This window comes from Felis catus, chromosome B4, assembly GCF_018350175.1.
Source record: "Felis catus isolate Fca126 chromosome B4, F.catus_Fca126_mat1.0, whole genome shotgun sequence".
Classification (NCBI taxonomy): Eukaryota; Metazoa; Chordata; class Mammalia; order Carnivora; family Felidae; genus Felis; species Felis catus.
Window position 1 is genome coordinate 68,058,076 of NC_058374.1, and position 121,896 is coordinate 68,179,971.

The window sequence follows — 121,896 nt, forward strand, 5'->3', positions numbered from 1 at the left end:
ATTTATGTTTTTTTCTTAAATCGAACAAAAGGATTTTGGCTAATGTCAATATAGATTGAATTTGATTCTGGTCTAACATATATACCAATCAAAATAGCCCAAGATTACTTTTATATGTTTTTATTATGTGATATTTTAGATCTCTGTGTCTTTCTACAACCTAAATACAATAAAATGCAATTGGAAAATGTGTTCTTTGAGATAAAGGCAAACTGAGAATAAGTAGCAGGTCAGTTGTCTCAAAGACCTCAAAATCACCTCATCGTAACTATGGACAGGTTCATTAGGTTTCACTATAATGATAGAACAAGAGTTTATCTACTTCCAAGTGTACAAAATCTGAATGTTAATTAGAATAGTCTTGAGCATTCTTCTGAAAGTCCTTATTCAAGAAGTTTGAATGAAGAGAGGGAGAACTTGGAATTCTATACTTCTCTGAGAATCTTCTGAAATTATTAGCAATTGAGTTTTTTCCTGTGTCTTTCAGGGAACATTGCAAGTCTGGGTATTATTTGGGAGGGACTTGAGGATCTTTGAGGTTAGAGCTGCATTGGATGAATAAAAATGCCAAGCAAAGATGCTTCAACCAGCCACTCTACCAGCCGACATAAAACTGGTCAAACTCCAGAGCAATGTTATCCCCCACAATCTTTATTCCTTAATGAGACAAAGATTCACATATTTGAGAAAAGTATCCATAAGGCAGTATAGGACTTTGTTTTTTGATATTTTTCAATTCTACTGGTTTCAGACAATGTAACTTGTTTGTTGCCATTCCTTTTAAAAATCTCCCCTTCTTGGGGGTCCTGGGTGGCTTGGTCGGTTAAGCGTCCGACTTCGGCTCAGGTCATGATCTCGCGGTCCGTGAGTTCGAGCCCCGCGTTGGGCTCTGTGCTGACACCTCAGAGCCTGGAGCCTGTTTCAGATTCTGTGTCTCCCTCTCTCTCCGCCCCTTCCCTGTTCATGCTCTGTCTCTCTCTGTCTCAAAAATAAACGTTAAAAAAAATTAAAAAAAAAAATCGCCCCTTCTCTGTAGTTCATCCATATTCACCTCTGTCATCCAGCAGTTTTTCTCCATAGAATGAAGGTAGAGGAACAGAATTATATCTATTTCTTTTTTCTATTTCATGTTGTGGTCTGAAGTGTAAGTTAACTCTTCCAAAAATTTGTGCAAAATGTATGCAATATAAATGAATAAATTGTAGCTATCTTTGAGCTATGAGATAAACATTTTATTTATCTTTAAGCATTGTATAAGCAATCTATCTTTAAACGGGGTGATGGCATTATACAGTTTGCATAAGAAAAAAGGATTTCTTGGCAGATTTTACCTTGTGATCTTAGACAAGTCATGAAACCTCTTAAGTATCAGTTTTCTCATCTACAAGTGAGGAAATGATAATAGTATCACCATTATAGGAGGCTGTGAGGATTAAAGAGATAAGATATGGAAGGTACTGTTACATGTCTAAGATGTGGTACATACAAAACACACACTAACCGTTACTGCTAGTCACCCCGATGACAATGTATTTCTGAGTAAGTTTTGTATATAAAAAAAGGGACAAATAAGTTAGTAGAAACAAACATGGCCCACTGGCTAAGATACCAAGCCATTCATTTCAACAATAGAATGAATAAGTTCAGTGGAAACATTGGTTTAATAAAATGAAAGATCTAATATACCTATGGGGTTGAACTCAGGAGAGGTATTAGTGAATATTTATCATGATTTAATAAATTAAATAAAAATTCTACATGAGTTTGATGTGATGTTTGTTGAGCAGAATAAAATACATTAAAAGATATGGTCTCTCTCTATCGAGTAGTTATTTTTTTTTTTTACAAGTTTATCTATTTTTGAGAGAGAGAGAGACAGAGCCTGAGTGGGAGAGGCCAGAGAGAGAGAGGAAGACACAGAATCTGAAGAAGGTTCCAAGCTCTGAGCTGTCAGCAGACAGCCCCACGTGGGGCTCGAACCCACAAACCGTGAGATCATGACCAGAGCCAACTGAACCAAAGTTGGGTGCTTAACTGACCCAGGCACCCTAGCTCCATATTGAGTACTTATTATCATTTATTATGTAGTCTCCATTTAACAGACAAAGAAACTTTCTTTCATAAGTATTAAATGTATCCAGGGGCATAGCTAGGAGCAAGAATAGCACATGCATAAATAAAGGAACAAAATTTAAAATAAAATGTTTTTTTTTCTTCCAACTTGACAAAAATCTATTTGTCACCACTTAGAAGGCCTGATTATAATTGCAGAGTTTTCAGATCACTGGATTCCATGCAGGAGCCAAGTGGGTAGTGGCCTTGCCAATGTGTCCATCTCCCTGCTCTTTCCATTTCTGGCTTTGTCCTACACAGAGAGATACCCTTGCCTGCATGTCTCAGCACAATCTATTTCTTCTGCAAACAGGCACTCCCTGATCATTCCCCCCAGGCCTAGAGGTTCTTGTCACTGCAGTGTGGTCTCACCTTAGGGGAATGGTCTTGGGAAGGATGCTTATGAAGATCCTGAGAACAGGCTTGGGACTATAGGGCTCTGGGGACTTAGTAGGGTCTACAGTGAGGGATGGAGGAGGGCACAGGCTCTGGGTTGGTGTATCTTGACCCCTCTGCCCTTTTGTCCCCCTTTTGTTTTTTTAAATTTATTTTTGAGAGAGAAAGCATGAGCTGGGGAAAGGCAGGGAGAGAGGGAGTCAGGAACTGAAGCGGGCTCTGCACTGACACCAGAGAGCCCAATGCGGGGTTTGAACTCATGAGGCATGAGATCATGACCTGAGCCAGAGTTGGTCGCTTAGCTGACTAAGCCACCAGGTGTCCCTGACCCCTCTGCCTTTATTCTTTGCCCTCCAAGGAGAACCACGGCATGAAGAAGGTCAGAGTGAGACTTGAGTGGTTCCAAGTAGGAACCCCTCTTGCTTGAGTCTAAGAGAGACATTGTCAAAGGCCATTCTGATGGCAGGTCTGGGAGTCCAGATGGGTTTGATTCAAAAGCCTATAGGTTTCCCACGACTGAATGCTGCCTTATTTCTCTCTGCTTTGGCATCAAACTAAGATATTTAGATATTAAGATTCAGAATCTAGACACCTGGGATACCTTAGTGACGAAAACAGGCAAAAAACCTTGAGTTCATAGAGCTTAAAATCTAGATGAAGGAGACAGTCAATAAACAATAAACATAAGTAGTAAACACCGTATATTACAAGGTGATAAAATCTCTGGAATAAATTAAAGTAATACAATGATAATTGGGAGCGTTAGAATGGGGGTGGCAACTTTAAATTGTCAGAGTATACCTCATTGAGATGGCATTTAAGCTGATACCTGAAGGAAGTGAATGCTATAATTTATAAATAAAAACTTTCACCTTTTTTTCTTTGCAGAAAAACAGAAAAGAGAATTAGGTATGTTATCTTAACTTTACCAGCTCTTACTAAGCCAAGGACAGCATGGTTTCAACACAACAGACAATTTTGATGGGGGAAGGTGGGACACTGGAACTCGGGGCCTAGCAATGGTGAGGAAAACAGCTGGAGAGGTGTCTGCCCTGTCTGTGAGAAGAATGTCTAGCACACAACAGTGAAATCTTCACAGCTCTATTTGTCTCTCTTTGTTGAAGTCTTAGAACCATGGCAAAAAGATATGGTTATGGCAATGAAGTCAATAAGCAGTGTATGTAACTCCAAGGACTGCCAGAAAAATGAGGAAAAAAACATACGGCTTTCAAAGCGTCACAATCAAATCACCTTCTTGTGCTAGCAATACAGCTTTCAAACATGATCTTCTGTTATTCACATTAGGTGGCTTTTTGTTCAGTAATTTGAACTTTGCTGACCCAAACAGAAGAAAGAAATCTCTTGTTGGTTCACTCCTTGACCTTGGATTTAATGCTCGCGAAAGGGCTGAAGATCGGTGGAGAAAACATCGAGATACTGATAGTTTAGTGTTAAAAGACACTCCAGCAGGTACTGTTAGAGAAAAATGCTTACCTAGGAAACAAGTGCTTTTTTTCATTTAGGACAACCTGATACTTTTTGTATTATTTGCAGCACATGGCCTTAATATTAATAGTGGAGAATGTAAAAAAAATAATTTCAGGGCCAATGAGACTGATGAATTCTGTCTTTAGAGAATTTTGGCCAAGATGTTTATATTAAGTTACATTTTTTTCCTGATAGGTTTAATTTTCTTATGCTACTTTTCTACTTGGTGCTATTATTATAATTATAAATCATTTTTATATTGTTTAAATTAATTAAGATACTTCTGGGACCCAAATTTAGTGTAAGGTTTCTCTACACATGTTTTGGTCTCCAACCACAGTTTATTTTCAATACCATGATTCTCTCTTTAAATTACGTACTCAGTTGTCTGAGTAATACTATAAAACAGAGTTTCTAAACATTTTATAGACTGCAATTTTGTTTTGTTTGAGAAAAAATTAACTTTCTATAGATGAGACATGTTCTCTCTGCTTCTACATACTTCTCCCAATTGGCCAACTTTTACTTTACTTTCCTAGCCCCTGAAATCTCTATAGTTCATACCTGTAAACAAGCAAACAAACAACCAACCAGAAAACAAAGAGATCCAATGAGGAAAATAACTTCAATATTTATATTGAAATTTGAGTCTGAGTGATGATAACTGAAAAGGGAGAAACAGCTTTGGGTGCAAGGGTGCAGTTGAAATATTTCAGGAAGGGTAGAAGTTTCCTGTCTGTCCAGTCACCTGTCTTGGGACTGACAAATTCAGGATGACCTATAAGTTAATGCAGATATATTTGCTCTTGTTTACAATACCGAGGTGTTAATTGTTTGCTCATGTTCTACAGAACACAGTGAGATTTTCTTAAATGGCCTCAATGCTTCAGTTTTCTTATGGAATTCTCAAACCTCGTGGTAAATTGGTTGTCACGCATACCCCTGATTACACTTTGTGGAATTATATATGGAAAGTTGTATAGAGGGGAGGGATATTTTTGAACCTATAATGAAGGCCTAGTTCAAGTAATGTATATAGATTAATTTGTTGTACATTATGAATGAATGCAACTTTTCTCTGATAATGATTGTATTTTTGTGTGGTAGAGAAAACCCGTTCAGCAAGTGGTTTTGCCAATGGTATCTCTGGTGGTATTGAATTTGGTGGCACTGCTTCAAATCAAAATGACATTGGTAGGGGTCCATCTGGCCAAAGTGGATTTGATGTGAATGCAGTAAGTGGATTAGCTGACTCTAATTCTGCTCCCAGTGAAACAGGTATTCTAAGTTGTTTCTTAGTTTCTGCTTTTGACAGAAAAAGTCAATCAGTTAGCAAAGCAGGGTGTTTCTTTTGACCAATACAGATTTTAATATTAGAGGAACTCATGGAAATGATTTTTAAATTCTGTTTGATTCTTAAAGGATCTGTATTATCTTTAACAGAAATCAGCAACTTAAACATTTTAATGAGGAGACAATTAGATTTAATGCTTTTATGAAGGAGCTTGGATCTGGTAGGGAGAGATCCAGTTTCTATCCCCAATCTTTCCTGCTAACCTTCTGTGGACTTTGGGAAAGCCACTTAAGCTCTCTTGTTCCCAAGTTTTGTCATAAGGAACAGAAGAATTTTGGTCACATGTTTCCGTACTTTTGTGATGCTAACTTCTGAAGTTTCAGCACTCCTATTTTAACTAGTTTCTTGAAAAAGAATGCCAGGAAAAAAAAAATTTACAAAAGTGTGAATAAATAGCATTTTATATTTTGGAGATTACAGTTGGTGGAAGAAGTTAGGGCCAATAAAGTACATTAAATCTAGCTATTTTTGTGTCAGAGAAATTTATCTTAAAAGATGTGGTAATTGGTGGAAAACGGAAGAATAGAAAGGAGTTTGTTGGTAAATCCATGGGTTTTGGCTCTTATATCAGTGCTCAGGAATTCTGATCCAGACCTTTAAGAAAAAAATACAAATAATCTACATCCTTTGGTTTTGCTCTTGACAACTGTTGAGTTTTACACTTGCCTTTTGATTTTGGTCTTGGTGGTGGAAAGAAGGGCGAATTTGTATGTGGTCTTGGTAATTCTGGCTCATGTGGAGTGGGTGTCAGTGGTTTTGAACAAAAAGACTTTGCTAAAAAATGAAATAGAGAACATTCATAAAAATGAATAGGGAACTGGAAAATCAAGTTCCAGTGATCTAAGTATTACTATTTAGGTTTTGTGCATAAAAAGTAGAGTCATAAGTTGTATTTAATTATTACCTGGTAACAATCTTTTTTTTTTTTTTTTTTTTTTTTCATTTCAGCAGATAACACCAACACAAGACATAGGGATGGATTTAGTAGCAGTGTCTCTGGGAATTTGGGATTTGGTTTGGGGACATCTGATCAAAAGGGATTGGACATTGGTAGAGCTGACTGGAGTGAAATGAGCAACAGACGATCTGCTGGGGGTGAATCAATAGGTTTTGGATTTGATGCCCGTAGCCCAGGTATTCCAACTAAGACTCATTCCAGAAAATTTAAAATTAATTAACTACTTGTTTAAAAACACACTTTTTAAATATTTAACAATCAACTAATTATGTAAAATTAATTTTTAATAACATTTTAATTTTTCTGTCAGTTGGAACCGGGTCTTTTGGTTGGGAACTTGGAAAAAGGAAGGGCGATAATGCATTTGGTTTTGGAGCTTCTGGTTCGAGTTCATTTGGTGGCAGTGGCATTAACAGCAAAATAAAAATTGAAGGAAATCAAGTGGGTAGTTCTGGAGGACCCATTTCCAATGATCTAGGTATTGATATCTCATTTTTATGCATAAAAATTTCTGAATCATGAAATGTTTTCAATGTACTCTGTGACGTCATTTTATATTCTGGAGGTGATACTGGTTTAAGAAATGCTGATAGCTCAAGTATTCCACTCAGTCTCTGTTCCTGAGAAATCCAATTGGATTTCAGACAGTCATTCTTTTATTTTGATACTATTTTGAATTTTCTATTAGTGGGAAGGCCTGGGTGTTTTGATTTTGGACTTGAGGGAAAGATATTTGGAACTGATTTTGGTTTTGGAGATTCTGATTCAAATTGCTATGGTGACATTGGCCTTAGTGAAAATGGGGTAAAATATAATGATGAATATAGTTCCATGTTTTAGGTGTTGATGTTTAATTTCTGTGCATAAACAATATTTGAATCATAAAATTTATTGGAAAATGTTCTGACAACAATCATTTTACATTCTCCAGGTGGCATCAGTGCAAGAATTAGAGATAGTCTTTTTGATGGCATATCAGAAAATTTGAGATATGGTTTTGAGAAGTTTGGTCAAAAGGGATTTGGAAGCAGAGGATCTGACTGGAGTAAGAGCAGCAGGGAATCTGATGTCAGTGGCTCAGGTAGTCGAATCATGGACTCTGCTCAGGTGAAATCTAAATTGATTTCAGCCTTTCATCTATTATTTTATAACATTTTTATTTCTCTGTTAGTGGAAAAGTCCTCATCCTCTGATTTGAAACATGGAGAAAGGAAACGTGAAGCTAAATTTGATTTTGGAGATTCTGGTTCAAATCGATTTGATGACATTGGCCTTAGTGAAAATGTAATAAAAGGTACTAGAGAATCTAATTTTAGTGGTATGAATGTTGACAGTTAATTTTTTGCTTAAAAACTTCTCAATTATAAAATTTATAATTAATGAATTTAATAATTTATAATTATTAAATATCACCTGTTGACAAACTTTTAATATTCTGGTAGAAGTACCAGTGCAAGAAGTGGTGGTGAGCATGCTGATTAAAAGTTTGAATATTCAGGATTTGGTATGTGGGTATTTGGTAAAAAGGAATTTGGAGGCAGGGGATTGACAGAATGAGCAGCACCATGTGTGTTTTGTCTGGATCCTTGAATCTCAGGTCCAATGCCCACAACTGGGGCATTCTCCTAACCTGGACTCTTGGGGAAACTGAAATGGGTTTCAATTTTTTGATCATTTTTAATTTTTTTTAATGTTTATTTATTTTTGAGACAGACAGAGACAGAGCATGAACGGGGGAGGGTCAGAGAGAGAGGGAGACACAGAATCTGAAACAGGCTCCAGACTCTGAGCTGTCAGCACAGAGCCCAACGTGGGGCTTGAACTCACGGACCGTGAGATCATGACCTGAGCCGAAGTCGGACGCTTAACCGACTGAGCCACCCAGGCGCTAAATAACACCAAAAATTTTCCAATAGAGGGAAGGACTTGGTTGTCTAATTTTGAAAATGGAGAAAGGAAAGGTGAAACTCAATTTCGTTTTGGAGATTCTGGTTCAAATCCAATGGCCATGGTGGTACAGACTTGGATGGAAATAGATTAGGAGGTACTGGAGGCTATAGTTCCAGGGCGGGCTCTAGGTATTTATGGTTAATTTCTGTGCAGAGAAAAATTCTGAATCATGGTATGCATAAAAAATAATTCTCATGACCATCATTTTGTATTCAGCAGGTGACTCAAATGCAAGAAATGGGGATGAATATTCTAGTGGTATCTCTGAAGACTCAGGATTCAATTTGGGGTCATCTGATCAGCAGGGATTTGGAATCAGTGGAATTGGTAGGAATGGAGAGAGTGGCAGTGGAATCGTGGGGGCTGGATACTTGAGTCCTGGATCTGATGTCAGTGGCACAGGTATCTTCACCTGGACTCTGTTCCCAAGAAATACAAATTAGTTTCTTCCTTCTTCATTTCTTTTAATCACACTTTTAATCAATTAATTGATTTTCCATTAGGAGAAAATACTTGGTCTTCTGGTTCTGGAAGTGGTGGAGGAAGGAAGGGTGCAGCTGGACTTGGTGTTGGTACTTCTGGACCAAATGAATTTGGTGAAACTGGCGTTAGTGGCACAGGTACCTGTGATACTGGAATGGATGTTATTGGGTCTGGTTCCCATGGACGAGAATTGGGATTTATGTCTGGCGTTTAGAGAGTCAGGATTCTAACATATGTTATAAAATAACAATGAAAATCATAAACATCAATAATGATATAAAAAGCAAGACAAAATCCTGAAATGATAAACTGTATTTAGACGTGATCAGGAAAAAAAATCATTTAATATTTTTTGTAGAATGTGGAATGAATTTTGTGGCTGTGATTAGATTTATGTGGAGTTGTTTTTGTTGCCTTCATGCAAAAATGATTTGGAGTCGCATATGTGAAGAGGTGATTTGTTGGGTTTGATCTTTATGCTCTGGATCTGGACTTTAAATTATTTTGCAAGTTTATTTCTGATAAGAGTAAACAAATTCCATCCTTTTTGAACATCTCAAAATTTAATATTTCTTAATGGAAGCATTAGAATGAACAGTCTAAGAATTTGTGGTAATATTTATTGTGATATGGGGACTATTTTGATTCTTCTATTGGAAGGTCTTGGGTGCCTTTAGAGTAAGTGATCTCAGAACTGTGGGCAGTAGATTCACTTCTAATGACTTAAGTGATCTGAAAGATATTCAGGATTCATACTTAGAAATCAACTTTGGGATTGATATGTTTTTAAAAGGTAAAGTCTAGTTAGCAAGAGATATACTTAGTGTAGTAATGGCTGACCTCAGTCAGGATTGACTATCAATGAATCTGTTCAGAAAAGGCTTGGTAATAAAGAAATAATAATTCACTTTTGGATTGTTCTTAATCTTTGGACATCAGTTTTGAGGTCAACACTTCAGTGGAACTGAGAAATTTGAGATCACTGATTATTTATTGCCATTGACCTTGTTTAAAACCAGTTAGTAAAATGGTTTAAGAGACACTGAATTTTTAACCCCTAGATCTGCTGCCATTAGCTCAGGTATTCCAGTTTAGGATGTGTTCCTGAAAAATGTATTAAGAAGTAGTTGTCTCTCCTCTTTCTATTGTGGAGTGGTTACCAATCTGAGACTTCTCTGCTATTTGGATACCAACTTTTGACTGCTTTCATGTTTTTCAAATGAGACAGACTTGTTTTAATTAGTGTTCTTTCCGGTAGTGTATCTAATAGCAATAAATCTAGTGGCTTTGAAGTGGCAAGTTCTGGATCTGTTGGCATTATTGTCTTAACATTAGACATGTTGAGATGAACTCTCAGTTCAACTAGATCAGTTGTTTTCAGACTTCCAGTTTCTGTGAATGCAGAATCCTTTATTCAGTTGACATCTTAAAATGGTAGCTAGATTTTCCAAATGGAGTGTGACTGAAACTGGGATAGGAGACCCTGGACCCTGTTTATGCAAACCTTTCTCTTTTCCTAAACACATTTTAAGGCAATTGATCTGGAGTAAGTTAATTTGATCATTTCATTTGGTGGCAAGACATTTAATTTTGTTACTCCCACAGGTTGTTAAGTTGATTTTATATATATATATATATATATATATATATATATATATATATAACTATATATATATGTGTGTGTATATATATATGTGTGTGTGTATATATATATATACACACGTGTGTGTGTGTATATATATATATATATATATATATACAGCTTCACATTGTTCTAAATCTGCTAGCATTAGTATTGCTGAACTTAGATCCATGGTTTATCCATCAGATTTTAAAAACATTTTTTTTTCATATTTTACCAAGTAGTATGTATATACAGACTAACTATTTCGTATTAAAATAGGTGTCACAAGCCCAGCCGACCACAGTACCTCTGCACCACTCACTACACCAGGTAGTTTGACTTGTGACTTCCAGTGCTTAACAATGCATATATATGATGTATGTGTATGTATCTGTGTGTTTATACATATATACATAATTCTGAAATTTAAGTGTTCTGTGGATTATTGATTTACTAGGACATGATATTATTATGTGTTTTCCATGTTGAAGTGAGCTTCTAAATGCTTCTCTTTGAGTACTAAAGTTTAGATCACCAACTGCATATTTTAAATAATTTCATTAATAAGATAGATTATACTTTAAGGGAACCTAAATAAAGCATAATACAACTTCTCCTTTGTCATTTTAGATACACTATTTTTAAATGGCTTTAAAAATAATTTATAAAGATATTATGTTATATTATATTACCTAAGAAAAGACAACTGTAGTAAAGGCAAGTGGCCTCAAGATACACAATAAATAACACGTGAAAAATATTTTATAGTTCTATCAAAATATTCACTTGTGTTGTTGTTGCTTTTCTGTTCTGCTTGCTTAACTGCTCTAAGATTTCATATAAATTTACTTGGTTACATACAAGGGTCAATGCATTAAAAATAATCAGGGGAAGGTTTCAAGGTATATGAATTTCCCCTTTGATCAGTAGAATGAAGTTCTCTTCATATATAGATAATTGAATTATTAGTATTACACAGTAGACTGATTTAGTAAAATCTACCTTGGGCATGTTTAGCTAGTGACTCCCAATGAAAGTATGCTAGCAATGTTCTGTTTATGAAGTTGAAAATATAGTTCTGTAAGGGATACAGCATATGTTAGTAATTGTACATGACTCAAAATGAATAAGCTCATAATGATTTCTGAAAATACTATGGCTAATTGTACCAAAAATATGGTACAATTCAGAGATCATCATGTACATGACGGTGGCAAATCACAGATCTCACAAAATCAAATTATATGATCAGGATAAAGAAACCCACTGATGGCCTTCAATATCATCTTCTAAATTCCTACGTAGAAACCCAAATATTCTGTATATTTAGAATCAATGTATGTTTTTAAGTTTAAATAATCTATGCATTATGTTAAATAGAAAAAGGATCCCATATTCCAGAAGCAACTCCGAAATACTCAGAAACAAATACAATTATTGGTAAGTAAAAAGGACTTTGATTTCTACCCATATTTTTATGTCCAAGCCAGCCAGTACCTAACCAATATTTTGAAACTAGTTGTAAACATTTGCCCGTCACCTATCCATTTTATCATTTTATGTTTGAATGACATCACATTCATACTATTTTCCTCAAAGATACATATACACACATATATACATAACACATATACATGAACGTATATAACATACATACGTATGTACATATACATGTACATAGAGAAACAATATTCTTTATACTTAATTGATATATGGTAACCAACTCGTATAACATTAGAAAGACTATTTCTACAAAAAGCAAAATAAACAGGCAAACAGACCACAACTCCGATCATATATACCTCCCCACAGTAGAGACAATTTCCCTTTCCCATAGGAAACAAGATGTTTTTATTCATGTTTTGTTTGAGACAGAACAGCAACCTTTGTGTATTCCCAAGGATTCAGGCACTACTTTTAGTGTGTTTTTGCTCTGTGTGAGAAAGAAAAGTTCTTATTTAAGGTGGTGGCTGGGGAGAGCAGAAACTTTCAGTAATGTTTTATCTTGGTACACAAACACTTAAAAAAAACAAAGAACTATGAATATTCTACTCTAAATATTTTGTAGGTGAAGCTTCTACTTGGGGCAAAGGAGCATATAAAGCTTTCAATGGCCGCATCTTTTCCTTTGACTCGTCATGCGCATACACCTTCTGCCGTCATTGCGTGGAATCCGGAGAAGATTTCAATATTGAGATCAAAAGAAACAATAATAGTGATATTGAAAAAATAATAGTTAAAATCGACACTAATGACGTCTCTATTTTTGGTGATATCATCCTAGTTAATGAAGAAAGGTAAATGCCACAGTGTTATGGAAAAATACTATAGAATGACTTAAACTATCCTGAGCAAAAAGAGGGGTGCCTGGGTGGCTCAGGTGGCTAGGCATCCAACTTCAGCTCAGGTCATGATCTCCTGGTTCCTGGGTCCAAGCCCTGCATCAGGCTCTGTGCTGACAGCTCAGAGCCTGGAGCCTGCTTCCGATTCTATGTCTCACTCTCTCTCTGCACTACCCCTGCTCATGCTCGGTCTATCTCTCTCAAAAGTAAATGAACATTAAAAAGATTTACAGTAACCTGAGCAAAAAAGAGAAAAGGTTGACTAGGAAAAGATGATACTCTTTTCCTATTTTGGTGCTCATATTCGTTACATTAAATTTTTGGACAGGAGTCTATATTTATTCCTATAACAATTTATTTATTCCTATATTTATTCCTATAACAATTTATTCCTATAACTATATTTATTCCTATAACATGGTGGGGACAAACAACTAGTTTTGTTGTTTGACTATTTTGAGTATTTGGGACAACATGCATATTCAACACATCTGTTAATAGAGTATTTCAATTTTCATTTGTATGTTTGTTGTTTAAAATATGAGATTTTTCAATAGATTAAATTTAGGTCATTGTTTTTAGAAGTAGCAATTCATATTTGGAAGGGTGTAATATTTGAATAGTTTTCAGGATAAGAAGTTGAGACATGATATTCTACTTGTGAACATTTCAAATTATTTGATCATTTATTCCTTACACTGCACCAGTTTCTTCTTTTTAATTTCTCCAAAGCCCCAAAGATTTATTCATTGTTCTTTAAAAGTCTTTCAAAAATTGGAAAAACAAAGCCATTGTGTCTCTTCTGAAATGGTAGGAAAAACAAAGCTGCAATATTTACTAGCCAGTATTATATTTGTGATACTAAATATAGAACATGAATTATTAGAAAACATATACTATTCTTACCCTTATGTGTACTTGTGCTTTAAACTTTTCAGTGTACAGATACCATATAACAATAAATTGATACACATTAAAAAATATGGAGAACATAATGTCCTGAATAGCCGCAGAGGAATCATGTCTTTAATGTGGGACAAAAATAACAAACTCTCAGTAAGTCTGTCTCTGATTTTCTTACATTCTTGGGCCTTTTGTTCTTTGCTTTCAGTTATGAAAAGAATACATTATAAGGAAAATAAGAGCTAGCGTTTACTGAGAAATCTCTATATATTATTCACATGCTAAGCATTATCTTATTTAATATTTAAAATACATTGAAGTACATACTGTTATTAATCTTATTTTATAGGTGATAGAACTCAGGAAATTCAGGCTAATAAAAGTTAAATTATCTACCCAAAGACACATAGTTAGTAAGAGATGGACTCAGGAAATTTCCAACTTCTAGATCCTGGTCATTTAAAAAATGTCCTATAGTACTTCCTAAGTAACCAGCTTAGATAGAATTGAAAATGAATGGACACTGTCCTTTGGTTTGGGTAAATTACATTTTGAGGTATTTTCAATATTTTATAAACATGTACATGTAATTTTTTTTAAAAGCTTACTCTTCACAAGAAATATCCAACTTGTGGTCTCTGTGGTAACTTCAACAGCACTCCAGGTAAGATTTCAATGCATTAGGTCTAAGAAAATTGCTTCCTGAAAGAAAATTAGAAAATAATTACTCACATTTGGATAAATCCAACAGAAATTTGCATTTGTCTAAAGAATAAGAAATCATTAAAATAAAACAAAATTTGTGTTGTCAACTTAGCTATATTTAGCTTGAAAATAATGTATATGTACATAATGAATCTCTTGAACTAAGCATTGTTTTCATTTTCAGGAGATGATATCAATGAACACATTGCCAATAGTAAAATTCCTGGTGATTGTCCCAAAGCTGTTAGTAAAAGCTATGATGTTTGTGAAGATGGCGTGCAGGTAAGAGATTTATATTTCACCTAGCAGCAAATTTCAGCACTATTTCCCTTTGTTTCAATTTAGATACCCAACATCCTCTTCTAAGCATTCATGCCTTATTCTTGGAATTGTGCAACTACTTTTTCTCTAATGTCCTTATCGTCTATTTCTCAGCTTTAGTTTAGCTGTAGATGCTAAAATAAGTTTTTTCCTAAAACATTATGATATTTACTATATATTAGTGTAACAATTCTGATTTTCTTTGCACAGAGTTTTAGTTTGTCTGTAAACTGACATGCTTCACCTCTCCATTAAGTCTGCTGATGGATATTGATGGGCTCTTATGCTGTGGAAATCCATGTCTTGTGTCCCTAAGAACTACTTTCTGTTCTCCCTTACTTTTGCCCCAGATAGCCAATCTGAATTGTCATACTTTCTATACTTTGCTTTCTTTTTGAAAGAGTAATATGTAATTATTTTGACTACAATACTTGAAAATAGCCCTCTCTGAATTTTCTGCACTTTTGTAGTTCTGTCACATTGAATTTGATAGGTTGCATCCGTCTGTCTATTTATCTATCTATCTATCTATCTATCTATAATCTATTTATTGAGAGAGCACATGTGCACACATGTGTGCACGTATGTGAGGGGGCGGGCAAAAGGAGAGGGAGAGAGAATCTTAAGCAGGCTCCACACCCAGTGTGAAGCTAGAGGACATAGCACTCCATCTCACAAATGCGAGATCATGACCTGAACTGAAATCAAGAGTCAGACATTTAAATGGCAGAGCAACCCGGGTGCCCCCTGTTGTTGTTGTGTTATTGTTGTTTAGGACAGGTTGCATTTTTTAAAATATTTTCTTCTTTGTAGTATTCATTTATTACCTTTAATTTATTTTTTTAAATTTTTTAATGTTTATTTATTTTTTGTTTATTTTTTGTTTTTTTTTCAATATATGAAGTTTATTGTCAAATTGGTTTCCATACAACACCCAGTGCTCATCCCAAAAGATGCCCTCCTCAATACTCATCACCCACCCTCCCCTCCCTCCCACCCCCCATCAACCATCAGTTTGTTCTCAGTTTTTAAGGGTCTCTTATGCTTTGGCTCTCTCCCACTCTAACCTCTTTTTTTTTTTCCTTCTCCTCCCCCATGGGTTTCTGTTAAGTTTCTCAGGATCCATATAAGAGTGAAACCATATGGTATCTGTCTTTCTCTGTATGGCTTATTTCACTTAGCATCACACTCTCCAGTTCCATCCATGTTGCTACAAAGGGCCATATTTCATTCTTTCTCATTGCCACGTAGTACTCCATTGTGTATATAAACCATAATTTCTTTATCCATTCATCAGTTGATGGACATTTAGTCTCTTTCCATAATTTGGCTATTGATTGTTGAGAGTGCTGCTATAAACATTGGGGTACAAGTGCCCCTATGCATCAGTACTCCTGTATCCCTTGGGTAAATTCCTAGCAGTGCTATTGCTGGGTCATACGGTAGGTCTATTTTTAATTTTTTGAGGAACCTCCACACTGCTTTCCAGAGTGGCTGCACCAATTTGCATCCCCACCAACAGTGCAAGAGGGTTCCCGTTTCTCCACATCCTCTCCAGCATCTAAAGTCTCCTGATTTGTTCATTTTGGCCACTCTGACTGGCGTGGGGTGATATCTGAGTGTGGTTTTGATTTGTATTTCCCTGATGAGGAGCGACATTGAGCATCTTTTCATGTGCCTGTTGGCCATCCGGATGTCTTCTTTAGAGAAGTGTCTATTCATGTTTTCTGCCCATTTCTTCACTGGGTTATTTGTTTTTGGGGTGTGGAGTTTGGTGAGCTCTTTATAGATTTTGGATACTAGCCCTTTGTCCAATATGTCATTTGCAAATATCTTTTCCTATTCTGTTGGTTGCCTTTTAGTTTTGTTGGTTGTTTCCTTTGCTGTGCAGAAGCTTTTTATCTTCATAAGGTCCCAGTAGTTCATTTTTGCTTTTAATTCCTTTGCCTTTGGGGATGTGTCAAGTAAGAAATTGCTACGGCTGAGGTCAGAGAGGTCTTTTCCTGCTTTCTCCTCTAGGGTTTTGATGGTTTCCTGTCTCACATTCAGGTCCTTTAGGATAGGTTGCATTTATTTTATGACTGAATAAATGTTCACATATTCCTGTTTCAATCTAGAACAAAATTTTCCAGATCAAGATGTATGGATAGAATGGATAGAAGAGACTTTTTGTTTTCTCCACAATGGATGTTGCATTTCTAACCATCTTGTTACCTTCTAGCAAAGCAAATTAAGCCATGACTTTCTGTATCATCTTCTGTCTTTCTTGTGAAACCCTCTTTGGTTTTCAGTTAGAATTGCCTTCTCTTTTTCCTCTGTTACCCTATGCCACTCCTTACTACTTATGATAAGATACCATCCACAAAAATTTCCCATGTTTTTATGTTCCCTGTAAGATTATGCATTCGATGATGACAAGACTTATGTTTTATCTGTTGTGGTAGTTGCAAAATGTATGAGAACTTACTCCTGGTTGCTCAAAAATGTCAGTTCAGTGATTATATAAATTTATATTAAAGCTAATGCAGGGGCTCCTGGGTGACTCATTCGGTTAAGCCTCTAATGCTTGGTTTTAGCTCAGGTCATGATCTCATGGTTCATGAGATTGAGCCTTGCATTGGGCCCTGTGCTGACAGTGCAGTGCCTGCTTGGGATTCTCACTTTCCTTTTCTCTGCCCCTTCCCCACTCATGCTGTCTCTATGTCTCTCAAAATAAATACACATTACGAAGCTAATGCATATTTACTAAAGACCTGCTACATGCAAGATATTGTGGTAAGTTAAGAGGATACAAAGTTCGATTTTTTACTCTAAAGGAACCTGTAATTTAGTGATAAAACTATACAAAAATAATGATAATCAATCCGTGAAGATTTTATTTCACTTAATCTTATACCTAACCTGGAGAATGTTATCAGTTGTCTTAGGCTTAATTGGTACAAATTATACATTTGCTTAACAGTGGTTTTTATATTTCTCTGTTACAAACATGTTAAGAAAGAAAACAGCTACGTGGTAGTTAAAAAATGTAGACATTTAAATATTTTTGGGTTCAGTAATATATGTGTTTACTTTCTCAACCAACATGAGAACAAATATGTTGTCTCTGGAGCCAACTCACATGGCCCCCACTAAGAAAGCACACATTCGCTCTATTTTACTGCCATGGTTGCTCATCAACTATAAGAATATTAATAGATAAAGGGCCAATGTCCCTTCTGTCTATTGTGGTATCAGTCATTTACCATCCCACTCTCTGGCATCAACAATCTTTATTTTTTCTCACCCTTCCATTTTCTCAAGTTGTAAACTTCATGTCACCTTTAGAGAAATTTTGGTTGAGTGTAGGTACAACAATTTTTGAAGCTGTTGTACAACAATCCAAAACGCCATAAGTGAAGTGTTCTTTTAGGAGTCACTGTACCGAGTATAATACTTTAAAACTCTCCGTTTCAACCAGAAGTCAACAACTCTTCCTGCCAAAGCTACAGGTTATAGTGCAGAATCAAACATGTCTGAATTTATCTTTTCCTAAAGGTTTATTTGATTGTCCATTTTTTTATGTTTCAATAAAACTTCATGCTTTATTTTGTAGCACTGTGAAAAAATTATTGGAACTTACTTTGAGAAATGTAGAAAGGTCACCACTTTATCCAATGACTACAGAATGATCTGCATTGATGAGTACTGCCAAAATAGAGACAAAAATTCTACGTGTGACACTTACACAGAATTGTCCCGCCTCTGTGCCTCAGATGGTCCCGGTCCCTACGTATCCTGGCGAGATGATTCTGATGTGGTTTGTGGTAGGTTTTAAATTGTATTGCAGATTCCAAGACAGAAAGTGTCTATAGCACTTTAAAATTGAGCTATATTTCAAAGTAATCTTTTCAAATGACTGTAAGCCCTGAAAGGGATCTTAGAGATGTTAGAGTCCTATCTCTCACAGATACTTGTGAGGAAACTGAGACCTGTATTGGCGAAGTGACTTGCCGTAAGTTGCACCGCTTTGTGTTAAGATCTCAGTTAGGAAATTTATAGGCTTTACAATTAGTAAAAGTTACTGGGAAAAATGAGAAATTCTGTAAAAATTGAAAATAGTGGAAAAGTTATCAAAAGTATATTGATTAGTACTATGATTTCCTTTCAAAAAAGTAAAACATAGAGATGAGTTTCACACAAATATAAATATACTTTCAACCTATGTTTAGCTAAATCCTTAGAAGTTAAAATATGAGTAGAATATCAATTCCAAAGTAAGATGCAATGATATATATAAGTACATTTCCTCCTAATTTTTGTCTTTGTTTTTTTATTTTTTCTCCAGCTTAAATATTGTATCATAAAATAATGCATGAAAAATTGGCACAATTTAGTTGTGCTGAATATTTTTAAAGACTGACTCATATCTTGAACATTAGACTCAAAGAAGCTCATTTGAAAAGATCCCCATTAAAGTATTATCTATTTATCACATTCATTTCCTCTAATTTCCATGTATACCTATATCTATATTTCTCTAGAAAAACCTAGATGCCCAGAAAAACATATCTACAAAGAATGTGGTCCCTCAAACCCTGCAACTTGTTCTAATGTGGCTCCTTTTCAAGACAGTGAATGTGTGAGTGGCTGCACCTGCCCGGAAGGTAATACACCCTATGAGAGTATTTACACTGAAACAACTGAAAACAGTGCTTCTAGTATGGTGGGTCTTATTTCTAACTAGATATTTAATGAAATCAACTATTCATAATCCATCCTTCTAGCAAACTGCAGAAGAGGGCAAGAGAGAGACTTACAAAGTTAATGTGTATGTCTATGTCTATGGTACCTGAGGGCCATAGTGCTCCACAGATCATCCTCTAGTCTTATATTGCGCTCAGTAGAAATACTCTATGGCTCAGAAAATTATACTCTTGTCAGTTCTCAAACTGGAGTAATTGCTTAAATGGAACTTACCATTTCAAGTGCATGTTTACACTTGAAGGAACTAATTCAGGAGCACCTGGGTGGCTCAGTCAGTTAAGCGTCAGATTTAGGTTCAGGTCATAATCCCACAGTTGTGGGTTTGAGCCCTGAGTCTTGCACTGAGCTCTGTGCTGACAGCTCAGAGCCCGGAGCCTGCCTCAGATTCTGTGTTTCCCTCTCTCCGCCCCTCCTCCACTCATGCTCTGTCTCTACTTGTCTTAAAAACAAATATACACTTAAAAAATTTATTAAAAAAAAGAACTAGCTCAAGAGTGATTTCACAATTCACTGCCTGAGAATTTACTGATGTTTATATAATTCTGAGATTAATATAATATATTTATTCCAGGTTACCTATTGGACGATATTGAAGAAAAAGGGAGATGCGTATTAAAGGCTAAATGTCCCTGTGAATCAAATGGAAAGATCTATCAGTCAGGAGAAGTCCGAGATGGTCCTTGTGGTTCTCAGTGGTAGGTGCATGCTTTTTGCCCACATTTTATTAATAGCAAAATAATACTAATAGTTTAATCAATTTTAAATAATTCCTAAGTACTTAAAATAAACTTTCCAGAAATAAAATGCAACCTCACTGTATTTTCTGTGTTCATATTTGCCTTTTATCTTTTAAGGAAAGTTTAGTGTGTTTTTAAAATAAAATGTATACGCTTTCTATGTATCTTTAAAAGGTAATGCTTTTCACTAACTGAAGTAGTGTTTCAAATAGTAAGCCAATTAGTGGTTGCAAATATAGAGCAAAGAATAATATAAGAGTATGGTTACAACAAGGAAACAATAATTGTGCAAAATGCCAAGAATATTTAATAAAATGTATAATCAGAAACAATCTAATACTTTTCAAATAATTTTTATGAGGCTACATTGGTGAAGGCATATTTAATCTTTTTATATATTTTTATTTATGTATTATATATATTTATAATATTTATGGATATATTTAATGAGTGAATTTTAATGTGCCAAAAATTAGTGTGGACTATTTGAGTTCAGCAGCAATATGTTGATCAGAGAGAGTTCCCCATTCCTCATTACAACTTTTCTCTGAAACTCCAAATTTGTGCAGAAGTCCAGAGGACTTTTCTAGAAATGTATTATGCCCTTGTAGGGAAATAATCTGACTCAATGAAAACTAATCTATTATTGATATTATAATATGTTCTTTATAAATGAGAAATGTTCTTGTTAGTGTGGTCATAATGCATTAGTAATAATTGTATATAACAATAGCTATGATTTACTGAATATCTATGACAGTGCTATCCAGGAGAAATATCACGTGAGTCACAAATATGACCCACATATATAATTTAACACTTTTTAGTTGATACATTTTTAAAAAGCAAAAAGAAAGACGTAGAATGAATTTTAATTCTGTATTTTATATACCCAAAATATAGTATTATCATTTAAAAATGAAATTAGTATGCAAAGTTAATGAGAGATTTTATGATCTGTTTTTCAGATTAAGTCTTAGAAGTCTGTGTGTATTTTACATTTACAGCAGATCTCAGTCTGGATGAGTCACTTTCAAGTAATCAATAGCTATATGTCTCTATGCTATATTGAACACTGCAGGTCTACAGTGTGGCATTTAGCAGGTGTCTTAGTACTAATAGTGAAGTGGGTTCCATTTAAACAAACCTGAAATCCAGTTTAAAAGTTTTTATATGTTTAATTCAGGCCGAAGCTATTATTTTAGTCCATGGCATTCAAGTCTTTTAAAAAAACAGGATGCCACCATCAATGAGACGTTTGATCAGAGTTGAGATGTTGAGTGGGAAACAAAGGTGGTCTAATAGGGGCTCCTGGCTGGCTCTGTTTGAAGACATGTGACTCTTGATCTTGGGGTCATGAGTTCGAACCCCATGTTGGGTTGTAGAGATTACTTAAAAACTTAAAACAAAAAAGATGGTCTAATAAAACTTAAGTAAATGTCTTAGTTTAAATTTTGATTTTTAATGTTGGGATATTTATTTTGGCCATAGAGAAAACACAGCTGATGACCTTTAATGTAACCATTGCATTTTACCAGCACATGCCAAGAAGCAAAGTGGTCTTGCACTGAAGCATTATGTCCTGGAAGATGTAAGGTGGAAGGAAGTTCAATCACCACCTTTGATGGTGTTAAATATAACCATCCTGGAAACTGTCATTTCTTGGCCATCCACGTATGTAATAGCCTGGAACAGTTGAGAAAACTGATGCACGTGCCAAGCTGTTTTTCATCCAATTTAAAACACAATCTTCACTTCAAATTACTATTTAAAAAATAAATAACAAGCGGCCCTTCAATTATTTGTTACATATTTTGGTATCTGTTTTCTGTCACATGTTGACATTGACCATAAGTATTACATGCACTTCTTAGAAATTCCTTGCTAAACAAACCAACAAACCCCCAAATTCCCTTCATCACTAATAATTTTCTAAGTACACTGGAAAAATATTTTCTTCTACTTTTCTTTGCATGTTTTCACTAGTGCCTCAATTGAAACTATCTTTTATGTTCCATGAAACATCTTCCTTTTTCATAGTTACCCCTTTACATTTATTTTTAGTTTTTATAATATAATATCACTAGTATGATAGAAGCTATCCTGACTTTTAAATTCTGTTCAGTACTAAAATTTTAAGTAATCTGGATTTCAGTAAAAGGGGAATTCCATCTTGTATCTTGTGCCTATAGCCAGCCTGAAAATGTAATTTTGTTTAATCTTTTGGTAAGGAACCAAGATGAGCAGAATTTGTTACTCCTAAAGTGAGAGGGATGGCTCAAGTCCAGTAGTCTGAAAAATTCTGTCCTGGCTACTAAAAGACCATTTTCCAAATCTTTCTTCCTTTTATGCTCCTCACATAATCTGCGAGGGTGGGGGATGGGCAAACTGAAAGGGAAATAACACCAAACTATGTGGAATATTTGCTTCTCCTATATTAGATTCCTAGATCGTGCAGACAGAACTGGAAGTCAATGTTTGACATGACTTATATTTTGGTTTTACAAATTAAATACCTTTCACATTGGGTTTAAACAGACATTGTGGATTATCCAGAGAATAAACAAGCTATGTCATCTCTAATTCCTATTCGTCTCTGCAATGCAGCACATTCCCTTGGAGGAGATGACAAAAAGTAAAGATAAAAGAAAAAAATGAGGACTATGAAAACCCACCAATCAGACTATACTAACCCACCAATCAGATATAGTTTATGGAAGATACTTGGACCTTCTGTAAAGTGGCCATTTCTACACTTACCATGGACTGAACGAGGTTTTACTTTCAGAGCAGACAGATTATATGCAGGAATTGTACATGTTTTAAATGCAAACATGCATTGTGAATGAATCATGCAGTAATAGCATATAATCAATGACATTTAATAAATATATCAATGAAATGCGTTTTTTAACAGGATAAAGATTGGTCTGTTAGCGTTGAACTTCGTCCCTGTCCAAATGGTCAGTCAGGAACGTGCTTAAATAGTGTTACACTCCTCTTGAATTCGGTGAGTAGTCCACTCCCTAAAGTTTATCCAGAGCAAAATAAAATCAATTACTTCACAAATTCAGAATTTTTGTGGTAGAAGAGAGGCTTTACTCTGTAAATTGAAATAACAAGTGATATTGTACAGAAAATTGATAATGTCCCTGGAAGAGGTAGATACTTCTAAGGATCCTTAAGTACATAAAAGTTATCATATGTATACAACTAATGCACTAATTACAGATCAACTTATGTGCTTATTAAATTATTAAACTCTGTGGGCCATTTAAAAGGCAATTATATTTGGCATATATTTAAAAGGCAATTAATACATGAATAGAATTTCATGTATTTGGAAGTGACATTGTAAAAGGAAATAGACCTAAGTGGTGAGGGAGGACATTGAGACTTGCCTTTGGTACTTAGAAGGCTTCTGACATTTAGAAATGTAAGTTATCTTCTTGAGTTTCAGTTTCCTCATCTACAAATTAGGGATGGAAATTCCTTTACAATACTTCTCAAAGAATTGGTATAGGAAGCAATGAAAAAACATATGAGGAGTGCTTAAAAAATGTTCTATATTTTAGATATTAAAAATTAATTTAAGGAGTGCCTGGGTGGCTCAGTCGGCTCAGCATCCAACTTCGGCTCAGGTCATGATCTCCCCGTTCATGGGTTCAAGACCTGCGTCAGGCTCTGTGCTAACAGCTCAGAGCCTGGAGCCTTCTTCAGATTCTGTGTCTCCCTATCTCTCTGTCCCTCCCCCGTTAGCACTCTGTATCTGTTTTTATTATTAGTAAATGATAATTATTATTTATTTATCATCACCATAGTAATTATATATAATAAAAATATATTATTTTATTTGTATTTTATTTAACATTAAAATAATAATAAGATAAAATTAATCTAGTAAAATTAAACACTTTATGGCATAAAAATGAAGGTGCATATATTGCATTAAGATGAATTAGTATTACAAATTAACATGAACTAACAATTGTTTTAAATATCAGTCTGTTTCAGTTGACAAATATATATTCAATAGAGACGGAACAGTCACAAATGATAAGATTAGAAATCAAGGTTATTATTATTCAGGTAAGTTTAATAAATCCACTTAAATGTAAGATGCATTCACTTATTCAATTTTTAAGGATATCAAATGTGTGTTTTTTAACACATGAAAATATAAAACCATTTTAATGAATTAAAAATTGTTCACTATTTAAATTATTACTCTTAATGTTAATAATTATTTTAACAGACCAAATGCAGATCTTCAAAGCATCTTCCTCATACCTTCAAGTAGAAACAAACTTTCATGTAAAGATGCAGATACAGATTGTTCCTGTGATGCAATTATATGTTTCCATGCCACCCAACCAATTCACAGACACTGTAGGTAAGTCCCCTGGATATGTTTTTATTTCCAAGGTTCTAATGTTACTATCACTTATTTTAATTTTCAATTGTTTCTCAATTAATGACATTATGCATAAAGCATTTTTACTTAATCTTCCTTTCAATATTGCAGTAAAACAGTTTCAACTTACAGTAAAGATGGTTTTATTTATTACAAAATCTATTCCTAAATGGTTTTCCACAAATTTAAGGTTTTTAAATTAAGGCGTTTTAAAGTCAGGTTTGATAATATAGGATATATATCACTTTGCTAATGTAGATTACCAGAGCTTTTGCCTGTAGAAGATGAAAATATTATACTTAGACATCTTTTGAATATCAAGTTTCAAACACAAACTACATTACAATTTGTCTTCCTGCTGATAGATCACATGTTCTTATCTTTCACTGCTGTTTTCTGTCATAGAAATCAGCTCCCACATAGTGTCATGGATGTCAGATAAAACAAAACAGTGGCAAATCCCACAGCTACTAATTTCAAAAGTCTAAGCTTTTGCACCATGTCTTTACTTGAAAAGGTGACTTATTTATACATAGGGAAAAAAATGTAATCCCTGGATCCAGATCAAATGCATATGGCCCTTAACATGATTCAACTCTCCACACTACAACTGAAAATGTGCAGTCCCAAACATCCTATTTGTAAGCATGTTTCCCCCCACCTTGTCAGAGGAGGTTAAATAAGCTATAGTGACAAACAGGAAGCACACAATATTTATGGAAAATAGTGTCTCAGTGCTCCTGGTATTTGAATGAAATGGGATATTAATCTGAAGTGTCATGAATTTGCTTGTATGTGTAAAGACTAACCAAGACATACACGCTCAGGTAGCTTCTATGTGTTTTGATTTGAGTGAAGAACTGAATATGAGGTGAGACTATGAATCCAAAAAGGCGAGTAGGTGAGGAAATGTTAAAATTTGTTTTGTGCTCTATACAGGACTCTGTGGTTCCTACAACAACAGAGCAGAGGATGATTTTATGTCAAGTCAGAATATATTGGAGAAAACATCTCAGGCATTTGCTGATTCTTGGGAAATGATGCCCTGTCCTAAAGGAAACCCCACTTCGTGCATCAGTATAGAAAAAGGTATTGGTAATTGAACATTAAACTCTGTGATTAAATATTTGGTACTAGGAATTGTATACTTATTCTGTTAATGATATGAGACTCTCAGATAATCCTGCTTTTAGCTAGTGCTTGTTTTACTGTACCTGTTTTACAGGGAACAGTGGAGAAACAGTCTGGCTGGCTGAGAGCGCAACTAGAAAACACATCTTTCGTTGGGGAGGGGGATCAACATATTTGTCTTTTTCTATACCCATTCTTTTCCTTCTTTGACAGTTTTCTTCATAGCTATAGAATAGTAGGGTTAGAGGAAATTTTACAGATCATTTCATTTATTATTCTTACCCTTTATTTTAGGCATGGAAATGATCATTGGTTGAAATAATGAGACTCCCCCAAATTGCTCAGCTACTTAACAATAGAGCTGTAGCTAGATTCACATCTCCTAACTAATGCTATCATGTCTGTTAATTATACCAACCCCCAAATACAGATCTTACGAGGAAAACTTTACACTTGTAGGATTCAGCTCATGTTTTAGCTTACCGAAGATTTCCATAAATATTGGTTCCATTTATTCCCACAAACACTCATGAAGAGCACGGACGTAGTTATTATCTCCATTAAGGTTGATGTTGATAATGGACTCCAGATAGAGTGTACTTAATAAGGGTTAAAGATGAATCTGTCACCCAAGTATTTTATTTTTATTTATTTAATTAAGATATTTTTATTGAAGTACAGGTGACACCCAATGTTACATTGATTTCAGGTGCACAGCATTGTGATTCTACGAGTCTATACAATATGTCATGCTTACCAGAAGTGTAGCTACTGTCTGTTACCATACCATGTCATTACAACACAACAGATTACATCCCCTATACTGTACCTTTTATCCCTGGGACTTATGCATTCCATAACTACAAGTCTGTATCTCCCATTCCCCTTCACCCATTTTGCCCATCCCCGAATCTCCTTCCCCTCTGGCAAACATCAGTTTGTCCTCTGTATTTATTGGTCTGTTTCTGATAATCCAAGTATTTTGAATCAAAGACTTGCTCTGATTGTTCCCATACTTAGTGTTGTTGATTTTAACAAATACTTTATGTTACTTCTTTCGTAAATAATGGAATTCAATGGAAAGTAAGTTAAAATATATTGTTTATATGTTAATCAGTTGTCTCTAAATTAATCTCCATATTTGAAGCAAATGTCTGATCAGCTTTTGACAATATTTAAAAATTACAAAGCAATTTCTTTTGAAAGTTTCATCTATTTGTTTTGACTAATGAAAGGGGTTGATAGAAGCATTAACATCCACATGGTAATATGCATTTGAAGGTTCAATTTTCATGTTATTTTGTTTTGCAGGTGTTGCAATGAAAATAATTAAAATGAGAATAAATGAAAACAAATGTATATCTCATAAGAACCCAAGTCAATTTTTGTTAAGGAGACTATATTAACACTTTTGAGAGCTATATAAATTAACTATTTCTATTTTCAATCTTTTATATTTAACTTAAAATAAAATACAGAAAATGAAACTATGCTGTAATAAGCTGTTAGTAATATTAACATAAAAAATGGTAATACCTGGTTACAAGTTTGTCAAATTTTAGGAATAATTGGCCTCAATGTCCTTTTATTTTTATTTATTTTTTAAATGTTTATTTATTTATTTATGAGAGAGAGCGAGAACACAAGCAGGGGAGGAGCAGAGAGAGACAGAGGGACACAGAATCCAAAGCAGGCTCCAGACTCAAACTCACAAATCATGAGATCAAAGTCAGATGCTTAACTGACTGAGCCACCCAGGCACACCTAGAAACAATTGGCCTCAATGTCCTCTTAATAGATTTAGTCAGCTTCTTTATTGCATCCTGGTGACAGTAACTTTTAAAAGCCAATTGAAAGATGGTTAAAAAAATTAGCAATCCTTCTTCTAGTCACTGACATCATCTTTAAGTATTTGCAAATCATTGAGCAAAGCATTTGTTACTCAGATGTTATTTTTGTGAACTTCATTTTCTGTTAATTTAATACAAGAAGTGATTTACGAAGCAACCAAATATCAATTCAGCCCGTAAAAAATAAAATGTGTGTTTGAATTGTTGATACTGCTTGTCCTAAAACTGACATGATTATTGTGGCAATGGGGCGAGGTGGTGCTGGTGTTGTGATGATTTCATTTACCCACTTGCTATGTACCTGAATAAATAATCTGGTTCCCTTAGTCCCATTTTTTTTTTGGTAGAAATTGCATTTTGCAAACAGGTTAACTGATTTAGTACAAATATATGAAGCTAATAAAGATTTTTCCACTTATTCCAGTTATGGAATAAGTAAGTCATTGGGTTGAAAGGAACAGCATAGGGAATATAGTCAGTGGTATTGGTATTGGAATAGCATCGTATGGTGACAGATGGTAACCACACTTGTGAACGCAGCATAATGTATAGAGTTGTCTAATCCCTATGTTGTACACCTAAAACTAGTGTAATATTGTAATCTTTAAAAAAAGAAAGATTTTGCCTCTTAGTTTAAGGTGTTTCTGGTTATATCATGCTATTTTTGTATATATTGATAATAAGTTAGATATGTTCTAGCAAAAACATTTTACTGTTTAACTTTTTAAAGTTTATTTATTTTGTGGTGGCTGGGGGTTGGGGGTGCAGCGAGGGGCAGAGAGCAAGGGAGAAAGAGAATGCCAAGCAGGCTCCATGCTCTGCTCAGAGCCTGATATGGGGCTTTATCTCATGATCCTGAGATCATGACCTGAAGCAGAATCAAGAGTTAAGCCCTTAACCAACTGAGCCACCCAGGTGCCCCACAAAAACACTTTAAAAACACAATCACACATTTTCAATTAAAAATTATGACATTACTGATACTAATTTTGAGTGCATTAAATTTCTTCCAGAAAGATATGCTGAAAAGCACTGTGGAATTCTTCTTGATTCAAGTGGGCCTTTTGCTTCCTGCCATCCAATTGTGAATCCTAAACTATATCATGAGGTATGTGAGGGTCTAAGATTAACAGCTCTTTTTGCAAACTATTCTGATAATATCAATAGAAGCCTGTAGACATTAAAATTTTTCAAATAACAGGCACTGTCAGTACATTAAGACATAGCTTTAAACTTAACATTATTCAGTTGTTAGATATACTAATTTAAAAAAACAGTACTGGCAAATAAGTTGGAATGAGAAAAATCTTTTTTTTAATGTTTATTTATTTTTTTGAGACAGAGACAGAGCGTGAGCTGGGGAATGCAGAGAGATAGGGAAACAGGCCCTGAGTTGTCAGCACAGAGAACGACGTGGGGCTCGAACCCACGAACAATGAGCTCATGAACTGAGCTGAAGTTGGACACTTAACCTACTGAGCCACCCAGGCACCCCTGGAATGAGAAAAATCTTGAATAAGTTCCTCTTTCTGAGTTTTCTAAGTTTGTGGAAAACTTAGTTAATAGTTGATTTACTACTTTGCATATTTCTAAAGGAAGTATTTCCCAAAGTTCAAGACAGATTATTTTCAAGGAAGAGGAGTGGTTATAAACTGAATTAAGATACCCAGTTTACCTGTTCTTGTGAACATTTTCATAAAGTAATATGCATTTATTTCTTACCTTAAAGGAATGCAAAAAATACACTTGCACTTGTGACAACAGTGAAGATTGTTTGTGCACGATTTTAGGCAACTATGTAAAAGCGTGTGCTGAGAAAGAAACATACATAGTGGAATGGAGAACTGGACTATGTGGTAAGCAGGACAGGGGCTTTAGATGACTCCCTTCTCACTTTTACTATAGTGTGTGTGTGTGTGTGTGTGTGTGTGCGTCTGTGTGTGTGTGTGTGTAGTTTAGAAACATGTATTTACAAACTTGTACTTGGTTCTTTCAAAGATGATTTCCTGTTTTTTTTTAAATATGTTTGAGTTATCCATGCAGTTTTACTTCTTGAGTCTTTGATCTTGATTTAAATAAGAACAGAATATATACATATTTATATATTAACATGGGTTTCTGTTCAGTTATTATATGCTGAAATTTAATATTCCTACTCCTACTACATTTTGAAGTGTTAAATATTAGTGACGTTTTTAAGAAAATAAAAATAACTAAATTAGGAGTTCAACTATCATATTTATTGAATTTTGCATTTTTTTAACATATTCATTGTAGTATTTGAATATGACTTCAGAAAAATACATGGCTTACCCAAAAAAAGAAAACTTTATAGAAATACATGTCTTGTAGATCACAATACCTCATAGCTCATTTCCCATCAAAGGTCTGTCAAGTTCACCTCCAAAATTTCTCTCAAATACATTCACATCTCTCCATCTCTATGGCCACCAACCTACTTCAAAAAAAAAAAAACCTCTTTTTTTTTTTCTCCTGGGTTATTTCAATTGCTTCCTTTAATATCCACTTTTTCTACAAAGAAGTCAGGATAATCTTTAAAGTAAAACCAACTAAAACTAACCTGATCGGAGCGCTTGGGTGGCTCAGTCGGTTAAGCGACCAACTTCGGCTCAAGTCATGATCTCACGGTTCATGAGTTTGAGCCCGCGTTGGGCTGTGTGCTGACAGCTCAGAGCCGGGAGCCTGCTTCAGATTCTGTGTCTCCCTCTCTCTCCACCTCCCCTGCTCATGCTCTGTCTCTCTCTGTCTCTTAAAAAATAAATAAATGTTTGGGGCGCCTGGGTGGCGCAGTCGGTTAAGCGTCCGACTTCAGCCAGGTCACGATCTCGCGGTCCGTGAGTTCGAGCCCCGCGTCAGGCTCTGGGCTGATGGCTCGGAGCCTGGAGCCTGTTTCTGATTCTGTGTCTCCCTCTCTCTCTCTGCCCCTCCCCCATTCATGCTCTGTCTCTCTCTGTCCCAAAAATAAAATAAACGTTGAAAAATAAATAAATAAATAAATAAATAAATGTTAAAAAAAAAAAACTAACCTGATCATTTGATATATTTCAGTCTAAAATGAGTCAATGGCTTCTCATTGCTCTCAGGCTAAAGAGCAAACTAAGAGGGCCCTGCAAGTTCTAATCACTGATTTTGTGTCTGGGCTTATACCTTCTATTCTTCTTGCTCTTTGAAAGAATTTCCCTGTCTTCTGACGTAGGCTGTTCTCCAGGCATAGAATTACCTTTCTCTAGGAAGCTTTCATGCTCTACATGGACTGCAAGTTCCCAGTTGTACATACTTAGAGCTTCCCATCTTGCTTCTTTATAGCACGTGCCACAATTGTCCTTTCCCCAGAAATATAAGTCACATGATAGCAGTGTATTTCCTATCTTGTTTATGGGCTTTATCCCCAGCAGAATATATAAACATATAGTAGGGACTCAATATTGACTGCAAATAAAAAAAGAATGAAAAATACCAGTGAACAGCAAGTAACTTTTTCTTGACTATTCATAACCTCAATTGTGAATAATTCACTATAATATCTATAAACATCAAGATGAAATAGAATTGCTACTTTTCCTGGATGCATACATATTTACTATTTTTTATTCCTATACCAACAGATCACTCTTGCCCAAGTGGCCTGGTTTTCAAGTACAATGTAAAAGCCTGCAATAGTTCTTGTCGATCATTGTCAGAGAGAGATAGGAGCTGTGATGTAGAAGATGTTCCAGTTGATGGATGCACTTGCCCTGATGGAATGTACCATAATAATGAAGAGAATTGTGTTCCAAAATCTCAGTGTGACTGCTACCTAAATGACGAGGTCATACAACCAGGCAAACTCATCCATATTGATGACAATAAATGGTATGGAAATTGCATATATACTTGTTATGACTTTGAAATCAGGGGACTGTCCTTTCCAGAGAAATAGACGTCTCCTAAAGTCTTCTCTAGACCTACCACATTTTAAATTTGTATTTATTAAAGTTTGTTATTGCTCCCTTTAACCTGATGTGCTCATGGCATCATAATGGCTCTAACTGATTTATTCTACTTTTGTTTGATTTCAAATACCAATATAAAAACATTCTAGCATGCCCTACATACAGAGGATGCAAAAATGATTTTATATTCAAACGATGCTTTCTAGTTGTCTCTCAGCATTCACCATTCAACAAACACTTATTAAATAGATATTTGCCATGTTCCAGGCCTTGTGCTGAGGGCTAGAATTACAAAGATGAAGGAACATTGCCTTTGTCTCACAGAATGAGCAGAGTGCTCACTTTTGCAAGGTTTGTATACGTTAATATGGTAGTAGAAAGAGCCAGTTAGTGCCTGAGCAGATAAGAAGAACTTTTCAGAGGAGACTAGAACTTGAATTTTACTAGGATTTGAAACTTTCTCCAGACAAAATTGGGGTAGGAAGAGAGATTTCCAATAGCGTAAACAGAACACACTAACATAGGAAATGCTTGAAAAGTATTGTGCATGTAGGTTCTCGTTGGGCTGGAAAGGATTGGGCTGGAAAAGTAGACAGTGGCCAGGCTGTACTCAAGAATTTGAACTAAGTTCCTGGGCAGTCGGAGAAGTTGAAGAATTGTGACTTTTTGTAATGGCTAAGGAGATTGTGATTCTGCAGTTTTGGGCGAAGTAATTTATCTGTATCTTTAATTCCATGGGCAGAGGTAGCAATTCTTAACAATGTAACTGTAAAAATGAAGTAGCCATTCCAAGAAATTTTGGATACACCTTCTCTCTTTTCTTTGGTTCCATGAAACTATCATTTAGAAATGGATGATTTTTTCTTGGCCATTTAAGAGGAAAGCATATGTAAAAACCTCTTTCTATTACAGCACACAAGACATTTGGTTGGGGTTTGATCATGATACTTTCTCTGTAGATGTTGAGGAATCAGTAGGTACATTACCTTTTTAGTGAAACCTGGGCTACCGCCTCCAAATTATGGTTCCCTTTTTCATTACCCTATTTCAGATCCCCATCACTACCATGATGGTTAAGTTGGCTGCTCTTTGCCCTGTCTCTGTGTCTCATATTTCTTGCACTATCTCTATAATGACTAACGTGAAGCGTTATTCTGATTGTGCCACTTACCTGCTCAGGAGCTTTAATGGTGACAGTTGCCTGAAGAATAGATGTAAGCTTGCACGTCATTTAAGACCATCCAAAATCTGGCCCTGCCTTGCTTTTACCACTTCTCCCTATCCTACTTACTGCTTTCTATCCAAACAAGTCATTGGAACATACCTTGTTGTTTCCTGCATCACAGCTTTGTATCTTATGAGCAGTTATCTGTTGAATCTAATTCATCCATCAAGATACAGCCATCATTTTCATGTGTTCTCTGATATCCATAGAACCTTGCTTGTATATTCCTATAATATGCACAAGGCTGCATGTTATAACTGTGTGCGTGTTATTTCTGGGCAGTGTGTCTCATCCATCTACTTGGATAAAACTTGTGAATAAGGGGTAAAAGTTTCTCTAACAGTGTATTAAGAAGTTGTCATTGAAGTTTGATGTTTAAATGTATAATTTTCTTCTATTTTCAGTGTCTGTCGGGATGGAATTCTTCTTTGCCAGACTCCCATTGATTTAACCCTACGTGAGTGTTGAAATCATAATTTAAACTTAAAATATCTGCTTGGGTTAAACCAAACACATCAAGAGGCCCTTGATTAACAACTTCCTTTATCCTGCAGAGAATTGTTCCGGAGGGACTGAATTTGTTGACTGCAGGGACCCGAAGGCACAGAGAAGAGTTGACAGTACCTGTAGCACTCGGAACATACCTAGTTTTGATGTAAGGAACATGGCTTTGCAGTTAAACTTTTTGAAACGTTTCATTGTGTCCGGATAGAAGCCAAGCAAAACATCAGTGAAAAAGAATTCGAAGGTCATATTTACTGTGTGTTATTTTGACTTGTCAAATGTTGGCTCTAAATGGATATTTGGTATATATTTATGCATGGTAAATGGATGCTGATAATGTGACATGTTAGAGCAGCACCTGATGATGTATATTTTATATTTGTTCCTATAGGAGAACTTGCCTTGCAAACGTGGGTGCTATTGTCCAATTGGCATGGTTCGAAATTCTAAAGGAAACTGTGTCTTTCCTGAAGACTGCCCATGTTCTTTTGGTGGACAGGAGTATGACCAGGGAAGTGTTACCTCAGTTGGCTGCAACAAATGGTGCATAATAAAGAATTACTATAGGGGTACCTGGGTGGCTCAGTTGGTTAAGCGACAACTCTTGGTTTTGGCTCAGGTCATGATCTTGCATTTTGTGGGTTCAAGTTCTGCTTGGGTTCTGTGCTGACAGTGTAGACTCTGCTTCGAATTCTCTCTTTGTCCTTCTCTCTATGCCTCTTTCTCTGTCTCTCTTGAAATAAATCAACTTTAAATTAAAACCTTAAAAAATAAAAGACTATTTCATATGTTTTGGGTATTAGAAAGTATAGTCTGCTCTTATTTTATAGGAAAGAAGTCATACTTTGAGATATTTGAAGAATAATGGTCAAATATAGTTAAAATGCTATTTTTTAAATAGAAACTATAATTTTATTTTTTATTGAAGTATTGTTGACATACAATATTTTATTAGTTTTAGGTGTACAGCCTTGTGATTCAACAATTGTATACATTATGCAGCGCTCACCACAATAAGTGTTGTTACCATCTGTTGCCATACAAAGTTATTACATTATTATTGACTGTATTCTCTAGGCTATATTTTATGAAATAGAATCTTTATTTGGCATTTTCTATGGTTAACATGATATAATGAAGACAACTGCCAAATTTAAGTCAATATAAAAACAAGGTTTTGTGCTTCTTTACAAAAACAGTGTGAGAATGTGAATCTTGGCATAATATAATTACCTCACTCTATCATATTTTTTTCTTTTAGTACTTGCATAAAAGGGTCTTGGAGCTGTACACACAATGAATGTCAAACCACCTGCCATATCTATGGGGAAGGTCATGTTAGAACTTTTGATGGAAAAAGTTACAGCTTTGATGGTCTCTGCCAGTATTCATTTCTTGAGGTAATTACTAGTGTGTTTTATCACAATTCTTCTATACTTAATAATTATTATTTATCTGCAGATGCTCTCTGGAGAATTTTATTCTCAAAATGTGAAATTTAAACAAATGGTCCCTTAAGTCTTTCTCAAAGACAGTACAATATAACAGTATCATGCTGACTTGGGAGGCGGTAGGTCTAGATTTCAACCTTGGCTCTACCCTTTCTCTGATGTGTGACTTTGGGCACATTCCTTAATCCCTCTGTGTCTCCGTTGCCTTATCTATAAAATGGGGATGGAAACAGCTCCCTTGAAACCAAATTTGGGCAAATATTGGAGCACATACTAAGTGCTCAATGAATGCTAGATATTTAACAACAGTGCTATCAGCAACGACAGTTACCACTTTATGAGTGCTTCTTTGCCAAAGCAAATTGATTACATTTAATCACTGCAATACTCAAAGGCTGATATTATTATTCCTATGATGCAGATGAAGAAATTGAGGCTTAGCGAGGTTAAGCAACATGAACTAAGTAGAAAATGTCGTATTCAAAACCAGATCTGTGTGATTCCAGAGTTCACGCTTGTTACATGCTGCTAAGCTGCTTCCTAAGTAATATCTAATTTCCTGAAATTTGGATTGTTTTATGCTTTAAATTTATATTGTTTTATATTTATGCAAATTTCATAAAAATCAGTGAGGGGAAATAAACAACTTTATCTAGTTATGTACAGAGCCTAGAAATAAATCAATGATTATAAGCCATGTTATATAATTCAAATACTTATGTAATGTGTTATAATTCTAAACTTTTATAAAATATTACAAAAGGACCGAGTGAAAGCAAATTAACTAGGTTGGATTCAGCCAGGGAGGGCTACCTCTCCATATATGCAGTTAAATTATTGTCTTCTAGACATTCCATAACACAGCGTATGGTAATTTATTGAGTTTAAGGTATCACTGTCTAAGAATTCTTTGTCTGATGCAAATATTGTAATTGAGTTCCACGTCCCTGATATTTATAAAGTATTATGATAATTTACCTTTAAAGGATTATTGTGGTCGTGAAAATGGCACATTCCGTCTCTTAACTGAAAGCGTCCCATGCTGTGAAAATGGGCTTACATGCTCAAGAAAAATCATAGTTGCTTTTCAGGTATGGTACTGTTTCTCTTTATATATTCTTTCTCTCAGATTATGAGTGGACAGATAAAACTGATGTTATCATAAGTCTGTTTTTTAATTTATAGGATCAGAATGTTGTTCTGCATGATGGGAAAGTAACAGCAGCCAAAACTACAGAAAGTAAGGAATGTGAAATCAATGGAAATACATATTCTGTACATACTGTTGGCCTGTACTTGATTCTGAAATTTTTAAATGGAATAACCATAATTTGGGACAAGAATACAAGAGTTTCTGTTATACTGGATCCACACTGGAATGTATGTATATCACTAATAAGTGATTAACGGGGAAACAAAATAATTTCTGTTTCTGAGAAGTAGAGACAATTCATCAGTGGAAAGTGAGAGAGTGGTAGTTTCTTTCATAGAATAAGCCTTCCACAACTGTTCAACCTTATGATGAAATAAGAAATGTAATCAAAGATGATAGGACCTGGTGAAAACTAAATGCAATAAACCTGAAGCATTCTAGTTTAACCATATTTGGTTACTTGAGATTATTGCATAATACAATTTTAAGGTAGCTGGTGAATATATAGAATTAAATATATTTCTTAGAACAAAAATTCTAAGAGGCTGAGTCCACTCACGTATGATTTGAAGCTAGTGAATATAATTATTTTTTAATAATCCTTAATGCATTTATCTTATTTGATACTAGATCATTTTGTGATATAGGATATCGGGTTAAACAGAACCAGAATCTTATCCACAGATTTTAATTTCCTTCTAAAATTTGGAATTTAAAATGGATTTATGGTGGGGGCACCTGGCTGACTCGGTCAGCAGAGCATGTCAACTCTTGATTTCAGGGTTGTGAGTTTAAAAAACATGTTGGGTATGGAGCCTACTTAAAAAAAAAGGGGGGGCACCTGGGCGAATCAGTGGCTTGAGTGTCTGACTCTTGATTTTGGCTCAGGTCATGATCTCATGGTCATGAGATCGAGCCCCGCATGGACTCTATGCTGAGTTGGAGCCTGCTTAAGAGTGTCTCTCCCTCTCCCTGTGCCCCTCCCCCTGTCACATGCTCTCTCTTCAAAAATAAAATAAAATACAAAATAAGAATAAAATAAAATAAATAAAGTAGATCTATGATACTATAAATGATCATAACATCTTTACGTATCTGTCTCTGTATACCACTATAGTGCAACTCACTTGTTAATTTTCCCTTCTGATCTCATCTCTTCATATATCTATATCCCTACTACAACCTACTTGTTAACTTCCCTTTCGGATCTCTACAGGGCAAAGTATGTGGTCTTTGTGGAAATAACAATGGTGATCTCAAGGATGATTTCACAACACGATATTCATCAGTAGCTGCTGGGGCACTGGAATTTGGAAATAGCTGGAAAACCAGTCAAGAATGTTCAGACACAGTAGCTCAAGCTTTCCCGTGTGACTCAAACCCGTACTGTAAGGCCTGGGCTGTGCGGAAATGTGAGATCATCCGGGACAGCACCTTCAGAGACTGCCACAGCAAGGTAGTGTGGCTCTGAGAGCAGGGACCTGCACAGGCTTTGCTCCCAGAGACTCATGGGCCGTGTTCTCTAGGTGGACCCCAATGCCTACTATGATGCATGCATTGAAGAAGCCTGTGCATGTGACATGGAGGGGAAGTACCTGGGATTCTGCACAGCTGTGGCTATGTACGCAGAGGCGTGCAGTGCGGTTGGAGTCTGTGTCAGGTGGAGAAAACCAGAGCTCTGCCGTAAGTGAGGTCCATGTGTTGTTCTTATAAAAGGTAATTAGATAGCATTGTTTTGTTAGGTGATCAATCTTCTTTCCATATTTTCTATAAAATACATACTCTTGTGCCTAGAAAGTTTTCAAAACATGTTAATATGTTTATGATGGGAAAAATCCCTATTTTTAAAAGTATAGCACCTGGCACAGTACATCAAATTCAGTTGGAGTTTCTGAAGTTCTTATAACAGGGGAGAAATTAAATACTGATGGAAAGTATCTCTTATTCATACTTAGATGAACAATGAATTGTTTACCTAACTTGGTGTAGCCATATATCCTTGAACATTTACCTCATCTACTTTGGGTTCAAGTCCTTACACATTATCTTAAAAACGTTTATAGAGCCCTAGTCTTGATACATATATTGATATATATGGAATGTGATAATTTTAGTAGAAATCAGCTCTTTCCCTTCTAATGGAAAGTATTATGAGAGAAAATATGACAGATGAGAAATACTGACATTGAATTCACATTTTATTCTTTATTATGCAAAGTGTTACATTGAAATCTTTAGTTACCTCATTCAGGAACTCTTATCTACATATTAAAGGAGCCTCCTTTTCCCAGAGATTTATTTTTGCAATTTAGTCTTGAACAGTAAAACTATGAATCTAGACTATGAGCTAAAATACCTTAAAATGGGAAAATCAGTGTTTACTTTTCTACCCCAAACCAACTTTGTGAGGTGTCAAAGGAAAGTGCTGTTTTGATCCTATATGCTCCCCCTCCGTTTTTTGTGAGCTATTTTGGCTTATCGGGCAATTTGGATAAAGCCAAAGGAACCTGATAAGATAGAATGATATACGCTAGGTCTGTTTATTTGTTAATATCATTCAAAAATGCTTTGGAAAGGGAAAGGTGAAAATTATTACATAATAGATGGAAGTAATTTGATACAATTAAATTACAGCTGTCTACTGTGATTATTACAATGCCCCTGGGGAATGCAGTTGGCACTATGAACCTTGTGGTACAGTGACTGCAAAAACTTGCAAAGATCAAGTTATTGGCCAGAAATTTTCTGCACTTTTAGAAGGTAAGGTAAATTTTAGTAATATCCATGAAGTAGTGCAAATTATATTGATATTTGAATACTGAAAATGTTATTTCTGCCAATTCAGAATCTTACGTTTTACTGTTTATTTATATATTCATTCATTCATTTACTTGATGTTTATTTATTTATTTTTGATGGTGAGGGGAGAGAGAGGGAGACAAAGAATCCCAGCCTGGCATGGTACTGTTCCTGTAGAGCCTTACACAGGGCTCCATCTCGCAAACCACGAAATCATGACCAGAGCTGAAATCAAGAGTCAGATGCTTAACCGACTGAGCCACCCTGGTCCTCACATTCTGTACTTTAACGAATAGGTATTTATACTTGTTATGACATTAATATTTCTACATAAGAAACATTTTCTCTAGGGGCCCTTGGGTGGCTCAGTCGGTTGAGTGGCCAACTTGGCTCAGGTCATGATCTCACGGTTTGTGGGTTGGAGCCCTGCATTGGGCTCTCAGGTGACAGCTCAGAGCCCGGAGCCTGCTTCAGATAATGAGTCTCTCTCTCTCTCTCTCTCTCTCTCTCTCTCTCTCTCTCTCTCTCTGTCCCTCCCTCACTCATGCTCTCTCTCTGTCTCTCTATCCTCAAAAATAAATAAACATAAAAAATGAAACATTTCCTCTAGACATATATTATCTGTTTAATAAGACAGACAAGCAGTGGGGAGAATGCAGTGCTTCGGTCCCATTGTCAATTTTTATACCTTTCATTAGACAATATAGTTTGTTGAGAACGTAGTTTCAGAATGCAATGTATTATATAGTCCAATTAACTATATCCCACACGTCATCAGCACTTTCTTCTTAGCGTTTCATATCTTGGAAAGGAAGAAGTGGCAAGAAAATAAGAAGATGCAGTAACTTCCCAGAGTCACCTCTGTGTTAGATCCCAGTCTCTGGGATCTTTTCAGCTCATTTTATTATGACACCTGGATCTTCATCTATCCTTACAAAAAATAGATACTTAGAATTGGCATTCACTTTTCTTTTTTCTTTTTTTTTTAATTTTTTTTTCAACGTTTATTTATTTTTGGGACAGAGAGAGACAGAGCATGAACGGGGGAGGGGCAGAGAGAGAGAGGGAGACACAGAATTGGAAACAGGCTCCAGGCTCCGAGCCATCAGCCCAGAGCCTGATGCGGGGCTCGAACTCACGGACTGCGAGATCGTGACCTGGCTGAAGTCGGGCGCTTAACCGACTGCGCCACCCAGGCGCCCCGGCATTCACTTTTCAAGATATGTATTTATCAAAGTGTTGTATTACATTCAACATCATACCATCATTAAAGTTGCAAATTATTTTAAAATACTTCAGGAAACATTTTAGAAAAATAAATCAGTGAAAATGTATAAGTTCTCAGTTCTTAGGTTGATATTCCATTGCAAGAAGATCTGAATCCTGTACAACTTATATGTTTTTATTAAGAGTATGATGTCATTTTGCTGTTATCTACTTCAGTTCATGTAGGCATTTAAGTAACTTTACAAATATATAATGCAATGTGACAAGTTTCTGTAAACAGAAATGAACCATGGGTCATCTTTCATACAGGATGTTATGCTAAGTGCCCAGACAGCGCTCCTTATCTGGATGAGAACACCATGAAATGCGTCAGTTTATCTGAGTGCAGCTGCTTCTATAATGATATCATACCAGCAGGTGGAGTGATTCAGGATAACTGTGGAAGAACATGGTACATTCTCTGTTAACTTTCTAAGAAGCAATTCTGTTCCTTGCATTTTCATTTATAAAAAAAATTAAGTATACATGTATAATTTTTAGCTTTCCTATTTCTAAATGATAAGGCTAGCATTAGGTTCAATTTTTTGTCAGTAATGCTAGTTATTTCATATTTTCAGTAAATCCATATGTCAACAAATGGCTTGTTAAATCTTATAATGAGGAAAACAGGAACAGAAAATGTCACTGGTAATTTTAGGTAAAAAGAAAGTTTTAATTCTATAAATGCAAGATCATGTTTACAGGCTTCAGACAGTGACATGGAAGCAAACAGGAGAAGTCTCTACAAGAGCAGCATGGCCAAGATGTCAGGTTTAAAGCTGAAAATGTAAGAACTAACTGTACAGCTTGACTGCAAAGCATTTTTTTAGGTGTCAAGAACACTGCAGTGAAATGATTAGGAATAATGGTACAGTACACCAAAAAATAAATGTCCTTTGGGGAAATTATTATTTATTGTTCCCTTATTTGGTATTGTTTCGATTCTCATGGTTAGACTATTTTTTGTTTCAAATTTGGGAGGTGTATGCCAGTAGGAGTCAAAATTTCAACCTCATTTTTTTTTTTTAATTTAACTTTCAGCTATTGCATCGCAGGAGAGTTGGAGTGCAGTGGTGAGTCTTTGCATTTTATTCTAATTGAATTAGGGAAGACAAGGTACGGGGTTTGGGATCCTTTCAGATCATCAACAGAAAAAGGGGTAGGTACTTAAGGCTTAAACTGCTCCTCCCTCAGTGGTTTGGACAATTCCATTGCTGTGTATTTGTTCATGTTGTGTCATTTCAAAACCAATGCTGCCAAGGCATTTCCAACAACTAGCAAGTAGGTAGTCCTCCTGCTGCATGGAAGCCCCTGCCTATCTGTAGGCTCTGGGAATTAAGGCAGTAAGACATCACTCAAAACAGATTCATGAAGGGATGGAGCTGAAAGGTCAGGATTAGATAAGGTAGAATTAAATAATTGAGGGATCACTCATGAGCAACAAATCTTAAAGATGAATCTCAATAAGCTTTAAAAAAAATATATGAGCTACTCCCTGGTTTGTATTAGAAATTGCAGGGAGTAAAATAAACAAGATACAAATAATTCATTGGCAATTTGAGATTTTAGACTTTTTCACCCTTTTTCATTCTTCTCAATAATAGTAACTTATATTTATTTCAGAAACTGCTCCTACAAATTCAACATTCACAGGTAAAATCATCATGGTTTTCTTTTTTTAAAAAGTTTTAAAATGTTTATTATTTTTGAGAGAGCGAGAGCGAGAGAGGGAGACACGTAATGCTAAGCAGGCTCCAGGCTCTGAGCTGTCAGCACAGAGCCCGACACAGGGCTCGGACTCGTGAACCATGAATCGTGACCTGAGCTGAAATCTGACGCTTAACCACCTGAGCCACCCAGGTGCCCCAAATCATCATGGTTTTCAATGTGTAGCTCTGATTTCTTTTTGTGGATAATCCTTTACAGTTTCACATCAGTCTATGCCAGTGAAAAATATGGTGGTAAATCTGATACAAAAATTTCAAATTAGAATGAACAGTTACTAGAAAATCTGTCAAAATGTTATTTCATTTTACTCTAGTGTATTCAGCTAGGAATATGATTAGAACATATATTAGGTAATGTATGCTTATTAGTTAAATATCATCATCCAAAGCTTGACATTTTTAGATAGTAATTGGAACACGTGGAATGAAAATGAGTTAAATGTGGTCTCCCATGGAGTAAAATTTTAAAATCATGATTACACCGGGAGGTAATTTAAAAATATAGAAATAAAAAGTTACTTTCTTTTCCTTAACTCTTATATCGGCTGGAAGCTCCAAGGACGTTTCAGTCACGTCCACTCAGGAAGAGTGCTGACAGAATGCAGTCTAATTTTAGCTTTGGGACTTGCAACTTACTGGCAATATAAGCATAGTTAGAGTTGCTGCAGTGCACTTAACTGTATTCCTGTTCTGTGTGATGCAGGGGGAATTTTATTTCCTGTAGACCGATATTCAGAGATATCAGTGAAGAGATCGTGGAGTAAATTGGAAGCCTTATATTTTGATACTATATTTAAAGTTGTGTTATTGTCTGTAAAATGTTATTTAAATTTTTAGTTATTATTGATCACTTACTTACACCTAAGGTATCCCACGTCAGGGTTCTGAACTTTATTTCTTGGTCCTTAAATAGGCCTTATAAAATTCCTGTGAGATTTTGGTTAAATGATAAAAACAGAAAAAATTATTTTCGGGGGGGGCATACAATAAATATATAGAATTATTTGTGTTGATTTATTTTTTTTATTTTTTTTTATTTAAATGAGAGATTATTTTGTCACTTAACCTCTGAACACAGGTTTAGAAATTTTCACTTAGTTTATGGTAAGTGATTTTTTAAACTAAATTTCCTGGTAAAATTATCCAAGTAATTTACTTTTCTTCAATAATTTCTTCCCTACACAGTTTCAGCTACAACAGCTACCTCCATATTAAGCACCGAAGCAGGTAAAAAAAAAAAAAAAAAAAAAAAAAAAAAGTTTGCCTTTTAGCTTCTAAATCAGCAGCAAAGTGAATTTGCAATGCGGCAATTTGGCCCTTTTTTCAAATTTGTCATTCTCTATTTATTTCCTAAATGCCAGATAGCAGGGTCTACATCCAGTCATAATATTAGTGAAGAGCATCTTCCCTATTCAGAGGTTATGTATCCTAAAAAGAACATTCTCCGTACTAGTTTGGAGAAAGTGAAGAAAATTCTACTACTGAAGAGCATTCTATGTTAAAGTCTTTAAAAATGATTTACAACTTATCCTTTACTAATATCAAAGAATCTCAATGTTAATTGAATGATTTGTAGTAAAGCAATAGCCTTAAGACTACAAAAAGTGTTTTGAAATGTGTGGACATCTGATTAATACATTTAACTGTTACATTTAATCATTTATTTGCATTAGACATATATGTAAACACATCTCTAAATAAGTACTTTTAATTTTGTCTTTTAACAGAATTTTAACATACATTTCCAAATATTTGCCTCCTTCTTTGTATAGCAATAACATTGGTGACCAGGAGCTCAGGTGCAGGTAAGCCATAATCTTTACCCACAACTTAATCAAGAGGGCATTTACAAAAAAACAAAACAAAACAAAACAAAAAACCCAAAAAAACAAAACTTCTTTTTGCACTATTATATCTTTCTAATGACATTTTATGGGGACTTTTGTTTTGTTTGTTTTTAAGAATGCTTTAGAGGAAGACCTTGGAAAAAATGTTATGCAAATGATGTTTTCTTGACCTTTTACTTGTGGTCTATGGATTTGAAAGCTTTAATTTTATACTTTAACATCTATCCACCTATATGATTAAATTTCTTTGAAACATTAATTTCAAGTTGACCCATTTTATACATGACCATAGATGTTCTCAGAAGCATAATGTTCCCTCTGTGCAAAACTAATTATTTTCCATTGTTTTCTCTAATTCAGCAGCTTCCATTCCAGTGATTACAACATCAAGCAGCGAAACAATAGGTGGGTGAATCAGAAAACTTGTAAAATGACAATGCAGGGTTTTTTTTTACATATATTAAACATTTTTTTTTAACTTAAAGCCTATTTTAATCAATATACCCACTTGTTTATATTTAGGACTTTTTCTTCCCCACCTGAATACTTTCACTTTCTCCTATTATTTATTACTTTCTCTATTAAAAAAATGGATATATATTTACATGCACGATATGTTTTGAGGTAAAATTGACACATACCATTATATTAGTTGCCGGTGTACCTCATAGCAACTTGGTATTTATATATATTGCAAAATGATCACCATGATAAGTCTAGTTTACATCCTTAAAGTCTCAGACCATGTTTTGCCCTACCTGTATTCCCAAATGCACCTAGTCCCAAGCTGTGTAATAGTTATCATTCATTAAATATTTGTAGAATAAATGAATGACTCTTCTTTTTCCCCATCCCAAATTTATAATTCAGGTATTTTTTTAGGGTGGGGGGGCAATAGAATTTCTGGTGAAGGTTAGACTATTGGTTAGCTATTATTGTATTGAAACTCTTACAGTTTATACATTCATTCATTGCAGCTAATCTTCTTTCTATAAAATGCAAATGTACACTGCAAAATCAAGACTACTTTTGGATTATAATTTTATATCATCATATAGAATTACAACTATAATTTTGGGTATTTTGTAATTATCAGCAGTGTCTGATTTATTTGGTAATTAATATATTTCTTATATATTCAAAGGGCAAATATACTTCTTAAGTATCAGCCCATCACAGTATGGAATATCATTACAAATGCCTAAACTAACATGTTTAATTTTTGTCAAACTCTCTCTCATGTTGCATGTTATTAGCAACATTAAGCACTACTGACTTGCTCAGTGTAAATCTTGGAAAGACTGACAGGTTTTAGAACTATTCTACAAGTGTAAGTGTATTTCCCAAGACATAGTAAAAATTTCATCCCCAAAGTCCTTCTATGTTGTTTCTTATACTGCAGAAAATTTTTCTGGCCATGTATTATTTCAGTCACTAGCAATGACTAAACTTCTAATTCTCATCCCACTTCTGTTTCCATGAAGATTAATTTCATTTTATATAGCTCTCTTTTAGTTAAAATCATTTGTTCAGCTATTAAAACTTTTGAATACTGTGACCATTTAAAGAAATAGAACTACTCTTGACTATGGATTTGATGCATTGTACAGTTGTGCATGAGTCATAAGCAATTTTGATAACTATTTCAATGTAAAGATGTTATCTGCATCCTATATCACAGTAGGTACTCAGAAATATGAAAACTGGCTTGATTTTTGTTTAATTTATACATGTATTTCCTTTCATTGTTTTTATATCCCCAAGAATTCAGTTTTGAACATAATATTATGGAAATTTCATTTTGTTGACACTTTGTATTATAGCAAGCAAATTTTTATATAAAACAGCAGGTCATGAATAGATTACTGAAGTAGTTTTTGTGAGCAACGGATGAAATTGTAGATGTAAAATGTTTAATTAATCTTAAAACACTACAAAAATTTCATTAATTATGTTCACCATAGTATTTAAAAAATCATAAATCTAATGTATAGTTGAATTATAGGAGAGATTACCTGGCTGATTTTTCCCTCCAGAATTCATGAGGTATTAATTATAATTTATGCTTAGCCTTCCCAAATCCTAGTGTTTTATTTCATTTCATTGAATTTCTAGCAGGTATTTCATGTTCCAGAAGTATAATATTAATAATTTACTAAAATGCCACTTTAGTACTATTTTGTAAGATATAGCTAATAACAACTTTTTAAAAACAATTTATTTATTTTTAAATTTACATCCATGTTAGTTAGCATATAGTGCAGCAATGATTTCAGGAGTAGATTCCTTAGTGCCCCTTATTCATTTAGCCCATCCCCCCTCCCACAACCCCTCTAGCAACCCTCTGTTTGTTCTCCATATTTAAGAGTCTCTTATGTTTTGTCCCCCTCTCTGTTTTTATATCATTTTTGCTTCCCTTCCCTTATGTTCATATGTTTTGTATCTTATAGTCCTCATATGAGTGAAGTCATATGATATTTGTCTTTCTTTGACTGACTAATTTTGCTTAGCAAAATACCCTCTAGTTCCATCCATGTAGCTGCAAATGGCAAGATTTCATTATTTTTGATTGCTGAGTAATACTCCATTGTATTTATATACCACATCTTCTTTATTCATTCATCCATCGATGGATATTTGGGCTCTTTCCATACTTTGGCTATTGATAGTGCTGCTATAAACGTTGGGGTGCATGTGCCCATTCGAAAGAGCACACCTGTATTCCTTGGGTAAATACCTAGGAGTGCAATTGCTGGGTCATAGAGTAGATCTATTTTTAATATTTGAGGAACCTGAATACTGTTTTCCAGAGTGGCTGCACCAGTTTGCATTCCCACCAGCAGTGCAAAAGAGATCCTCTTTCTCCAATATCTTTTGCCAATATCTGTTGTTGCTTAGCCATTCTGACAGGTGTGAGGTGATATCTCCTTGTGGTTTTGATTTGTATTTCCCTGATGATGAGTGATGTTGAGCATTTTTTCATGTGTCGGTTGGCCATCTGGATGTCTTCTTTGGAGAAGTGTCTATTCATGTGTTTTGTCCATTTCTTCACTGGATTATTTGTTTTTTGGGTGTTGAGTTGGATAAGTTCTTTATAGATTTTGGATACTAACCCTTTATCTGATATGTCATTTTCAAATATCTTCTCCCACTCTATTGGTTGCCTTTTAGTTTTGATGATTATTTCCTTTGGTAATAACAACTTTAAAGGAGGGTTTACTGTATTCTAGTGATTAGATACACTTTTTCATTCATTATCTCATTAAATCTCAACAATTGCCTGATTAAGTAATATTCTGTGGACCCCTCTGTCTTCATCATTTTTCAGGGAATGAGATACAAAGAGCTTAAATAATTTTTCCAGAGTTATAAAAATCAGAAGAAAAGGAATTTTCTGGTGTGATACAGAGAGAAACTAGCATTGTTTTTCTTTTCCTTATTATCCATGAAATACAGAAATTATTATCAGAAATTATCATTTCAAAGACTTAAATCATTAAGGTTGCCCCAACATTATTCTAAAATCAGGAGACAAAAACAATTTTTTATGTTAAAATTGTCCAATTGTGCCACAAATTGTATGTGTTTTAAATAAATTTAGTCAAATAATCCCAATACACAGAAAACATTGCTTATCAAGTTATCAAATTATTGAGACATTTTCAGCATTCGTTAATAATGTATGTATAGCTTATCTTGTTGCTGGAATAAATCTGCAAATGCTTTTTTCCCAGATTAACTGAGGCAGACAAAATTTTGATTATTAATTAAATCTCAGTTTTAAATCAATGGTAGTGGTAAAACTTGATTTAAATTTTAGCTTCTCATTCACTGTCCCATATCTTTTCTGAGACTATGCCTATATCATTTATATCAAGAGGAATTTAGAAGTTACTCAAGTAATAACTTAATTAGTTTCCCCAAAAAAAGCTGTGACTGGTAGGCTTGGCTCATACCTCTCATTCATCTTGGTGGATTCGATTAACTGGACAATCATAAATTGTCTACCTCAGCATGTGCTATAGACTCCTGGACTGGGTACAAAATATTCAGAATAAAATGGAAGTTTCTGAATTTTAACAACCATAAGAGACAACATGTCCATTTACTCCCAACTCAGGAATCATAACAATCTATATGAAGTGAGGGATGTCAATCAGAACAATCTTAGAAAACACCAATCATATGTTTACTGGGAATTTTATTTTGAAGTTCTAAAAGGAAAACAAAAAAAAGCCAAGCCTGGTGATGTTGTTTTTCATTTTCCATGTAAGAATAAGACATTTCATTTTAAGACATACCAACATATGTTTCCTTTTTAAACTTGTTTTTTCTAAATTCATCCAATAAGCATCATAATATAGTAAAAATAAAACCGCTTATAGTGTTTGCCTTTGAAATACATTCTTTTTGTGGAGTAGTTGCCTTACAAATTGTAGACTTGAAAGCTACATTCCACTTCTTTTACTGAGGTCCATGGTTTAAAAGTTGAACAGCATTTGACAAACTGGGATGAATCCATAGCTACATAATGATTTTTTGTTTTTCAGCTTTCTAGGGGTGAACTGCTTGATCAGTGATGAGAAAATGGGTGCTGAAATAAGGGTTTCGTCCTCATCACTGGCAAAGTTTCTTGTTACCTCCTAAGTATAGTATACATCAACTAAAATATTTAAATGGCTACTTAAAAGTAAAAGTTTAACATTTTCCAGATATTATAGCTAGGAAGACACATCATTTTGAATATGTACTGTCTCTTCATGAACCCTCGGAAGTAGGTAGAGGGATTTCATTCTTAGATATGGGAACCCATTTCACCCAGAATTTTGGTTTATAGTCTCAGTGTTCTAAGTGTAGTTTCATTTTGGATAATATGTTAGTATGTTTGAATTGAACCAATGTGATTCATGGGTTGATTTAATTTAGTCAAAGCTTTTCTACTTTTATTTTCTACTTTGTCTTAAGATTTCAATTTACAGTTATAAAATTTATAGGTATAAAAACCTATATTTCTTGAACACATAGGTAAGGCTTATTTTTATCTTTTTTAATGTTTATTTATTTTTGAGAGAGAGCGTGTGTGCTTGCACACAAGTGGAGGAGGGGCAGAGAGAGAGGGAAATAGAGGTTCCAAAGCAGGTGCCACACTGACAGCTGAGAGTCCAATGTGGGTCTCGAACTCATGACCTGAGATCATGACCTGAGCCAAAGTCGGATGCTTAACCAACTGAGCCACCCAGGTGCCCCACGATTGATTGATTGATTGATTTTTTACATGTTCATTTATTTTTGAGAGAGGGAGACAGAGGATCTGAAGCAGGCTCCTCACTGACAGCAGAGAACCCGATGCAGGGCTCGAGCTCACAAACTGCAAGATCGTGACCTGAGTGAGCCAAAGTCAGACACTTAACTGACTGAGCCACCCAGGCGCCCCAAGATTTATTTTATTTTTTGAATATAATTTATTGTCAAATTGGCTTACATACAACACCCAGTGCTCATCCCAACAAGTGCCCTCCTAAATGTCCATCACCCATTTTCCCTCTCCCCACCCCCCCATCCACCCTCAATTTGTTCTCTGTAATTAAGAGTCTCTTGTGGTTTGCCTCCCTCCCTCTCTGTAACTTTTTTTTCCCCCTCCCCTTCCCCCATGGCCTTCTGTTAAGTTTCTCAAGATCCACATATGAGCAAAAACATATGATATCTGTCCCAAGATTTATTTTTTAAAAGAGACTGGGCAGAAGGGCAGCTGTTGGCCATTGTCTTGTTCAGTGGGTGAAGTAATTTTGATCAGGTACTAGATGAAATACTTCCCTGAATCAAGTACTTTTTACTGATCATTATTATTTTTTAATCTATAATTTGAAAAGATTAAACAAATTATTTTCAAGTTTCTTTCCATAAATTTAAATGACATTTCTCAAGTGGATGGAAGGCCAGATAAGAGAAGTGACTAGGTCCTCAGGAGAGGGATTGATGATTTATTTGATTTTATATTCAAGCATCTTGTATAGAAGTTATGGTATGATTATACTGTTGCACATTTCTTTGAGTTAAATAGCATAGGAGTGAAGTGTACTTTTAATTAATTTAGAAAAACATTGAAGAAAACTTTAAAATCACAAGGGAAGCAATTTGCAAAGCTTAAGCTTTTCTCCATGCATTATATATCTATTTTTTTTCTATACAGTAAATGCTTTCAAAGGGTTAAAATATCCTGAGAGATGCCTAGCCAACCATTCCAATAAGAATGTTAGTTTTAGAAGAAATATTATGCAATTATGGTTTTTTTTCCTGTTGAAATTGACAGATCTTGACACAGAGCTAACATTTACTGAGCAGTTTCCTAAGTATTTGACACATATTATCTCATTTGATACAGAAAACTCTGTGAAGTAGGTGCCATTATTTTCCCCAATTTACAAATGAGGAAATGGAAGCACAAGAAGTTTAAGTTATGTGTCCAAGGTTGTCTGCTAATAAGAAGCACAGAGAGGATTAAAATTCAGGACATCTTTTTCTAGATTCCAGTCCTAATGCTGCTGTGTATTTAAGAAAGAGAATAAAATTGAATTTAATATAAATTAGTTATTGAAATAGTTGCATATAATTTCAGATTCCAATTTCAATTTGGTAGTTGTGTTAAAATTTATGATTTATGTAGTAATTTTCTATTAAACTATAAAAAAGCTCATTGACCATATGGGATATTGGTTCATATAATTAAAAAGTGGGTTTTGTGACATAATGATTTGATATCTTAAAATGCATTTTTTTTTACTTTCTCAAAAAGTTAAAATCTTAGAGTGTTACAAATAATTTGCATAAGGAGCTTATTCTAAAATAGTATCCATCATAGAAAGAAAATAATTACATTGGGATATTATAGAGAGTCACCTCAGTGTAGTGGGAAGTAGAAGCAGAAAAATAAGAATTTGAATCTCTTCTGTTCTACTTACTAGCTGTATGACCCTAGTTTAAATCTTCAAACACTCTGAACATTAGTTTTCTCATTTATTGAGTGGGAAGGATATAATATCTTTATTATAGGACTTGAGTAAAGAGTAAATGTAATGGTGCAGCTTAGAATAATACACAGTAAGACTCAGTAAAATCAACTCTATTATTACTAAGTTTTTTTTTAAGTTTATTTATTTTGAGAGAGAAACAGAGAAAGCAAGTAGGGGATAGGCAAAGAGAGGGAGAGAGAGAATTCCAAGCAGGCTCTGCACTGTTAGCGCAGAGCTTGATGTGGGGCTCTCACTCACAAACCGTAAGCTCCTGACCTGAGCCAAAACCAAGAGTCAGACACTTAACTGACTGAGCCACCAGGTGACCAGTTACTATTAACATTTTTATAAAGAATAATTTATTGTGTAAATGAACTTAGATTTTAGCAAAGGAGTTAAGTATCTTTTATAATCAGAAACCCAACTAATTTCTGGATCAAAACCTGGGTTATTTTTTTCAGAAATACCATATTTTAGAAAAACTGCAAGCTTTGAAGTACCAAAATTGTTGTTTATTAGGGAAATATTATGGATACTCCCTAAGCTTATCTTTCAGAAGTTAATATTAAGCAAAATGGAATCCACTCAGGGAAAATGGCAAAATAATACTTTTATAAAAATTAAAATGATTCTTTAATCAGAAAATCTTAGTAGTAGCTGGAAAATTAATTGCAAGATTTTATTTTAATTATTCAGTCTATTATGTGGTGGAAAATAAACAAGGTAAATTAAATTATTTTTTAATTAAGCTTATGAGGTAAAAATAAATCAACACAATCACTTTGAAAATTTTTGGAGTGGATTATTAGTTCATAATGCACAGAGCTATCAGTATTTTGGCAGCTCTTATTATGAGCAGTTACCTCTTGGCAACAAAGCAGCTGATATATAGTAATTCACAATATCAAGTCCTTTAAGCATATGTGTTCATTTGTAAGTGAAGGAAAATATTAACTGTAATTGCAGCGGTTATGGATGCCAAAATTAATGAGAACAGTAATGCTTTATCAGTTTTGGTCATTAACCCATGAAGAAAAGTGGATTCTTCTCTATTCATATTAGTAAAAACTTATCCATATTTTTATCACTATATCAACAATTTTAGACATATCTTCCGAAGTTTATTTGTGGGGGGAAATAACTGCTATATTATATATAGTAGCCCAACTGGCATGTACTCCAATCTGTGACTAGTTTAGATAAATCTTCTGGCCCTGATTTAAGATGGGTCCTGGAGATCCACCTCGGAGCCTGTTGCCATGTTAGCCATACCAATCGCAAGGAAAGGCCTATAAATGTGTTTTCTCCTTCGTATGCTAAAAATATTTGCAGTCTGTGCTCTACCATCTATGGTGAGCCACTGTGTTCCCCTTGACTCCATTTGATCAGAGAATATTCAAATGTGGAAACCGTGGAGAAGATTTTGATTCTGTTCCATGTGATAATGCTGCTTTTAATTAAATGTTATTGTGCTCAATTTGAAAGAGCTCAAACTGGAATCACTGCAGTTCCCTAAAGGTTATATCTATACTGGGAAATGAAATCTGCAACATATTCTTTTGAAGTATCACGATGTATCCTGCTGCATCATTATAATCTTGATAGTCTCTGTGGGCCATGGAACAATAGTCTTTCTATGTGATCCTTGCATCCAGATCAGCAAGGCATTTTAATTCAATGTCCAATTAATGTGTTCATCCATGAGAAAAGATAAGATCTGAATTGGTCTGTTGGTGGTCTTCTTGACACTGATTTAAAAATTCTTCTCAACTAAAGCTTGACACTAACTTTGAGAATTCTCACATAAACCTTCTTTCAAACTACTTAACATATTTATAATATCCATTTTTGAAGTAATCAAGAAAGGATATTTTATTATTTATTTGATGTGATATTATATATTTCTAGTCTAACTTATAACATTTCCATTGATATAATGAATGGATAATTAAAAAAACTACAAGTGGTAGTTCATAATACATAGATATTTTATACGTAATATTTTTATATTATATAAAAAGCCACTTGGGTTATAGTCCTAGGTACTGGATGACTTGGATTTAGTCCCAGCGTTGTCACTGACTAGCATCTATCTTGTACAAATCACATAGCTTTTCTGAGCCCAATTCTTTATATGCAGAATAAGCATAATATTTTTCCTTCTTTCCTTCTATTATCAAATACTTATCAATCACCTATTAGGTGCTAGGCACTCTGCTATCATTAGAGATATAAAGATGAGTTAAAATAGATACAATCCCTGTGTTCATAAAACCTATAGTCTAGTGAGAAAGATGGATATCAATCAAGCAATTACAAATACAAATGGAAATTTCCGTCAATGACAAGAGCTATGAAGTGCTTAAAATGGGGGTGAGTTAGGTGGAGAAGAGACTTGAACAAGTCAAGATGGTCAGGAAAGGCTGAGGAAAAGATGAGTTGAGAACTGACCAATGAAGGTTTAACTCGGAGAAGAATAAGGAACTGTGTTCCAAGGCCAGGGAATTGCAAATAGCAGGTATGAGACGCTGAAAAGCAGCCATGGTGGCTGAACAAAGAATGAGGATCAAACAGAGAGGGTGTGTGAGACGCTTTTTCTTCTTCTTTTGTAAGTTGCAAAATACTATAATATTGTAAAGTGTGAATTTCCATATAAATAATAGATTTGCAGGGCTTTTCAATAGAGACTAAGATGAAAATACAGAAAATAGCTGATTTTGCTATTTATGAAAACCAGAAATTAACAAAGGCTTAATTTTGAGTACACCTCACCCCTGTCAATAAACAGTTAATAAACTGTTAATGTATTCCTGGCAGGAATGGTTGGAGGGTCAGGCACTGGGAAGGCAAAGTAAAAATATGGCCTCTTCCTTCAGGAGTTTACTGGTAACTACAAATTTATCTCCATAAACCTACTATATAAAATTATAAAAACAAATCCTAAAAAATATTCCTTCTTCCCACTACTACAAATATAGACTAAATGCCACTCGGTAGACAACTATGGAAGGCACTGACCACCAGAAATAGAGTAAAAGAAGTCATTAACTTCAACATTAGCTTCTGCTAACACAGAATTAACTTTGTCATTATTGATATACATTTATTGCATTTACCTTGCATTTGGAATTCAGCATATGTGTGTATAGTATACACATGCATATCCATGCCCCTCTACACATACACATATGCATTGTAAAGTACATTATGATATCATTATTTAATTTTGACGTTTTTTTATTTTTGAGACAGAGAGAGACAGAGCATGAACAGGGGAGGGTCAGAGAGAGGGAGACACAGAATCTGAAGCAGGCTCCAGCCTCTGAACTATCAGCACAGAGCCTGATACAGGGTTCGAACTCACAGACCGTGAGATCATGACCTGAGCCGAAGTCGGACGCTTAACCAACTGAGCCACCCAGGCGCCCCATGATATCATTATTTTAAAACTGAAATCAAATTTTATTATTAACTCTCAGTGCTAAATATATTACAAACTACTACATATTGAAAACTAACAATCCAGCAATCTTTCCAGTATTTTCCCTTGAGGTCAGACAAATTTACATCATTTCTCTTTTTCTTATCAGGGACAACTCTAACTCTTCTGGGTGAACCTTTTACTACAGGTTAGTATATTAATTCCCGGTTTTATATGTGATAAAAAAATCTAACAGGGAAAATTATTAGTAACTTTGGGTTTTTAAGAAAGAATTTATATGAGAGTTTTGCTTTTGACAAAACGTTGCGAACAAGTAATTTATTAAGCTTTTCCCACTGATTTAAAATTCTTTAAAAAGCCTGAATTTATCTTGTTTTTGACCAGTTTATATTGGCTGGCTATAATATGGTTTCTAGTTTTATTTTTTTCCTTATCAGTAACTATTATTACAGTATAACAGAAATAAATAACATCAAGCTCAAAATTTAAAAATGTAATATATAGGATAAGAGAAAACATGTGTATATCTAATGATGTATTTTGCTCTTTTAGGCGTTCTAAGTGTAAAAGTAGCAATTAGCTCTTTCATGATGTTTCATCATTGTTATTATCCCTGAGTGACAGTGTGATTAGAGCTTAAGATTCCATTTATTTGAAAGCAACCTCATTGAGACAAATATATGAAGACTTAGCATGACCCAATTTAAGATGCTTAGAACATAACTGTAAAAAAAAAAGCAATAACAACAACAAAATAGTAAAAACTAAACCAAAATCTTTGAGGAAATTATAGTAGAACAAAATCTTAGGGAACTCTGGACAAAAAGTCACTGGATTCACACTTTCATTTTCTGGAGTGGGAACTAACTGAATAGTTAAATCACCCACCCATTGGAAACAAAATCCAAGTATACTTGACATGAGAAGCTCATTTCATGTTTTTCGCAGGTGTTATTGGAACTCCCGTTCCCTTGACCGTCAGTGCTGGCACTGCAGGCACGAGTGTAGTGTACCCCGCCCCCACCAGTCCTGGGCACATGGCAGGTAAACTGAATTCAGAACAAGGTATACCATCCACAACTAAGCAACTGGTTTCAGGCAATGCTTCTCAGGACAATATTGTATAAAATAAAGATATCTGAGTTAGGTATAATATCAGCCTTAGGTATTTTTTATACATAATTAAAATGTAGAACTTTAGGGGGTGCCTGGGTGGCTCAGTCAGTTAAGCATCCAACTCTTGATTTTTGCCTCAGGTCCTAATCTCACCGTTTATACCATGGAGCCCCACACTGGGCTCTGTGCTGACAGGGCAGATCCTATTTGTGATTCTGTCTGTCTGTCTGTCTGTCTGTCTCTCTCTCTTTGCCTATCCCCCACTTGCACTTTATGTTGCATTTATATATTCAATAATATTTATATGGCACACTAAAACTTCTGAGTTATTCTCAAATGGAAAATATGTAATTTAATTCACATTAACACCATTAGGTATTTTTATGCCCAGAAAGAAGAAAATAATAAAAGGTCTCAAAACTGGCAGAGGCAGGATTAGAACCCAGAACTCTTATCCTCCTCTGTAATGGCCCCATAGTTTTGTGATCTGTGCATAAGAGCATGCATCCAAGAAAAGCCAGTGAGAATATGCTTATCATTGTGCATCATTGACTAAATTTTAACTATTGTTGGTTTCAAGAATAAAATATTATTGACATTTTTTTAAGCATAGATGATTTTAATTAAAAACAAACAAGCCTGCCCCTTAATCAGTCAGTAATTTCAAACACCTCTTAAAATTCCTCTGAGTCACATTTGCCTCTGCCTCTTGCTCAGGTGTTAAACAGTTTCCATTTAATACCTGCAGTTGTCCACATGGCTCATCTTCCTCCAACACAGGTGTTCAAAGTGTGGTTCCAAGACCAATAGCCTCAGTGTCTCCTGGGAATTTTTTAGAAATGCAGATTTTCAGGCCCATCTGCTTTGATTCAGAGGCTTTTGAAGTGAAGCCCAGCAAACCATATTAACAAGCCCTTTAAGCAACTGATGCATATCAAAGTTGAGAACATTTCCACTCTTTCCCCACTTCTGTCCCAATTTACTCTGTAGTCAATACCACGCCAGAATGAACTTCCAAAAATTCAACTGTCTTCAGGTCATTCGACAAGTGTTCTGATTGCTTTTAGGATAAATCAAAACTCCTTTACATACAATTAAAAATCATTTCTTTACTATATGCAATGGGACTTCGCTTTACATATTTATTAATGAATCCATGGCCTGGTTTTATTTTCCTACATTTGTTTTCCTCTAGCAGATTTCTTGATTTAAAATTTTTGTTTTAAATACTATAATAAATTACAGTTTACACAAAAATAACATATTAAAAGATATAATGTACAGTAGCACAAGAAACTGGTCGATTCCAGTTAGATCAGTGAATTTACTGAACTCTTAGGGTAACGACCATCTAGTTTATATTTCCAAAAATTTGAATCAGAGTTACTGGGTCATGATGATGAGTCAATCAGCTATCTCTTTTGGGGATCAGACAATCTGTACAATGGTTTTGAGCAGGGCTGCTCCAAGTTTGGTCCACAAAGGTATGCCATCCAGAACTGTTTGTTTTACTGGTCCATGATGTGGTAAGAATTGAGCAGCAGTTTGACACAGTGATTTCGTATCTGTTGAATAAAATTTTATGTTTTCTTTGGTTTCACTTTTTAAATTTTCATTTCTTCACTTTTATGGCATTCTTCCCCTTCCTCCTCCCAAAATAAGGCAGATTGGAAATTTTACAAAATCGCTCTCTTACCACAGTTGATTTGAGAAGTACATTTGGAGTATCAACTCCAGGGTGAGGCTGCCTGGGTTTGGCTCCTGGATCTGTTGCCAAATAACTGGGTGGCCCGGAGCACTTCACTTCACCACGTCATCAGTGGGAAAGATAATACTGCCAGCTCTGGCGGATTTCTATAAGATTAAATGAGTTGATTTAGGTCTAGTGTATTTCTGAAACTGCTGTATTTTATCAGGAGGAACAACAGGCAGCCCTACTGCACCAGCAAGAGGAGGTGAAGACAGCACACCCAGGGAACCAAGCACAGGGGCGACAAGCCCAGGGAAACCAGGCAAGTCAGATACACATTTTAGCGCCTATTAAATACACTGAATATACCACAGGTTGAACTAAAGATTAAGCTCTATGTGGGGCACCTGGGTGGCTCAGTCGGTTAAGCATCTAACTTCAGATCAGATCACAGTCTCACAGTTTTTGAGTTCAAGACTCGCATTGGGCTCCAAGATGCCCTCGCGGAGCCTGCTTGGGATTCTCTCTCTCTTCCTCTCTCTCTGCTCCTCCCGCACTCTCTCTTTCTCTCAAAATAAATAACCTTAAAAAAAGATTAAGCTCTATATGATATTAGGCTGATATTAGATATCTAGCTGCAGAAATCCTAGGAGTCCTTTAAGATTCTTTTGTCTTGGAAACCTCAATACTGTCCTATCAGAAAAGAGTGATATATAGAATCCTGCAACTCGAGAAGTAAACCCCTTTCCCCACTGTTGTGTCAGGGACCCCAGAGGTTTCAGAGGGCTTCGCAACAGCACCTGGGCATGAGAACACAAATGGAGACACAACTGCCCCAGGCTCAACCGTGAGAGGCAGACCAGGTATGGAAGTGCAAGGTCTAAAGCATCTTCTTACTGACCTTAGGGAAGCTGCCAGTGGCTTCTGAGTGATTAGTTTTAATTATTACTGCACATATTCAGTATCCCTGTTTTTATGAGCTTAATGACAGTGTTTCTCCAACATCAGCTCAGATGTGATATAGAGCAAAACATGGTATATTTTAAACTGCTAGATTCCTGCTTGAGGACTTCTGAAACTGTGAGTCTGGAGTGGGATTAGGGTCATGGTTTCCAATCTTGGCTACAAATTAGAACTGAGTAGAGAAATGAACAAATATATGAAACAATATGTAAACAAATATATGAAAAGTACTTTGAAAGCAGAGAACAGCACAATCTGTTCTGCTTCACCAAAGATCATGATTCATATTTAGTTTTTATTTTGAAAGGGACTACCGGATCATCAGCTAGTGATACAACTAGACCCCCAAGTAGTGAAGTGACACAATCTGAAGGCAAGTTTGGTGAGTAGAGAATGTCATTCAGAGACCATGGTTTTTGTAAAAACAAAACAAACAAAACAAAATCCCCCAAACAAAACAGAAGAGTCTTTTGTCAGAACCCTGCTGATTTAACTTGTTTTGGTTAATCGAATGCCCAAGAAGGATGTTGAATGGTATAAAAAGAATTAAGTTTTCAGTATGATATTTTTTTTTCTGGTTTCTCCAAATCTTCCCTTCAAAAATGCCAAAGTACTAGATTAAAGCTACAGTAATGTACATGCTGTCCCAATACTGTGTTTATCAAGTGTAACAGGAGAACCTGTTGGAACTACCACTGGAACTGGTGATAGCATCACAACTAGATGACCTTTCACTGATTGCAGCCCAGCTGAGAATTCAGCAGACAAGGCACAGGCTCACCTGGGCATTTTGGTGGTGCTCCATCATGAGCTTAGCTGAGACCTCAAGTTTTTATGAGACATTTAAATGAATTTAGCAATGGCTATAGTTTTAATGGCTGTTATTTTAGGACAAATGAATATGAGTAGCTTGGGCATTTTCATTACAACCATCGATGAAGACTAGAATTTCCAGATGAAAACACAGGATGTCATTTAAATTTGAATTTCACATAAATAAAGAATACTTTGTTATAAGTATGTCCCATTGGGATGATTGTTGTTTATCTGGAATTCCAATTTAACTGGATGTCTTGTGTTATCATTTGCTAAATCTGGCAACCCCACTGTGGACTGAGCACCATTGTTCTTCTCAATTAGGAACAACTGAAGGGGAAAATGCAGCCACCACTGGAAATGTTGGTGAAAACACTTCCCGAGCCTCAGGTACTGAATGAACATAATCAGAATGAATCCAGACAAGAGAAATGTGATTTCTTTACTTACGATTTTTACAGAGACAAAGCTTCCTGAAGAATTTAATTATCATTATTTGTGTAATGTCAAAACTGAAGAAGATCAGAAATAAATCAAGAGCTATTTGTTGTGTGTGTAACATCAAACTGATGTTACACAGAGCATCAGACTGATGCTCCAGAGAACACAGGAGAATAGTAATGTACTTGTTTTCTTAGAACTTGTTTTTTGAGCAGGAGAAATGAATATTTATATACATGCAAAGGCAAATACCATGTAAGACAGAAGACAGTCAATATCAAGGAAATGTTCAGTGACAAACATTGGAGTGGGAACTCAAGAGGAAATTCTAGTAAGAGAACTGATTAGATAGGGTTAAAAACAACAGGATTATTCTAGTTTGAACATTATATGATATTGTGATCAGTGTACTATATCTATACACTTTAACAAGCAAAAACTCAAAACATAAGTGAGTTGGGTGGAATTTTAGGGATATATTCAATTTTATGGGAATAACAGCAGTCATTTTTCAGTTGTTGCGGTAATATGTTTGAAAACAAAATCTTCTCTCAGCCCAGAGACCCAGTCCATAAAGGTAGTAGAGAAAGAAAACAGTTTTATAATTGAATGAGCCTTAACCTAGAAAGTGATGCAAATTACAGACAATTTACTAAGAGATTGTCAAAACAGAAGGGAATCTCACCAAGCAGACAACCCTTTACATACATATTCTCAAGAAAAATTATTACTCGTTTTGAAGTAAGAGGACCTTAAAACCCCATTTATTATACATAGTTCATCTTAAATTCACTTAGTAGTTGGGATGACAATTTGGTTAGTTGATTTTATACAGGAGAAAATAAACTCCAGTCTTGAAGGAGGAAGGTTTTTTTTTTTTAATGTTTATTTATTTTTGAGTTTATTTGAGAGAGAGAAAGAGAGCACCAGCAAGGGAGGGGCAAAGAGAGAGGGAGACACAGAATCTGAAGCAGGCTCCAAGCTGTCAGCACAGAGCCCCAGACTGGCTTCAAACCCAAGAACTGAGATCATGACCTGAGCCAAAGTCTGACACTTACCCACTGAGCCACTTGACAGGAGGAAGTTTTATAACTAGAGGGAGATAAGGGTACTATCTCCCTTAATGTTTACATTTCAAAGAGCCCCCAGGTCCTTGAGAAAGACCTAGAATGACCTAGGTCATTAGGCCTATTTAGATGTTTTGAAGATTTGCACACATTTCAAAGAGAAAAAAACCTAAAATTACAAATTTGTTCTAAGCAAAGGAAAGGGAAAGTCTCTTTCCTTACTTTCACCAGAAAGAATTAAGCCTTTTGTTTTAAATTTTCGTTTGTCCTTATATAAGCCATCCTCAAAAGATGATCAATTTCATATTTTAATTACCTAATTCTTCTTTCTATTGTAAAATTAAGCCATGCCTAGGGTATTGCCTAAAGCCACTTCCAGAACCAGAGGTGACAACACCCCTGGGGAAGCAGGCACTAGAGCTCCAAGTCCTGGAAAAGCAGACAACGCTGGTCCTGACTTTCCAGCTGTGTTCAACCATACCTTCCTCAGCAGGGTGTGATCTGGACTAGCCTGGTTTTTAATTTGCTTTTATGGTCTTAGAATTGAGTAGCATTTAAACTCAAAGACCCAATGGGGAAAAAGGAGTCAGGAAAATGTTGGCTGCATACATTAGATCTACACACACTTCCTTCTACAAACCATAAATATCACAGAGCCCACACCTAGAGTGGTTAGAAGGAGAGAGGAGACTAAGACTTCAATGACTGGGAAAGATGACTCTGGGGCTCATAGTGGAGCTGGGATTCAGGTCAGGGCATCCAAGAAGAAAGGGGAATATAAAGAAGTGCTTAATAGTGGAAGAACATAGATAGCATCAACTAGGATTTATCCCTGGAGGGAAAGGGCCGTACCCTGAATGGAGACTACTGAGAGAAGATCTGAGACCTCACAAGTCAGAGCTCTTGTGGATGTGGAGTTGAAAGAAATAAGATTGGAGAGTTCATGGAATGAGGACTGGCAGTTATAGAACCATGAGAAGGCACTAGACTGTGTAAAGGCAAGGGAAGGGCACTGGAAGGTAGAAGAATCCTTGCGGCCTGGGTGTCAAAGAAAAAAGAGAGAAATATTTAAAGCCGAGAACCTCAAGAAAACAGGATAGTAATTAAGAATTAGAAGACAGACAAAGGAAAGAAGCCACTTAAAAAGAAGTTTCTCGGGGTGCCTGGGTTGAAGATCCAGCTCTTCATTTTGGCTCAGGTCATGATCTCATGGTTCATTAGTTGAAGCCCTACATCAGGCTCTGCACTGACAGCATGGAGCCTGCTCGGGATTCTCTCTCTCTCTCTCTCTCTCTCTCTCTCTCTCTCAAAATAAATAAATAAACTTTAAAAAATAAATAAAAAAGAAGCTTCCCTTCACCATAACCTAAGACGAAGCTCCTGATCTGCAAAATCTGGTGAGCCATTGCAAAAGCCTCTCTGTCCCTACTGCATAGGATCTCCTGCCATCATTGTTTCAAGAAAATCCAATACAAAAAAACATGAAAAAGAAAAAGAAAATGCTAATATCTATATAAAGCTATTCACTCATATATATTTTGAACAATTTTCAGCAACAGCAAGCAAATTCTAAAAATCTAGTCATGAAACAGAGGAAACAGAATTTAAATTAAGAAATAAACTGCAGATATAGGTCTCAGAACTATAAATTATGAAACTTGAGGGTAAAAATAGATAAACAGTAGGAAGAAGTTAAATTGGAACTAATGAAAACTCAGGAGTAATATTGGAAAAAAATTATCTTAAAAATAAGGACCAAGTTACAAGCTACCCAAAAGAGAATATACATGATATTGAAATCACAGCAGGAGAGGCAGAAGACAGAATTGAAAAGATCCCCCCACTTAAAAAAAATAATAAAGTGGATCAGAGAAAGACATAGTTGCAGGAACTAGACAAAAATATCCAACATATATATATATATATATATATATATATATATATATATATATATATATATACATATATCAGTTTCTGGAGAAGAAAAAACAATGAAACAATGTGTAAAACTGTAAGTCAGGACAAGTGTCCCGTAGTTAAAAGGGAAATCCTAAATTTACATGTTGAAAGGATGTTGAAAGGATCTTCCATATATCAGGAAGAATTAATCCTGAATGGTCAATTTGGTGAGTTATTTTAGAAAAGTGTCAGATTTGAAAGATACAGTCTCTGGACCTTGAGGCAAAAAGAAAAAGTTTTTTAAAATGAAAGAAATTCAGGTTGGTATCAGGCTTAGTGAGATAAAGTAGGATCATTAAGAAACTCAAGGAAGAGAAATGTAGGCTAAGTGTTTTTAAATCGAGCTAAATGTAATTCAAGTATCAAGCTATCGGGAAATACTTGAAAACATGAAGGAATTCAGAGAAATATACACCCATGGAGACCTTCATAATAAAATCACTGTAGAGTGAGTGCATTAAGCAACAAAGAGATGCTTTGAAAATGACCAAAAGTTATAGCACTATTTCCTTTTAAAGTTTATTTATTGGGGCACCTGGGTGGCTCAGTTGGTTAAGCATTCGACTTAGGCTCAGGTCATGATCTCACTGTTTGTGAGTTCAGGCCCCTTGTTGGGTTCTGTGCTGACAGCTCAGAGCCTGGAGCCTGCTTCGGATTCTGTGTCTCTCTCTCTGCCCCTCCACTGCTTGTGCTCTCTCAAAAGTAAACAAAAGTTAAAAAAAAAAAAAAAAAGAATTGTGAAGTTTACTTATTTTGAGAGAGAGAGAGAGAGAGAACACTAATGGGGGAAGGGGAGAGAGAGAGAGATAGAGAGAGGGAGAGAGAGAGAATTCCAAGCAAGCTCCTCACTGTCAGCACAGAGCCAGGAACCTGACACAGGGCTCAAACTCACAAACCATGAGATCATGAGCTGAAACCAAGAGCCAGTTGCTTAACCAACTGAGCCACCCAGGTGCCCCTATAAAGGGCACTATTTTTAACTATATCTAAAATTAGAACAAAAGTTGAAAGAAAGGCTGAAGAAAAATACATAAATGTTACATATTTAACCAACTAAAAATATCATATTAATAAATAGATAGGAATAAGAAGGAAGATGCGATAATCTTACTGATTAGATACTAGTCAAATTATTTAAAGCCCATGAGCCAGATAAGAGAAATTCACATTTATTAAAGAAGTAAAAACAATGAATATTAAGAAAGAAAATGGTATTTAAAGTGGAAAGCACAGAAGAAGAAAAGGGAAGAAGAAATAATAATACTTATATTAATAATAATTATTATATAATGATAAGTATATAATAATTATTATTATTTGTTGAGAAACAATAGATACTACCTGAAAGAAAATTGGGAGTGTGCTAATGGAATTATATAAAAGTGTTACTGTGAAAATAGAACCTATCAAAATAGAAATAAAGAAGCAAAAAGCAAAAAAAAAAAAAAAAAAAAAAAAAAAAAAGGGAGCAATTTAAGAGTGCATAGCAAATGACAAATGGCTGAAATTGGAATCCAAAAGCACACTAAAATAATGTTTAAAAATAGTTTCTATTAAGTTTTGGTGAAAATTTTTTCAAAATTAGGAAGTCCACTGATATAGTTCATAATAGGGCCACCTGGGTGGCTCACTTGGTTAAAAATCCAATTCTTGATTTTGGCTCAGGCCATGATCTCACTGTTCATGTGTTTGAGCCCCTGAGTTCAAGCCCCATGTTAGGCTCTGTGCTGACAGTGTGGAGCCTGCTTGGGATTCTCTCTCTCTCTCTGTCCCTCCCCTGCTCTCTCTCTCTCAAAAAAAATTATATATATTTATGGTTCATACTAATAGAGCTAAGAGAAATAAAAAAAACTAATTATCTACATTCAGGCTAAAAATACATTTGATAAATTTTCAATAACCATTTCAGATGGGAAGAAAAAAAAATCCCGAATAAACAACCTGCCTGAGCAGTATTCAAATGTCAATACTTTTCCTAGAACCAGTATCATGCAATTCATGCAATTAAGTGAATGAATCACTTAACATCTGTAACTTCAGTTTTCTTATCAGTAAAAAATGGGAATGTAATCTATTGACTGGGATTGTGATGAGAATCCAGTGAAAAAATAAATAAATGTATGTCAAAGCACATCTTTGGAAATGTATAAAGGGTAATATCATTGATGTAGAAAAACAGATATTTTGGTAATCTTTGCTTGGAAGTTCATTTAAGTCAGATTTGGTTATCTCATAGCTTAAGATATTCTGGGAATGAACCCAATCCATTTTTCCTTTATAGCAGGTACAACTGGAACATCTGGTGGTACTAGAAAGATTGCCATTAAATTTTTTGTTGTTCAGTATTTGTGCACTGTTGGGTTTTCAGAACAGCACATGACAGTGTGACAGTGATCTGACAGTTCAGGTGTTCCCTGTTACTAAACAAGACTAATGCAGCATTTTGAATCTGATGTGGCCAATGCAGAAATCACTGGAATGCATGGCCAATGCAGAAATCACTGGAATGTTACCTGATACAACTATAACTGAGTTAATTAAAAATGTAATAGTAACCATCTAACATTTCATCTTATATTTGGTCCTTAAATGTTGTTTTTGAGTTAGGGATGTTTCCTCATCCAGTTAGTTACATTTCTTCATCTAAGGTTTGAGTGGCTCTACAAAAAATCACACAACAAACAAATATAAATATAAAAGTACTAAATAATAGTATTTCTGCATTTCATTGATTGATAATATGATTTTCCCATAACAGAAATACTTGAGAGTTCAATAAATTCTTTTCTTTGTTGAATAATAGGCTTCTGGATATTAAATGATTCTCAGCCATCAACAGGGATGTTCAAGTTCAAGTTAGAATTTTTCTTTTTGCAATCTATTTTCAAAAACCCGCTATCTTTAGTATTAGAAAAATGTCATGGTTCTTTAGTATTAAAAAAGTCATGATTTAAAATATTAATATATTTCTTTAAAGTTCATTATTGAATGGAAAAATGATCTAGAACCTTGATGAACAGCTTTCCCTTTTCTAAGAATATTCAGTAACATTGCCTTCTGAATTGTCTAAACATTCAGCAAATAGTTTGCTCCTTAAAATCTCTACACTTTGGTTTAAAAAATTCTTCTTTTCTAGAATTTGCAAATAGAACATGACTCTACATACCTCATTTTCTCAAAACTCACCTTACAGGAAAATATACAATGAGGATATGCAATATGCAATGGGTATAGCCACACCTGACTAAACAATTTTTGTGTTTCATAATATTTAAATTGTTTCAAAGGATCAAAGATACGGACCAGAGAGAAAAAAAGAGAGAAGGAAAGGGGACTGGTCAATATTTCTCATGAAATAGGAAAAAAAGTGCTTAAAAGTTTAATTAGTAAAATAAAACTGTTTTTATACTTTGTTTTTTACTGGATATATTGAGTACAACTTATTCAATGAAATAAAGATAGGAGGTAGTCATTTATCATCGTATAATATCATTTGTAAGTCATCTTAACCTGTTTTAGCAAAAAATAAAAATGATAATCACATAAAATTATACTAAGTATAAGATGGACAAAGTGTTTTCACATATATTCACTTACTCGAATCATATAACCACCTAGTGCAATTGACAATATATTAGTGACTATTCAAATTTTATAAATAAAAAAATCAATGTGTTTACTTTAGTCATAGGTGAATATGTTTGGAGGCTAAAACAGGGCCTAGATGATTGAATCTTCATCCAGTCATTTTCTGTTACTAGACAGCCACTGTCTAGTACAATGGTGAATTACTATCAAAACTAGAGAAAGGTCTTGTTACCTTGCCTATGCTAGTTTACATTTGCATTCCCAGTGCCTAGCTTAGTGCCTGACTTAATAAATATCTGGTGGATATCTGGTGAATATGTGAAATGATGAATAAGAGTTCCCAATCTGGTAAAGGATTCAGAGGCTTTACTTTTATTAACAAAATAAAACAACAGGTTCTATGGAAGAGAACCTTCCAGAAGGATTGAAGATATGGTAGGCAGTAGGTTATTTGCTGCTATGCCCAAGTAATGAAGCTTTGATGTAAATAGGCACCATACACACACACTACTGTGTAGATCCATGTCTCAACAAATCCAAGGTTTCCAACCTCATCTGTTCCCTTGGTGGAATTCTTGATATAAGGGTCTCATATCAGAGTATTCTGGGTGATGCCAAGTTGTTGGCATGTCCTCCCTGTAACCTCCAATTTTCCAAATACATTCACCTTCTACTTCTGCTTTTCTAGCACAAATAGTTCATTTCAGCCTTATGGCTTTTGCCCTAGCTGTTCCCACTGCCTGAGTTCTATTTCCCTAGAGTTTCACATAGTTTTCTGCTTTTTTGTCATATCTCAAAATAAAAGACATTTTTTCAGAGAGGTCTGTTATCCAAGCAGTCTAAAAGAGGATCCCAGTTGCTCAGTATTACCTCACTTTATGTTAGTGCTTTGACACTTTTCTTGTGTGTGGATTTGTTTGTTTGGATATAATTTAATTTATATGTCTGTATGTCTCTTCCATTCAACTAGGAATGTTTCATGAAACTGAGAACTCTCTAATTACTAGCTACATCATTTTTGAAAAGCTATTTCAACTATATTTGCTTTAGTTTCTACTCTATCAAAAGGGAAAGTAGTACTATATATGCCATAGGGTAGTTCCAATGGTAAAATGAGTAATATTTATATGTTTCTGAGAACTTATACAATACCACACAAGATACCCAGTAAAGTACTGCTAGATGAATAAACAGAAAGAAGTTACACTGTAGAATAAAAGGTATGAAATATGGTGGTGCCCATGAAGATGCTTGAAAGCTATAGTGGAGAAAGCTCCTAGTTTAACAACAACAACAAAAATCCCACGATATATCTTAAAAACAAAATTGTATTTTTACTATTTATTTTTACAGGAACAACTGGACACTATGTTGAAGGAGGAGGAACAACTGGGCCATCTGAGGGAAGATCAGGGACAACTAGAATATCAGCTGAAGAATCAGGGACAACTGTATTGTCATCTGTAGTGACAGGGAAAACAGGACCATTACTGGGAGGATCAGCAACAACAAGATCATCAGTTACAGGATCAGAGACAACTGAACCATCTGTTGTAGTTTCAAGAACATTTGTACCATCAGAAGGATTGACAGAAGCAACTGAACCATCACTTGGGTTAACAACACCTGGACCATCAGCTGAAGGATCAGGGACAGCTACATTATTTGCTGGAGTATCACAAACAACTGAAAGCTCTGTTCCAAAGTCAGGAAATACTGGACCATCCATAGGAGGATCACAGACAACTGGACGATCAGGTGAAGAAGCACAGACAAGTGGACTAGCAGCTGGAGGATCAGGGACTACAGGACCATCCACTGAAGAATCAGAAAAAACAGAAACACCTGTTCTGGGTTTAGGGACAACTCAAACATCTGAAGGATTAGGAACAACTACATCTGTTTTAGGTTCAGGGACAACTGGAACATCATCTGGAGTGACAAGAACAACTAAATCATCATCTCGAGATTCAGATACTACAGGACCGACAGCTGAAGTATTAGGAACAACTAAATCAGCATCTGGTATATCAAGCACAACTGGACTATTGTCTGGTGGGTCAGGGACAACTGGACCATCTGTTGTAGGATCAGGAACATCTGTACCATCAGCAGGATTGACAGGGACCTCTGGGATGTCACCTGGGTTTGCAACAACTGGACAATCATCTGTAGGATCGAGGACAACTGAGTCATTGGCTGGAAGATCAGAAACCAGTGCGACCTCCATTGTAAGTTCAGGCACTACCAGTCCATCCACAGGAGGATCACAGACAACTGGACTGTCAGCCAAAGAAGCAGGGACAACAGAAAAAGCAGCTGGGGGATCAGGGACCACAGGACCATTCCATGGACGATCAGGGACAACAAGACAATCTGTTTTAAGTTCAGGGATGACCTTAGCAACTTCTAAAGAAATAAGGACAACTAGACCTTCATTGGTAAAGTCAGGTACAACTGCAGTATTGACTCCAGGATCAGCCACAAGTGGACTGTCATCTGGAGTATCTGAGTCCACTGAACCATCATCTGAAGCATTAGGAACAACAAGATCATCAGCTGGTATATCAGAGACAACTGGACCATCAACAGTTGGATCTGGGATGGCAACAGGACCATTTTTTGTAGAATCAGGAACAGCTGTATCATTGGTAGGATTGACTGGGACATCTGGCCTATCACATGGGTTAGGAATAACTGGGCCATCAGCTAAAGGAGCAGGGACAACTGGATCATTTGCTGGAAATTCAGGAACAACAGTAACCCCTGTTGTAATTTCAGGGACTGCTGGTCCCTACACAGTAAAATCACAGACAACTGGACAATCTGCTGAAGAAGCTGGGACAATAGGAGCAACAGCTGGAGGTTCAGGGACCACAGGACCATTCCATGGAGGATCAGGAAAAACAGGACAATCTGTTTTAGGTTCAGGGACAACCAGACCATCTGTTGTCGGTCCAGGAACAACTATACCTTCGAGTAGACTATTTTTTGTAGGTTCAGGGACAACCAGAGCATCATCTGGAGTGAAAAGGACAATGGGACCATCATCTGGAGAATTAGGAACAACTAGATCATCATCTGGTATGTCAAGGACAATTGGACCATCAACTGGAAGGTCAGGGATAACTGGACGTTCAGGAACAGGATCAGGAACATCAGTAACATCAGTAGGATTAACAGGGACATCTGGATCATCATTTGGGTTAGGAACAACTGTACCATCAATGAAAGTATCACAAACAACTACAGCACCTATTGCAGGATTAGTAAAATCTACATCATCTACAAGATTGACAGGGTCAACTGGATCATCGGTTGGAGGACCAGAGATAACTGGAACAGCAGCTAGAGGATCAGGGACCACAACACTGTCAGCTGGAGCATCAGGAGAAACTGGAACATTAGCTGAAGGATCAGAAACAACAAAAACCTTTGTTATAACTTTGGGGATTACTGAAACACCTGTAAGAGGATCGCAGACAATGGGATGGTCAACTAAAGATTCAGGAACAACTGGGCAAGAAGCTAGAGGATCAGGGACGACAGGGCAATTCATTGGAGGATCAGGAACATCAGTGTCATCTGTTTTTGTTTCAAGGACAATTCACCCATTATCTGAAGAATCAGGGACCACTAGACCATCTGTTTTAGGTTCAGAGACAACCAGACCATTACCTGGACACACAGAGACCATGGGATCATCATCTGGAGATTCAGACACCACTGGACCATCAGCTGAGGTATTGGGGACAACTAGATCACCAGCTGGTATATCAGAAACAACTAGACTATCAATGGGTAGATCTGGGATGACAGAAGGACCATCTGTTGTAGGGTCAGAAACATCTGTACCATCAGTAGGTTGGACAAAGATATCTGGCCCATCACCTGGGTTAGTAACAACTGGGCCATCAGCTGAAGGAGCAGAAACAACTGGATCATTTGCTGGGAATTCAGGAAGAACGGCAACTGCTATTGTAAGTTCAGGAACTAGTGGTCCCTACATAGGAGGAATCCATACAACTGTACTATCACCTGAAGAGGCAAGGACTATAGGACCAACATCTGGGGGATCAGGGACCACAGAACCATTCCCTGGAGTATCAGGAACAATGGAACAATCTGTTTTAGGTTCAGAGACAACTAGACCATCAGTTGTAAGTTCAGGAACAAGTGGAATATCATCTGGAGTGATGGGTATACCTGGACAATCTACTAGAGTGACAGGGAAAATTGGACCACCAGCTGGAGAATTAGGAACAACTGGATCATCAGCTGGTATATCAAGCACAACTGGACTATTGTCTGGTGGGTCAGGGACAACTGGACCATCTGTTGTAGGATCAGGAACATCTGTACCATCAGCAGGATTGACAGGGACCTCTGGTCCATCATCTGGGTTTGCAACAACTGGACAGTCATCTGTAGGATCGAGGTCAACTGAGTCATTGGCTGGAAGATCAGAAACCACTGAAACCTCCATTGTAAGTTCAGGAACTACCAGTCCATCCACAGGAGAATCACAGACAACTGCACTGTCAGCCAAAGAAGCAAGGACAACAGACCAAGCAGCTGGAATATCAGGGACCACAGGACCATTCCATGGACATTCAGGAACAACAGGACAATCCGTTTTAAGTTCATGGACGACTGGGCCATCATCTGAAGAATTAAGGACAACTAGAACTTCATTGATAAAGTCCAGCACCACTGGAATATCAGCTACAGGATCAGCCACAACTGGACAGTCATCTGGAGTATCTGAGTCCACTGAAGTATCCAGAAGAACTAGATCATCAACTCGTATATCAAGCACAACTGGACCATTGTCTGGTGGGTCAGGGATAACTGGACCATCTGTTGTAGGACCAGGAACATCTGTCCCATCAGCAGGATTGACAGAGTCCTCTGGTCCATCACCTGGGTTCGCAACAACTGGACAATCATCTGTAGGATCCAGGACAACTGAGTCATTGGCTGGAAGATCAGAAACCAGTGAGACCTCCATTGTAAGTTCAGGCACTACCAGTCCATCCACAGGAGGATCACAGACAACTGGACTGTCAGCCAAAGAAGCAGGGACAACAGAAAAAGCAGCTGGGGGATCAGGGACCACAGGACCATTCCATGGACGATCAGGAACAACAGGACAATCCATTTTAAGTTCATGGACGACTGGGCCATCATCTGAAGAATTAAGGACAACTAGACCTTCATTGGTAAAGTCCAGCACCACTGGAATATCAGCTGCAGGATCAGCCACAACTGGACAGTCATCTGGAGTATCTGAGTCCCCTGAGCCATCATCTGAAGTATCCAGAACACCTAGATCATCAACTCGTACATCAAGCACAACTGGACCATTGCCTGGTGGGTCAGGGACAACTGGACCATCTGTTGTAGGATCAGGAACATCTGCCCCATCAGCAGGATTGACAGAGGCCTCTGGTCCATCACCTGGGTTTTCAACAACTGGACAGTCATCTGTAGGATCAAGGACAACTGCGTCATTGGCTGGAAGATATGAAACCACTGCAACCCCCATTGTAACTTCAGGCACTACAAGTACATCCGCAGGAGGATCACAGACAACTGGATTGTCAGCCAAAGAAACAGGAACAGAACAAGCAGCTGGAAGATCAGGGACCACAGGACCATTCCATGGACCATCAGGAACAACAAGAAAACCTGTCTTACATTCAGGGTCGACCTTATCAACTTCTGAAGAAATAAGGACAACAAGACCTTTGTTGGTAAAGTCAGGCACAACTGGAGTATTGGTCACAGGATCAGCCACAACTGGACAGTTATCTGGAGTATCTGAGTCCACTGAGCCATTATCTGACGTATTCGGAACAACTAGATCATCAACTCGAAAATCAAGCACAACTGGAACATTGCCTGGAGGTTCAGGGACAATTGGACCATCTGTTGTACAATCAGGAACATCTGTCCCATCAGCAGGATTGACAGAGTCCTCTGGTCCATCACCTGGGTTTGCAACAACTGGACAGTCATCTGTAGGATTGAGGACAACTGAGTCATTGGCTGGAAGATCAGAAACCACTGCAACCTCCATTGTACGTTCAGGCACTACCAGTCCATCCACAGGAGGATCACAGACAACTGGACTGTCAGCCAAAGAAGCAGGGACAACAGAACAAGCAGCTGGATTATCAGGGACCACAGGATCATTCCATGGACGATCAGGAACAACAGGACAATCCGTTTTAAGTTCATGGACGACTGGGCCATCATCTGAAGAATTAAGGACAACTAGACCTTCATTGGTAAAGTCCAGCACCACTGGAATATCAGCTACAGGATCAGCCACAACTGGACAGTCATCTGGAGTATCTGAGTCCCCTGAGCCATCATCTGAAGTATTGAGAACAACTGGATCATCAACTCAAAAATCAGGCACACCTGCCCCATTTTCTGGTGGGTCAGGCACAACTGGACCATCTGTTGTAGGACCAGGAACATCTGTCCCATCAGCAGGATTGACAGGGACCTCTGGGATGTCACCTGGGTTTGCAACAACTGGGCAATCATTTGTAGGATCGAGGACAACTGAGTCATTGGCTGGCAGATCAGAAACCACTGCAACCTCCATTGTACGTTCAGGCACTACCAGTCCATCCACAGGAGGATCACAGACAACTGGACTGTCAGCCAAAGAAGCAGGGACAACAGAACAAGCAGCTGGATTATCAGGGACCACAGGACCATTCCATGGACTTTCAGGAACAACAGGACAATCCGTTTTAAGTTCATGGACGACTGGGCCATCATCTGAAGAATTAAGGACAACTAGACCTTCATTGGTAAAGTCCAGCACTACTGGAATATCAGCTACAGGATCAGCCACAACTGGACAGTCATCTGGAGTATCTGAGTCCCCTGAGCCATCATATGAAGTATCCAGAACAACTAGATCATCAACTCGTACATCAAGCACAACTGGACCATTGCCTGGTGGGTCAGGGAAAACTGGACCATCTGTTGTAGGATCAGGAACATCTGCCCCATCAGCAGGATTGACAGAGTCCTCTGGTCCATCACCTGGGTTTTCAACAACTGGACAGTCATCTGTAGGATCAAGGACAACTGCGTCATTGGCTGGAAGATATGAAACCACTGCAACCCCCATTGTAACTTCAGGCACTACCAGTCCATCCGCAGGAGGATCACAGACAACTGGATTGTCAGCCAAAGAAACAGGAACAACAGAACAAGCAGCTGGAAGATCAGGGACCACAGGACCATTCCATGGACCATCAGGAACAACAAGAAAACCTGTTTTACATTCAGGGTCGACCTTATCAACTTTTAAAGAAATAAGGACAACGAGACCTTTGTTGGTAAAGTCAGGCACAACTGAAGTATTGGCCACAGGATCAGCCACAACTGGACAGTCATCTGGAGTATCTGAGTCCACTGAACCATCATCTGAAGTATTCAGAACAACTAGATCATCAACTCGTATATCAGGCACAACTGGAACATTGCCTGGAGGTTCAGGGACAATTGGACCATCTGTTGTAGGATCAGGAACATCTGTCCCATCAGCAGGATTGACAGGGACCTCTGGTCCGTCACCTGGGTTTGCAACAACTGGACAGTCATCTGTAGGATCGAGGACAACTGAGTCATTGGCTGGAAGATCAGAAACCACTGCAACCTCCATTGTACGTTCAGGCACTACCAGTCCATCTACAGGAGGATCACAGACAACTGCACTGTCAGCCAAAGAAGCAGGGACAACAGAACAAGCAGCTGGATTATCAGGGACCACAGGACCATTCCATGGACGATCAGGAACAACAGGACAATCCGTTTTAAGTTCATGGACGACTGGGCCATCATCTGAAGAATTAAGGACAACTAGACCTTCATTGGTAAAGTCCAGCACTACTGGAATATCAGCTGCAGGATCAGCCACAACTGGACAGTCATCTGGAGTATCTGAGTCCCCTGAGCCATCATCTGAAGTATCCAGAACACCTAGATCATCAACTCGTACATCAAGCACAACTGGACCATTGCCTGGTGGGTCAGGGAAAACTGGACCATCTGTTGTAGGATCAGGAACATCTGCCCCATCAGCAGGATTGACAGAGTCCTCTGGTCCATCACCTGGGTTTTCAACAACTGGACAGTCATCTGTAGGATCAAGGACAACTGCGTCATTGGCTGGAAGATATGAAACCACTGCAACCCCCATTGTAACTTCAGGCACTACCAGTCCATCTGCAGGAGGATCACAGACAACTGGGTTGTCAGCCAAAGAAACAGGAACAACAGAACAAGCAGCTGGATTATCAGGGACCACAGGACCATTCCATGGACTTTCAGGAACAACAGGACAATCCGTTTTAAGTTCATGGACGACTGGGCCATCATCTGAAGAATTAAGGACAACGAAACTGCCATCATCTGAAGTATTGAGAACAACTGGATCATCAACTCAAAAATCAAGCACAACTGGCCCATTTTCTGGAGGTTCAGGGACAATAGGACCACCCGTTTTAGGAGCAGGAACATCCGTACCATCAGCAGGATTGACAGGCACCTCTGGTCCATCACCTGGGTTCCCAAAAACTGGACAACCGTCTGTAGGATCAAAGACAACTGAGTCATTGGCTGGAAGATCAGAAACCACTGCAACCCCCATTGTAACATCAGGCACTACCAGTCCATCCACAGGAGAATCACAGACAACTGCACTGTCAGCCAAAGAAGCAGGGACAACAGAACAAGCAGCTGGAAGATCAGGGACCACAGGACCATTCCATGGACGATCAGGAACAACAGGACAATCCATTTTAAGTTCATGGACGACTAGGCCATCATCTGAAGAAATAAGGACCACCAGATCTTCATTGGTAAAGTCCAGCACCAGTGGAATATCAGCTACAGGATCAGCCACAACTGGACAGTCATATGGAGTATCTGAGTCCCCTGAGCCATCATCTGAAGTATTCAGAACAACTAGATCATCAACTGGTATATCAAGTTCAACTGGACTGTATTCTGGAGGTTCAGGGACAGCTGGACCATCTTTTGTAGGACCAGAAACATCTGTCCCATCAGCAGGATTGACAGGGATCTCTGGTCTATCACCTGGGTTTGCAACAACTGGACAATCATCTGTAGGATCGAGGACAACTGAGTCATTGTCTGGAAGACCAGTAACCAGTGCAACCTTCATTGGAAGTTCAGGCACTACTAGTCTATCCACAGGAGGATCACCAACAACTGGACTGTCAGCCAAAGAAGCAGGGACAACAGAACAAGCAGCTGAGGTAGCAGGAACCACAGGACCATTCCATGGACGAACTGGAGCAACAAGACAACCTGTTTTAGTTTCAGGGACGACCTTATCAACTTCTAAAGATATAAGGACAATGAGACCTTCATTGGTAAAGTCAGGCACAACTGGAGTATTGGCTTCAAGATCAGCCACAACTGCACTGTCATCTGGAGTATCTGCATCTACTCAGCCATCATCTGAAGTATTCAGAACAACTAGATCATCAACTGGTATATCAAGTGCAACTGGCCGATTTTCTGCAGGTTCAGGAACTTCTGGACCATCTGTTGTAGGACCAGGAACATCTGTCCCATCAGCAGGATTGACAGGGACCTCTGGTCCGTCACCTGGTTTTGCAACAACTGGACAATCATCTGTAGGATTGAGGACAACTGAGTCATTGGCTGGAAGATCAGAAACCACTACAACCTCCATTGTACATTTAGGCTCTACCAGTCCATCCACAGGAGGATCACAGACAGCCAGACTGTCAGCCAAAGAAGCAGGGACAACAGAACAAGCAGCTGGAGGATCAGGGACCACAGGACCATTCCATGGACGATCAGGAACAACAGGACAATCCATTTTAAGTTCATGGACAACTGGGCCATCTTCTGAAGAAATAAGGACAACCAGACCTTCATTGTTAAAGTCCAGCACCACTGGAATATCATCTACAGGATCAGCCACAACTGGACAGTCATCTGGAGTATCTGAGTCCACTGAACCATCATCTGAAGTATTCAGAACAACTAGATCATCAACTCGTATATCAAGTACAACTGGCCGATTTTCTACAAGTTCAGGGACACAGGGACCATCTGTTGTAGGACCAGGAACATCTGTCCCATCAGGAGGATTGACAGATGCCTCTGGTCCATCACCTGGGGTTGCAACAACTGGACTGTCATCTGTAGGATTGAGGACAACTGAGTCATTGGCTGGAAGACCAGAAACCACTGCTACCTCCATTGTAAGTTCAGGCACTACCAGTCCATCCACAGGAGGATCACAGACAACTGGAATGTCAGCCAAAGAAGCAGGGACAACAGAACAAGCAGCTGGAATATCAGGGACCACAGGACCATTCCATGGACGATCAGGAACAACAGGACAATCTGTTTTAAGTTCATGGACGACTGGGCCATCATCTGAAGAAATAAGGACAACCAGACCTTCATTGGTAAAGTCCAGCACCACTGGAATATCATCTACAGGATCAGCCACGATTGGACAGTCACCTGGTGTATCTGAGTCCCCTGAGCCATCACCTGAAATATTCAGAACAACTAGATCATCAACTCATATATCAACTTCAACTGGACTATTTTCTGGAGGTTCAGGGACAACTGGACCATCTGTTGTAGGATCAGGAACATCTGTCCCATCAGCAGGATTGACAGAGGCCTCTGGTCCATCACTTGGGTTTGCAACAACTGGACAGTCATCTGTAGGATCCAGGACAACCGAGTCATTGGCTGGAAGATCAGAAAACACTGCAACCTCCATTGTAAGTTTAGGCACTACCAGTCCATCCACAGGAGGATCACAGACAACTGCACTGTCAGCCAAAGAAGCAGGGACAACAGAACAAGCAGCTGGAATATCAGGGACCACAGGACCATTCCATGGACATTCAGGAACAACAGGACAATCCGTTTTAAGTTCATGGACGACTGGGCCATCATCTGAAGAATTAAGGACAACTAGACCTTCATTGGTAAAGTCCAGCACTACTGGAATATCAGCTACAGGATCAGCCACGATTGGACAGTCACTTGGTGTATCTGAGTCCACTGAGCCATCATCTGAAGTATTCAGAACAACTGGATCATCAACTCGTATATCAAGTACAGCTGGCCTATTTTCTGGTGGGTCAGGGAAAACTGGACCATCTGTTGTAGGATCAGAAACATCTGTGCCATCAACAGGATTGACAGGGACCTCTGGTCCATCACCTGGTTTAGCAACAACTGGACAATCATCTGTAGGGTCGAGGACAACTGAGTCATTGGCTGGAAGATCAGAAACCACTGCGACCTCCATTGTACGTTCAGGCACTACCAGTCCATCCACAGGAGGATCACAGACAACTGCACTGTCAGCCAAAGAAGCAGGGACAACAGAACAAGCAGCTGGAATATCAGGGACCACAGGACCATTCCATGGACGATCAGGAACAACAAGACAACCTGTTTTAGGTTCAGGGACAACCTTACCAACTTCTAAAGAAATAAGGACTACGAGACCTTCATTGGTACAGTCCAGCACAACTGGAGTACTGGCTACAGGATCAGCCACAACTGCACTGTCATCTGGAGTATCTGAGTCCACTGAACCATCATCTGAAGTAATTGGTAAAACTAGATCATCAACTCATATATCAAGTACAACTGGTCTATTTTCTGGAGGTTCAGGGACAACTGGAATGTCTGTTGTTGGATCAGGAACATCTGTACCATCAACAGGATTGACAGGGACCTATGGTCCATCACCTGCATTTGCAAAAACTGGACAATCATCTGTAGTATCGAGGACAACTGAGTCATTGGCTGGAATATCAGAAACAACTGAAACCTCTGTTTTTAGTGCATGGATTACTGGTCTGTCCACAAGAGGATCTCGTACAACCGAACCACCTGCTGAGGAAACTGGGATAACAGGACGAGCTGGTGGAGCTTCAGGGACCACAGGACTGTTCCATGGATTATCAGGAACAACAGTACATTCTGTTTTAGGTTCAGAAACAACAAGAAAATCTGTTGTCAGTTCAGGAACAACTGTACCATCATCTGGAGTGACAGGAATAACTGGACCATCAACTATGGAATTGGGAACAAGTATATCATTAGCCGGTATATCGGAGAACACTGGGGCATTAATGAGTGGATCTGGGGTGACAACAGGACCATCTTTTGTAGGATCAGGCATATCTGTACCATCAGGATTGACAGGGACCTCTGGTCCATCACCTGGATTAGCAACAACTGGATCATCAGCTGAAGGATCAGGGATAACTGGAGTATATTCTGGAATATCAGAAACAACTTCCACCTCTGTTGTAAGTTCAGTGACTATTGGTCCATTTACAGGAGGATCACAGACAACTGGACTGTCAGCCAAAGAAGGAGGGACAACAGAACAAGCAGCTGGAGAATCAGGGACCACAGGACCATTCCATGGTCGATCAGGAACAACAAAACAATCTACTTTAGGTTCAGGGATGACCTTACCATCTTTTAAAGAAATAAGGACAACTAGATCTTCGTTGGTAAAGACAGGCACAACTGGAGTATCAGCTACTGGATCAGCCACAACTGGACTGTCATCTGGAATATCTGATTCCACTGGACCATCATCTGAAGTATTAGGAACAATCAGATCATCAGCTGGTATATCAGAGACAACTGGACCATCAACAAGTGGATCTAGAATGACAAGAGGACCATTTTTTGTAGAATCAGGAACATCTGTACCATCAATAGGATTGACAGGGATGTCTGGTCCAGAGCCAACTGGATCATTCACTGGAAGATCAGAAACAACAGCAACCTCTATTGTAAATTCAGGTACTAGTGGTCTCTACAATGGAGGAATCCAGACAACTGGGCTGTCAGCTAAAGAAGCAAGGACAACAGGACCATTTCGAGGAGGGTCAGGAACAACTGGAAGATTTTTTTTAGGTTCAGGGACAACTGTGCCATTATCTAGAGTGGAAAGCATAACTGGACCATTATCTGGAATGACAGGAATAACTGGACCATCAACTGAGGAATTAGTAACAACTAGTTCATCAGCTGGTATATCAGAAACAACTGGATTATCAATGGGTGGATCTGGGATGACAGCAGGACCATCTGTTGTAGAGTCAGGAACATCTGTATCATCAGTAGGATTGGTAGGGACATCTAGCCCGTCACATGGGTTAGGAACAACTGGGTCATCAGCTGAAGGAGCAGGGACAACTGGATCATTTTCTGGAAGATCAGAAACAACATCAATCTCTATTATAAGTTCAGGTACTAGTGGTCCCTACATAGGAGGAATCCAGACAACGGGAAAATCTGTTGAAGAAGCTGGGACAACAGGACCAATAGCTGGAGGTTCAGGGACCACAGGACAATTCCATGAAGGATTAGAAACAACAGGACAATCTGTTTTGGTTTCAGGGACAACTAGACTGCCTGTGGTAGGTTCAGGGACAACTGGGGCATCATCTGGAGTGACAGGTATAACTGGACCATCATCTGAAGTGAAAGGGACAATTGGACCATCAGCTGGAGAATTAGGAACAACTAGATCATCACCTGGTATATCTAGGACAACTGGACTATCATCTGGTGGGTTAGAGACAACTGGACTATCTGCTGTAGGATTAGGAACATCTCTCCCATCAAGATTGACAGGGACACCTGGACCATCAGCTGGTTTAGCAACAACTGGATCATCAGCTAAAGGATCAGGGACAACTGAATCATTTTCTGGAAGATCAGAAACAACTGAAATCTTTGTTGTAAGTTCAGCAACTATGAGTACATCCATAGGAGGAACACAGACAACTGGACAATCTGCTGAGGAAGCAGGGGCAACAGGTCTAGAATCTGGAGGGTCAGGGACTACAGGACTATTCCATGGAGGATCAGAAACTACAGGACAATCTATTTTAGGTTCAGGGACGACCTTACCATCTTCTGAAAAATTAAGGTCAACTAGACCTTTATTGGTAAAGTCGGGCTCTACTGGAGTATCTGCTACAGGATCAGTCACAAGTGGACTGTCATCCTGGGAATCTGGGTCCGCTGGATCATCAACTGAAGTATTCAGAACAACTAGATCTTCTGTTGGAATATCAAGGACAAGTCAACCATCTACTGGAGGATCAGGGACAACTGCACCATCCGTTGTAGGATTAGGAGTACCTTCATCAGCACCAGGATTGACAGAATCAACTGGACCACCAGTTTTAGGGTCAGGGACAACTGAAACAGCAGCTAGAGGATCAGGGACCACAGGACTATCAGCTAGCAGATCAAGGACAACTGGATCATTAGCTGGAGTATCAGAAACAACCAAAACCTCTGTTCCAATGTTAGAGACTACTGCAACATCTATAGTAGGATCATGGACAACTGAACAATCAACTGAAGAATCAAAGACAACTGTACAATCAGCCCTAGGATCAGAGACCTCAATACCATCTACTGGATTGTCAGGAATGACAGGATCATCAAGTTTTGGTTCAGGGACAACCCTGCCATCATCTGAAGAATCAAGGGTAACTAGACCATCCGTTATAGGTTCAGGCACAACTGAACCATCACATAGAGTGATTGGGACAAGTGGATCATCATCTGGAGATATATCCATCACTGGACCATCATCTGAACTATTAGGAACAACTATATCATCAGTTGGTATATCAAAGACAACTGGACAATCAATGGGTGGATTTGGGACAACTGGACCATCTGTTGTAGAATCAGGAACATCTTTGCCATCAGCAGGATTTACAGGGACATCTGGAACATTACATGAGTTAGGAACAAGTGGACCTTCAGCTGAAGGATCAAGGACAACTGGAATATTTTCTGAATTATCAGAAACAACTGAAACCTCTGTTGTAAGGTCCGAGACTACGGGACCATCCATAGGAGAATCACAGACAACTGGACAATTAATTAAAGAAGCAGGAACAACTGTACAAGGATTTGGGGCAGCAGAGACCACTCAGCCATCTGTTGGAGGATCAGGAACAACAGGACCATCTATTTTAGGTTCAGGGACAACTCCACAATCATCTGAAGGATTAGGGACAACTGTACCACCAGCTATAGAACCAGGAACAACTGGGCCATTGACCAAAGGATCAGCCAAAACTGGATCATCAGGATTACAGACCACTGAATCAATTGAAATATTAGGATCAGCTATATCATCAGTCAGTGATTCAAGGACAATTAGACCATCAACTAAAGGATCAGGGACAACTGTAAGATTACCTGAAAGAGCAGAGACAATTGGACCACCTGTTGTAAATTCAAGGATAACTGGACCATCTGTAGCATCACAGAGGACTGGACCATCAGCTGAAGGTTCAGTGACCACAGGATCATCATCTGGAGGATCAGGTACAACTGCCCCATCTGTTATAGGTTCAGAGACAACTGCACCATCAGCTGGAGCACCAGGGACAACTGGAATATCATCTAGAGGAGCAGGAGCAACAGGACTACTTGTTTTAGTTTCAGATACAGCTATCCCAGCATCTGAAAGATCCAGGACAACTGCATCACCAGCTGGAGGATTAGTGACAGCTGGACCATCAAATGGAGAATCAAGGACAACTAGATCAGCTATTTTAGGTTTAGGGACAACTCAACCATCATCTGGAGCATCAGGAACAACTGGACCATCACATGAAGTTTCAGGGACAACTGGACCATCACCAGAAGGATCAGGGACAAGTGGATCATCAACTGGGATAACCACTGGGATGTTAAGGAATGAGGTTACCACATCTGAAGGCAAGTCAAGTTCACTGAAAATAGACCATTTATTGTAAGCAATTTTAATTTTGTTCAGATTTCTACTTTTGAACTATATACATTTGTCAGAACTACAATATTTAGAACTCAACTTGTTTACTAAAGATGGGAGCTTTGTAGAACATTATTGTTTTGAAGTGAGTCCACAGACTTCTTAAGAAGTTTATGTTTTTATCCCTCCTACTTTTATTTTTGACCATGTGCAACCAGAGTGTCAGTGGGAGCTACAACAGGTTCAGACAGGGGAAGCACAGCTGGAGCATCAGGCTCTATAACCACCACTGCTGGGAAACAAGCAGTCAAGGCTTACCCAGGTATCTGTTGGTATTCCAATGCACATGTAGCTTAGACTCATCATGATAATGAGTTTGTTATATTAATCAAGCACCAAATATTTGGAGAAAATATTAAGAGATATTCTAGGTTTAGTATTAACATCTAAATTTTAAATATACTTAAATAGTGGTAGGTTTGTTTTTCCTAAAATGAAACACATAAAGATAATTTTCAATTATCTCATTAATCAGGTACAACTGAAAAACCATATGGAGAAACCAAATCAGGTGAAAGCATAACCAGTTTAACCACACCTGGAAAATCAGGCGAGTGGGAAAGGAAGGTGTTGGCCCAGGTTGTAACACAAAATAAGGTTTCCTGATAAATCTAATGATGAATATTAGTGTATTTTGAGTAGAAATCAGAAAATCAGATCCAAGTCATCTGGCATTTAGGACCTTATATTTTGTTAGGTGTGTTTACACCAGGTACTGGAACTGTAACACCTGAACTCAAAGTAGTTACATTGTTAAATGTCCAGGTAGTGTCCCCATAAAATAAGAACACTGCTCATGACTTTCTGGGTTTTTTTAATTTTTAAAATGTTTATTTATTTTTGAGAGAGAGAGAGCACAGGTGATCATGAGCAGGGGAGGGGCAGAGAGAGGGAGAGAAAGAATCCCAAGCAGACTCTGTGCTGTCAGCTCAGAGCCAGACTAGGAGCTTGAACTCACCAATCGTGAGATCATGACTTGAGCCAAAATCAAGAGTCAGCTGCTTAACTGACTGGGTTACACAGGCGACCCATTACTTTTCATTTTAATTTCAGGTTTCACAGAAGCTGCCCCTGGCTCAACAATTGCACCAGAAAGTTCCACTACTGGTAAGTAAGCAGGGGATGTCAGATTTTTTTTTTTACACTTTTCATGCTTATTGGCTAATTAAAAATGGCAAAATAGTTAGTAATAATTCCAGTTACATAATTATAGTGTCCTTAAATATATTCTCTCATTTAACTATTAGAATAAATTTTGTTATCTCGTTTTACTCATGGGGAACTTAGAAAAGATACTACCTAGGGGCGCCTGGGTGGCTCAGTCGGTTAAGCCTCAGACTTCGGCTCAGGTCACGATCTCGAGGTCCATGAGTTCGAGCCCCGCGTCGGGCTCTGTGCTGACTGCTCAGAGCCTGAAGCCTGTTTCAGATTCTGTGTCTCCCTCTCTCTCTGACCCTCCCCCATTCATGCTCTGTCTCTCTCTGTCTCAAAAATAAATAAACGTTAAAAAAAGATACGACCTAAATTTGTTCATATTCTACAGCAAATCAAATATTGGAGCCAATATTTTTATCCATTCTATACTGACTCCAAAGACTGTGCTCCTACCCACAATGTCCATCCTCCTGTAAGGCAAATATAAAATGGTCTTTGATGATCCATCAATAAGACCTTGCTTTTAATATTTATAAAGCTCAAATTTTCTCCATTTCCAAGCCACAGCAGCAGGTACTAAAAAGGGGTTTAAAATTTTATATATAATGACAAACTGTGGCATTTGTCAATTCTAAAACATTGGCAAAAACTATAATACATAAATAAATACTTTATCACTTCATTTCTTTTTACAATCATTCCAACTTACGGGGCAATTATTTTTCTTAACAATAAATGAAAATGTACTAAAGACGATAGCACATTAGTATTTAAATTTTTGGACTAGTAATATATTATAGTACTTGAGAAAGGCATTATTTCTGTTTGTAGGTTATCTCACCGAACCTAGCTGTTCATGATGAAATTGTCCATTATTTAAGGAAAAGATTGTTTATGCTTTTTTTCTTGTAAAGTATTATGCTACACTTATTCTAACTACTTTTACAAAGATGACTTATATAAATTTATTTTACAAACTAGTCACTAGAAAATAGTTCAATAATTTGATTCAGATTAAATTTATAATTATTCTTTATTCAATCTATGGCTATGTAAATGTAAATAAATTGAAATGTTTCAAATTATATATTGAACACCATAATTATATTATAAATTAATATCATGGCTACTAGGATGTGACTATTGGACATAGTATGTACTTTATTGTTATTGACAATAGTACTTTTGCATTTTCCAAATTCAAGACCTTAATCTTTAATTAAATGGCAGCAAACAAGAATTATATTTGTGTAAATATTTTACTTGGGAAAAAGGCAATGGTTTTGCTTTCAGTTTGATAATTTGTTAATTCATAGGTGATTCCTTACAGAGCACTTCGCAGCTTCTCTCCCAAGTGATCTCTCACTCTGACTTCAATTTCTAAGATCAGCCTCTATGAAAATACCATACCTCTGTTTTTTAATAAAAAAATTGTATATGATGGCAGTTGAAGCACCAAAGGGATTTTTAAAAATGGAATTCAAGTATATTCTTTTTTTTTTTAATATATTTTTTTCAACGTTTATTTATTTTTGGGACAGAGAGAGACAGAGCATGAACGGGGGAGGGGCAGAGAGAGAGGGAGACACAGAATCGGAAACAGGCTCCAGGCTCTGAGCCATCAGCCCAGAGCCTGACGCGAGGCTCGAACTCACAGACCACGAGATCGTGACCTGGCTGAAGTCGGACGCTTAACCGACTGCGCCACCCAGGCGCCCCTCAAGTATATTCTTTAATGGAAACATGAATTTAATCTTTCCTTTTTTAGGGTCAGATAAGAGAGTTCCACCAGTATTAATTGTAGGTAAGTCAACATTAAAATGACCAAAATATGCTCTGTAGGATGTGGCTTCAGCATTTTTATGTTTTCCATTTGAACACTGAAAAATATATAAGAGACTGTGATATTCTTCCCAAATTATAATCTAATATAAATTAATCTTTTCATGAAAAATTAAAAATGTGCATTTATAAATATAGTTTAAGTTTTAGTGACGTCAAAATAGCTTGCAGTAACAGGTGAGAAAATATGAAATTATAAATGTGCATTTGGAAAAAATTGGTATTGCAGTAACTAGACTAGAGAATATAATAGAAATCTCAATTTTATCAGATTAATAAAACATGAACTTCAAATTAGATTCTGGTAGCATAGGGCTTTTGATTTTTCTATTCTTATGCCTTCTTAAATCATAACAAAGTCATATTGATTCCCTTACATAATAGTTAAATTCTACACCAGTTGTGTACAAATGTGCAAAATCAATCAAATAAATGAAAATAACTCTGAAATATGCCCCTTATTAAAAAAAGGCAGCTTTTTTTCTCAGCTTATTAGCGTTATTTATCACCTATCCTTTCCATGAAAATTTTTAGCTTTTATTGCATCCTGGTATCTCTTTTTAGACTTAACAGTTTTAAAAGAAGTTTAATCTTCAGAACATCTCACTTTTTCTCAATTGCTCTCATTTACATTCTTTCAGTACATATGTTCAAATGTTAGCTCCTTGAAGACAGGCATTTTTGTCTTATTTCATTCACTGATATAAAATTCCTTTGGGGTCCTTATCTGGTGAAGTGTTTGATTTCAATACTTATCCACTTGATCCATTAGATTCTCCCTTTGTTGATTAAGGACCATTCAACATGTATCACTCAGTGAGCCACTCAGTGCCTACTACCAGAGAAATCTGTTAAAACAGGCATTCCCAAGACAGGTTAAAGTTGAAATAATAAGAAAGCCATCTGTTTGGACACTCTGGACATGAAGCTTTTTGTAGGATTGTGGTGATTAAATAATACAAAATACCTCTTTCCAACCACCCAAACACCCAGAACTTACTGTTCCATTTCCTCCCTCAAGAGGTCACAACTTCCACAGAAAGTGTTGGCACCAGTGGAGGTAGATTCAGAACAGGTGAGAGGGACCAGTTCCTGTCTTCTTGTTACCACTAATTATGGCATTTGTAGGAGAGCCTAGAGAGAGAGAGGGTTTCTGGGGAGCAGTCCATATTTACCTTATTAATATCGCACATTTGGCCAACTAGTTCTTTTTCAGTTTTGAACTTTTTTTTTCCTGAAAAGCTACTAATAACAGAGTCCACCATCTTAGCTGTAATCCCTGAAGATGGGATGATTGTACTAATTATTCTGAGAATTATTTCCTGTGGAATTATAAACCTTATAAGCATTTGAAGAGGGAAGGGTAGGAAAACTTTCTATTGTGGAGAAATGGAGAAGAGCTACATGGACCCTGGAGACATGTCTGCCCTATATAGATAGATGTTTGCTTTTCACAAGAAAGCAATGAAGAGTGAGATATTTCCCCAATGTCTGGGGTTCTGAGCACACTCATACCTTCTGTTGCCACTCCACAGCAGGTACCACTGTAGCATCAGCAAGTCAAGTCACTGAGAGTAAAACAGGTAAGCGTGACGAGACATAGAATTCTGGAAAAGTTAGGTTGACAACATTGTGACTCTGGCTTTGTAATAAAATGGTGAAAAGAAAATACATAGGGCTCATCATCAGAGAAGGGCCAGAGAGTGAGCCAGTTAGATATAAAGAAGATATACTTGGGTTACTTTTAGAGGCATGTTTTTAGGAAAGAAACATGAGCACTGCTGTTCCTTTGTTTCAGGCACCACTAGGGTAGCCCCTGGCATAACTGTTGTCCCTGGAAATTCTAACACAGGTGAGTCAACAAGATGGTAGGGAACTTTCCACATGTCCTCCCATAAGTTAGATGTTTCCTCTGGTATTAGTCTTTGCAGGAGTACCATCTATCTTTTCCATGACCCTAAATATTCTCCAATTAACTCTTTCCTCCTCTCCATCAGAGGCCACAACTTTCCTAGGAGAAAATGAAACAACCAGAGTTGGAATAGCCACAGGTGAGTGCTGCTAATCTAATACCTGCACTTCATAATACCTTCTTAAAACAGTCTTCTGAGCACCAACTGATGAATGAATAAAGAAATTGTGGTTTATATACACAATGAAATACTACTTGGCAATGAGAAAGAATGAAGTATGGCCATTTGTAGCAATGTGGATGGAACTGGGGAGTGTTATGCTAAGTGAAATAAGTCATACAGAGAAAGACAGATACCATATGTTTTCACTCTTATGTGGATCCTGAGAAACTTAACAGAAGACCATGGGGTAGGGAAAGGAAAATAAAAGTTAGAGAGGGAGAGAGCCAAACCATAAGAGACTCTTAAAAACTGAGAATAATCTGAGGGTTCATAGGGGTGGGAGGGAGGACAGGGTGGGTGGTGAGTATTGAGGAGGGCACCTGTTGGGATGAGCACCGGCTGTTGTATGGAAACCAATTTGACAATACATTTCATATTAAAAAAAAATAAAATGCTAAGAATTGATATAAAAAACAGTCTTCTGAAAAAAATCTACACTATTTATATATGTTATATTAAGCAAGTTCAGAAAAAAGGACAGGACAGTCATTACATTGCCTCCTTATCTCCTGAGCTTACAAGAACCCTCAGTAGACCATCATGAAGTCAAACTAATGACAGATGGACAGGTAATGTGGAGGGAAACTTCCTATCTCTCCTCCCAAAGAAAGGGACATGATAGTCGAGAACTTTCTCAGTAAAATTATTGTAGAAAGAAATATTACACGGGGTATATATGAATTAGTTCTTGGAATTCAAAGTCTCGGGGTTATAGTTTAGTGCTATATGGAAACTTTAGATTCCTATTTAAATCCCATAGTGGACAAGCAATTGAACTGAGTGACTGCTGCCCCTTTTTTGTTTTAGGTACTACTGGTATAGTCCCTGAGAAAACTGTGGAACCTGGAAATTACAGCACAGGTAAGTCTGAAAATACATGCAAAATTGGGCCATTGGATGATAGATTCTGACAACAGCACAGTGTGTACTTTCCCACACCCTAGTCTTTACTCCTTCCTTCCTTCCTTTTCCCTATCAGAGGCCACGAATTCCACAGGAGGAAGTGGGACCACCCAAACAGAACTTCTAGGAAGTGAGCTGTTTTAGTGTGAGGTTTTGGGGGTTTTATCAAATCTGTTTGTGTGGCTACAGTGAACACCTGACCTGGGAAAGGGCCTTGCATTTCATCTGGGAAACATAACATGCCAAGAGTCACACACCTGGGCCTGCTTAGAAATACCATAGCCTCAAGATATCTCCATATGGATTTCCAGATGCCCAGTGTTGCAGAGCTAGTCTTTGGATAGCAAAGATGAAGGCAACATGCTGGTCAGCCCCTGCCTTCCAAAGCCCCAGAGCTTTTACATAGTTTGCTATTTTCCCATACCACTTCCTAATATCTGTCACACTGTGTTATTTGTCCTGTTGATTGTTCACTGATGGTTTCCAGTTGCTAGAATATAAGCTGCATCAAGGGAGGGATCTTTGAATATCCTGCTCACTGATACATTCAAGGGCCAAAAACAATATTGCACATAAGAGATGTCTATAAATACTAGAGTAATGATAAAATGTATACTTACTTTAAAGCTTCACTCTATTTGCTTTAATAGGTACCACCATGATTTCACCTGGAGCTAGTAGAAGTTCACAGAGTTCCAAGCCAGGTATAATGGACTAAATAAACTCATCATATGAGAGTATTAGAGTTAAGGAGTGCTATTTTAAACATCTGACTACCCAAACACCTCAAATAATTGATCATCTGCCTTTTTATTCTTTTAGTCACCTCTCACTCCTGGGAGTCCAGGGGCTGGAAGAGAAACTGGGAGGGTGACATAAGGTCTCCTTCTGCTTTCAGTGGGATGTATGGAAAGGCAACTCCAGTAGAACAAGGATTAGTAGGTGGGTCAGGAAAAGAAATTGTGGGAAGTAATTGATGGTTCATTTCCTTCAGAAACAAAGATCCTCAGGAAAGGTCTTCCAGTGGTTCAACGCCATATTGATCAGGGAGATAATGCTGTGTTGATCCCTTTATTTTTCTTCTTTTAGGCCTTACAGAGGAATTCTCTGGGATAACTATTATATCTGGAAGTTCCCACACAGGTAGGTTAATAAGAAATAAAGCTCCATATTTAACCTCATAATATAGTTAGTAGACCTGCTCTGAAAAATATCAACATAATTCTTTCCCTAATATCCCAAATCCTCAGACCTCATCGTTCATCATTTTCTTCCCTCAGAGGCCACAACTTTAACAGAAGGCAGTGGTACTTCTGGAACTGGATCCAGATCCAGTGAGAATAATTAGCTTACAGTTTGGGGTTTAGTGTGAATTATGGCTCTCCCTGAAGTCACCTGTTGAGAGGTGTGCTCTCCTACAGAGTAGTTTGTATTTATTTTCAGCATTTTCTTAGATTTCACATATTTAATATATGGAAGAGCTCTTAACACCAGCATCTAGCCTCACAGTGGCTGTTTTTTAAAGATGTGCTGGTGATGTAAACTGTATGATAGGTTTCTCCTGTGATGGCTTATATATCACTAAGATGTCAAGGAGAGCCGAGGAATATTATACACCTGGGAAGAAGTGAAAATGATGTGAACTCCTAAATAGGCCTGTCCTATATAAAGATTTTCTTATTCAAAGAAACAGTATTGATGCTCAGTATTTTCCTTGGGAAATTCATTTTTTTTTTTTTTTTTTGTTTCATCTTACGGTAGGCACCACTGCAGTACCGGGAGGCCAAGCAACTGGGAGTGTGACAGGTGAACACTTGGAAGAAAGCCACCTTATTCTCTGTTTTGAAATCATGGGATGTTTGAAGAGGTTGCCTCAACTTGGAAAAATTATTATTTTGATTGCTTTCTTAATGCTATAGGTCACAGGAAAGGTATATGATTCTCACTTTCATCAGGAAGCAGTGAAAGGGCCCCTTGATATGAGATACATCCAGATTTCCTTCTAGAGACAGGTATTCAGGAGATAAACATGAATCACTGTGATGACTTCAGACCTTTGTGTTTCAGGCACCACTGGGGTAGCCCCTGGTACAACTGTTGCCCCTGGCAGTTCTATTACAGGTGAGGCAACAAGACAACAGGGAATCTTCCACATGTCCTCCCACAAATTAGATGTCTCCTCTACACACTCCTTTCTGTGGTCCTTAAATAGTTTCCATTCAACTCCTGTTTTCTTCTCTCAGAAGCCACAACTTCTGTGGGAGAAAGTGGAACAAGAATGAGGATCATCACAGGTGAGCCCTGTTAAGGCACTAATGGTACTTTCTAATAACTTCAGTAAAAGGTCCTGACTGAAATATATCAAAGCTCTTGGGGTACCTGGGTAGCTCAGTTGGTTAAGCATCTAACTTCGGCTCAGGTCACGATCTCACGGTTCGTGAGTTTGAGCCTTGCATCGGACTCTGTGCTGACAGCTCAGAGCCTGGAGCTGGCTTCAGATTCTGTGTCTCCTTCACTATGCCACCCCCCCCCCCCAACTTATGCTCTGTCTCTCTCTAAAAAAATAAATAAACATTAAAAAAATTAAAAAAAGAATAAGAAAATATATATCAAAACTCTTTGGATGTTCCATATTTAGCAGACTGGTGAAAAATTTAGCAGTTGTTCAATATTTGACATCAATAAAATCTGTTCAGACACTTTAATTTTTCCTTTTTGTGCTCTAAGGAGCCTTCATCAGGGCATTATGGGGTCCATTACCTGACAGTTATACACAGGATGTATACCTAGGACGTATTATACCTGAATGTCCTGTGCACACTCCAAGTCTTTACTTTTTTTAATGTTTATTTATTTATTTATTTATTTATGTGTGTGTGTGTGTGTGTGTGTGTGTGTGTGAAAGACAGAGAGAGAGAGAGAGAGAGAGAGGGAAGGAGGTCATGTGTGGGAGGAGCAGAGAGAGGGAGACACAGAATCCAAAGCAGGCTCCAGGTTCTGAGCTGTCTGCACAGAGCCCAAGGTGGGGCTTGAACTCCCAACCATATCATGACCGGAGCCAAATCTGATGCTTAACCGACTGAGCCACCCATGTGTCCCTAGCCTTTACATTTTCTTTTTCCTTTTTCTTCTGTTAGAAGCCACAACTTTCACAGGAGGGAGCGAGATCACCCAAGGAGTACTGCCAGGCAGTGAGCTTTTCAGTGGAGGCCTAAGTCTCTCATTATTTCTCTGTTTGGGTTAAGCATGAAAATGGGAGGGAGTGTGAGAAAGGGTCCTACATTTTCCCTGTGGCCCTGTTTGTTGGTTTGCAAAACTAGGGAGCTTCCCAGGTAAAGTCTGAGCCTGGCCCTGTACACAAACAGCGAAGAGAATGGAAGAAAGAAGCAGGCCACTCTGGATTGGTAGGTGGCAGGTGTAATAAGGGAACTTACCTCCGAGCCTTGTCCTGGGTGGCCACAAGATGAGTAGATCTCTGCACCCACCACCAGAATCTTAAAAGCTTATGTGGAGATCTTAGGTGGGTTCAGTCACTCTATACCATCCAGATGGTCTCAATGACACATTTCCCTCTCAAGGCTGCTTCCTTGAAAACGGCTCCAGCTGTGGAAATGTAGGCAGAACATACATCCCATACTCCCATTTCCAGAGTCCAGCTCATAGGTCAATTGACATTCATATCCTTTCAATGACCTCCTCTAACAATAATGTAGTATACCAATGAGAGTATATTCAAGTTATTCAGCTTGGGAATTACAAGCCTAGGCTGTCCTCTATGTTCTGACTCACAGAGGTGTTTTTTGTTGTTGTTGTTGTTATTGTTGATTTGTTTTGTTTTTCTGAAGAAAGGTATGAGTGCATATTGAATATATCCTAACCCCCAATCCTCCTAATCCTCCTTACCCAGTTTACCTTCTCCCCAGGGCTTGCCACTTCCTATCATCTCTCTCGTATACATGATGCTTATTATTTATTTTCTATCCTTTTTCACTAGAAGGCTTCATAAAGACAACTGATTATCAAAATGCTCCAAGTTACATCAAAGGTTACTACTTATAAAAATTAAAACCATGCTTAATCCCATCCTTAGGCACCTCTGGCACGACAGGTGGATACGTTCCTGGAAGTGAGGCAGGTAAGGGTGATTTAAAGACCTGCTTCTTTTTAACACATAGTGAAAGGGAAATCCATAGCAACACATCCATCCCAGTTTGACCTGAGAAGTACAATGCTGTGAAGTTGTTCATTTTCAATTTTATTCATAGTCTTCAGGAAGGAGCTTCAGTGCTTTAGGGCCACATTAATGATTCTAAGATGAACTGGGAGTGTGAAATGCTCTACTACTCTGTTTACCTTTTTGCGATTTAGGTACCACTGGAGAATTGTCTGGAACAACCATTACATCTGGAAGTTCTAACACAGATAGGTTAACAAGGAAGAAATTTTGCTTATTTAATCTCAGATGTCATGATCTTGCTTTCAGGGCTGTTATAATAAAGAAATAGCACAATATATTTTCCCAATATTTCAAATTCCCAGATTTCATCATTCTCCTATTTCTTTCTTCAGAGGCCACAACTTCCACAGAAATGACTGGAACTGGAGCCCAAACAGGTGAGCATGAAGAGCCCATGATTTGGGTGTCAACAGATTTAGGACTGTCTCGGCTTTCCTTTGGAGAGTTTGCATTTAATTTAGGGGTATTGGAAGTGAGTCAAAATAGGTTTAATAGTAGGGATAAAAATCTTTTTGAAAATCTATAAATTCCAGCACTGAGTTTCATTGCTCTAAGTCTGAAGATATGATGGGATTTCTCCATTGGTATTGCAAATAGCACCAGAAAGTTTTCCCTTTTTTTTGTGAATTCCTTCTAGTAATTTAAATTGGCTAAAATAAACACAGAATGATTTCTGACCTATGGAAGTCTTTATCTAAACCTCCAAATTCCAGTGTGTTAATGGTTTACCCTAATCATCCCTAAGTTTATATAAGGCAGAATATCTCTCCCCACCCCCATCTCTTTTCTCCTCCTCAGGAGTCCCGACTACCATACCAGGTAGCCAGATCTCTGACATTCAAACATGTAAGCAAGAGAAAATGTGAATATCTCCCTGATATTTACCAATGTTCAGAATGAGAATTATAATGTGAAACAGCTTTTTTTTTTCTTTTGGAAAGAAATGTTCTTGTGAAAAGATATATGAGGAACCCTAGAATAAGCCTTCTTTGAATTAAAAGAAGCTTGTAACATTTTTCTTCTTAGCTTTTCTTTTAATGTAAAGGAAATATCATATCAATCCCTTCCCTTTTGCGATTCTAGGTACCAGTGGAGTAGTCTCTGGCACAACTATTAAATCTGGAAGATCCAGTGTTGGTAAGTGAATGTATTCAGAGGCAATCATTCCTTGTCTAACATCAAGCAGAAATATGTCACCCTAAACATACTTTCTACTTTCCTAATTTTTTGTTTCCAGAGGCCAAAGCTTCCTTAGAAAGCATCAGAGACCCTGTGATGAAATCAATGAGAATTAGGAGTGCCAGATGTTAGCATTGCCATTGATTACGATCATGAGTTTGCCTCTGGATCAGAAAGATTGTTATACAGGAAGGACAGGTCCTCCATCGCATACCCAGGCCAATGGTGCTATTGGTTCAGACTCCTCTGCTGGTTTCTGGACAACCCTTTTCCAGTGCCTGGCCATGTGGTGTGGATTTCTGAATAGGGTGGTGGTAGTAGTAATTTCCTGGAAGATTAACCCACTGGACATGATTGATGTTATTGCAGAATCAGCAGGAGTCAACACTGTCCCAAAAGCTTCTATCTCAGGCAAGTAGATGACTAAAATGAAAGTAGAAATTTTTTGCCTCCCATTTGACTTTTTATCTTGAACTTTAAACTCTAAGTTGCTTAATGACTGGTTGCCTCGGAGGTTGATTAAAGTGATAACATACTCAAAATATTTTTCCTACTCTCAACCATTAAGAACTACCTCTGGAGTATCAATCAAGTCGCTAAAAGTAAAACAGGTAAACATGGTGAAAAACTCTTCTGTTCCCAGTTGAAAATAGTGTAATATTTGCTAAGTAAGCCTACTAGAAGATAGACTTCTTAAGGGAAAAAAAGTCTTCATTTATTTTATTTATTGGTGAATTTCTAGTATTCAACAGGCTCAATAAATATTTTTGAATGAATGAAATAATTGATACATGGGAAAAATTACACGAATCAATCCAGGAGCAGAAAGGCATGCTCATAGAGCTTCCATATGGACAAAATAGTCTCTATGAATGGTCCTTCCTGGAGTTGTCAATGTGTAATAGAACTGAAGATATGGCCCTGGAAATATACACTTACTTTATACTCAGATTGCCTCAATGCAGAACATTCTCTGTGATGATCCCATGACGTTCTTATTTCAGGTACCATTGGTTTGGCCTCGAGTACAACTGTTGCACCTGGAAGTTCCCATACTGGTAGGTTAACAAGCTGGGAAGAAAGCATCTTTCCTAAAAATAAGGTGAAAAAATGTCTTTCACATGGTCTTCTCATGTAAGAGCACCGCACCATATTTTCTTTTCTTCCTAAATACCCAACCTTTATCTGTTTCTTCTTTTTTTCTTCTAGAAGCCATACTACTACTAGAGTCTGTTAGGAAACAGATGGAAATTAGTGTGTGTGGGTGTAGGTGTGTTTGTGTGGCAGGGGGGATTTTGGTTGATTATAAATTACTTTTTTTTTCTTAGTAGGATAATTTCTTGAGGAGGGGCTTTTAAGGAACTTACATCTAAGATCAACAGTGTTTTCCTTGTTTACTTGATTTTGAATCAGTTGGGGCAGATTTTTAAAATATCTTAATTTTCATGGTCCAGCCTCCATATATACCTCCCTGAATATGAGAGTGAAAGTGATAATCGTCTAGGGAGTTTTATTTTTCTATTTGTCATCTTAAGTATCACCATGATATTAGCTGATGGAAAGATGGTGGCAGAGCGTTTTATTTCAGGTAAACAGAAGGCCACAACGAACACAGAAAATTTATCTCTATTCATTATGTTCTTCTTTGAGCATAGAAGTAACTGAAATGTACAGTGGTTATCCCAGTAACTATCTATCTTCATGCTTAAGTTTTAAAAATTTTCATTCTCATAGGAGCTACTACAGAAGTATCCATAAATAAAGGAACTGGAAGCACATTAGGTGGCTCCGGTGGGAAGCGGATCAGAAGAACAAGAGGCAGAATATGAATAACCCTTGTTTTTCTGCCATTAAATCTCAGAAAAGGGGACTTCTCCGTTGAGGAATTTCCATCTTTATTTGATTTGGGAATAAAACTATGCATAAGAGAACAGAAATAATTTATCACTAGTTGAAAAGGCCCACAAGATAAGCAGAATTCCCACCCCCAACTCCATGAGGGGAAAAGCCACCCTTCTTGTTGTAGGTACCCCTAGGGTATCTTCTGGCACTACACTTGCACCAGGGAGTTCAAATACAGGTGAGCCAGCCAGCTGAAGAGAGTCTTCCACAGGAAAACTTCTAGTAGTAAAGTATCTCTCATGGTACAGTGGCCCAGAAAAGTACATAGTTAACATGCCTCAGAACACTAAATCCTCAAAATAAGTCAGTCAGAGAAAGACAGATAACATATGTTTTCACTCGTATGTGGATCTTGAGATACTTAACAGAAGACCATGGAGGAAGGGAAGGGCAAAAAAACAGTTACAAACAGAGAGGGAGGGAGGCAAACCATAAGAGACTCTTAAATACAGAGAACTGAGGGATGATGGAGTGTGGGGGAGAGGGGAAAGTGGGTGATGGGCATTGAGAAGGGCACTTGTTGGGATGAGCACTGGGTGTTTTATGTAAGCTAATTTGACAATAAATTATATTTTAAAAAAACATTAAATCCTCTTCACCTCACATTTTTTCTACCTTTCCTCTGTCTTAGAAGCTACAACACCCCCTGGAGGCAGTGGAAGCACGGGAATTGAAATTAATACAGGTGAGTTCATAAGCTTCCTAACCTTGACACTTTTCACATACAAGCGCAGCAATAACAATTAACAGTTTCAAGCTCTAAGTATGTGCCAGGCATTATCCTACACCCTTCTTGCTATTATTTTAAACCTTACCCCAAACTGAGGTACTATCATTTTCACAGATGAGAAAACATGGCTTAGAGATATTAATCAACTTGCCCAACGTCATACAGCAAACAAACAGGCTTCAACTCAGACAGTCTGGTTCAGAAGTCTAACCTCTTAATCATGATACTATATTACTGCTACATTATATCACTAGATTTCTTTGTCACATGTCTAAACATTTCTAGAACATTAAAATTTCTATAACATCAGTACTTCACCCAAACGTAAATTTAATTGGTGATCAATCCTGTTGTTTCTTCTTCTAGGGGGATCCAGTAGCCAAGTCCCTGGCATTCAAACAGGTAAATAAAGGAAAAATACCTTTGTCTTGAGACTCTCCACCACTATCCCACATTGTGCTCTCCCACCACTATTTTGGGAATGAAACATTAGAAAGTGCACAAAACAACTCTGAAACAAGCTATTGCCAAAAAATAATCTTTTTTGCATAATAAAGAAGTTGTGTAGCTTCCCCACCCTTTTCTATAATATGCTTTTCTTATAGAAGTAAAGTTCACATGATCATATCATTCCATTTTGCTTTCAGGTACTATTGGATTGACCCCAGAAAGTACCATCTCACCCAGAATTTCCAACACAGGTAAGCCAACGAGGAAGGATGTGCTATAATTTCTTTCTTGGGACTAGCTCTGGAGGAATAGTATGTGATTCTTTTTTATGACTTTCCATTAGCCATCACTACTTTCTTTTCACTGTCAGAAGCTACAACTTCCATTACAAGGAAGTATAACCAGTGAAAGGGGAATTGGTAACTCCTTTTTAAAAATATATTTATTTATTTTGAGACACAGAGAGAGTGTGAGTGAGAAAGCATGGGCATGAGTGGGGGAGGGTCAGAGAGAGAGAGAGAAGGGAGGGAGGAGAGAATCCCAGGCAAGCTCCATGCTCCATGCTGAGCCCGACACGGGGCTCAATCTCACTACCTTTAGATCAGAACCTGAGCCAAAATCAAGAGCCAGACGCTTAACCCACTGAACCACCCGGGTGCCCCAGGATTTGGCAATTCTTGAGTTCCTGATGATTTATTCTGTCTTTGCCTTTTCTTGGGGACATTTGTTAGAGGAAGTTTATATTTATGAAAATGATTTCATTTCTTCTGGGGGCAAACCTTATATGGTAATTCTTATTACCATAAGGGGAGTTCAGAAAGGTCCCTTTTTGTTATTGAAGATATTACCCCAGTATCAGTTGGAGGCAGTATGTCCATGTAGTTCTATTTAGGGAAGCAAAGATGACAGAAATAACTGGAAGTTTAGGTCTAGCAAATTTTGGATTTCAGATGTTATTTCACTGAATACAAATAAATACATTTACACAAATATTGTTTCTATTCTTGTCATCAGGAGCTACCACTGGTGCATCTGAGACACCAAGCCCTGGAAGTAAAACAGGTAAGCTTTGGAAAGGCCTGGAGACTCCTGATATTTAATCCTAGGGAAGCTAGTCATCAAAGCTGGATCGTAAGCCAACATGTTTATTGTGGCCCTGAATTTAAAAATAGAGAATGAACTTCATCTTGACAGGATAGCTCAAAAAAGATCTGCTACTTTCCAGTCACAGACAGTCTGGTTGGCCATGCTCTTCTCAGAAAGGTGAATGCATCACCATTTGGATTCTGTCTTTCTCTTTTCTACTGCAGGCACTACAGGTGTAATCACTGGCACAACAGCATCTGGAAGTTCCAACACAGGTAAATCAATAACCTAACAGGGAATGTGACGAGCTTCAGTAATGGAAAACTCACTCCCCTGCCTCCTGCTTCAACATCTCCTCCCAATCACACACTTTCCCTACCATTCCCTGGGAAACCACCATTTCTCATTTATATGATCCTTCTGAATTCACTTTCCTTCTCCTTTCTTCCTTTCACTTAGGGACCACAACCTCTTTTGGAGGTGGTGGAAACACCAAGGGTGGAATTAAAATAAATGAGTATGAGCAGTCAAATAATATTTTTCTCTACGTCTTAAAGTCAATCACATTGACTGTAATGAACTTAGAGGGAATTCTATTCTACCTTACCTTAATCTCTCTTTGAGTACAAATTGTCACGATGTTAACTCTTTATCCCATGTGAATTGTCTTATATTTTGTAGACTTGTAATAAAATGGTATAATAGAAACCAGTATTGATATATCACTTAAGACAAGGAAGTTCCTGATCTAAACCTTTTAGTTGATTAGAGGAACCCATCAATGTCTTCTAAACTAAATCCTAATTTTAAGTAAAAAGGAATTAATACATCGATTATCTCCTTTTGTGCTTTCAGTTACCACTGGGATAACCACAGGTACAACCATCGCACTTGGGAGTTCCAACACAAGTAAGTTGTGAAAAAGTTGAGGAAACCTGCTTCTATGAACTTTAGCCAAATTTCTGCATTTCATATTGCTTTCTCCTATTTCCTCTAAGAGGCTACAACTTCTACAGAATTTGAAGCTACCACTGTATTTGGAATGGCCACTAGTGAGTGGTTTGCTTTCAACCTTTTGTGTTCTCAACAGTTTTATGTTTAAGTTTGTGTTAGATGATGAATGAGTGAGCAGACCAGCTAAGATAGGGTTTTGTATTCCATTTGAAGAGACCATATGTTAGGTCAATCAGACGTGGACTTTGTTCTTCAGATTGATTTTCTCTATACACCAGCCTTTTATATTTTATGAAGCTAAGAATGATATATTACTCTCAATTCTTTATCCATCTTGCCTTAGCAGATACTACTTCAGAGTCAGCTGAAGTTTCCAGGGGTCCAGAAAATTCTAGTCCTGGTTAGTAGGATTTAATTCACCAGTCTTAGACTTATCTTGCACATAAAACCCTTTCTTCTCAGGTTTTCCTCATAACTAAGGTCTCAACAAATTAAAAAAAATTTACATGCTCCTTCACACACCTGAATCTCCACTGAAGCATCAGGAAGCCAAGTCACAGGAGGGAAAACAAATGAGCAGAGGAAAAACGCTATTACAAAAAGCATTAAACCACAGAGAACAAAGGGCTCCAGAATGAAACTTTACCATATATTGGTTTGGAGAAATGAAAGAGTCTGTGGGAGAACATGGTGTTTGCTTGTCTGTGCATAACAAAACCCCTTTATTGCTTATTAGAAACATGTGAATTTATCTTGTCCATAATATTTTAAGGGCATAAAAAGTATTACTATGGTCTCTCTCTCTCTCTCTCTCTCTCTCTCTCTCAATTTCACAGTATCTTTCTCATTCTTTTAAATCTCATTTTCATGTCCATTTCAAATTCCGCCAGGATGGTCTTTCACCACACTTATTTCTGGAAATGCCAACATGAGTTAGTCAAAGTTACAAAGAGACTAATACTCTTTATTAGTATCTCAGTCAAAAGCTATCTTCTTTGAGAGTATGTCTTCTACTTTCATAACATACAACTTTTTTCCAGATTTCAAAATTGTTTAAAATCACCTTAAATTTTTGTTTATTCACAGGGGCTACAACTCTGGGACTAAGCCGTGACACCACTGGGCATGTAATTCAAACAGGTCAGTCATGGCATTGCAGAATTGTTGAGATTTCACTGATTACTCATAGGATATTGGTAGTGACAGGAGATGATAAAACTTTTAATTTGAAGACTTATGAGATAATTGGGGTTGTGATCTTAATGTACTAGAATCTCCTGGACTACAGACTTCATCATATGCACATTTATTAGGATGTAGTTTCTTAGTGGTACATTTCTTAATGAAAACAGGAGTCTTTTTGGTAAAATATTGTCCTACTTGTCTTTATAGGTACTATGGTCATAGGTGAAATCACAGGTTACTCAAAAGTTTCCAACCCAAGTAAATTAAGATGACTAAAATAAATTTAGGGCATTTTTAAAAATCTCACCTTAATATTTTTTGTCTACTCAATGAAAATGATCAAGGAAAGAAACATTTATTAAAAAGCATGGGAGTATAAAATAGGAAATTATAATAATCTAAACTTGTGGAATACAACTCAGATATTGGGAAACCATCGCAAGAGCAGATGTTGGGAGGTTGTCAAAATTTCTGGTTGTCAAAGTTGTGACAGAAATGTCCTGAAAAGGGGTAAAAAAGGAGATCACCCATCAGTTTTGTATTCCATAATATTATAGGATTCAGTTATGAAAAAAATTAAATTGTGATTCCATTGACAATAAGGAGAAATTGAAAGGTTTTTGGATAGATTGACTGTCATGCATAGATTTACTTTTTTGGAAGATTAACTAGGCATAAGTTAGGCATGATTTAAAGGGGAGTAAGAAAGCAAGTGTTGGAGGTATGTCATCCAGTTTGAGACTGTTGGAGGTAAGACATGATTACAGAGAGATTACAGAGGCAATCATGTCGGAAAATGGAGGTCACAAAGAATGTGCAATATGTTGGCAAGTTGGCATTTATTATGATGGGATGGAGAGGTGAAGGAGAGAAGGATGTTTTGGGTGAATCTAGCTCATAGTTTGGATGCTTAGGTAGATGGATGGAAGTGCCATCCCCAAATTTGGGAATATACTGGAGGAGGAAAAAAAATTGATAACTGATAGAAGATACAGTGAGGACAAATTTGGGTAGTTTGAATTTAAAATGCTCTGAGGTGTTCGCTTCAGCAGCACATATACTAAAATTGGAACGATACAGAGAAGATTAGCATGGCCCTTGTGCAAGAATGACACTCAAATTCAAGAAGCATTCCATATTTAAACAAACAAACAAGTAAATAAAATAAAAAAAAATAAAATAAAGTGCTCTGAGGTATTCAGTAGTATGCTCAGGAGAACTGGTAAGTACAACTAGAGTACAGAAGAGAGACCTACATTGAAGATACACATTTGTCAGCCGATTGCTTACAAATGATATTTAAGTGGTGGATCCTGGTGAGTTTATTTAGGGTAAACACACATAGTCAGAAGACCAAGAAGTTAAAACATGATACCTTGGCTTCAAAGGGTGGGCAAAGATGCGGGAAGGGGAGTGAGAGATAACAAGCTTCCAGCTATGGAGTGAGTATGTCATGAGGATAAAAGGGACGGCATATGGAATATAGTTAATGGTATTGTGACAGTGTTGTATGGTGATGGATCGTAGCAACACTGGTGGTGAGCACAGCATGATGGATAGACTTGTTGTTGAATCACTGTTGTACACGTGAGACTAATGAAACTGTGTCAACTCTACTGAAATTTAAACAGTTAAAACAAAAACACATATTCAAAGTAAATTTAAAAGGTGTTACAAAAAAAGGGCTTTGTAAAGGCAGAGGAGCCTGGAAAAGGGGATAGTTTGGGCTCAGCCAGTATGGATTAAGTCAAGTCTATAAGACAGAGTGCTGGAGTCCTGGGATGTGACTCAGGAGACTGTTCTGCTTCTAATCTGGGGATTCAGAATCCCAGATCAAACAGGAGCAAACAGAATTTTCAGACAACATATGTAATTTTTAGTAAGATTCATTTTTCAGAGGGCCTGACCTAATAGATATAAAACTTTGAAATAGGAAGGGAGAACTGTTTTGAAATAATTAAAATGTCAAGATTCTTAATTCTTTTCATTTTTTAAGCTTCAGGAGTCACCAACCTAATTCCAGGGAGCCAGTCTACTGGAAGTAAAATAGGTAAGCATGGGGAAGTGAAAAAGGTGAAACGGGGAAGGCACCTATCTCCATGATACTAATTCCAGAAAACAGGGATCGTAGAAGAATGGAATTTACCATAGGGGATAAAACAGAGCAAGAAAAAATGTTTATTTTACTTTTGGGGGCAAGGAGTCCTGGAGAAGGAATATGTTGTTTCACAGAAACACATGAATTTTTCCTAAATGATCATCCCCATCCAATAAGAAAGACATTACTGTCTCTTTCTTCTCTCGCACATCCCAGCTACCACTGGGACAGGCTCTGTAAATATATCATCACCTGCAAGTTTCCAAGCAGGTAAATCAGGAAGTAAAAGGAATTCCCCTTTAAGGGCCTATGGACAAAATTGCACACTGCCGTATATTCTCATATTTTCAAATTCTTAATCTTCTCATTTTTTTTCTTCTTTGCTCTTACAGAAACCACAACTTTTAAAGAAGGTGTTGGAACTAAGGAAGCAAGAATTTCATCAGGTGAATTTTACTGGATTTTGGGTTCTCCATGGTTTTTTTCATTTGAGCTCACTATACACAGATTGTGAATGAAAATGAACATCACTGGAAGTGGTTCCTTTTCCTTTAATAATAGCTCATAGGGTCAAATTAGGTTAGTTCCCTGAGTTTTCCTAGGAAACATAACCGTAGATGTAATTCTCTAGACACACCTTTTTTTAAGAAACTTTACCCCCTTTTTTTTGCCAGGCAATACTCCAGAATTAGTGAAAGTCACCACCAGCCAAGATATGTATAGATGCAGTTGTTTTTCTCTGGTTTTCTTCCACTGGAGAGTCAAAGAGTTAAGTCACTGGAAGTAAACCATGTGAATATAAGACAGACATTCTCTCCTTTACTAATAAGATTCTAGATGATTCTGGATCTAGAGAAATAAGATTTTTGACACAACTGTAGCTTTTCCTCTTATATTTTCTTTGAACATTTCAATCATGAGGAAGTGCATTAGAAAACATGTCATTTAACACATGATACAAGAAAAATTGTTTTAAATTGTTTTCTGTTGCCTCAGAGAAATAGGAGCACTTGCCAATTTTACACTTTTCTTAGGGTGAGAAAGGGTTTGTGAGGCTCATCCTTCCTTCTTATTGCAGGTACCACTGGGGTAGCCTCTGGCACAACAGTTATTCCTGGAAGCTCCAATACAGGTTAGTAAATATTTAGTAAGTGGCAGAGTATCTAAGTTAAAAAAAATAATATCCTTTCTCTAGAATTAACTGTTGCAACATCAACAGAGCAGTCCTGACCTCATTCTTGTTTGCCTCTCTTAGGGGCGACCACTGGAGTTGGAATGTAAATAAGTAAGAGTCAGTGATTCAAATCTATTGAATTCTCATTAAAGACTCCTAAAGCTTTGCTTCGGTGTAGGGGAATGTTGAGAGTAAAAATAAAGGGCCACGAAATGGGGCAGAATCTCATTAGGAATGTACTTTTTTCAGCCATTGTTATCTTCTTGCTCTGAGTTTCTGGACTCAGACCAGAGCACCCAGGTAAGTTTGTATAGGTAGGTACACAGGACACAATGCTAAAAGGAGGAATAGATGCTGAAATCCAGCCAACATTCCTCTAAAAAGGCATAAATCTATGAGGCCACATCTGCCCAGAAAGGGTGTGTTTTGTAATTCACAAGGGGAATCTATGGGCTGGATGCAGTATTGACCCAGACTTTCACCCGGCTTACTTTCTCTTCTCACTGTTAATTTTTGGGGATGGCCATAGGGGGTGTGTCTGATATGAAATGTTTTTCATTTGCCTTCGTAGGTACTAGTGTGGCATCAAGTAGAATTACTGGTGTCCCAGAAAGTCCCACCCAAGGTAGTGGAAATGACTTCAAATGAAGTTTATATCCTTGACATTCTTCTCTTTCACCTAAGTGTTTCAGATAACCAATATTTATCTCTATGAATGAATGCCAGACTTGAACTCGAAAAGAAAAATTGCACCAGATGGAATTTAAATGGCAATGAAGACTTTATTTAAGATTATTGTAATTATTGTAAAGCCCATTGCAGTAGCAGTGAGTTTTACCTCCTCTTTTCTGAAATAAAATCCAGGGGATATTTTAAGGGCTGGGGTGAGCTAGTGGGAAAAGTACTGGAGAGGAGGCTGGTCTATACGATTAAGCCACCTAAGTTTGCTAATTGGTGCTTATAGAATAAAGTTAGGCTCCAACTTCCCATAGAGACAAAGAGATAGGGTTACTGTTATTCTCAGTGATTATATTTCAAAGAGGTGGCTCCAAGGTCTTTGGGGAAGACATTCTTGGGTTGTAAAACTGTCCAGAGACTAGGGAAAGATTTGTATCTCAAGAGGACAGAGAAAGAATTTATAGCCACAAATTTTCTAAAGTAAATGCTCTAAGAAAAGAGAGTCCAGGGCCCTTTAATCAGGAAGATACGTCTATAAATTTAGTCAAGCTGAGGGGAATGTTTAGGCCATCTTGATCAACACAGATGTTTTCTCATTTTTTTTTCACTCTCATAACTTCACTGTCCCAAAAACTAATAGAAGAGAACCAGGAAACAAAGTTATAGGAAGTAAAAGAATTAGATGTGAAAAAAATTTGTATCATTTAGAGAAGGAGACCTGTAAGTGTGAAATTTACCTGGGTCATGGGAAAATATTCAATTCATTTCTGTGATCAAGGAGTTTCTAAGATAGGGGCCTCTTATGTTTCAATTGCAGGAGGATGTCCTAGCATTAGTAGATGCATTGGTACATGCTAGGTGCTCAAAACTCTTGTCTCATGTAGACATGTCTTAGGACGTTTTCTTCTGAGACAAGAAAAAGCACATTGCTCTTCCTGTCTTTATTTTAGGTACCTCCAGGGAAGCATTTGAAACAACCACTGCTCCTGGAAATTCTACCACAGGTAAGTAAAATAATAATAAATGAACTTTTCTTGGTGACATCTCAGAAGACAGACCAGCTTATCTGAAGACAAAGTCTAGCTTCTCCAGTCCCCTATACTTACTGCTTTTGTAACTCCCTTAGCAGCCACTGCTTCCATTGGAGTCAAGGAAACCTCTGGAACTAGAATGCAAACAGGTGACTGCTGGCAGTACAAATTCCTCAATGATCAGTGCACCTATGATTATATATGAGGAGTTGGGTTTGGAGAGAGGAAAGCTAGAAGAAACAGGAGAGAAAGGCCAGGAAGATTTTCCCAAAGTTTTGGAACATGACTTTGAAGTTCATTTATATATATATATACACATATATGTATATATATATATAAAATCTAGGATTGTTTTTGTTTTTGTTTTTATTGTTTAGGCTTTCACCAAAATTCCTCATCTGAAGACTTAATTATGGAGTTTGAAATCTCTGGGAATGGGATTATGAAATGTGCTATTCTTGAAATTTTTTTGCATTTCCTTTTGCAGGCTCCACCTCCATGTCAACTAAAATCACAACAAGACCCAAAGTATCCTACCCAGGTAAAATGAAATGACCCAACTGTGCTGGAATGACTTGTTTATTTCACACAAAGCTTCCTTTGAGCATGACTTTGCACTGTCATTTGTGCATATACACAGAGAGAGAGACTTGATATGCATACGTGTTATCCTAATAAATAAAATGACAATACCATTAGTTTATTTCTCTTTAGAAACCACTCTAGACACAACAAAAGACCAAGAAACTGAAAATAGAACAGGTCAGTATGGGGCAAATCCCATTTCTTTACTTATCTAATATTTCTTTATATATGCTAGACTTGTAGCAGAAGCTAATAGCAAAAATATCAATAAAATAAAGTCCTTGCTATTTTATTACTTTTGTGTATTTGTAGGTAGATTATTATGCGCACAGATACTATCATTACAGTATATTTAAAGCTAACCCCCAAACATGTATAATCATTATGGTCCCAGTTGTATAGTGAGAATAGAATATTAATTTCTGCTTATTAGTTGGTAATGTTGAGTGAAGGCATCAGAAAGGAGATGACTGAGTTTAATATTGGCTGGGGTGAAGAGGGAATTCCTGCCAACCAGCCATGAGAAGACAGAGACATGTGATATCATGAATGAGTTCAGGAATCAGCCAGGTATGGGTCATGAATGTATGAGGTTCAGGGGATAAATGAGATTGGAAAGTAGAAGCAAGTTCAAAAAAACCTTATTTCTAAATTTAAATGAGACTTTATCCATATACTAAATGGGATCCCCTTAAGGATTTTGTCAAGAGGATGAGATGATCAGAAAGATGTTTTATAGAATTGACTCTGACAGCAATGTGGAGATTAGGAGATTGTTCTTTATGGCTCCTCTTACAAATGTCTTCAATGAACCCTTGGAATTCTGATCAGGGAAGATTTTCTGCTGTATTTATCCCTAATAGGACACTTCTCTCTCTGGTTGCTGTTTTCTGCTAATCTGTTAAGCATTTATAATTGGGGATTAGTTTAGCCTCCCTCAGTTAAAAGAGACATTTGATCCCCAAGCTCCCACATCTTTAATTTCCCTTCTGTTTCTTCTGCCCCTATTGGTTGTTGTGGCCCCTTTACCTCAACATGTAACAATTTTAAGTTCTTTCAAATATTCTAGGCTGGCCTTTTGCTTGGTGGGTAGAATTAAAATATTAATTTGATTTTTTAGAAGTTTGGAAATACAATTTGAACTTTTTGAGTGAATTGTTGGGTTGACCAAAATATGTGATATGTGAAGACTTAAAAAGAAACATATGGCCAGCTTACGCCATCTGGTGCAGGTGGAGATGGAATAAGATTGAAATATTTCAGGAAGTTAAAAAGAGGATAAAAGTTCTTAAAGGATTAAAACTAGATTACTAATAACACATTTTCCTATACCTGAATTATCCTTTTCCTTTTTGAATGCATATTTTACTGTCCTTTTAATAGGAGGTGTCTGCCAAAAAAAATCAAGGAGTAGTTTACCTTGATATTTTCTCATTTCTCCTCTAGGCTCCCATTTTCCCCTCCCATTCAAATTTGAGGTCCAAAGGGATTTTTCTCTAAGGTGCAATTTGAAATGCCATGAGGAGCAGAAAAGGAAAGTGTCATAGACTCTGGGTCTTGAGTTCTTTCTTGTCTAGCAAGAAAATGGGACCCAGGATTAAAATGTAGGAGATGACTAATGTCCGGGAGAAGACAAGAGCCCCAATTAAGGGTCCTTGATCTATTTTCATTAGGATCGGAAGGCTTACAAACATGGTGATGGACATGCACAAAGGGATAATGAAACTGTCAACATTAACTCATGGACATGAGGGAAAGGGGGTTTTGAAAATATGCGGGGTTAGGGGTTTGGGTTAGTACAAAACAAAATCCTGGTGCCAGGAGGTCAGGCAGAAGGTTGTTTACAGCAGAGGTGAGGCACCACCTCTGTTTAACTAAACTGGTCTAGGGGACAGGAAAGAGCACTTAACCTCAGGGTCAGCCTTTCTTTTGTTAATTAGCTCCCTCTGGGAGAACTATGTTGCTCTGGGCAACTTCCCCTTTGCCCTATTTACCTGTTTACCTAATTTGTTCCTTCCTTCCTGTGAAAGCAGCTTTCTGCTATAGTACTAAGTTGGGGGGTGTTTCTGCCCTGAGTACCTAATCTTGTTTACCTCATATACCTTTGCTCCATGTTGGGGCCTCTGCCCTGCCCTCTCCATACCTATTTACCTAATCTTGTTTACCCAAACTTGGGTGTGAGTGAGCATCCTGTGGCTTTGTAATTCTTTATGCCTTGTTAACTCATCAGTGCAGGCTCAGGGAATGCCTAAGCTTATTCCCCACAGGAAGGTAGACAGAAATAAGTCTGTAAGACTAGCAATGTAGCCAATTATTTTCAGTTATTAGATAACTATTTTACCCCGAAACAATTTCAATAACTTTAGAGGCTAACATGAGGTGCCTGTTTTCACACAGGATGTCCAGCATCACTTCCACCACCTCCAGGTAAGAATACTTCCACTCAAGGGGCACCTGAATGGCTTAGTCAGTAAAGCCTCTGACTTCAGCTTGGGCAATGATCTCATGGTTTGTGAGTTCAAGCCCTGCATTGGGCTCTGCACTGACAGTGTGGAACCTGTTTGGGATTCTCTCTCCCTCTTTCTGCCCCTCTGCTGCATGCATTCGCTCTCTCTCAAAATAAATAAACAAACTTAAAAAAACAAGAATACTTCTACTTGAAAATCAGCCATTCTACATTAATGGTTCTTCTTGTAAATCAAATATCAGAGGTCATGCCTATGAAAGTTGCTAGCTGTGGAAATGTTTTAGAATAGGAAAACTGGAAATGGAGGAATTTAGCTTTTATTCACCAAATACATAGCAAATGGTAGTCTGTTTTCTCATCCACAGACTAATGCAGCCAAACCAAACAAATACCTCTTGTTACTTACTCAAAATAGAGTTTACTTACTAAATAAAGTGTTTTATTTAATTATATGATAGCGTCATCAAAAAATTGTCATCAAAAAATTGTTTAAAAAATAGTATTTTTTGAAACCAGATAATTCCAGATTTTTTGAGGAGTAAGGGAAATTAAAGTTAACCAAAGTTCGATAATTTTAGAGGATTTTGAGTCCCCACTGTTCTCCAGCCAATGTGATGTGCTTTTTAGAAAGTGACAGAAGTTATCCGCCCCCTCCCCAAAAAGAAAATAATTCTCTAATCTTAGGATATAGTGGAAGAAGGGATATTTTTTAAAGAAAAACAGTTTTCATTTAAGGCTGAAAATAAATTCCACAATAAAAAAGACTTGAAATATGTATTATATAGAGAGCACATATTATCTGTCATGTATATATTACATATATTGTATACTTTGGAGGAATCTTTAGGTATTTCACTACAGAATTGGAATTTGAGAGGAACATGTAGGCTAGTCCAGGGCATGTAAATGAGAGAATGAGACTAAGTTGGGAAGATAGATTGGAGCCACATGTGGCAGACCTCAGAAGCTAGAATGCTGAAATTAGGTATTTATTTTATAAGTCTATTAGGGGCCATCCAAAGTTTTTAACCAAGGCAAAGATGAGGTGAAAACTAGGCATTAGAAAAACTGTTCTACCTGTGGTATAGAGAATTGATTGGATCAGGAAGAAATCTGAGTCAGAGTTACCCCTGGAAAAGCCCACATATGCTAGATTAAAGATAACAACATCCTGGAGTAGTACTGTAGCAAGTACAACCAGGAAAGGAAGGGAATGAAGTAAAGATGAAGATACAGAATTTTGCAGTCAATTGGGTGCCAAGTGATGAAATGGAAGGAATCAAAATGACTCCTAAGTTTTAAGCTCAAATAATTGAAAGAATACTTTGGTTCTCAATAGGAAGAAGTCAGTTTAGATGAGAAACTGGTTTTAGGGGCAAGATGATATAATCTGTTTTGTGCTTATTGAGTTTGAGGGTCTCAATAATGCCATTTATTAGGTCTGCAATGCTATTTATTAGGCCAAGGGAAACCTGGGCCCATAGTTTAGAAGAGATGTCTGTACTGGAGCTACAAGTTTGAGAGTCATCCACTTGACATTACAGTGGATACTGGAGATAGAAGAAAAGTACCAGGAAAGGACAGAGACAATGAGAAGGAAGAGAAAAAGTTGCTAATAAAGAAAGGAATTTCAGAGTGTTGAATTTGAAGGGAGGAGAACATTTTCAAGAAGGTGAGAGTTAAAAATGTCAGCAATTGTAGGGAACTTGAAAAACTGATAAAGGGCCTTAGGGACTGGTAATTACAAAGTCTTGGTGACTTGCAGGGTATGGAAGCAGAAGTCAGACTGTAAAACAGTAAGTAAAACAACAGTCATAAGATTTATTGACCACTGCCAGCAGAAATTAGTAATTAACCTGTGCTGGGATTGTAAAGTAGGAAATATCTATACTCATTAGAGACAGTTTGCTCAAAGTAGGTGGATGTGATTTACCCACCTGAAGGCACCATGCAATTCTCCATAATTCTGTTTTTCTGTATTGGCCACCTGGTGGTTATCTATGTATAACAGATGGTTCTATTTTGCCAAATTTAATTACCTTTTATCATCTCATGTTAACAGTTTGTCATGGTCCGCTGGGAGAAGAGAAATCTGTAAGTACACACTTTGTCTCTACTTTAATCCAATTGCTGTCATTCCTGTATCTGAATAGAAGTCTGAACTTGGTTTGTGTCTGTAGCCTGGAGATATATGGACTGCCAATTGCCACAAATGCACCTGTACTGATGCAAAGGCTGTAGACTGTAAACCCAAGGAGTGCCCTTCTGCACCCACATGCAAAACTGGAGAGAGGCTTGTAAAGTTCAAAGCTGATGATTCCTGCTGTGAAATTGGATACTGTGGTGTGTATTCACAATACATTATTTGAATTGAATAGTTGTTTACTTATTCACATATTCAACAGATATTCATTGAGCTTCTAATATGTGTTAAACTCCATGCTAGAGGAGTGTGATAAATAAAACAGAATCATACTTGATCTCTTAAAACTCACTATCTTTGGAGTGGGGGAAACCTAGAATTAATAATTATGAATATAATGAGTTTATTAAAGGGAGATGATGGTGTTGTGGGAAGAAACATTTTAATTGGTTGATAAATATGATTCCATATGCAATTTCTGGTTTATAAATAAAAACAGAATTATAATGTTTATTTTAGGGTAAAATAATGTATTTATTTTTCAGAACCAAGAACGTGCTTATTTAACAATACTGAGTATAAGGTAAGGCTGTTTTTACTTTAAAATATTTTTATTTATATAATTATGAATAAATGTAGGCTTTTTCAGTTTATAATTTGAAAAAATCATTGCTAATGGTGGAGCAGAATCTGTTCATTTTTCCCCCCTATATTCACTTCAAAAGGAGCATCAAATGTAACACTCAGCATGGCTCGCTTCAAAGGAGGAAAATGTACTTGATCATTAACTACCTAACTTCTGAATACAATTTCCCAGGGGTCTGACCAGATGGAGAAGGCACACTCTGTGACATTCAAATCAATGAACAGAGTTAAACTGTAATTATAGCCAGAAATATCAGATGGCCAACCTGTCAGAGATCAAATGAAAAACCCCAAAAGACTGGAACCCCATTATGTGAATATAACAACACGTATATTCAGGGCTAGATTTTGACAAGTGACTTGGCATTTTGGAAAGTAATTTAACTTTTTAAAAAAGGTACCAGGAAGCCATAAAACCCACATGGTTCTCAAATTGATAATCCTTTTGAGCTGGTGATACTAAATATTAAGAGTCTAGCATAAAATCTATGTGGTATGTTAAGAAATATATAAAACAGAGCTGATGAGTGTTTTAACTTATTTATCATGTTCACATTTCTGTCTTGGTTTCTTAATTTTTGGTTTCCAAAGGTAATGTGATTTGAGAATCTATTCTAGTTTTTTTTCTTAGTTTATTTATTTATTTTAAATGTTTATTTATTTGGTTTGAAAGAGAGACAGTGTAAGGAGGGAGGGGCAGAGAGAGAGAAGAGAGAGAGAATACCAAACAGGTTCTATGGCATCAGCATGGAGCCCGATATGAGGCTCGAGCTCATGAACCATGAGATCATGACCAGAGCCCAAATCAAGATTGGATGCTTAACAGACTGAGACACCCAGGTACCCCATTTTATTTTTATTTTGAGAGAGAGAGAGTGAGTAGAGTGGCGTGGAAGGGGGGCAGAAAGAGGGAGAGACAGAATCACAAACAGGCTCCGGACTGTCAGCTCAGAGCCCAATGCAGGGCTTGAACTCACAAACCATGAGATCGTGACCTGAGTTGAGATCAAGATTCAGATGCTTAACCAACTGAGCCATCTAGGTGCCCCATAGAATCTATGCAAGTTTTTAAACATAAAATATGATGATGTTTAAAGAACAAAGGAAAAGTTTTACCTCTAACCATTTGTATGTAAAATAGTTGAAATAATAAAATTCCAGTTTATCAGAAAGTTCATTTTGCAGTTTGAAATAAATATAATTTCCCAAACTGGCATTTGAATTTCGAACATAAATTATTTTTAAAGCAATCCAGAGAACTTTACAAGTATACAAGCAGAAGTAGAGGTAGGATGTCTCGTGGGATATATCATTTGTTATCATTTATCATTTGTAGTAATCTGATAAAACTATTTTTTGCCAATTTTTCTACTTAGATTACTTCTTTTCCCTAAAATTTAGAGCATAACAATTGGTTGATTTCCTGTTATCATAATACAACCTTTCTTGAAAATATTTTTAAAATATAATACAGTGACTGAGTAGGTGAATAGAATATGTGAATTTTCACTTGAGGATTCAGAATCTTGACTCACAATCTGTGCTCTCAAGGAGGCATATTGATGTATTCATCGAAGTAGACAGCTTTTAACTCACTTTTCTTAAATATTAATTAGTGACTGAAGGTACCTCTGGAAATTCACTTAACAATCTGAATTTGAATTTTTTTTTACAGATTTTTATTTTCAACCTCAACAAGAAATCAAGATGAATAACTCCTTTCTTCTTTCTTCCTCTCTGCCTCCCAGATTGGTGCTTCCTTTGATGACCCCAGCAATCCATGCATCTCCTACTCCTGCCACAGCACTGGTTTCATCGCAGTGGTCCAGGACTGCCCAAAGCAGACCTGGTGTGCAGAAGTAAGTTATCTTCTTAAGTAATGATCAACAACATCCACTTCTTATGTTAAATATAAACACAATCTGTCTTCTTTCTCATTTGGAAAAGTCTGTCTGGCCAACAGACATAAATTTCTTATGGATTCCATTCCAGATCTGTTTCACACCTTTTATTGCCAAGTATATTTTTCATATCAAAGTTATATTTGCAGGCTCCGTGAAGCTTAATCTAGTGCTATTCTAGAAGAAGTATGTTACTTTAGAAAGCATTTTGCTACTTTTAAACAAACCAAAAAAAAAAAAAAAAAAAAAAACCCAAAACACACCAACCTTGTTTTTTTTTTTAAGGCTCATGGATTCGGGTTAATCATTTCTTATAAAAATACAAAGTTTTCATAAAATCACATTTAAGTGTACTTTTCAGCTCTTTATGCCACAGTCTTCATTTTTACTGTCCCCCACCATATGGTGAGGATTTTGTATTAGTAAATGCTAAGTTTTAAGCTTAAGTCTTAATTAAATTAGTTAATAAATGCTCACCAGTTCAAACTTAAGTAATTTTTCTTTCTGAAGATATAAGTGATAATATAGTTTAAAGTTTGATTTCAGTACTCCAATGTTGGATTTAAACATTTATTGAGTTTTAACGTGTAAGGTTAAAATCCTGTCTGTAAGAAACTTACAGTGTCTAGTAGTAATATCAGTATGAAAGTATTTTTCAATTAACATAAGGGAGGATTATTTTTTTACTTTCTTGCATGTTATTTTAAAGAAGACTTCATTTTAGATATTTTTTTCCCTTTCTCCCTACGGTTGAAAATTTTTAGTGTAAATATTCAGACTCATTTTTATTATTATGCTCTCTCATCCATGCTTCCTGGATCTGAGATCAGCATATTTATCTGTTCCATTTTCCCCTTTGTAATTTCAGTAAGTTCAGTAATGTTATATTATTTATAAAATAATACTTATGTTTTTAAGTCTTTTTTCTATTTCTCTTACCCCTGTAGGAAGACAGAGTCTATGATTCAAACAAATGTTGCTATACATGTAAGTAACATTAGGTTCCACATGTAGAGGAAATGTCAACAGTTAACAAAAATTTAGTGTTTCTTTAAAACAAAATGTCAGATCATGAATAGAAAGTCTCCTGTGTTTTTAACATAACAGGTCATCTAACCTTTATGCAGAAACTAACAATTGATATCTCTACGTTATGTATTATTATACTTTTTCGTGTTGGTTGAAACATTCTTCCCAGTAAAAAACAATGGTGTTTACAAGGAAGAAATTTGATTCTCATGGAAAAAAATATAGTTTGCTCTCTAATATAAGCAGGTTGTGTTGTAAACTGATACATTAGATAATAAGAATGGTCAACAATGAGAAATGGATGTCAGAAACAATCCATTCAGCTCCATCTTCCCTTCCCCCTTCTCTCCTCCCTTCCTCCTTGTTCCCTCCATCCTCTTTCTCCTATGATAATAATGATAGCACTAATGAAAAGATAACATTTATTAAACATAATTATTGAATACTAACCAGGTACCTTGTGCTGGGTGCTGAAGTAGTTAATCCCTTCAACAACACTATGAAGTATTTTTTGTTATGATTCTCCACTAAAGGTTCAGAAAACTGAGACTTAGCAATTGCTAATGTTAAACCTCATTTCTGGTTCTATTATCATTTTGTTTTAGGTAATACTAATTGTAGATCTTCACTTGTGAATGTGACTGTTAAGTACCGTGGTTGCCAGAAAAAACTTGAGATGGCAAGATGTGTAGGGGAATGTAAGAACACTGTCAGGTGAGTGTTTCTTTGAATGTGTACTGTGCATTAATTTTGTAACATTGTGGAGGAAATTAAGTTTTAAAAATTACATGGAACATTTTTTTACGTGAGAGCTAATGATCCAAACCTGATGAAACAAATATCTAAGACATTAAGATCTTAGAAATAAAATAAACATTTTCAACAGTAATGAATGGTTTTAAAGTAGCCTTCTAAATAAATCAAACCTAATACATTCATAGCAAGTGTATTTATTTTCACACAGTAATTACTGATAGTATTTAAGCAGATAGTCTTGCTTAAAAATGTGTTTTTAAACTGTCACTTGCATTTTAGACGTAATATATATTGTTTTTCCTTCATGAACACTTTCATGTGTAGATTGAAAATAATAATTTGGTATGAAGTTGTATATTTAAAAATATGTTTATATTTTTTCACCATAACATTCTAATTATAAGATTATAAATTTCCATTTTGGATTTCTTTTGTCTTACATACCAATTATCACTGATCCACGTCAGAAGTTCATGGTGAGGGGGAAATGCAAAGTATAGGTAAAGAATAAATTGGTTGGAAGGATTGCTAAATCGCTTAGACAATTATAATTTGAGCATTGATGTCAATTTGTTTCAGAAGATATCCCAAAAATATTTATTGCTGAATATTCTTTTCCTTTAGGTACAATTATCATATCTTTCAGCTGGCAAATTCATGTCTTTGCTGCCAAGAAGATAAGTACGAATTCCGGGAAATTTTTCTTGACTGTCCTAATGGCAGTACAATACCTTACAGATATAGGCACATCACGGCATGTTCTTGCTTAGATATGTGCAAACAGTCTACACTCCCAACAGTCAGTTAACGCCAATATCACCTTTCCAAGTATAACAGGCCAGGTATTTATTTTATAAATGCACAAAAATCACTAAAATAGAATAACTAAACATTTGTATCTCACTCAAAGTGTGAATTCTCATTCTGAGGCATTTTTTTCTCTTGTTGACTGGATGTGAAAAATAAATACAAGTTTTCAAGCAATTCATGAGCATATGTTTTTATTGATAATAATAAGAATGCTACAACTCAATGAGAAACTGAGTCATATCATGCCTCTCCAAAATGTTTTTTTTCTACTCTTTATCTCATGAAGCCATTATCCTATTGCGTCTTAAACTTAAATCCTATTAAACTTATTGAAACTATGTTTTTGTTCCCTTCCCCCACTTTTCTATGCCAATTACATCGCCCCTTTCATTCTATGACAACTTCTCTGCTTAGGACACCAGCAGCCTCAAAATTCTTTAAGTAGGGTCTGATATTGGGATGCCTGGGTGGCTCTGTCAGCTAAGTATCCAACTTTGGCTCAGGTCATGATCTAACGGTTCATGAGTTCAAGCCCTGACAGCTTGGAGCCTGGAGCCTGCTTTAGATTCTGTGACTCCCTCTCTCTCTGTCCCTCCCCCGCTCACACTTTGTTTCTGTCTCTCTAAAAAATAAATAAATAAAAAAGTAGGGTCTGATGCTATTTTCACTTTTTTTAAAGTTTTTTTTTTATGTTTATGTATTTTTGATAAAGTGAGAAACAAAGCACAAGTGGGGAAGAAGAAGAGAGAAGGAGACACAGAATCTAAAGCAGGATCCAGGCTCTGAGCTGTCAGCATAGATCCCGAGACAGGGCTTGAACCCATGAACTGTGAGATCCTGACCTGAGCCCAAGTCAGACGCTTATCCTATTGACCTACCCACACACCCATCACTCTTTCCCACTTAAAACATTTTTCTCGCTTTTTTTGTGACATCATTTTTTTAAAGATTTTATTTTTAAGTCATCTCTCCACCCAATGTGGGGCTCGAACTCACTATGCTGAGATCAAGAGTTGCACACTATTCCTACTGAGCCAGCTAGGTGCCCCACTGTGACATCAGTTTTAATAGTGCTCCTACATTTGTGGAGCTCCCAAGGCCCTTGACTTGCCCTCACTTTTGCCAGTCCTTCAAATTTCAATTCTCCAAAGTTTCATCATGTTCCTCTTCTCTTCTATTCATGCCCCTTGGATTATTTCATCAACGCAAGTAGTTGTGTTTATACACAAAGGAGGATTTCCAGTCTATGTCTCCTGCCCTCAGCTCTTCTCTGAATTACAGACACATGGATACAGCTCTGAATCCACACCTCTAGCTGGATGGTTTATAGATAGAACAAACTCGACAAGACTAAAACTGAACTAAGTGTCATTCCCCCTAACCCACTTCTGTCTTTGTATTTATATACCATTGAGGTAGTCAGCTAGAAGAAGTTGAGGTTTCGTAATGTCATGACTATCATCTTCAGTACATTCTACACACTTTGCTGCCCACACACATATCCTTCTTCCTATACATATATTTCTAAATGTGCCTTGCACAACATTAATTTTTATTATTTATCATTTTTTTTTTAATGTTTATTTTTGAGAGAGAGAGACAGAGCGCAAGCAGGGGAGGAACAGAGAGAGAGAGGGAGACACAGAATCTGAAGGAGGCTCCAGGCTCCAAGCTGTCAGCATAGAGCCTGACGTGCAGCTCGAACTCTTGAACTGTGAGATCATGACCTGAGCCGAAGTCAGAGGCTTAATCAACTGAGCCACCCCAGTACCCCACAACATTAATTACCTTAATAAAAAATGTACAGTTGTTAACACCTCCCCAACCTAATTTATCATAAACGTTTTATGTACTACTCACCTTTCTCTGTAAACTGGACTGATGGTAAATTTAACCATCATTAAACACTATGCCCAATGATGGGGAAAGAAAGTTGGTATATTAGTATATCACTGGTAGTACCTACCAACAAAAGATGAAAAATAGCTAAATACAGGTGTATATTACAAGTGTCACTTCTATAGTTAGTCCCAAGGCTCTTAACTTTCCTTCATGTCTGTCACTCATTCCAGCTAGTTCTTCTTTGTAGTCTGTAGCAGAGTTTGTCAGTCGGAAAAATTATGAGGGATTTGAGTCCTTGAAAATCCAATTGCATGAAGTTGTAGTTTCTCAATGCCTTTTACCTCAGGGAATGATAAAACATAGAGACAGCAGCGCACTTACATTCCAGACCTTACCGTGTGGCGGTAGCTCTATTTTTCTCCTGATGGTCAGAATTGATCATTTGAGACAATATGATGATAGCCTTTCTGCTTAGAAAGGCTGCTCTAGAGTCACAAAAGACTCAAATGGCTAGGAGGGAGTTTCAGCAAATGGAAGAGAATGTAAATGTTGACTTATGGATCAGCCAATATATCACCTCCTGCAATCAGTACACCAAATTATGTAGCAGTGTCCCTCAGCTGATGTTTGGGTGGAATTCTCAATAGGCCAATCTTTCAACGTCTACTATCCATGAATAATAAGGAAGTATAAAATCCCTGATGTAATATGTACCTATTGCCTTTTTTTTTTTCATTTTGAAACAAATTACTTGGTTAGAAGAAGGGCTGTGCAGCATTTTATGGTAGTAAATAAAATACTCAGTAAGCCCGTGGGTAGCAGTACTTTCTGAGGCATATTAGACATGAGAGGAAAATCAAAACCAATAACAGGTTATATAAAAAAAAAAAAAGGACTGTCCTCAAGCCAAACTTCTAGCAAGCACAATGGCCAATGAGAAATTTCCTTTCCAGTTGTCTTCTTTGACCATGGCTGAGGCACACTATAATGTCACATAGCTCACTTTTCACTGATACTGGGTCATTGGTAATCTGGCCTTGAGTTTTATTCTTTTGTGTCAACTGGCCTCAAGTTACCCCTTTAAGCAAAAAACACAAATTCAAAGAAAGGTGGCAGCTAGATAGGTGGAACTATATTTGCAAACATTAAGAAACCATCCATGGATCGGACTTTTGCCTTTGAGGTCTTAATGGGGGCAGGGTTTCCACTCTGTATACATGATTTCTAATGGATAATAGATTACTGCTGGAAATGCCTAACTTCATGGCTGTATAAACAAGATAATCCCCAGTCCAGAACGAGTTGCTTTGGTTCATGGTTACCTGTTATTGCCAGAAGCCAGTAAAAAGCTAGTTCTTGTTGAAAATAGAACAGTTGCTCCAAAAGGTGGTGTGGCCTTGCTCCAAAAGACTCCCATGTTCATTCCAACATTATTCACAATAGCCTAGATTTTGAAACAATCAAAGTGTCTTTTGACAGATGAATAAAGAAAACGTGGCATATGTATTCAATAAAATATAAAATATTATTCAGCCTTAAAAAAGAAGAAGAAATCCTGCCATTTGTGGCAACATGGATGAAACTTGAGGGCATTATACTAAGATAAATTAGCCAGACCAAGAAATATAACACACTTCTATGTGGAATCTAAAAAAAACCAAAAAAAACATCTGGAACTTACAGAAACAAGGTAGAAAATGACTATCAGGAATGGGTAATTGGGGAAAGAGACAGAGGTTGGTAAATGGGTACAAACTTTCAGTTATGAGTTAGATCTGAGGATTTAGTGTATAGCTTAGTGGCTATAATTGATAACATTGTACTGTATTATTGAAATGTGTTAAGGGATTAGAACTTAAATGTTCTAAAAGGTAAGTATGAAGCAGATGGATGTGTTAATTAAATTGATGAGGGAGGATCCTTTCATAATGTATACATATACAAAATTATCATGTTTACATCTTATAATTTTATTTGTTATTTATACCTCAGCAAAGCTGAAAATGTTTAAATGTATAATATTGAATTTGTGGAAATGAATTTGTGGAAATGAATTTGTGCTCAATGTATTTGTGGAAAAGTATACACATATGAAACCATCACCACCATGAAGGTATTGAATATATCCATCACGTTCTGAAGTTTCCTCCTGACTCCTTTATTGTTATTTATTTATTTATTCATTGTGGTAAGAATACAACATGAGATGTACTTTTTTAGTAAATTTTAAGTATATATGATTGTTAGCTATAGGCACTATGCTATATAGTAGGTCTCCAGAATATATTTATCTTGCATAACTGAAGCCTTATGCCGTTTGGCCGTTAGTCCCTATTTTTCCCCTCCCTTCAGTTCCTAGCAACTACCATTCTACTCTCTGTTTCTATAGGTTTGTCTATTTTAGATTCTACCTATAAGTGAGATTATAAATTGTTTGCCTTTGTGTGTCTGGCTTATTTCACTTAGCATAATGTCCTTCAGGTCCAACCATGTGACAAATGGCAAAATCTCCTTTCTTTTTTAAGCTGAGTAATATTACATTATATGTATATATCACATGTGCTTATTGACTTGTCAGTTAGCATTTAGGTTGTTTCCATATCTTGGCTATTGTGGATAATGCTTCAAAGAACATGAAAGTACAGGCATCTCTTTAAGATCCTGACTTGTTTAGGAGTGGTGCGTGGAGAAAACAATAAACAAATATATGTCAGGTGGTGATAAGTGCTATTAAAAAAACAATGCAGGGCAAGAGGTTAGAGAGCATATCATTTAGGCAAGACATTTGGGAAAGACCTCTCTGTTAAGGTGGAATATGAGAGGAGATGTTAATGTAGTGAGGGGATCATGTGGATTTCTAGGGCAACAGCTACTTAAAAGGTAATGTGTTCCTTGCACAGTAAGTGCAAAGTTACTGAGGTACGATCAGATGATTGTTTAAGACATGAAACTAAAATATCTGGGTACTATAAGAAAAGAAGAACATGAGTAGATGAGGTCAGAGATGTTAACAGATTTTGGAGGATTAGGAAAGCTTTTGGATTTTATACTGAGAGCAATGGGCTTTGAGAAGAGGCAAAGGAGGAATCTGATGATCTTCATTTTTAACATAACATTATGGCTACTGTGCAGAGTACATGTACTAGATAGGAACAAAGGGACAGCAAGGCCAGTTAAGAAGCTACTGCAATGTCTTGGCGAAAGATAATGGTGGCCTGGATGAAGGTGACATTGGTGGCAGCAGTGAGAAGAGGTCAGATTCTGGATATTTTCTGAAGACAAAGCAAAGATTTGTGATAGGTTGGATGTGAGGTGTGAGAGAATAAGAAGAATCAATGATAGGAAGTTAATGAACACTATTTAGCTTCTATCTCCAATGAAATATATATCATCCAGGTTCTTGCCTGTGATAATAATTAATAACTGATTAATTATTATCAAAATCTCTGTTTTGAGAAAACTATTCATGGAAGTCTTGAGTCTGGCCATTAGACATGTACTAAATTCTACTTTGGGGCATGTGGATGATAAATACAATGATACCAGCTACTATATTTCTTCTCACTAGAGATATAGAAAATAGAGCCATTAAAAATGCAGGTTCTAGAGCTAGATTGTTTTGGTTCAAGTATTGGCTTACCCTGTTCCAATTTTGTAATGCTACATAAATTCCTAACCTAATTTTAAAATAACAGCTTTATTGAGATATAACTCATATACCATAAAATTCCCCCTTTTAAATTGTACAACTCAGCAGTTTTCAGTATATTCACAAAGTTGTACAATGATCATGACTGCATAATTCCAGAACATTTCTATCACTCCAAAAAGAAACCCCATGCCATTAGCAGCCACTCCCCATTTCCTCCAGCCCCTGGTAACCACTAACTAATCCGCATTCTGTTCCTATGGCTTTGCCAGTTCTGGACATTTTATATGAATGGAGTCAAACAATATGTGGCCTTCCGTTTATTAGAAGAACCAAGTTCATCTGGGTTGTAGCATATGTCAGTATTTCATTCCTTTATATGGCTGAATTATATTCTATTATTATGCTATATGACTTTTAGTTTATCCATTCATGGATATTTTGAGTTGTTATTTTGGGTTTTTTGCTTATTATGAGCAATGCTACTAGGAACCTTCATGTGTAAGTTTTTATGTGGACATATATTTTGAATTCTCTTAGGTATAAATCTCAGACTGGAATTTCTGGGTCATATGGTAGCTCTATGTTAACCTTTTGAGGACCTGTCGTTTTCCAAAGTGGTGGCACCATTCTACACTTCCACCAGCAATGTTTCTGTACATCCTTGTTAGCACTTGTTAATTATCTGTCTTTTTTTATTATAGCCATCCTATTGGATTATTTAACTTCTTTTTAAGTCCAAGGATTCTCATTTGCAAAATGGGACTAATAAAAATATTTACTTCATAGGTTTGTTTAAGGCTGGAATGAGAAATATGTGTGATATATAAACATCTGCTACAACATTGCCTCGCAAAACCATGTTTTCAATCAGTGTTATTATTCTGCCTTTCCTCAACACTGCAAAGCAATCCCATGATACTTCTATGAACTGACTTCCATATTACTCGTTTAAAATTTTTTTAATGTCTATTTATTTTTGAGAGAGAGAGAAAGAGAGACAGAGTGCAAGTGGGGGAGAGGCAGAGAGAGAGGGAGGCACAGAATTTGAAACAGGCTCCAGGATCCTTGCTGCTCCATGCTGTCAGTACAGAGCTCAACGAGGGGCCAGAACCCATGAACCGAGAGATCAGACCTGAGCTGAAGTCGGACACTTAACTGACTGAGTCACCCAGGCACCCCAATTTTATTTCAACTTTAAAATAGAGAAATTGAGAAAAACGGAGTGGAGGTGACATTCTTAAGTATATAGGAAATAACTAGTCTCTCTCACGATTCCTTAGCTACAGAAAAACCTAGATCTCATGGCAAGATTAAGAGATAATAGTTTAAGGGCGCCTGGGTGGCGCAGTCCGTTAAGCGTCCGACTTCAGCCAGGTCACGATCTCGCGGTCCGTGCGTTCGAGCCCCGCGTCAGGCTCTGGGCTGATGGCTCGGAGCCTGGAGCCTGTTTCCGATTCTATGTCTCCCTCTCTCTCTGCCCCTCCCCCGTTCATGCTCTGTCTCTCTCTGTCCCAAAAATAAATAAACGTTGAAAAAAAAATTTAAAAAAAAAAAGAGATAATAGTTTAAGAGATACATGATATAAATGAAATAAGTTGGGCAAAACCTCATATTATTTTCATTTTAATTGGAAACATCAGTTTTATAAACCCTGAAAGTATTTTTCTCATTCTAAAAATATGTATGTTTCTTAGTATTATCCACTAATTGCCAGCTATCTAGAGGCAATTACTAACTAGTAAAAAAAGAGCACCCCAATGCACAATTTTTATCTTCAAACACCAATTCCCTCTAAAAGGAACCAGAGCCCCTTAGAAAAAAGGCTGATTCCTTATCAGGAATGTGTAAGATGAATCTGAGATAGCTTGTCATCTCTGAAA

At 37.1% G+C, this 121,896-nt stretch overlaps 1 protein-coding gene and 1 non-coding gene across 2 annotated transcripts; both read left to right on the forward strand.

The window, feature by feature from the left end:
* Positions 1-8,479: 8,479 nt before the first annotated feature.
* Positions 8,480-114,696, forward strand: MUC19 (mucin 19, oligomeric). Its single transcript, XM_045062664.1, has 81 exons — positions 8,480-8,660; positions 8,762-8,878; positions 10,645-10,695; positions 11,746-11,805; positions 12,434-12,662; positions 13,646-13,763; positions 14,214-14,274; positions 14,500-14,597; positions 18,232-18,442; positions 19,160-19,282; positions 19,954-20,077; positions 21,658-21,793; positions 23,037-23,129; positions 24,124-24,208; positions 24,375-24,512; positions 25,473-25,622; positions 28,528-28,622; positions 29,244-29,370; positions 31,141-31,387; positions 33,097-33,149; positions 33,247-33,347; positions 33,588-33,739; positions 34,458-34,596; positions 35,634-35,738; positions 35,833-36,027; positions 37,017-37,256; positions 37,327-37,483; positions 38,435-38,560; positions 40,136-40,277; positions 40,907-40,938; positions 41,489-41,518; positions 42,778-42,819; positions 43,365-43,397; positions 43,800-43,844; positions 54,040-54,078; positions 54,840-54,935; positions 56,924-57,019; positions 57,462-57,560; positions 57,968-58,042; positions 58,801-58,866; positions 66,885-81,410; positions 82,501-82,554; positions 84,371-84,406; positions 85,466-85,519; positions 86,243-86,296; positions 86,442-86,495; positions 87,387-87,440; positions 88,133-88,186; positions 88,572-88,625; positions 89,244-89,288; positions 89,550-89,603; positions 89,726-89,776; positions 91,573-91,617; positions 92,052-92,096; positions 92,803-92,856; positions 93,268-93,309; positions 93,903-93,956; positions 95,432-95,485; positions 95,897-95,932; positions 96,178-96,231; positions 96,995-97,042; positions 97,291-97,341; positions 97,922-97,975; positions 98,065-98,118; positions 98,367-98,420; positions 99,107-99,160; positions 101,202-101,255; positions 101,696-101,749; positions 102,382-102,435; positions 103,049-103,102; positions 104,106-104,159; positions 104,674-104,727; positions 104,901-104,948; positions 107,169-107,198; positions 109,301-109,332; positions 109,419-109,581; positions 109,927-109,964; positions 111,775-111,885; positions 112,875-112,914; positions 113,562-113,670; positions 114,337-114,696. Exons 6-81 carry the CDS (start codon positions 13,728-13,730, stop codon positions 114,518-114,520), a joined length of 20,655 nt encoding a protein of 6,884 aa, XP_044918599.1. The 5' UTR covers positions 8,480-8,660; positions 8,762-8,878; positions 10,645-10,695; positions 11,746-11,805; positions 12,434-12,662; positions 13,646-13,727; the 3' UTR covers positions 114,521-114,696.
* On the forward strand, positions 100,242-100,348 carry LOC111561506. The gene has a single exon (XR_002744159.1). It is a non-coding gene; the product is annotated as a U6 spliceosomal RNA (small nuclear RNA).
* Positions 114,697-121,896: the final 7,200 nt, after the last annotated feature.

Coding starts and splice junctions, on each gene's coding strand:
- MUC19 (XM_045062664.1), top strand. CDS start 13,728: ATGTCTTTAATGTGGGACAAAAATAACAAACTCTCA. Junction 41,519..42,777: donor TACAAATTCAACATTCACAG/GTAAAATCATCA, acceptor TTCCCTACACAG/TTTCAGCTACAACAGCTACC. Junction 54,079..54,839: donor GGGTGAACCTTTTACTACAG/GTTAGTATATTA, acceptor TGTTTTTCGCAG/GTGTTATTGGAACTCCCGTT.